Source organism: Cervus elaphus, chromosome 28 (assembly GCF_910594005.1).
Source record: "Cervus elaphus chromosome 28, mCerEla1.1, whole genome shotgun sequence".
Taxonomy (NCBI): domain Eukaryota; kingdom Metazoa; phylum Chordata; class Mammalia; order Artiodactyla; family Cervidae; genus Cervus; species Cervus elaphus.
This window is the reverse complement of record NC_057842.1, coordinates 6,882,656-7,026,834: the sequence shown is the minus strand read 5'-3', so window position 1 is coordinate 7,026,834 and position 144,179 is coordinate 6,882,656.

Here is a 144,179-nt window from a genome sequence, read left to right as displayed (position 1 = left end):
CGATCTCTGCATTCAAATGGGTATACATTTCCTTTTCTTCTTGAGTTTTTGCTTCTCTTCTTTTACAGCTATTTTTAAGGCCTCCTCAGACAGTCTTTTTAGTTTTCTGCATTTCCTTTGCTTAGGGATGGTCTTGATCCCTTTCTCCTGTACAGTGTCACAAACCTCCATCCATAGTTCATCGGGCACTGTGTCTATCAGATCTATTCCCTTAATCTATTTCTCACTTCAACTGTATAATTTTAAGGGATTTGATTTAGGTAATACCTGTATGGTCTAGTGGTTTTCCCCACTTTCTTCAATTTAAGTCTCAATTTGGCAATAAGAAGTTCATGATCTGAGCCACAGCCGGCTCCTGGTCTTGTTTTTGCTGACAGTATGTAGCTTTACCACCTTTGGCTGCAAAGAATGTAATATTGTTAAATAGCAGAAAAGACTTTATTTCCAATTTATGAAAATTATAATGTTTTCCTCTTCCATTCAAAGAGCAAATATGTGATTTATCTCTGCTTCCTGTTAGTCCCAATGTCCACTTCATGTTTTCAGGTAAGCTTACTTTTTCAGATGCTAGTGCATTTAAGTTTTTTGTCTCTTCAGTGATATATTCCACTACAACTAATAACTGAATTTCTATATGTGGAATTGTTTGGTCTGCAAGCAATTTTGCTTAATTTTAATAGGGAAAAAGTAAATAAATACTCCCCAAAAAGCAACTAAAACAAGTGTAATTGAAAAATATGTACAATTTCTTTCAAAATTTCCTGATTTGAAATCTGAAGCAGTTTCCATTGCTAAGCATTTTTGATATATATGTAGCAGTGACTATAAAGCAAGCTATGTTAAAATTTGGATTTTAAGTACTTTTATAATTGGTCAAAAAACAAAGATGCAGTCCATAGTGATGATGAATTATAATGAGATAAAAAATGATTCTATGTGAATCCATTATTTATCTAGCATTATTTTAAAATCAGTGTATCTCTATGGCCTGTATTTGGATGATGGCAATTTAGTTGATTTTTATTTATGTGTTAAGTGAATTATAAAGTGAACACATATTCAACAGTTTCAGAAAATTTAACGACCAAAACTATATTCTTAAAATCAGGAAAGGCCTTGACAGTCTGGGTGTACAACTCAGTTTAATTTGGGTTATTAAGAAGCTACAAAAAAACTGGTTTGTTAGTAATATACTAAAACTTTTATTATTAAGAAATTCACATAAAATAATTGATATATTGGAAAAGGTAATTTTTCATTCCAATCCCAAAGAAAGACAATGCCAAAGAGTGCTCAAACTACCGCACGATTGCACTCATCTCACCCACTAGTAAAGCAATGCCCAAAATTCTCCAAGCCAGGCTTCAGCAATACGTGAACCATGAACTTCCAGATGCTCAAACTGGTTTTAGAAAAGACAGAGGAACCAGAGATCAAATTGCCAACATCTGCTGCATCTTCGAAAAAGCAAGAGAGTTCCAGAAAAACATCTATTTCTGCTTTATTGACTATGCCAAAGCCTTTGACTGTGTGGATCACAATAAACTGTGGAAAATTCTGAAAGAGATGGACACACCAGACCACCTGACCTGCCTCTTAAGAAACCTGTATGCAGGTCAGGAAGCAACAGTTAGATCTGGACATGGAACAACAGACTGGTTCCAAATAGGAAAAGGAGTATGTCAAGGCTGTATATTGTCACCCTGCTTATTTAACTTATATGCAGAATACATCATGAGAAACGCTGGGCTGGAGGAAGCACAAGCTGGAATCAAGATTGCCAGGAGAAATATCAGATATGCAGATGACACCACCCTTATGGCAGAAAGTGAAGAGGAACTAAAAAGCCTCTTGATGAAAGTGAAAGAGGAGAGTGAAAAAGTTGGCTAAAAACACAACATTCAGAAAACTAAAATCATGGCATCTGGTCCCATCACTTCATGGCAAATAGATGGGGAAACAGTGGAAACAGTGTCAGACTTTATTTTGGGGGGGGCTCCAAAATCACTGCAGATGGTGACTGAAACGATGAAATTAAAAGACGCTTACTCCTTGGAAGGAAAGTTATGACCAGCCTAGATAGCATATTAAAAAGCAGAGACATTACTTTGTCAACAAAGCTCCATTTAATCAAGGCTATGGTTTTTCCAGTGGTCATGGATAGATGTGAGAGTTGGACTGTGAAGAAAGCTAAGTGCCGAAAAATTGATGCTTTTGAATTATGGTGTTCTTGGACTGCAAGGAGATCCAACCAGTCCATCCTAAAGGAGATCAGTCCTGGGTGTTCATTGGAAGGACTGATGCTGAAGCTGAAACTCCAATACTTTGGCCACCTCATGTGATGAGTTGACTCATTGGAAAAGACCCTGATGCTGGGAGGGATTGGGGGCAGGAAGAGAAGGGGATGACAGATGATGAGATGGCTGGATGGCATCACTGACTCGATGAACATGAGTTTGAATAAACTCCGGGAGTTGGTGATGGACAGGGAGGCCTGGCATGCTGCGATTCATGGGTTTGCAGAGTCGGACACGACTGAGCGACCGAACTGAACTGAATCATTTTACATTAAACAAGTCTGCAACAGGATAATATCATGTTAACAATGTTACAAGATTACAACTTGTAACAATGTTACTAGAGTAACTCTCTTACTCAATAATATCTGTTAGTAGTTAGATAATAAGTTATATTGATATGTCTTATTTGTACCCCCAATAATATGCACAAATAAAGGGTTGATCACTTTCTCTTCTTCTTTTTTTCTTCTTCTTTTCCTGACAAAATTATAATCTAACCAGAAGGACACATCAGCTAAGCCTGCCTTGTGAAGACATTCTGTTAAACATTTGATGGATATTCTTCCAAAGTATGAAGGTTATGAAAAACAAGGAAAGACTGTGAAATTGTCACAGATTTAAGGAGACTAAAGAGATATAATAACTAAATTCAATGTGGTAACCTCTAATGGATACTGGAATAAAAAAGAAAAAAAAAATTTGGAAATATCCAAATATAATTTATAATGTAGTTAGTAGCATCATGTGCTGTTCTGTGCTTTGTTGTTCTGTCCTGTCTGACACGTTGTGACCCCATGGACTGTAGCCCAGCAGGCTCCTCTGTCCGTGGGGATTCTCCAGGCAGGAATACTGGAGTGGGTCATCATGCCTTCATCCAAGGTATCTTCCCAACCCAGGGATGGAACATTAATTGTTAGTTACGATAATTGTATCAGGGTATGCAAGATGAAAAAATAAATGAAGAGCAGAAGGAAGGGAGGAGGCAAGAAGAAAGAAAGAATAAACTAGAGGGCCTAGAGCAAAGAGAAAAAGCAGGGATAGGAGCATACATATATAGAATTGAACTTTACATTTATTAGTGAATGCAGGCAGACACAAAACAAGCTTAAGGAGTGATAATAGCCCAGTTTTTTTCAGTTCTTGTAAAACAAGCTATGTCAAACTTAAAAGTGCAAATATACTTCACACATTCACTTAACTTCCCATGAATCTAAAATATTTAAACATTATTTTCTTAGTTTGTATTTTAATATAATAAAACAATGTCCCTCTTTCTCCTCAGTATTTATAGAGTCGTAGGAATGATGCATTTGTTATACTTTGAGATATAGCTGTAAACTGAGATAAGTTGCTTCCTAGATACAAATTTTTTAAAAAAAGTTGTTTTTTTTTTTTTTTTTTCCTTCAGGTCCATCATATACTTAATCATGGATTATGAGCTGATAGAATGAATTTGCAGTGATGGCTTATCAACATGATATGTTTAATCTTAGATTTGCTGAAGGAGTCAGACCTACTGGTCCTTGAAAACTATGTGAGGTGTTTACTGTGAGACATTTACATTAGTAAAACACATCATTTCATTTCCAGATCATCATGTAACAAATGAAGAAGTAATTCAGCTGTATCTCTACTCTTATCAAGTAAGCTACATATCAACATTCCCACCTTTCAAAGTTTAATGAACACAACACAAATAATTTTATATGTATGTGAAAAATGAGCTATATACATGCTCCTTGGATTTGTAAAATTCATCCAAGCACCCCTCTGCCTTTTGGCAAAACTTACTTAAATCAAAACTTAAATGGAAAAATAGTAATGTAGAAAGGCTCCTTCTGATGTCTAAATTCAGTCATTTTAATCTGTGTGTGTCTGGTTTTGTCAAATCTGAAGAATGAAACAAGCAGAGCTGACTTTGTTCCTCACCACTGCTTCAACATAAGAGAACCCAATCCTACATTTTGAAGAGGTTCACAGATATGATTTGGGAGGAAAACAAACTTTAATGCTTAAAAATATGTTTGAGAAATAACTCATAAAATCATATCATCTTACTTCCAAGTAGAAAAACAAAAGTCTAAGAAGAAAAATGATATACCAAATATTTTGGTTTTTTTTTAGGGTTAGAGTTATGAGACAAATAAAATTTCTTTGACTCTCGATTTTACACTCAGTTGTCTTGTAAATTCTGGAGTTCATCAGATACATTTGCCTTTTTAAAAAATCAGAAACAGGTCTCCATAAAGAATCAATGCTATGAACTTAAATTTAGATGCATGCTCTCCAAAAATTACAGCTTTGATACAAGAAGACTAAAACAAAAATATTCTTACATAGAATCTATATTACCAGAAATATCTTTTTTTATTGATTAATTATTTTTATTTTAATGGCCTGTAGGAGCCAAAAAATTCCTAAGTCATAGAATAGGATGGCAAATAGGACAGTGAAGATTCATGTGCTTCAGAAGGTGGGGACAGAATAAATATACATAGAGAAATGTAAAACATAGAGTAAAGAAAAATAAAATTAAAAGAGTAGTAACTAATGAGTAATACTTAGTAGTACTACTAAGAGTAGTAACTACAGATACCTACAGTAACTAATGAGCACCAAGTGGTTTAGAGTAGATCTGGGCAGGAAGCTAAGAGAAGATAGATAACTGGCTAGAATATTCTTGAGGAAGCCCCTTCTTTCCAAAAGAAAGAACAGAGCAGAAACCAGCTTAGTAGGATTGGACAGCAGTATAGTTAGAACCCTGGAAATAAGAAAAGTTCATGTAAATGGAAGATGGGTCAGAGATATAGGCAAGCATCGTAGTATGCAGGGTCATAGTGCTTAGATTTTATTCTAAATTCGGTGGAAAACAATTGGATGATTTCCTGCAAAGCAACTGGTATGATCTTTTAGATTTTAGAAAAATAATTATAAGATGGAAGGTGGTTACAGTAGCCATTCAGTGAGAGTGGATGGTGGTTGGAGATAAATGGTTAGATAAAGAAATGGGAATACAACTGAGAAAGTTTTGAGGTAGCACCAACAAGAACTCTTGATGGATTTTATCAGATATATGACTCTTTATTTATATTTAGTGCATACGCTAAACTATGTCTCACCTTGCTATTTAGGATAGCAAGATAACACATAGAGAAGGAAATGTCAACCCACTCCAGGACTCTTGCCTGGAAAATTCCATGGGCTACAATCTATGGCGTTGCAAAGGGTCAGACACGATTAAGGGACTTCACTTTCACTTTGAAGATAACACAAACTTCTAGTCCAATGTTTTAAGTATTAAAGAAGATCAATTTACCTTGCCCATCTCTGATTTTTAGTTTTCTTTTTGATTAAGTGATTTCAATTTATGAATCATCTCATGGGTTTGAAACTCAGACCACTAAACAGCTTTGAATATCTGACAAACTTCATGACCATGGTGAAATGGAGATAGCTAACAATTAAACCAATCCAAACAGCTTAAGGGCTTCCCTTGTGGCTCAGCTGGTAAAGAACCTGCCTGCAATGCAAGAGGCCCTGGGTTGGGAAGATCCCCTGGAGACAGGAAAGGCTACCTACTCCAGTATCCTGGCCTAGAGAACTTCATGGACTGTATAGTCTATGCAGTCGCAAAGAGCTGGACACGACTGAGTGACTTTCACTTCACTTCAAACAGTTAAAAATTTCATAACAGCTTCAAATTCGTTTTGACCACTGTGTTGTCAGAGACTTTTGTAGACCAAATCACATAGTGCAATGCATTTCTCCATCTCTAAATCTTGTTGAACTTTTTTCTTCCTAGAGGAAAATTAACCAAACAAAGTTAGAACCTCCCCCACCACCCCACCACCCCCCCGTACCATTGGGCAAAATGCAATTACCCAGAGAAGTACTAATTTTTTGAATTTTTGGAACATATCAGTTTACCTCCTGCCAATTTCTCATCTGAATTCAGTTCCTGGAACCTTTCATATATTGAAAATTTATGGAAGAACTTAGATGAGCAAATGGCCATCTTCCTCATGCCCATCATCAAGAACAGGTAGTTACCCTAAAGTTGACTTTATGAGGGCTAGACTTTAGCCCACAGAATTAAGCATTAAAATATAAAATTTACAGAAGTGGAAGTCTGACACAAAATTAATTTTGAAAAAAAAATTGGTTTGCATTGTCTCTTTGAATTCAATATATACAGAATTAAGCAATAAAAGAGAAAATATGCAGAACTATATGTCTGTATGCCAGGTATGTCTTAGTGTTTGTCCTTTATTTCAAAGAAACATTTATATGGGATATTGGAGAGTATAAAATGGACTGCCCCACTGTTTCATTTTAAGAGTACATTCATTGTGCAAGAACTTCCCTGGTGGCTCAGACGGTAAAGCATCTACCCACAATGCGGGAGACCTGGGTTCAATCCCTGGGTCAGGAAGATCCCTGGAGAAGAAAATGGCACCCCACTCCAGTACTCTTGCCTGCAAAATCCGATGGATGGAGGAGCCTGATAGGCTACAGTCCATGGGGTCGCGAAGAGTGGGACACTGAGCGACTTCACTTCACTTCATTGTGCAAGAAATGATTGACTTCAGTAAAACTTTCACTTTCAGATGTTTCACAACTCAGGATGCAAGAAGGTTTGGCCAGGGTCTCTGAGTTCCTTCCATGAGTCCACTGTTACACTCTAAGGTTTCTTTTTTTTTTTTTTTTTTCCATTGTAGAAAACTTAGAAAGATACAAAGAAGAAATTGAAATCAACAGTAATCTCATTATTAGAAAATAATAAATACTGCTGCCATTTGTTGAGTGTAGAATACGGACTTTGGGGAGAGACAGTCTGAAGCTCTTTAAGCCTCAGCAATGTTATCAGTAAAGTGAAGGACACAATACCTACTGCAAGATGGTGGAGAATTAGATAAAATTTATACACAGATTGCACTTGGAATTTATCTGGGGTATTAAGTAAGCACTCAATAAATGCTAGCTCTTAGTAGTTTTATAATAAAAATACAGATTTATATCAAAGAAACCAATGTGTGATATTTATACACATAACTTTTTTAGTTTCCATTAGATTGTAATCACTATCTACCCACATTCTAAGGTTTTACTAAAAACAAACAAACAAAAAAACAGGTGCTGCCTTGCCTTTAGTTCAGTTCAGTTGCTCAGTCATGTCTGACTCTTTGAGACCCCATGAATCACAGCACGCCAGGCCTTCCTGTCCATCACCAACTCCCGGAGTTTACTCAAACTCATGCCCATCGAGTTGGTGATGCCATCCAGCCATCTCATCCTCTGTCATCCCCTTCTCCTCCTGCCCTCAATCCTTCCCAGCATCAGGGTCTTTTCCAACGAGTCAACTCTTCACATGAGGTGGCCAAAGTATTGGAATTTCAGCTTCAGCATCAGTCCTTCCAGTGAACACCCAGGACTGATCTCCTTTAGGATGGACTGGTTGGATCTCCTTGCAGTCCAAAGGACTCTCAGGAGCCTTCTCCAACACCACAGTTCAAAAGCATCAATTTTTCAGCGCTCAGCTTTCTTCACAGTCCATCTTTTGCATTTTACTGTAGTGAAGTATAGCAGCACACTAATAACTTGCTAGCATAATAATGAATTTACAATTGCTAATATGTTGCAAAAGTCATCTGAGAAGAAAATAGAGTTTCTTTGCAAATTCTAAAATTTCCTCTGGACTAAATCAGAGAACTGCATATGTGAAAAATCTGTACTTTATTGGTTGGATGCTAGATGATCTTTACCAAACTATGTTTTAGAAAGTTGCCTCAGATACGGGAAAAGCAGTGTTTTTGCCTCCTTCATTCTTTACACTTTGGGCAAAGAAATTTGCTGGATGGAACTAATAAAGTGTGGAAATTATAATGATTGAAATGATTAATATTAGCAAGAAAAAAAGTCTATTTCTCTAATACACGATTATTCAATAAAAGTGGCATTGTCCCCAAAAGTGTTGAACATTGATTGTTTCTTGAAGAGAAGAGGGAAAACAAAACTTGCTACTATATACATAAATTAGAAATTATACACACAGTGCCCTAGGTCACTTGAGTTGTATCTGACTCTTTGAGACCCTATAAATCATAGACTGTCAAGCTCCTCTGTCCATTGGATTTTCTAGGCAACAATATTAGGCTGGGTTGCCATTTCCTCCTCCAGGAGTTCTTCCCAACCCGGGGATCAAACCTGTGTCTCTTAATTCTCCTGCATTGGCTGGGGGGTTCTTTAACCCCCAGCACCAACTGGGAAGTCAATGTATATAGTACATAAATAGATACACACTATATCTGTGTTATTAAAAATTCATAGAAGGGCCAATTTAAAAAATTTAGAAAAATATGCAATTCCCTCCTTAAAGTGTTAATAATCAAAAAGAGAGGTGAGAAACACTGTTCTAACAGATACTTAACCCCAAACAAACTAAAAGTAACCTAAACTCTTGAGGAGTATTCACCCCAGATACTGGAGGTCAAATCATATGCATTATAACAAGAAATCTCCTTGCGTTTTCTAGATGAGCTATTTTGAGGGGATCTATTTATTATATTATATAGTATCTTCATGTTTAGGACATTCAAATGAAATATCGCTTTGCCTCAATTTTGGGAATAATTATTCTCTTGAGCATCTGTTTTGTTGTCTTATGAGACTTATGAAATCTGCAATTTTATTTCCCTCCTTAGAAGGTTAACAGTAAGCATAATGAAAACAAAACAAAACCTTCCCAAACATAAATAAATATTATAAAGTGCTTGAAAGCATGTATTTGAATTAGTTTGATTTTGGTAGACACATCTTGCTTTTGTGCATGTTTTTCTTTCTCACTATTTTAGCTGATTTTTAAGTTTGTTGGATCTCAAATGAATCTTTTTTATGATTTAAGCTACCTACAATCAATTTTGTAATAAGAAAGATATATTGTACTTCATTTTTACTTTTATTTATTTACTTCAGAGCTTGCAAATTTACTGTGGACTCCTATGGAATTAAAATTCCAAGTTAGTAAACTCACAATTCTATTTAGTCATTTAATAATGGTTTTCTGCAAGGAGATCCAACCAGTCCATCCTAAAGGAGATCAGTCCTGGGTGTTCATTGGACGGACTGATGCTGAACCTGAAGCTCCAGTACTTTGGCCACCTCATGAAAGTGTTGACTCATTGGAAAAGACCCTGATGCTGGGAGGGATTGGGGGCAGGAGGAGAAGGGGACGACAGAGGATGGATGGCATCACCGACTCAATGGGCATGAGTTTGAGTAAACTCCGGGAGTTGGTGATGGACAGGAAGGCCTGGTGTGCTGCGATTCATGGGGTCGCAAAGAGTCGGACACGACTGAGCGACCGAACTGAACTGAACTGAATGGTTTTCTTATTCAAGGGTGAATGTCACCCTTTGTTATTGTTCATAATACACTCTGAGTATGTGTGCATAGCTGAATCATACAGCCCAAATCTTAAGAGAAAGAAATAGAAAGGAATGAAATTGAAGTCGCTTAGTTGTGTCCAGCTCTTTGCGACCTCGTGGACTGTAGCCTACCAGGCTCCTCCGTCCATGGGATTTTCCAGGCAAGAATACTGGAGTGGGGTGCCATTTGTTTACATTTCTCACCCGCTTCTTTGTTGCAGAACACAAACTAACAAACAAAAAAAGTAGTTTCCATATAATGCAAACTCAAAATGGTTTGTAGAGCTGTAATTTCAACTTCATTAGGAGAAAATCCTGCAGGCTTGAGAATATAGACGTTTCGACACAAAGGCCTCTGTGTAAAGAGATTTCTGTTCCTCAGATGTTTAAAGTTAAAATGACCCAGATATGAAATGAACCTTGTGGGCTTCTGCCCATGGTTACTTCTGCTGTACAGTAAAGCACTTGTCTTTGAACAGTTTCTCATTACCATAAGATCCTAACTCCTTAAACACATGCCTTGAGAAGTAGAGGGCTGTAAGTGGAATGCAAAGGATGACAGAAGCTGTTTAAATTTTGGAAATAGTAAATAAAACTGAGGGATCTCCAGTATGACAATAGCCAGATTAGATTGAAGCCTAGCAAAGATACAAGGTTGATACTATAGGGGCGAACCTGCCCCCTGCCTTCAACTAAGCCACTCTTTGGCTATATATTTCTATGGACTGATTGTGTTTTATTTGCTTGACTGATTGTTTCCATATTTTTAAAAAAAGTTCTAGAACTCTTAAAATAGTATTCTATTATAAAGTGTCCCAAATTTGAAATGAAAATTCTCAAAGGAAATTTACCATCAGCAATAGTTGCTCATTTATATAGCTACTTTTAGGTTATAAACTATTTAATTAATCAATAGTGTTCTTTGTAATGGTGAACACTACATGTAGTCAAATGTAAACCACATCATCCTTACAATCTAGTCAGAGTTTGAAAGAAATATGTTCAGTAATTTAAATTAATACTAGGTGCTTAATCACATGACTCTCACAAATCCTTTATTAAAGCAGGAATCTAATAGCCAAGCTTAAGGAAAGGGATATATCAGAGTTTAGCTCAAATTGTATAATATATATGATATATGTTAGTTTTTTCTAAGCTAATTTTAGACCTCAGAGTGGCATTTTAACTGTAATTATGAAACTCAGTGTGGTATCCTGTTGATGTCATCCTTGGAATAGCTTTTAATATATATCAATATATATTAGTATATATATTAATTAATAATATATATTTTAGTATATATTTCGAGATAGTCAACTTACGGAAGTGATTCCCTACATTGGAACGTCCTATGTAGCATTGATGGTAAGTTTTACCTCCAATTTTCTAATAAAGTGTCATGTCCCTTTAAACCTCAAAAATATCATTCTAACAGTTCTCCAACATTTGAATATTTAAAGAAAATCTATGGTTTTATTTGGAATCTAGCTTTCCTCTCATGCTAAGATATAAAAAGTTTTGATAGCACCTGTTCTTATTTTATAACTGAAATAAAGTCTACTTTGCTATAAAGCCACCTAAAATGTTACCTGGATAGTAACTTTTATTCTAAATATCACAACCATGAAAAAGCAGTGATTTTGCACTTACAAGTATAGTATAAAAAGGAAATAATTAAAATACCAAACATCTAAGGGTGACTTCTTTGTGTGAAACATTTTTTTAGGCATTACTGTTGAACTTATAAGTGGTATAGAATGAGAAATACAGCCTCATATAAAATTAAAAAGGCTTGATGCTATGGTACAGATTTTCATATATTTTTCTACAGATTTACATATGTAGATAGACACATCCTTAGATACTGGAATCTGACTTTTATACATATATAGTAAAATATTCTCAATACAATTCCATTTTTCAATTTATATAGAAGAATAAAGGATTCCTAAGCCTCTGTCTCTACCCACATCTTATTATAGGGACTATGCAAATGTTAAGTAAGATCACAGTGTGTCCCTCTGCTTCCTTTACTATATTAACATTCATTTACTCAAGAAACATATGTTGGAATTCTAATATATAACTTGCACTGTAATAAAAATGGTGTCTAAGATTTTTGTCTTAGTTCTGAAAAAAGGATAGAGTTTCTTAAAATCTGACTAGATCATTTTATTATTCTTCACTATCAAATTTTATGTTGACAGAAATACATAATTTTGCAAGTTAGTGAGTCAAAATCAAGCAATATTGTTTCACTTACCATATGCCATTCCTGGCATAATTTGAGGGCTATCATCAGATATATGTTATGAATAAAACCCTGTGCTAAGAACTGTGAACACAAAGCTAATACCAGAAAGGTGAAGCATAATAGAACTAAAATAATTGCAAATAATAAGCTATAAGAGAAACTGGAATAAATTGAGTACTCTGACAAGATTTCAGAGAATAATGTGTAAGAGGAGATAAATTTCAATTTAAGTTGAAAATTTGTAGAACAATAAGGGAAAATGCATTCCGGGTGGAGTTGGTTTATTAGTCATGAAAGTAAGTGGATTGTAGAGTAATTCATAATGGGTCTTATGTGTGTCCATGTGCATACAAGGATGGAGTGTCTAAACTCAGATATGCTTGGTTTCTCTCAATCCTTACTTGAGAAAACCCAGACTAGTGAAATATTAATTCATACTGTTGTCAATCCCTATGAGTACATTAGAGAGAGACTGAACTCTGCAAATCTAATAAGGGAGAATGCTGATACTTTATCCTATTTATCTCTTTAAGGTTAGGCTGACAAGTATTGCATAATTCTATAATACTACTTGAATAAATGTCTTATATATCTTAAAATTATGCTTAATTTTTATCAAATCTAATCCTACCAGAAACTTAGATGAGGATAACATACATTTGTATGGGTGCTTAGCATGACCTTGAATCTATATTAAGTGCTCCTTATGAATTACAGAATTTTCCTACATAGCTTAATTTATAGATCTCATTCAGGTTTCAACTAACTTGTTCTATCAAATTTATATAATTAATTGACTTGCTTGTTCAGCAAAGAAATTGGATTCTTAGTATAAGAGCAAGTCAAATAAGTATATATATATATATATATTTTTCCCCCAAGGACCTGTAAAGCAGCCAAATAGAAATAGAAGCCAAATAGAAGTAGAAGCCAAATAGAAATAGAAGCCTTACATCAGTTTCTGTAATCTGAAATGGTGTTTTCTCACATTTTCTGTATTTAAGAACTTCTGAGACCCAGAATCTTTCCATTGAAATGGAGATTGATCTCATTGAGAACGGATACTGCAAAACTGTCTCAAAGAATACAGGAGATATGCACCCGACTATTTTAAAATAACAGCTATTTACCAAATTCATTGTACTCTAGAGAAAAAGCTACACCCAGGCATTCTGAGGACTGTGACATACATAGCTTTGCTTACCTGATATTTCCACGTGGCCACTTGCTTAGAATATAAGCTTAGTGAGACTAAATCCTGGTCCTGGTTTATTTGTGGTTGTACTCTTTGTCAGTTCCCTGAACCTCAGTTGGAATGAGATGCGTGGCAGCTGGCAGAGGCAGCTGGCAGAGCCCACACAATGGCTCTTTGACCTGTAAATAATTTGCATTATGTGGAAAAGGTCAAGTAAAAGCCCTTCTCTGTCCCCAGCCAAGATTATAAATTGCAAACAGTACAACATCCTTGTTTAGAATTATATACATAAACATTTTCTTCCAAGATAAAGTACACAGGAGATATGATTCCGTCATTCCTACAGTTAATTCAAATGCATAATCTCTGTACAATCCAATGCATTGTGAGGAATGAGATGTGCTCCTTAAACTTGTGCCTGTGAGTCATCCTTAGTGAAACAGATCAAGTGTTCTAGCGTTTAGTATGCAGCTATTGAAACAGAAAATGTATTTTTTTTTCAATCTTTATCATTAAAGAAAATTAAGAACAATTCACTTTTTGTGAGATAAACTGCAGTGCGCACTGAAGACCGTGGTGACTTCTCTGTTCTCTGACCTAATATAGTCCCAGGCATATTGATAGTATTCCTTAGACTTTTTCATTGTTCCTAATTGATGATACAATGTTACTCATTGCTGGAGGATAAGAAACGGAGTAATGTATTGAATGCCCTCAGCAGTATGTGCCTGCTAACAGCATCAAAGATGAGCCTTCAGTGATAAATATGGAATATACATCTGTAGCAACAAGACAGACAAAGGTACCCTGCTGCCAAAGCCTTCGATTACTCAGGAAAGAGGGGCTGGGGCACCCAGTGATGAGCATTCTCCATCAGGTGAGGGGAGCTGGTGAAGGCAGTAAATAAAAGAGATAATAAAAACAGTTTTTATCCAAGGACACTGTTTCAATAAACCTCCTGAATAATTAGCAGGAACTGTGGCTCAATGCTTCAAAATTTCCTGCATTGTGGATTTAATTTGGGCCACAAGAAAATCTGAGTGACAAAAGGGATGCATTGTAGTTAATGATTTTGGCTGCCCAGAATCACTTACTTTGACTACTACTAACTGTCCTTCAATGCACTTCAGCGCATGTGAGCAGGAACCAAAACTGGGAATGCCTCAGTTCAGTGTTCTCCAAAGATTTCAGTAATTCTTGAAGGCAAAAGCCATCTGTTACCAGCAGGAATCTTCATTCTTCTCTAGTAATTATCCAATGATGGGGATGAAAACCACTTCCATCTTTGCAAAAGATAACTACAGAAACCATTCCGGAATGGAAATTGTGATTTTTTTCACGGATGTAATCACTCTGGCTTTTTCTCCTTTCTTATTCACTCCTCCTGTCACCTTGTTTTTGTGCCCCAAGATCTCCTTCCAAACATGCTTCTTGAATCAAAATGCTGTTTCAGTCTTTCCCTTGAGTCTGCTAACTCTATAACCAATATTTTTGTTTCAATATTATTTAACATTCTAATAATTAGCTGGCATTGCTGTATGATGATCAATTTTACTACAATTTTCTTTCTTTTGTATAACTTCCTAAAAAATGTTTGATTTCATAATTTTTAAAAGTTTGTTCTTGTAATAAGATTTTATTGGAATAATTTAATAAGTATAATGTCATGATTGATTTGTATTTTAAAATACACAATTTGACAGCAGTATAAAGAGTTAAGTAAATGAGAAAAAAAGAGAAGGGCAGAAAACCAAGGAGTGTTACTGAAGTAGCTAGGATGAAACATGAAGCATAAGATGTACATAAAAGTGGTGCAGAGGAGAAAAGGAAGGTCTGGCTTCTACTACATGTCAGAGTTAGAATTTTTAAGATTTAGCTGTGGATTAAACGTTACTTGTAAGTAAAATAAGATTTTTTTTTGCACCAAACCTAAAGTTCACATTTTTTTGCAATAACATTTCTTAAAATAAGTACAAAATATTCATTATGAGATTAAAAATTGTTTCTTATTAATGGTTAAGAAAATAGTTTCCAAAAATAGAAATGTGTCATTTCTTTTTCTTTCTTTCTTTCTTTCTTCTTCTTTTTTTTTTTAATAGAGAACTGAGAAGGAAGAAAAGAAATAGCAAACTTATATGACTTTTTTTTTCTTTTTTTTGAGCAAAGGAAGAATGGTTTTCAAGAGCAAGGTCTTATTTTTCCAGTCACAAGTAAAGCCTTAGGCTGAAAAGAACTTAAAGAAAAGTAATAGAATATTAGGAGAAAAACAATTTTCTTAAGCAGTAAAATTCAGTTCAAAGACAGCAAGTTTGGTAAAAATCCAAATTTGAAAATTTAACCATATAGGAAGATTTTTTTTTTTTACAACACATCTGTTCTTTTCAAATTTAGAATATTAGATTAAATTAAGAAACTGCTTACAATTTCAATTAATATTTTATTTTATTTTAAAATACAGTAATTGAAAAACTACAAAATCATAACAAACATAATAAACATGGAAGCTGATTAGCACCAATTGAATTCTTATTATATGTTAAGCCTTTTTTCATAACTTAATAGGTATTAATTCAATTCTTCCCCAATTATTTGAAATTATAGGAAATTATTTCTTCCAATATGTATTTAAAGTGGATATGTCCATTTCATGTAGCCTTTCTCTTACTGAAGAGCTAAATCAAATTTGAAGTACATCTGACACTAGTTTATATTTTACAGTTAAGAACCTATGAAAACTTATTTCTCCAATTGGTTAAATAGAATCAACTAGCCTTGTGTAACTCAATGAAACAATGAGCCATGCTATGCAGGGCCACCCAAGACAGGCAGGTTGAACAGGACAGTTATGATAAAATATGGTCCACTAGAGATGGGAATGGCAAATCACTTCAGTATTCCTGACTTGAGAACTCCATGAAAAGTATGAGAAGGCAAAAAAATATGAGACTGGAAGATGAGCACCCCCACCCAGCTCAGTAGGTGTACAATATGCTACTGGGAAAGAGCAGATAAATAGCTCCAGAAAGAATGAGGAGGCTGAGTCAAGGCCAAAATGATGCCCAACTCATAACGATGGTGAAAATTAAGTCTGATGCTATAGAGAACAATAGTAATCTAGAATGGGAAGTTCATGAATCAAGGTAAATTCAACTCAGTTCAGTTCAGTCACTCAGTTGTGTCTGACTCTTTGTGACCTCATGGACTGCAGCACACCAGGCTTCCCTGTCCTTCACCAACTCTCGGAGTTTGCTCAAACTCGTGTCTATCGAGTTTGTGATGCCATACAACCACCTAATCCTCTGCCGTCCCCTTCTCCTCCTGCCTTCTACTTTTCCCAGTGTCAGGGTCCTTCCCATTGAGTCAGTTCTTCCCATTAGGTGGCCAAAGTATTGCAGCTGCAGCTTCAGCATCAATCTTTCCAATGGATATTTAGGACTGACTTGCTTTAGGATTGACTGGTTTGATTTCCCTGTGGCCAAGGGATTCTGAAGAGACTTCTCCAACACCACAGTTCAAAAGCATCATTTCTTGGGCGCTTAGCTTTCTTTATAGTCCAACTCTCACATCCATACATGACTACTGGAAAAACCAGAGCTTTGACTAGATAGAACTTTGCTGGCAAAATTATGTCTCTGCTTTTTAATATGCTGTTTAGTTTGGTTATAGCTTTTCTTCCAAGGAGCAAAAGTCTTAATTTCATGGTTGCAGTCACCATCTGCAGTGATTTTGGAGTCCCCTAAAATAAAGTCTGCCACTGTTTCCATTGTTTCCCCATCTATTTGCCATGAAGTGATGGTACTGGATGCCATGATCTTAGTTTTCTGAATGTTGAGTTTTAAGCCAACTTTTTCACTCTCCTCTTTCACATTCATCAAGAGACTCACTCTCCCCTTTCACTTTCATAAAGAGATTATTTAGTTCTTCTTTGCTTTCTGCCATAAGGGTGGTATCATCTGCACATCTGAGGTTATTGATATTTCTCACAGCAATCTTGATTCCAACTTGTGCTTCATTCAGCTGTGCATTTCACATGATGTACTCTGCATATAAGTTAATACATGCAGGGTGACAGTATACAGCCTTGACGTATACCTTTCTCTATTTGGAAGCAGTCTGTTGTTCCATGTCCACTTCTAACTGTTGATTCCTGACTTGCACACAGATTTCTCAAGAGGCAGGTCAGGTGGTCTGGTATTCCCATCTCTTTAAGAATTTCCACAGTTTGTCGTGATCCACACAGTCAAAGTATCTGGCACAGTCAATAAAGCAGAAGCAGAGGTTTTTCTGGAATCTCTTGCTTTTTTGATGATCCAGTGGATGTTGGGTATTTGATCTCTGGTTCATCTGCCTCTTCTAGATCCAGCTTGAACATCTGGAATTTCATGCTTCATGTACTGTTGAAGCCTTACTTGGAGAATTTTAATCATTACTAGGCTAGCATTTGAGATGGGTGCAATTGTGTGGTAGTTTGAACATTTTTTGGTATTGACTTTCTTTAAGATTGGAATGAAAATTGACCTTTCCCAGTCTTGTGGCCACTGCTGAGTTTTCCAAATTTGCTGGCATATTGAGTGCAGCACTTTACCAGCACCATGTTTTATGACATGAAATAGCTTAACTGGAATTCCATCACCTCCACTATCTTTGTTCATAATGATGCTTCCTAAGGCCCAATTGACTTCCCACTCCAGGATGTGTGGCTCTAGGTGAGTGATCACACCATCGTGTTTAGTTGGGTCATGAAGATCTTTTTTGTACAGCTCTTTTGTGTATTCTTGCCACCTCTTCTTAATATCTTCTGCTTCTGTTACATCTATACCATTTCTGTCCTTTATTGTGCCCATCTTTGCATGAAATGTTCCCTTGGTATCTTTAATTTTCTTGAACAGATCTCTAGTCTTTCCCATTCTATTGTTTTCCTCTATTTCTTTGCACTGGTCCCTGAGGAAGGCTTTCTTATCTCTCCTTTCTATTCTTTGGAACTCTGCATTCAAATGTGTATATCTTTCCTTTTCTCCTTTTCCTTTAGCTTCTCTTCTTTTCACAGCTATTTGTAAGGCTTCCTCAGACCACCATTTTGCCTTTTTGCATTTGTTTTTCTTGGGGATGATCTTGATCACTGCTTCCTGTACAATGTCACGAACTTCCATCCATAGTTCTTTAGGCACTCTCTCTATCAGATCAAATCCCTGAATCTATTTTTCACTTCTACTATATAATCCTAAGGGGATGGTAAACTGGACATGATCAAATAGGATATGGCGAGAGTGATACTTTAGGAATGATGAATGAACTAAATCAATGAACTAAAGTTGACAGGAATGGGTGAATTTAGTTTAGATGACTGATATATCTACTACTGTGGGCAAGAATCCCCAAGAAATCAAGTAGCCCTCACAGTCAACAAAAAGTGTGAAATGCAATGCTTTGGTGCAACCTCAAAAACAGTAGAATAATCTTGATCTTTTTCCAAGGCAGGAAATTCAACATCAGAGTAATCCATGCCTATTCCCCAAATACTAATGCCAAATAAATTGAAGTTGTTTGGTTCCATGAAGACCCCCAAGACCTTCTAATAGCAAAAATGTCCTTTTCATCATAGGAAGTTGGAATGGAAAATAGGATGTCAAGAGATACACAAAATAACAGGCGAATTTGGCCTTTTAGTACAAAATAATGCAGGGCAAAGGCTGACAGAGTTTTGCCAATAGAACACACTGGTCATAATAAACACCGTTTCCCAACAACACAAGAGATGACTCTACACATGGACATCACTAGATGGAAAATACCAAAATCAGGTTGATTATATTCTTTGCAGTTGAAGATGAAAAAGCTCTATGTGGTCAGCAAAATGAATACCTGGAGCTGACAGTGGCTCAGATCATGAGCTCCTTTTTGCAAGATTCAGACATAAACTGAAAAAAGAAAGTAGGGAAAAGCACCATCCCATTCAGGTATGATCTGTATCGAATCACTTATTATGCAGTAGAAGTAGTATATAGATTCAAGGGATTAGATCTGATAGACAGAGTGCTTGAAGAATCATGGACAGAGATTCATAACATTGTACAGGAGGCAGTGACCAAAACCATCCCCAAGAAAAGAAATGCAAGAAGGCAAAATGGTTGTCTGAGGAAGACTTACAAATCACTGAGAAAAGAAAAGAAGCAAAAAGCAAATGCTAAAGGAAAGATATATCCAACTGAATGCAAAGTTCCAAAGAATAGCAAGGAGAGATAAGAAAACCTTAAGTGAACAGTGCAAAGAAATAGAGGTAAAAAATAGAATGAGGAAAACTAGAGATCTCTTCAAGAAAATTAGAGATATCAAAGGAATATTTCAGGCAAAATGGGCACAATAAAGGGCAGTAATTGTAAGGTCCTAACAGAAGCAGAGAAATTTAGAAGACATGGCAAGAACACACAGAAGATCTGTACAAAATAGGTCTTAATGATCTGGATAACCACAGTAATGTGGTCATTCACCTAGAGCCAAACATCCTGGTGTGTGAAATCAAGTGGGTCTTATGAAGCATTACTTCAAACAAAGCTATTGGAGGTGATAGAATTTCAGCTGACTTATTTCAAATCCTAAAATATGATGCTATGAAAGTGATGCACTCATTATGTCAGCAAATTTGTAAACTCAACAGTGGCCAAAGGACTAGAAAAGGTCAGTTTTCATTCCAATCCCAAAGAAAGAGAATACTGAAGAATTGGTATTCAAACTACCATGCAATTGCACTCATTTCCCATGATAGTGAGGTAATATTAAAAATCCTTCAAATTGGGTTTCAACAGTACATGAACAGAGAACTTCTGGATGTACAAGCTGGATTTAGAAAAGGCAGAGGAACAAGAAATCAAATTGCCAACATCTCTGGATCATCAAAAAAGCAAGAGAATTCCATTCCTCTATTCCATTCCATACCTCTATTTCTGGTTCACTGACTATGCTAAAGCCTTTGACTGTGTGGATTACATACAAACTATGGAAATTTTTCTGAAGAGATGGGAATACCAGACCACCTTACCTGTCTCCTGAGAAATCTGTATGCAGGTCCAGCAGCAACAGTTATAAATGGACATGGAACAATGGACTGGTTCAAAATTGGGAAAAAGAGTATATCAAGGCTGTACATTGTCACTCTGCTTGTTTAATTTATATGCAGAGCATGTCATGTGAAATGCCAGACTCGATGAATAAAAAGGTGGAATCAAGATTGCTGGGAGATATATCAACAACTTCAGATATGCAGATGATACCACCCTGATGGCAGAAAGGAAAAGGGAATTAAAGAGCCTCTTAGTGATGTTGAAAGAGGAGCGTGAAAGAGTCTGACATGACTTAGGGACTGAACAACAATTACAATTGTACTGAAAAATATTTTCAAATAATTTTGTCTAATACACAATTTAATTTTACTACCAACCTTAAAATCAGAAACAAATTATTCCACCTGAAAAAAATTAGAAGTAGAGAAATATTTTGATATGTTTTCTATTCTTCTGACAATCTGTATAGCTATTGCTGACATTAAAATTAAAAATGTATTTCATTTAAAATTAAAATTTTGATTACACATCTGAATCCTTTTGTTAACTAACAGTCCCATTTTCTTTTACCTTTAATTTGTCTCATAAAACTGGCAAAAGATCCAAATTGCATCAGTTACTTTTATGCACTGATAATAACTACCAATAAAATAAAGCAGCTCAGACATTATCCATTGATTCCAAAGTATTTTTCTGTCTATAAGCTCTTCCAAAGGAAGTCCAGGTAGATCGCCATGGAATTATCTGCTTCTGACTAGGTTCCTTGTCAAATGACTCAGAGGACTTAGAGTTTTAACAGAATCAAAGTATATTGATTTTTTAAAAGAAAAATCTAATCATAAATTTTAAGTATACTGTCAGCATAGGAATACTAAGTGCATACATTTGGATGCTGCCCTTGAATTTCATCTGAACAATGGGAATGATAATGACTCTTTGTTTACATTATGTACCTGTGAAAACAAATATATTGTGTAAATAATTATTAAAGAACTTAGAAATCTGGAAGGCAATAAATTGGTATCTACCACAGAAATGTAAGGTAGGACCACTCCTAGTCTCATCTTCTAATATAATTATTACTTTAAACTATATTTACTAAGTTAAATGTAACTAAGACCCATGTGTATTTGATTTTAGTATTGATCCCAATTAATATTTCAATAAACAAAAAGAAAGCAGGAATCAGAGAATTGTGTAATACTTCTTTAATTTCCAGTCCTTACCCACATTATTAGATAGATAGGTGATAGGCAGATGATAGATGGATAAACATAGACAAACTGTGTTTAAGTGGGCCACATGATTATTGTATACATTCAATGTTTAGTTATTATGTTCCATGGCTGGATTTATATTTTTCTGATAATAAGTTCATTTAAGACTTCTAAGTTCTTATCGGGCTTTCTCTTTGCTTTATACATTGTCTTATGCTTATGAGTTTAGAAGAATTACGGTACATACATCGCACCCCACGGCTTCTATATGCTGCTGTCTCTGCGTTTGTTTATGTAACATCACCCTTATCTTCTTTGACATGACTGTTCTTCCCACCACTGGGTCCCCCTTGTGTCCTAAAATTGCATGTACAACTGTATGTACCGTATCCCTTGCAAATGTCCTCAAGTTTGTGAACAGGCTGTAACACATAGGCTCTTAACTTTAGAGTGATTGTCCTCAAGCTTTCCCTCTTTGCATGAGGAGGGATTAGGAAACCAAATATGAAGCTTTGCTGACACAAGCACATGCCCTTGCTGCCCCACAAAGTCCTTCTGGAAAATTACCCTTTCCTTTACTGCCTTGCCCTAAGAATACACACCAATGCAGATGGTTACTTTTATCACATCTTATTTTCTTCACTGTTGCTCTTTTCTTGCCCTGTTCACAGCTGACGGAGATGCACTTGCCTCCACCAGGGAATCGCACAAAAGCTTTGACAGACCCTGGCTCAGCCACTGAGACCAGGAAATGAGCAAACTAGAAAGTAGAACTGGGCTGTCAGGAGTGGGGTAGCCCTGAAGGGAGAAGCTAAGAAGGTGTAAGTAAAAGAATATATCAAAAAATTGTAATAACCTACCCTTTGTACACTATGACTAAAAAGCAGAATTAGTCACAAATCTTTTATATCTATGATTGCTCATACAAAATATAATCTGTAGAGGCTCACATCAAAAGTTCTCTATATTATGGCTTCAAATTATTTTACCTACTAAAATAATACAAAATACTACAACAGAATTACTTTTCATATCATCCTTCTGCTGGAATGAATTGTTTTCTATACACTTATCTTACACCTTACAGGTTCTCTTTGCTTGTCTGTTCTTTATGAGGAAATTGCCTGTGCCATCGTCCAATCAGACCCCATCTGCTTCTCAGGATGCTTCTCAGTATGTCTTCAAGGAACTGACCCTTCTTTCAATGCCTATTTCCCAATGCCTATTTCCTAATGCACTTTTTCCATGTTTCAGTTTTGAACTTGTAGTTTTATGCTGTATCATGCATGAACTTAGTTAACAAGTCTGATGTGTTTATCCCTTTTGTGCCTTTGTTTCCAGTATTGCCTAGCCTAATGTTTTACATAGAATAGTCTTTGCGGGAGAAAAAGCTTGACAGAATAGGCATAATAAAATAGTGACTTCAATTTGATGTTACTCAAGTGAAATATTTATTGGCAAGTTGTAAGCCCAAATTGTAGCTACTATTTCCTAATCTCGGAGAAGGCAATGCAATCCACCTCAGTACTCTTGCCTGGAGAATCCCACGGATTGAGGAGCCTGGTGGGCTGCAGTCCATGGGGTCACGAAGAGTCGGACATGACTGAGTGACTTCACTTTCACTTTTCACTTTCATGCACTGGAGAAGGAAACGGCAACCCACTCCAATGTTTTTGCCTGGAGAATCCTATGGATGGGGAGCCTGGTGGACTGCCGTCTATGAGGTCACACAGAGTCAGACATGACTGAAGCAACTTAGCAGCAGCAGCAGCATTTCCTAATCTTAATAGTTGGCTTCTCAGAACAAGGATAAAAATTATTCATACCATAAGGGACACATAACTTGCTCAAATTTCTGTGGTTCTCTTATAGGAAATTATTGCTCGTGTTGCCCATTTAAAAATTGTTTTAAAATATTCAAAATTAGATAAAGGAATATTTGTGCTATCTCTAAATATGTTCAATAAAAATCAAAATAGAAGTATTTCAGTGTTATATTAAAATTGTGTTGATCTCTTTTATATATTCTCATAAATGAGATATATAGTATGAGTATAGTATGAGAATGAATATAATATGAAAAGATAATTATTTTGTACATATGCAGCTAGAGTGTTCACACTCAAACACGAAATAAATTGTGATGCAGCAAAACATGAGTGGGCAAGGAAACTGAAGATGGGATTCATGTTGCAGAAATGCTGACACTTAACTGTGTACAATGGAGGAGGAGCAGACCCAGTGTCAGTGTTCAAGCACAAATTTCATGTTCAATAGATGGAGTTCCCAAAAAGGAACTTCCAGACAATGACGGGTATTCACTGCAGAGAGATCACCAGATATTGTTTGTGTAACACTTATCCACATAGAACAAGACTGAAGTCAGTGAAGGGGGTATTGTAAAGGTCTAGCACATAAATTTTGTGTGTGTGTGTTCAGTCCTTCAGTCATGTTTGACATCTTGTGACACTGTGGACTGTAGTCCACCAGGCTCTTCTGTCCATAGGATTTCCATGCAAAATTACTGGAATGGGTTGCCATTTTCTACTGCAAGGGATTTTCCCATCCCGAGATTGAACCCATATTTCTTGCATCTGTGGCTTTGGTAGACAGACTCTTTAGCACTGAACCACCTGGGAGGCTGAGTTCATAAATTAACACTCTAAGAAAATGAACTCCAACTTTGAATTGAATGGCTATGATTTAGACCTGAAATTCAACTGGATCACTGTAGTGAAAGCCCAGTTGTGTTAATCAGTCAACAAAGCAAAACAAAAAATTGACTTTAGAAAATGATGCAGTTTAGAAGACATGGAAACATCCTTTTCTTTCACAAGGAAATCAACTTGAAAAACACAATTGGATGAAACCAAATCCATTTCATCCAGGAAGTTTTTACAATGCAAGATTACCTTGCAAATACACACACACAAAGCTATTAAAATTAATAAAGGAATATTGTAAAGTTACAGGACTCAAAAATCAGCTAAATTTCTATACACTAACAATGGACTATTTAAAAAGAAAATAAGAAAGCAATCTCATTTATGGCAACGTCAGAAAAATAAAACACCTAAGAAAAAATTTAAACAAGGAGATGAAAGACTTGCACACTGAAAGCTATAAATCAATAACAAAAATTTAAAAAATAAACAAATGAATTGAAAGGCATCTCATGTTCATGGATTGGAAGACAATATTGTTAAAATGCACATACTCCCCAAAGCAATCTAGGGTCAATGCAATCTGCCACAAAACTGGATATATAGGCCAATAGAATAGAACAGAGAGCATAAAAAAAAAAAAAAAAAAAAGAAAAACACATATATACATTCAATGGATTGTTGACAAAAGCACCGATAAAACACAATAGGGAAAGAACAGTCTCTTCAACACATGGTGTTGGAAAACTGGATATCCACATGCAAAATAATAAAAATTAGATATCTAACATATACCATATGCAAAAGTCAATTTAAGATGGATTAAATACTAAAATATAAGGCTGAAACTTAAAATTCTAGAGGATAGAGGAAAAGACAGGTGAAAATTTTCATGACACTGGACTTAGCAATGATTTTTTTAGATTCTATACTGAAAATACATGCAGCAAAAGCAAAATTAGAAGAAAATAGAACTTTGTTAAACTGGAAATATTCTGCACAGCAAAGAAAACAATCAACTGAGGTTAAAAACAACCTATAGAATGAGAGAATATATTACAAGTATGTATCTGCTAAGAAAATGTGTATGGACTGAGTGTATCTCCATAAAAGTCATATGCTGAAGTTGTACTCTCTCTAAAACTGAAGATGGGATTCATGTTGCAGAAATGCTGACACTTTTAAGTGTAACTTAAGAGTCATATTCTACCCTCAGTACGATGGTATTAGAAGACAGAGTCTTTAGTAAGCAATGAGGATTAGATGAGCTGATGAAGATAGGGCCCTTATAAATGGGATTAATGTCCTTGTATATGTTCAGAGAGAGTTTGCTGCTTCTCCCTATTCTCTGCCAAAGTTGAAGAGGCCCTTCACCAGAACTAGACCATACTGTCATCCTGATCTTAAATGTCTAGCCTTTAGATCTGTGAGAAATAAGTTTATGTGGTTTGTAATCCACCCAGTCTATGCTATTCTGTTACAGCAACCCAAATGGACTAGGACAGAAATACATTCACAATATGCAAAGAAATTCCAAAAATCAACATCAAGGAAAAGAATAATTCAATTAAAAGTGAACAAAGAATTCAAATAGGTGCTTTCCCCCAAAAAAAGACATACCAGAGGCAAAGAGGTGTGTGGAAAGATGCTCTATGTCATTAATCATCAAAGAAATTCAAATGAAAACCACAATGAAATATCTCAAATGTACTAGTGTGTGTATTGTAAAATAAATTAATTAATTAAATTTAAAATATGAGAAGTGTTGATAAGGAAACAAAGAAACTAGACCTCTGTGCACTGTTGGTGAGAATGTAAAATATTGGGACCACTATGAAAAACATTATAAATATAAGTGTCTAGTCCATTTACAAGATGGACAGGGCATGCACATAAAGCCATTAGCTCGATTTTGTGCCTGGGTTCCTTATCAATAAATTCTAAACCTATACCACACTTTAACTTAATTTTCTTTTTTCCCCAGACTTCTCTAAATGTCTGAATTTTTGGTTCATGTACATTATAGTCTTGAACTATTTTTTAAAATATATACTTTACATTTTATTTTAAAACAATTTATAATTGTGGCACATTTGAAAAAATAATTTACCACAGTGGAATTGGACTGATGAAAATTTTAGTGTATCATCTCCAAACCCAGCTAAGGAATGTATATCTTCCAAGTTCTAGTACAGTAAAGACATAGTACTATTAACTGTGTGTGATAAGGAATAAGTAAGCCAGAAAGAAAAACACCAATGCAGAATGCTAACGCATATGTATAGAATTTAGAAAGATGGTAATGATAACCCGGTATGCGAGACAGCAACAAAGACACAGATATATTGAACAGTCTCTTGGACTCTGTGGGAGAGGTCGAGGGCGGGATGATATGGGAGCATGGATTTGAAACATGTAAATTATCATATGTGAAATGAATCACCAGTCCAGGCTTGATGCATGATACAGGATGCTCGGGACCAGTGCACTGGGATGACCCAGAAGGATGGGATGGGGAGGGAGTTGGGAGGGGGATTCAGGATGGGGAACATCCTGTGCATCCATGGCAGATTCAAGTCAATGTATGGCAAAACCAATACAATGTTGTAAAGTAAAATAAATAAATAATTTAAAAAATAAAAATTAAAAAGGAATGTTATGAAAATTAAATATTATATATATTAAAGATAAATCAAAATATATAACTGATAATATATAATCTATATTATATAATATAATGCATTATATAATATTGATTATTTTAATATATAATAGTACATATTATAGGCATCTGGTTCCATCAGTTCATGGCAAATAGAAGGGTAAAAAGTGGAAGCAGTCACAGATTCTATTTTCTTGGGCTTGTTCCTGGAAAGGAAAGTTGTAAAAAACCTAGACAGCATATTAAAAAGCAGAGACATCACTTTGCCAACAAGGTTTGTATTGTCAAAGCTATGCCTTTTCCGGTAGTCATGTATGAATGAGAGCTGGAACATAAAGAAGGCTGAGTGCTGAAGAAATGATACTTTTGACTTGGGGTGCTGGAGAAGGCTCCTTAGAGTCCCTTGGGCCACAAGGAGATCAAACTGGTCAACACTGAATGTTCATTGGCAGGAAAGATGTTGAAGCTGAAGCTTCAATACTTTGGCAACCTGATGAGAAGAGCCGACTCATTGGAAGAGCTGACTCCTGATGCTGGGAAAGATTGAAGGCAAAAGGTGAAGAAGGCAGAGGATGAGATGGTTAGATAACATCACTGACTCAATGGACATGAATTTGAGCAAACTCTGGGAGATAGTGAAGGACAGAGGAGCCTGGTGTGCTATAGTCCATGGAGATGCAGAGTCAGATACGACTTTACAATTGAACAACAACAGTTAAAACTTGAATAATATTGAGGTTGGAATGTCAACCACTTGTAAAGTAGAAAATTCGTGTATAACTTCTGATTATCCCAAAACATAACTGTTAATAGCCTACTATTGACTGGAAGCCTTAACGATAAAATAAATAGTAGATTAACACATGTTTTGTATGTTATTGGTATTAATATTATATATGGCATTCTTATGATAAATAAGCAAGTGACTTATTGGCAAACAATTCACCTACTAATGCAGGAAATGCAGGGACACAAGTTCAATCCCTGGGTCAGGAAGATCCCCTGGAGAAGGAAATGGCAATGCATTCCAGTATTCTTGCCTATAAAATCCTATGGACAAAGGAGCCTGGTGGGCTACAGTCCATAGAGTCACAAAGAGTCAGACATGACTGAATGACCGAGAAAGTACATATGCATGCATTATATAGGGTGTTCTTGCAATAAAGTGAACAAGAAGAAAGAAAATGTTAAGCAAATAGCAAGAGAAAAACATGTTTGTTGTACTGTATTGTATAAATACCATGTTTATATCACCTGCTTAAAAAGAGTCATCTGTCAGTGCTTACATCAATATTTTGTTCTCTGAAACACAACATTATAAGTGCTATAAGCATTGCTAACACTGGTATCATAAAGTGAAAAGATAATGTAAAAAATAAATTCATATTTATTAACAGGCACAGCAATTCATGCAATGATAATGAGGAAGCAGCAATACTACTGCTTTATGATAGCCTAGTGAAATTGATATGATTGCTTCACAATAGCCTAGCCTATTCACTAATGAATAAGTCATTATAAAATTCTATGCCATAAAGACTTACTGTCATATTCATAACACAGTATTGGAAACTTTAGAGAAAACACCTACTTGTGTTGATATGCTGATATGGAGTTTCTTGAATTATTAGAGAGGATGGGGGCATACTGTAATGTAATGAGATTCTTTGAAAGCAGAATTATTAAAAGAGTCAGAAAACTAGCACATTATTACTTTTATAATAAGTTATACTCCTCTTATGCCTATGTAAGAATAGGCTATCCACTTCAACACAAGTCCTGCATATTATGTGCTACAAATCAACGATAATGATGGTGATGCAAAAGCATCTCATTTAGTCCTCACCGTACAGTTATTAGATTTTCACAGAACACAGACATACACATACCCACAGATGACTTTATTAACTGTGCAGCATGATGATTATTTACTCGATAATCTTTAAATGGAAATGGATCATCATAAAGTCTTCACCCTTGTCTTCATGCTGAGTAAGTTGAGGAAAAGGAGGGAGGAGGGTTTGGTCCTCTTGTCTCAGGGGTGACAGAGGTGGAGGAGGTGGGGAGGGAGGCAGGGGAGGCAGGTACATTCAGCATAGCTTTACTGAAAAGCAATTACAGGTATCCATCTGGCTTTTTTACTTTTACCTTTCTCTAAAGATGTTTCCATACAGTGCCATACTTCTTCCACTGTTTGCTTTGGTTTAGATGTCCATATCAGTGAAGGGTCCACATCATAAAATCAATCAAAAGCAGTCTTGAATATTCAGAAGCCTTCTGCCGGATTGTCTGATGTCATTCATTTTCTGGCACTGCTTCTTCTATGTCTTCTTCCTCATTTTTTTGCCTTGGTTCAGAATCACTTATCTCTTTAAAGTAATATTCTATTAATTCCTCTGGTGTGATGTAATTCTTGACTTTCTCAAATATTTATATCTTGAATCACTTCACCCACCACCTTTTTTTTTTTTTTTTTTTTTTGCCCCTTATCCACAATCTCCATCCTATTTCCTTGATTGGCTCTTTTGTAAATCCTGTGAAGTCATACAAAACATCTGGACAGTTTCCTCCGGCAGAAATTTATACTGGGGTCCTGGCAGCTTTCACTGCTTTTTCTGTCACAGTGATGGCATCTTCAATGATGTAACCCTCCCAGACTTTCATGTTCTTTCTGTTGGAGTTCTCTTCCACAACATTAGCAATCCTTTCTCTAAGGACCATGTGTAATGAGCCTTAATGTTTCCTATGACCTCTTGATCTATAGGCTGAATTAGAGACATGGTGTTTAGAAGTAAGTAGTCCCCCAACACCTTCATGTTTGAACTCATGAGGGGTATTGAGTGTCCAGAATCACTGTTCAATATTGAAAGGGCTTGAAAAGACAGTTCCTTACTGGCAAGGTACTTTCTGTCTTCAAGGACAAAGCATCAGTGGAATAAATTCAGGAAAAATGTTCTCATTTCCAAGCCTTACGGTTGTACAACCAAAAGACTGACAGTTACTGGTTCCCTTGTCCCTTCAGTACTGAGGGTTAGCAGTTTTATAGATAAGGGCATTCCTGACCATGAGCCTGACTGTATTTTCACAAAACAGTAGAGTTAGTCTATGCTTTTTGTATTAACTTGTCACTTCTATTTCTTATTAATAGATGTCTTTTGTAACATTTTTTTTTTCCAGACTAGAGAACTGTTTGCATTTAAAATCTGTTCAGGTAGATGTCATTTATCCTCAATGATTTCCTTAATGGCACCTGGGAACTTTTCTATTATTAGTGTGCAGAAGATGCTTAACGTTAGACCTTCTTGTCTGTGTGTGTGTTCAGTCACATTCGAGTCTTTGCAAGCCTATGGACTAGAGTCTGCCAGGCTCTTCAGTCCAGGGGATTCGCCAGGCAAAAATACTGGAGTGGGTTGATGTGCCCTCCTGTAGGGGATCTTCCTGACCCAGGGATTGAACCTGTGTCTCTTATGTCTCCTGCACTGGCATGTGGCTTATTTACCAGTAGTGCTACCCCCGTCAATCTTCCTGCCTATCAACAGTTAAGTCAGATAATATGTATGGCAAATAGGATTGAAAAGTACATTATGGCACGAAATAGAATCAAAAGATGAAGAAGATGTCAATAGCACTGATATAGATTAAAAATTACATAAACAAATGTATTGAGTTTAGTTTTCAACAGGCAACATGTTTTTAGAATTCTGAATAGTAATAGAGATCAGTATCATCCCTTACTTACAGCATGATGCAGAAGAAAGTAATTTGGCATTGGATTAAAAAAAAATAGTTTAAATACAAGATCTTCCTTGAATTATCAAATTACCTATATTTAATGAGTATTATTTTCCAAACCTGGCCCTTAGGGTTTCCCTGTTGGCTCAGATGGTTAAGAATCCACCTACAATGCAGGAAACCTGGATTTGATTCCTGGGTTGGGAAGATCCCCTGGAGGAGGGCATGACAACCCGATCCAGTATCCTTGCCTGGAGAGTCCCCATGGACAGAGGAGCCTGGTGATCTATAGTCCATGGGTTTGCAAAGAGTCAGACACAACTGAGTGACTAAGTACAGCATAGCACCATGGGAACAATAATACCATTTACCTGTGGTTGGAAAGATTAATGATTCACTGTACCCAAAGTACTTGGCTTAGTGATGATTGCATAGGAAGGGCAAAGTAAAATATTTGATGGTTAGCATGATGATGAAGATGTCAATGATGAAAACAACAATAGCAACAAATAAATACAAAGTAAATAACACTATTCCAAACAGAATAGAATATTTCTCTAAGCTCAGGTGATTATTTTTTTCAAATTAAACTTTAACAACTATTAAATATTTTACACATTATTACAATTTTTATATTATTGCAATGACCCTTTGTCTCTACTTCAGTCTTATTATTTACATTTGGAAAAGAAAGCCTTTAGTTGGATGAAGGACCATGACTTATAAGCTTGATGCTAATAAGCATCTTAAAAAAATCAAATGATAATATGTCTAAAGAGCAGTATATATATATATATATATATATAGATTGGTGTATGAGATAGTGAATTAGGACTTGCTATAAGAAAAAATTTCATCCTTGGATGTGGTAGAGAGATGAAGATGTGACAAATTCCTTTTCAGCTTGATGGTGAAACTATGTGGCAATATTTAGATTTAGGAACCAGAATCCACATAGTTACACACAAGATTCTAAAATAAGTATACCTGTTTGTTCAAGTATTTTTATCATTTGCCTGTTGATAGAGCCCCATCATTAAATAACTTAGATATTTATTTGGTCTAATCTGCATTTAATTTTAAGCTTTGTGTATTTTTATCTTTCTTCTTGTTTTAAGTATCACAAGATAGCAGCACATATCCTGGACAAAACTACCAAAGTAGGTGCATGCCTTCATTCATATAGTTAGCAAGTACCGGCGCCTCGATATCCCTGAAGACTTAATTAACAGGCAGAGATACCGTTTTGTGGCTTCTGCTTTGTTCTCTAAAGATCCACGTGCTTTTTATCACTATCGTTAAGAGCCAGGACTGCTACCAGCGGAGTTACTAAATCTCTTGAAGATCAATTAGCAAAGCTCACCAAAATGCTCACACATAATATCATTTTTGCCTGATATGCTCATATTGAATAAGCTTTCACTCTGAATCTAAAGTTGCCTAAAAATAGACAGAAAGACATTTTAGTTGAGAACAATGTGGCCCCATATACTTCCTCCCCATGCAACCAAATTTGACATCAATATATATATATATACACAAAATTATCATTCATTTTTTAATTTTCATAAACAAGTGGAATGAAGAGTTGAGGAAATTCATGGTAAAAGTCTTGTTATTGATCAAAGCTATGGTTTTAGTGATCAAATGATTCTAAATAAACTAGACATCATATCACAAAGCAATTATTTTAAACTTTCTTCACTTGATTTTTCAGTCATACTGAAAAGGTAAACATATTTTCCTATGTGGTATATTTCTGGCAATTGTTTGCAGTTTTGTTGCCATTAGTTTAAATTCTCTATTATTTTGCATTAAAGCTTTTTTTTTAATTGCTTATAAGTTTTGATGTTTCTTATTTTACCTTGGAATTTATTCATTATAAAAGAAAGTTAATTTTAAACAAAATACTTGTATTACTTTTAATTTCTATAGAGGATGACACAGGTATCACTTTTAGGGGGATGGCTAGGTACAGGTGACAAAAAGAAAACAAAAACAAAAACTCTGGTACCACACTTTAATATTGAGAGATGAACAATGGATTTTTGTGGTGGTCACAGTCTGCTAGAAAGTCTGAGAAAATATCCTTGGAGAATACCACACAAGCATACCCAGACCCTTTTATCAAGTCTGCCTCTCTCCTGTTTGGAAAGATACATATACCTTGCATTGAGAAAAAATTATTCTGGCCGATACATTAATACTAGTCTCTAATCTAATCTTTCAAAATTTTATTTAGAAGCTGAATAGTAAAATGAACTATTTTGAAAGTTTCTGTCTCTCTTTGCATATCTTTTAAGTACTTTGCTGATAAAATGCTCATTTTAATTTTAATTTTAATATTGATTTAATATTGATTGCAAAGAGCAGGGCTCTTAAGAATTTTTTGACCTGGGGTAGCAATGGAGACATTGTAGTCAATGCCCCGATTTTAGAATAATAAAATACAAGGCAGGCCTGGACAATTAAATAAGGTTTAGTAATGATAATAGTAGAATCAATGAGTGAATATTTGCTGTTCTTTTAAAAATCCCTTTAACAACTATTCAATAGCACATAAGTACTGGCTCTAAAATCACTGTGGATGGTGACTTCAGCCACGAAATTAGAAGATGAATAGTTCTTGGCAGGGAATCTATGACAATCCTAAACAGTGTGTTAAAAAGCAAAGACATCACTTTGCTCACAAAGGTCTGTTAATCAAGTCTATGGTCTTTCCAGTAGTCATGTGAGAGCTGGACCATAAAGAAGGCAGAGTGCTGAAGAATTGATGCTTTCTAACTGTGGTGCTGGAGAAGACTCTTGGAAACCCTTTACAGTAAGGATATAAAACCAGTCAATCTTAAAGGAAATGAACCCTGAATAGCCATTGGAAGGGCTGATGCTGAAGCTCCAATACTTTGGCCACCTGATGTGAACAATCAACTCATTGGAAAAGACCTTAATGCTGGGAAAGATTGAAGGCCAAAGGAGAAGAGGCCAACAGAGGATGAGATGGACATGAACTTGAGCAAACTCAGGGAGATGGTGAGGGACAGGGTGTGGCGTGCTGCGATCCGTGGAATTGCAAAGAGTCAGACACAACTTGACGACTGAACAACAACAACAAAAACAACAACAGCAACAAAATTTTTAGAGAAATGGAGGTCCTTTATACATCTCTATATGCAGGAAATTATTAGGCTGTAGTGAAAATAATGACACATATTAAGGTAAATGTTATGAAGGTTATCTAGAAAATAATGTACTTTGCTCATTTTAAAATGTCCAGTAACATTGAAGTAGAAGGGTCAAAAAAAAAAAAAAAAATGTCTAGTAACACTATGAATGAGATCCAGAATTGTTTCTCAGTGTTGTTTCCATATAAGAAGATTAAGGAGAAATTGGCCAAGATGGCAAAGTAGAAAGACCCTGAGTTCACCTCCTCTCAGGAGCACACACAAATCAGCTATCTGCGAAACAACAATCAATGATAAAGACTGGAACCTACCAAGAAATATCTTCTCTAACTAAAATCATAAAGATGCATAGAAGGGACTTTGGATAGCAACAAGTCTGATATAACCCTTGCTCCCTTCTAGGTGGGCAACCCACAAACTGGAGGATAATTGTATTACAGAGGTTCTCCAATAAGAGTGAGAGTTTTGAGTCCCACTCTGTGCTTACCAGCGTAGGGGGCCTTGTACCAGGGAGATAAGCCCCAGATCATTTGGCTTTGAGGGTCAGTGTAATTTAATTTGAGGGACCTCAGAGGACTGGGAGAAATAGAGACTTTGCCCTTAAAAAAATGCATACAAAATTTCACACACACCAAAACCCAGTGCAAATGCAATAATTTGATAGGAGCCTGGGCCAGACCTATCTACTGGTCTTGGAGCACCTCCTGGAGAAGTAGCGGTGGCTGTAGCTCACCCTAGGGACAGATACACTGATGGCAGCAATTCTTAGGGTTTCATTCTACTATGTGGATGCTGGTGCTGGTGGGCACCATCGTGGATTCATCCCTACAGATTCATAGTGTCATGACCTGGCCCCACTCAACAGCTTGTAGGTGCCAGTATTTGGACTTCTTAGGCCAAGCATCTAACTGGTCAGGGCATAGTTCCACCCATCAATGGACAGGCTGTCTAAAAACTTTTTGAGCTCACAGCTAACTCTAAACACATCCTAGATAAGGTTCTAAACACCAGAGTGACCAGTACACAGCTTGCACAAGCTCCAGAATCTCCTGTGCCACAGCCCTGCCCTCCAGGAAGCCTGCTAGGGCCACTGGACCAACCTCACCTGCAAAGGGGCAGACAACACTCTAGAAAATCACAATTCTGCAATCTGTGGACCCAGCCTTCCCAATGCAGGCCAGGCCCTGTCCTGAGAGCAACAGGGAACATAAACTGGTGCAGCCACTTTGGAAAGAGTATAGAGGCTTCTCGAAAAACCAAAAATAGAACTATCATATTACCCAGCAATTTAATTCCTGGGTATATATTCAAAAGAGACAAAAACACTCATCCAAAAAGATATATGCACCTCAGTGTTCATAACATCACTATTTACGATAGCCAAGGTATGTAAGGGGCTTCCTAGGAAGCGCTTGTGGTAAATTTTAAAGAATCTGCCTGCCAGTGGAGAAGATGCAAGAGATGAAAGTTCGATCTCTGTGTCAGGAAGATACCCTGGATATGCTAATGACAACCCACTCCAGTATCCCTGCCTGGAAAATTCCATAGACAGAAGAGCCTGGAGGGCTACAGTCCACGGGGTCTCGGTTTCAGACACTATTAAGCACAAATACGTGCACGTGCACACACACACATGCATGTACTCACAATATGTAAGCATCTTAAGTATCCATTAACAGATAAAAGGATAAAAAGTCATGGTACACATTACTTAGCCATTAAAAAAAAAAAAGAAAGAAATACTGCCATCTGTAAAAGCATGGATGGACTTGGAGAGTATCGTGCTAAGTGAAATAAATCAAATTGAGAAAAACAAGTACTGTATGGTATCACTTATGTGTGGAATCTAAAAAATATAACAAACTAGTAAATACAACAAAAAAGATATAGAGCACAAACTAGTTGTTACCAGTGGGGAAAGTAGGATGAGGAGAGGCACAAAAGGGTAGGGGATTAAGAGATAAAATATACTATGTATAAAATAAATAAGCTATGAGGATATATTATTCAACACAGGGAAGAGAGGCAATGTTTTATTATAACCGGAAATGGAATATAACTTTTAAAAATTGAAAATTGCTGTATTGCACATCTGTAACTTGTATAACATGCTTCAACTATATGCCAATTAAAAAGAAAAAAAAAGAAAAAAAAAGCCCCTAAAATACATTCAAATATAAAAATATATTAAATTAAGATATGTTTCTGTGGGATAGGAATGTAGATTCGTGTTATAAGTGTGAACAGAAAAATAAATTACATCAAAGGAAAGAAAGAAGAATATCCATAGATATTTCAAGTTTTTTTATACGAATTCAGGACTGTTATGGACTGAATATTTATTTCTTCCCAAAATTCATTGACTCCTTAACTCCTAGCATGGCTGAATTTGGGGTGAGGGAGTAATTAATGTTAAATGAGGTCATGAAGGTGGGACCTGGATCCAACAGGAAGACATGTCAGAGTGTAAATGCCCACTCTGTCTCTGTCTCACTGACCTCTCTCTGTGCACCAAGAAAGGTCAAATAAGGACAGAAAGCAGCTGTTCAAAAATTTTAAGTTAAGACTATCTTGGTAAGAAAACCAAGAATTTTCAGTCTTATAGTAGATTTGATTGTTAGTAAGAATCAAGCACAGCATATTAAAAAGCAGAGACATTACTTTGCCAACAAAGGTCTGTCTGGTCAAGGCTATGGTTTTTCCAGTGGTCATGTATGGATGTGAGAGTTGGACTGTTAAGAAAGCTGAGCTCTGAAAAATTGATGCTTTTGAACTGTGGTGTTGGAGAAGACTCTTGAGAGTCCCTTGGACTGCAAGGAGATCCAACCAGTCCATCCTAAAGGAGATCAGTCCTGGGTGTTCATTGGAAGGACTGATGCTGAAGCTTGAAACTCCAGTACTTTGGCCACCTCATGTGAAGAGTTAACTCATTGGAAAAGACCCTGATGCTTGGAGAGATTGGGGGCAGGAGGAGAAGGGGACGACAGAAAATAAGATGGCTGGATGGCATCACCGACTCGATGGGCATGAGTTTGGGTAAACTCCGGGAGTTGGTGATGGACAGGGAGGCCTGGCGTGCTGCGATTCATGGGGTCGCAAAGAGTCGGACTGAGCGACTGAACTGACTGAACTGAAGAATCGAAATATATGTATGACAAAAACCACTACAATATTGTAGAGTAATTAGCCTCCAACTAATAAAAATAAATGAAAAAAAAATTAAAAAAAAATAAACCTGTTTTAGGGAGAAAATTCTAAAAACCTGAAAGAGAGTTAACTGATTGACAAGCTCATTTTCCCCTGTGCATAAAGGAAGTATTTTTCAGTCACCCACAGTTTGGTTAGGGCAGATGATCAATTCCTAGTCAAACAAATATGAGCGGAAGGAATGAGCTTCACTTCAAGATGGTCCAGAGGCATTCCAGAACACGATTCTCCATTTTTTCACTTCTCTCTGAATCACTCTGGGTCACCCTTCTTGGAATAATATTTGTAGACTTATGTGGAAGACTGGAAGTCCAGGATGTCTGCTGCCTGGGTTCCTACTCCCCCAACTTTCAGGGGAGCCAGCAAACAGGAATGTCCAGGGTGGACTCTTCTGTGCACAGACAGAAACTTTATTGTTTTAATCTATTGAGATCACAGAGTTTAGCATCTAGCACTACTTCTATCAACCTAGACAGCAGACATTACTTTGTCAACAAAGGTCCATCTAGTTAAAGCTATGGTTTTTCCAGTAGTCATGCATGGATGTGAGAGTTGGACTATAAAGAAAGCTGAGCACTGAAGAATCGGTGCTTTTGAACTGTGGTGTTGGAGAAGACACTTGAGAATCCCTTGGACTGCAAAGAGATCCAACCCATCCATCCTAAAGGAGATCAGTCCTGGGTGTTCATTGGAAGGACTGATGTTGAAGCTGAATCTCCAGTACTTTGGTCACCTGGTAGGAAGAAGTGACTCATTTGATAAGACCCTGATGATGGGAAAGATTGAAGGCAGGAGGAGAAGGGGATAACAGAGGATGAGATGGTTGGATGGCATCACCAACCCATGGACATGAGTTTGAATAAACTCTGGGAGTTGGTGATGGACAGGGAGGCCTGGAGTGCTGCAGTCCACAGGGTTGCAGAGAGTCAGAGACAACTGAGTTGACTGATTTGAACTAAACTACTTTTATTACATCAGATTGTCATATGTTTGCGTTTGTTTAGTTTTAGATAATCCATATCCTAGATTAAGGAAACATCTGAAATATTTTCTCAACATACCACACTACATAAGATAAAGAAGATGGAAATATTTGTTCATGTGGTTTTGTGGTTACTGATTTTTAATCAAAATGGATTTCTATAAGCTATATTGAATGTAACAACTATGGGAAATTGATCTCTACTTTCATGAAAAGTAAACAAAGGAAACTTTTATTTAAACTACATTTTACTTATAGTTTAATACTATTTATAAGAAACTATTAACAACTTCTCTCCTACTGCAAGTAAATTAAAACAATAATTATATATCATAGGTTCTTCTTTAAACTGAGTTTAAAACGCAAAAACTGAAGCTGTGCAATTTGTAATGTTTCACTGTGTTTTGTGTACTAACATTACTCAGTGAGTCATCATTAAAGGTCAAACCTTGCCTTACATGCCTTTCCTTTGCTCTCTGTGATAATACTTTCAGTTCGTTTGTTCCTTAAAATGTGTAAAGCCTTATTTTCCTTGTTGTTAAGTGCCAGCCAGTCCTGTCAGTTACTCTGATATCTCAAGGCTTCAGGTTGGCTGACAAATTCTTCTTGAAGCATTCATTTAATTTAGCCTTCTTAGTCCATTTCCTCAATTAGTTTATCATAGAAACATAGAATATTTACTTGTCAAATCATTCCACTTTTTCATGGTATAAATTAATATACAGTTTACAACATGGGTTTCATATTAGTCCAGTAGTCTCCAAATTTGTTTCCTAATTACATTCAGTAAGTTAATTTCCTAACACAAAACCAAAATACATTTATTGATTTAATTTTTATATATGTAAATATACACAAATATAATGTACACTGTACAACATCTAAAAACTAAATGAAGATAAAGGATAAATAATAAATGCATTTTCAAAATATTTTTATAATTCAAGATTTCTGTTTTTGCTCATAGAAACAAATATTTGTAGCTGAAATAATAATTACAGAAAGAACAGTAATTTTATTAAGTTGATCTAAATATATAATTTTAATGGATGCTATGATTGAAAAAGTCATATAGGGCATGCAAAAGTGTCTGTTACCTGTAAATGTCATAATAAACATTTACAATTATATGTATCGATAATGGAAAAGTTATGCTGTAATTTAGCTGGCAAGTTTCCATCCATTTAAAAATTAACTTTGTTTAAAGAAAGATATAGTATGCTTATATTTTTAAAATAAATACATTATAAATTATCAGTCAGTACACAGTTTTTAAAGAGCTAAAATTTTGTCTGCAATGATATTCTTATATGTGGAAATATGTTTATAAAATCATGTATCAGCAGAGAGGTGTCCCAAGCATCTCTTTTTAAAAATTTTCTCTTTAGCCAGAGTTTCCTTTGAACAATTAATACTTTTACATTCATTATTAAAATGTTCACTTTACCTTTAACAAAAACATTGAGGGTGATTTTCTAAAAGTATATAAAAAATGCTGTTTTTAAATATACTTTTTAAAAGTATATAAAAGTAAAATGAATGTAAGCAATACAAGGAAATAATAAATTAAATCAATACAGTGATTTTTCTGTTATGTCAAAATAAGTTTTTCTTTTTCCATTTATTTAACTGTCAACTCATCAAACACTTTTCATTGTTTACTTGATTAAATATATTTTGCCATGACTTTAAAACAAAGTATATATGTAGAATAATCAGAGAGTAATAACTCTTATTAAGAAATCATCTTTTACATTTCCCAGAATCACATTTGAGTTAATTTTAGGCACACTTATTTTCCAAAGTGAAATGTAAATATAAAATATTGTTATTTAAGTGTGAATTTTAAAACAGTAAATTATCCCTGTGTATGTGGGGTGTATAAACACATACATGTGTGTTAGTCATTTAGTTGTGTCTGATTCTTTGAGACTCCACGGACTACATAGAGCACCAGGCTCCTCTGTCCATTAACTTTTCCAGGCAAGAATACTGCACTGGGTTGCCATTCCCCTCTCCAGGGTATCTTCCCAACCCAGGGACTGAACCTGGGTCTCCTGCATAGAAGGCAGGTTCTTTACCACCTGAGCATAAATACTATAAGTTTCAATCAGCCACTAACTTCCAGATTTTACTAGGTAATTACAGATACCTTTCCGAAGACTTTTTAGGAGGAAATATAATTATAAAATTAGTCTTCCCTCACTATGTTTTGTTTTTCATATTCAATATTTTTCTATGTTTCATGCAGTGTGCAATAAAATACATCCCTCGGAGTGCTTTTTGAATCTGATTTCATACTTAAGGAATACAATTGTTTTATCTGTACAACTCTTGTTCCCAATTTACTAATACAGAGATCCATCTAACTCTTGGAACATATGCATTTTTATTCTTTTTTTTGTTTGTGTGCCTGACAAGTTCTATTTTATTTAGAATAACTTTTCTTCTGTGCTTTTCTGGTTACTCAGGGACTCCAGATTTATGCCTTGATCTGTGTGCTATGGAGAAAGGGTTTACATGTCCCTCTGCCATTTTCTTAGAGATACAAACTTCCATCTGTTCAGAAAACTGAAATTAAGCTGCTCTCCATGTTATGTTCACAAATGTTATTTCTTGCTCACTAACATCATAACTGTCTATGCATTATTAACTCAGAGCCACTAGACCTAGGACACATAAAGCCATATACTAAATAAAAGGCACTAAAGATTACATTGATACTTTTGAACTGTGATGTTGAAGACTCTTGAGAGTCCCTTGGGTTGCAAGCAGATCGAATCAGTCAATCCTAAAGGAAATCAGTTCTGAATATTCATTGAAAGGACTAATGCTGAAGCTGAAACTCCAATTCTTTGGCCACCTGATGTGAAGAACTGACTCACTGGAAAAAAAAACCCTGATGCTGGGAAAGATTGAAGGCAGGAGGAGAATGGAATGCCAGAGGATAAGATGGTTGGATGGCATCACCAACTCGATGGACATGAGTTTGAGCAAGCTCTGGGAGTTGGTGATGGACAGAAAGGCCTTGGATGCTGCAGTCCATGGGGTCACAAAGGGTCAGACACAAATGAAATGAGTGACTGAACTGCAAGGTTACAAGGGAAGTCCAATGCTCCTTAAATCTGACTTCAATGAACTTATTTATTGAAGTTAGAAAATTAATAATAATAAAAGTCCATAAAACATAGTATGTACTTTGTGCACTTAAAACAGCCCTAGTGTTATAAATAAGTATGCATTTCCTTCCATTCCCACTTGGAAAGAAATGGGTCTGAGGTCTACCTTTGTCAGAAATGTTTTGGAGTTCTGTGTAGTTACTCCTAGATGGTTGCTGTGTATATGCTTGTCAAATACTGATATTTTTCATTTTAAGTACCAATGCTGTTTTTTGGCTGTTTCTTTTTTAGGTGCATGACAATGCTGTTTATGTGATCATTTATTTAAAATGTTAGTAAATCAATGGAAGTTTTTCGTACTACTAAATTTTCTTTCTACTATCATCAAATGAGTAGAACTGAATAAACACTTTTTCAAAGAGGAAATGAAGATGGCCAAAAAGCACATGAAAAAATGCTCAACATTGTTATATATCAGGGAAATGCAAATAAAAACCACAATGAGACATCACCTTACAACTGTCCGAATGGCTATTATCAAAAAGAACTCAAATGAAGTGAAGATGTGGAGAAAATGGAACCTCCTACACTATTGGTGGGAATGCAAATTGGTGTTGCCACTGTGGAAAACAGTATGGGAGTTTCTAAAAAACAAACAAACAAAAAAATAGGAATATCATATAACCCAGCGACTCCACTTTTGGATATATATCTGAAAGAAACACTAATTCAAAAAGTTACATGCACCCTGCTCATAGCAGCATTATTTATAATCTCCAAGATATGGAAACAAGTTAAGTGTCCACCAACAAATGAATGGGAAAAGAAGATGTGATATGTATCTGAGGTTATAGATAGGCTCTAGGAGGTATTGTACAACATGGGGAATATAGATAATATTTTGTAATAACTGCAAATGGTAAGTTACCTTTAAAATTATTAAAATAAAATAAAAATAAGTTAACTTACATGTGGCTGGAAAAAAATGTTTTATGGGTTCCCATATTCAAATTTCATTACAAGAATGCCACGTGGTATGTAGAATAGCACTGACCTGTCTCCTCAAGCTCAAAGGGCATAAGAGCCAAAGCATGTCTTTTATAAAGATGAAATATTGTTGCTGTTGGCTGCTGTGAATTTCCCCCCAGGTTCCTAAGGGGTGAAAAAAAATACAATGAAGAGTATTAGAAATAAGAAAGAAAAGAAATACACAGTGTCTCTCTATTACTAAAATTAAGGAAATAAAATATAAAAGTATTTTCATTTTTGTCTTGCTAGTTGGACAATTTCAAGTCTCTGAGAATGTCAAACTTATCACCTGAGAAGAGAGACGAGAGAAAAATAAATATGTAATTGCCCACACAAAGGAAAACAGGACAGTTACCATGCGTGCTTCCCTTTGAACTAAATTTATATTTAATTGCTTCTTTCTTTGCCATCTTCCTTCAAAATATTTGTGTGTATATTCTATATGACACATTTAAATCTTACTGTTTAAATAGATTTTCAATGTCTCTTATCCATACTAATTTGTAAATATCTTTTTGAAAAGGACTGTTTCTCATGACTGAAATCCCAGAAGTTTCTTTTGTGGTGTCAAAAATGTTTAATTGTCTCATTTCTCTTTCTAGTCCTGGACTCTCAAAGCTGAGTTAAAAATTTTCCTTGCAGCATACCTCAGGATCGCATTCTTTCTTGTTTCATTACATTTCTTTTTTCCTTTGTTACTCTATTTACCTCAATGTTCTCATTTGTAAAATAAATTAATGAGAGCATCTGAATAATATAGCTCACGTGAAGTTCACTAGTGTATAGAGGACAATACATTGTGTTATTTTCTAATTTACTTCACATATATTTCAGGGTGGTTATATTGAATATAACTATTGCAAAATAAAAACAAGATATTTTAAGTGTGAAATTATTAACAGGATGTTAGTGCAGAATTTATTTGTTACTGTATAACAGCGAAAAAATTTAAGTGATGATATGTGAGAAACATTTCTAGTACACATTTCCAGTACACATTTCCTCAGATGTAAAACCAATCATAGCATAATAATGTTTTACATATTTTTTACTTCCATAAATAATTTCATTTGTACAAAAAGTTGATGTGTAAGAAAAAGGGAATGTCTACAGATGATTCTTATTGTTCTAAGTGGCAAACACTCTCATTGCATTAATAGTCAATTCTGATTTATACAGAAAATTTTTATGAGAAGGAATGCGTTATCTCTCTATATAATAAATGCTCCAGTTGACGTTAAGCTCAAAAACATTTTTCAGTCTTCATCTGTGCAAGTGTAACATCTGATAAATGGTAGGAAATCAGTAACTATTTTTGAAATTAATAAGTTAATCAATGCATAAAGATTAGGTTCACTGTTACTTTATTTATTTGATTTTCTAATTTAGTAAAGACATTTTAAATTTCTAATCTAGGAAAGAAATTTTCTTTAGACATTTTATCAAATAACTTATTGAATCATGTGTGTTAGCCATGCAGGCATGTCAAATCATATAAAAAGAGCTAAAGGTATTGCATTTTATTACATAGGTTTTGAAACTTGTGTTTTTTTTTTAATACTACATTTTTAGTAAAAATAAATAATACCATGTTTTCAAAATGAATTTTGCCACTCTAGAGAGTAAAGTTTTTAATAAATTCAGTTCAGTTCAGTGGCTCAGTTGTGTCCCACTTTTTGCGACCACATGGACTGCAGCACGCCAGGCTTCCCTGTCCATCACCAACTCCCAGAGCTTACTCAAACGCGTGTCCACAGAATCGGTAATGCCATCCAACCATCTCATCCTCTGTCTTCCCCTTGTCCTTCCACCCTCAATCTTGCCCAGCATCAGGGTCTTTTCAAATGAGTCAGTTCTTCACATCAGGTGGCCAGAGTATTGGTGGTTCAGCTTCAACATCAGTCCTTCCAATGAATACTCAGGACTGATATCCTTTAAGATGGACTGGTTGAATCTCCTTGTAGTCCGTGGGACTCTCAAGAGCCTTCTCCAACACCACAGTTCAAAAGTATCAATTCTTTGGTGCTCAGCTTTCTTCATAGTCCTGCTCTGACAATCATTCAAGACCACTGGAAAAACCATAGCTTTGATTAGACAGATTTTTGTTGACAAAGTAATGACTACGTTTTCTAATACGCTGTCTGAGTTGGTCATACCCTTTCTCCCAAGGAGCAAGCACCTTTTAATTTCATGACTACAGTCACCATTGCAGTGATTTTGGAGCCCAATAAAATAAAGTCAGCCATTCTTTCCACTGTTTCCGCATCTACTTGCCATGAAGTGATGGGATCAGATGCCATGATCTTAGTTTTCTGAATGCTGAGTTTTAAGCCAACCTTTTCACTCTCCTTTTTCACCTTCATCAAGAGATTCTTTAGTTCTTCTTCGCTTTCTGCCATAAGTGTGGTGTCATTTGCATATCTGAGGTTATTGATATTTCTCCCTGCAATCTTGATTTCAGCTAGTGCTTCATCCAGCCCAGCATTTCTCATGATGTACTCTGCATATAAGTTAAATAAGCAGGGTGACAATGTACAGCCTTGATGTATTCCTTTCCTGATTTGGAAACAGTCTATTGTTCCACGTCCAGTTCTACATCTTGAATTAAATACAGTGAAATTCATTGGATCATGGAAAAAGCAAGGGAATTCAGAAAACCATCTACTTCTGTTTCACTGACTACCCAAAAGCCTTTGGCTATCTGGGTCACAACAAACTGTGGGAAAATTCTTAAAGAGATCAGAATGCCAGACCACCTTACCTGCCTCCTGAAAAACATATATGCTGGTTAAGAAGCAACAGTTAGAATAGGACATGGAATAGTGAACTGGTTCAAAACAGGGAAATAGGTATATCATCATGCTAATTATTTAACTTCTATGCAGAGTACATCATGCAGAATGCCAGACTGGATAAATCACAAGTTGTAATAAAGACTGCTGGGAGAAGTAACAAACTCACATATGCAGATACTACCCTAATGGCAGAAACTGAAAAGGAACTAAAGCTCCTCTTGATTAAACTGAAAGAGGAGAGTGAAAAAGCTGGCTTAAAACTCAACATTCAAAAAAACTAAGATTATGACATTTGCTCCCATCATTTCATGGCAAATAGATGGTAGGGATGGGGGGCATGGCAGATTTTATTTTCTTGGGATTTAAAATCACTGCAAAAGGTGACTGCAGCCATGAAATAAAAAGACACTTGCTCCTTGGAAGAAAAGCTATGATAAACCTAGACAGCATATTAAAAAGCAGAGACATCAGTTTGCTGACAAAGATTCATGTAGTCAAAGCTGTGGTTTTTCCAGTACTCATGTAAGGGTATGAAAAATGGACCATAAAGAAGGCTGAGCACAGAAGAATTAATGTTTTTGAAGTGTGGTGTTGGAGAAGACTCTTAAGAGTCTCTTGGACTTCAAGAAGATCAAGCCAGTCAATCCTAAAGGAATTTGACCATGAATATACAATGGAAGTACTGATGCTGAAGCTAAATCTCCAATACTTAGGCCACCTGATTAGAAGAGCTCACTCATTGGAAAAGACCCTGATGCTGGGAATGATTGAGGGCAGGAGGATAAGGGATGAGGCAGCTGGATGGCATCACTGACTCAATGGACATGAGTTCGGGCGAACTCCAGGAGATAGTGAAGGACAGGGAAGTCTAGTGTTTTGAAGTCCATGGAATCACAGAAAGTCAGACATGACTTGGCGCCTGAACAACAGCAATGGGAAATAAATGACATTATTGAATCCAAATGTTAGAAAGGGGTACAATCACACACATACTCTGCTTTATAGAGCTTAATTTGTCCAGGACCAGACACTAAGAAATTGAACAAGTCTAGATCTGAACGCATACTTAAAAAAAAAAAAAAATTCTATAAGAACTGCACAGTTCATACACTTGGAAAATACTGAAACATAAGCTCAAAGGTAGAATTACTGGTGTTTTGTATTATTTGAGCTTAGAAAAATCAGATAAATCTATGCTCAATAATTTTAATAGATTTGTTTCACTCCATTTACTCAGCTGAATCATTAAGAACAACAGAAAGTAACATTATGATATACAGTCTATAAAGTGGAAAGATTACTTACATGCACTCCACAGAATAGCACTGAATAGAAGGGTGAAGGGGAGATGGACGGGTTGATCAGACTAATGAGTAAACTGAAGTGTAAGCATAACTGACAACACCAATACTGCAGGATGGAGGTTTCAATTAAGTAGGATAAACAATAATAACTATAAAACTCTGATAAAATAACAAGAATGCAGAGGGGCAAGCACAGCTGGAAGCTTTCAAGAAAATCTTTTGACTATTACAATAATTATTTTTGAAAGTCTGATTCAATTAATAAGATGGACAGTAAAATTTGACTCTCATGTAAAATGTAGACCACTTGTGAAAAGTTGCAGTTCATTTGTTATTATCAGTTCATTTCAGTCACTCAGTTCTTGTCCGACTATTTGCAACTCCACAGACTGCAGCACGCCAGGCTTCCCTGTCCATCACCGACTCCCAGAGCTTGCTCAAACTCAGATCCATTGAGTCGGTGATGCCATCCAACCATCTCATCCTCTGCTGTCTCCTGCTCTTCCTGCCTTCAACTTTCCCAGCATCAGGATCTTTTACAGAGTCAGTTCTTCACTTCAGGTGGCCAAAGTATTGAGGTAGCAACTGCAGCATTAGTCTTTCCAATGAATATTCAGGACTGATTTCTTTCAGGATTGACTGATTTGATCTCGTTGCAGTCCATGGGACTCTCAAGAGTCTTCTCAAAACCACAGGTCAAAAGCATCGATTATTCAGTGCTCAGCTTTCTTTATACAGTGCTTAGCTTTCTTTAGACTTCCCTGGTGGCTCAGACGGTAAAGCGTCTGCCTACAATGCGGGAGACCCAGGTTTGATCCCTGGATGGGGAGGATTCTCTGGAGAAGGAAATAGCAACCCACTCCAGTATTCATTCTTGCCTGGAAAATCCCATGGGAGGAGCCTGGTAGGCTATGATCCATGGGGTCACAAAGAGTCGGACACGACTGAGCAACTTTACTTACTTACTTATTAGCTTTCTTTATGGCCCAACTCTCACATCCATACATGACTACTGAAAAAACCATAGCTTTGACTGGATGGACCTTTGTTAGCAAAGTAATTCCTCTGCATTTTTACATGCTGTCTAGGTTGGTCATAGCTTTCCTTTCAAGAATCAAGTGTCGTTTAATTTCAGGGCTGCAGTCACCATCTGCAGTGATTCTGGAGCCCAAGAAAATAAAAGCTGTTGTTTCCCCATCTATTTGCCATGAAGTGATGGGGCTGGATGCCATGGTCTTAGTTTTTTGAATACTGAGTTTTAAGCCAACTTTTTCACTCTCCTCTTTCACTTTCAACAAGAGGCTCTTTAGTTCTTCACTTTGTGCCGTAAAGGTGGAGCCATCTCTGTATATGGTGCTATTGATATTTCTCCCAGCAGTCTCGATTCCAGCTTGTTCTTCATTCAGCCCAACATTTTGCATAATGCATTCTGCATATAAGTTAAATAAGCAGGGTGACAATATACAGCCTTGACATACTCCTTTCTCAATTTGGAACCAGTCTGTTGGTCCATGTACTGTTCTAACTATTGCTTCTTGACCTGCATACAGATTTCTCGGGAGGCAGGTCAGATGGTCTGGTATTCCCATCTCTTTAAGAATTTTCCACAGTTTGTTGTAATCCACTCAAAGACTTTTGCATAGATAATAAAACAGAAGTAGATGCTTTTCTGGAACTCTCTTGCTTTTTCAGTGAGCCAACAGATGTTGGCAATTTGATCTCTGGTCCCTCTGCCTTTTCTAAATCCATCTTGAATACCTGCAAGTTTACTCTTTACATACTGTTGAAGCCTGACTTGGAGAATTCTGAGCTTTACTTTACTAGCATGTGAGATGAGTGCAATGGTGTGGTAGTTCAAACATTCTTTGACATTACCTTTCTTTGGGATTGGAATGAAAACTGACCTTTTCCAGTTCTGTGGCCACTGCTGAGTTTTCCAAATTTTCTGGCAAATTGAGTGCAGCACTTTCACAACATCAGCTTTTAGGATTTGAAATAGCTCAACTGGAATTCCATCACCTTCACTAGCTTTTTTTGTAGTAATTCTTCCTAAGGCTTACTTGACTTTGGATTCCAGGATGTCTGACTCTAGGTGAGTGATCACACTAATGTGATTATCTGGGTCATGAAGATCTTTCTTGTATAGTGCTTTTGTGTGTTCTCACCACCTCTTCTTAATATCTTGTGCTTTTGTTAGGTCCATACCATTTTTTCCCTTTATTGAGCCCATCTTTACATGAAATAGTCCCTTGGCATCTCTAATTTTCTTGAAGAGATCTCTAGTCTTTCCCATTTCATTGTTTTCCTCTATTTCTTTGCATTATTTTCACACTCTTTGCATTATTTGTTTTATTATAATCAATGATTTGTAATAATTTAAATATTATCAATAAAACATAATATTGCTAACATCTTATATTAATGTCTGATTTGGGAAATCTATCATTTTTATAATTTGCAGTGAAATGCAAGTAAACAACTATAGTGGTTTCTTTTTATAATTTTAATACAAATTTGTATTATACATGTATTTGTATATACATATGTGTAGGAATATACATTTTTGTTGGCTTCCCTGGCAACTTTTTAAAATAATACACTTTCAAAAGTGTGTGGTAAGTAACGCACATACATGATTAAGTTGAATTGTTTCTAAAGCATTATTTCAACTTACAAAAATGGGAAATCCATATATATTTTAATTGCAATATTTTGCAAATTAAATTCATTATCATAGGAAAATAAATGCCAAAGATAAAGGATTAAAGTACAAAGATTATCAATGTACATTTTTTTTCCCACTGGGATACATTTATAATGCAATTGAAGGTAGCTTTTGTATCTCATGTTTGATAATTTATATTTGGAGCAATAATTTTGATGGTATTTTCAAGTTTTCTCTAGGTATAAATATCTACAGTATCTAAGAAAATAAACTAAATGAGCTATAATAGAAAAGTGGTGGGCTGAAACAGAAAGCAGATTTTAAAGTTAAGAAATATGTAAGTGGGTCACAATAAATATATTTCACTTCATAAGTGATGCATGTTCGTTGATGCAGATTGCTAAATCCCATGGATTCTAAACAAGTTATTTACAAAGGAAATCATGTGAAACAAGTGAATATGTTTGCCTCTGAGAAGTTTGCTCACCTATAAAATGAGAAGAGGATTTCAATTTCCTCCCCTGCCATCCTGTGAAAAATTAGTTTTATTAAGGAAAGTGTTGTAAACCTTAGCTTGCCATTTAAAAATGCATGTGCATTTGGCATCCTCAAAATATAAAATTTCTATGCTTCAAAATACTCACTTTAAAAATGATAATACAGGAGTATAACTAGATTCATTCCTAAGTTGGACAAATATTTACTGAATCCATAATTTCCCATCACTGTGATAGCTTCTGAAAATACAAATTTATTAGTTTCAAAGAACATTTTCAAATTTTAGTCTATACATCTAAACGTAAACAAAAATATTTTAAAATTATGTATTAGCATACATAATAAGGACAATCTGATTTCAATTGTATTCTAACTCTACTTTAGTAATGAAAAAATTTCAAACTAATAATATATTTAGAAATATGTACATGTCCGTAAGTTAATTTTATAAATATCTGTAAAATACAGAGGCCTATGTAATTACTTACTTTTTAGTGCTTTTTTAATGAAGTAGAAAATATTCATAATATTTTTACTTTTGTTTCAAAGAAAAAGAAGAATTTCATGCTGAATATACTAAGTAAATTTTATATTTATAAAACAATAAATTTTTATGCATTAATGAAGTGTTTTGAATAATACTTCTGTGATAGTTTCTTAAAGATACATTTACATAATTTCTACTTTTCCACTGTATTTTTAAAATGTTATATATATATAATGTGTTATTTTTTAAATTTTTTCAGGGTGTTGTTCTATAACATAATTTACTCATTTGTTTAAAATAACCCTGAAATTTGGATAGTATTAATTAGTATATTCAATATATTATTTACACAATTAATTTTATTATTATACAATTAATCATTTGTATAATTGTTATAATTAAGTTAAACAAATAATATACCTTTTCAGTAGGAGAAGATAGATAGGCTAAATCATTCAGCTACTAAAAGTTTATTTGTTCAAGTATCTAGGTGGCTGATGATCAAAAAATAAAACTCATTGCTCTTAACTTATAGTGGATAGTTCTCTCCTAAAGCACTCTGCCACACTAATATAAAGCTTGTACTGGGTGCATACTGTTGTGCTAGAACAAATAAAATAGTATCTTCATATTCTGTAAAAATATTCAACAAAATACATTTTTCTATTTTTAGGAAGTGATATGAATATGAAATATTTATGCTCTTTTTTATCAAGAATTAAAGTCAAAAATATTATTGAAAGAACTGTAATTTTAGTGACTGAACTTCCCCAGTAGGTAATCAATTTGATATATGTAGTTCTGAGGCAGAATCAAAATGATGCACACTTGTGCTCTATATGTTTCTACAACATTAGGGACAAAGAAGTTGGAAAAGAGATTTTGTTAATAAGACATGTATTACTTTCCAAACTGACTTAGTGTTGGTTTGGAAGGGTTGTCTGGAACCATGATTTTCCAGCATTTTGGTCTCAGGAAACCAAATCAGAAAATAATGAAACATCGTAAAATATCAAAGTAAGAAGACAAGAAATGATGAATAGGACAGCAGAAATCAAACAAGTAGAAAATCAAAGAAGTCAAAAGATAGTTTCTAGAGAACAAGAAGTCTGACAAACCTCTAGCTGGAGAGATTGAGAAAGAATTCTTAACATATACACACTATATACAGAATAGATCATAAACAAGGACCTACTATACAGGCACAGGAAACTATACTCAATGAGAATATATATGAAGATATTATTGAATACATTCCCCTGTCACGGTATGATGAAACTTGGTTCTAGATTAATTTTTCCAGTCTCAACAACATATTCCAGCATTGAGATTTGTATCTTTCAATAAGAATAATCTTTTAGAAATGAGTGCTGTGCTTAGTCACTCAGTTGTTTCTGACTCTTTGTGACCCCATGGAATGTAGCCTGCCAGGCTCCTCTGTCCATGGATATTCTCCAAGCAAGAAAACGGGAGTGGGTTGCCATGCGCTCCTCCAAGGGATCTTCCAAACTCAGTCATCGAACCCAGATCTCCCTTACTGCACATAGATTCTTTACCAGCTGAGCCACCAGGGAAGCTCTTTAGAAATGAGTAGAACACCTACACATTTCTCAAAAGAAGACATACAGATGAGAAAACACACACACACACACACACACACACAAGATGCTCAACATCGCTCCTTATTAGATAAATGCAAATCAAAACTACAACGAAGTATCACCTCACACGGGTCAGACTGGTCATCATAAAAAAAGTGTGCAGATGACAAATGCTGGAGAAGATATGGAGAAAAGGGAACCCACTTGTACTGTTGGTGGGAATGTAAATTGACACAGTTACTATGGAGAAGAGTTTGGAGATTACTTTAAAAAATACAAGGAATAAAACTATATGACCCAACAATCCCACTACTGTGTTTATGCCCTTCAGTTAGTTCAGTCAATTCAGTCACTTAAGTCGCGTCTGATTGTTTGCAACCGCATGGATTGCAGCATGCCATGCTTCCCTGTCCCATCACCAACTCCCAGAACATACTCAAATTCATGTCAATTGAGTTGGTGATGCCATCCAACCATCTCAGCCTCTGTCATCCCCTTCTCCTCCCACTTTCAATCTTTCCCAGCATCAGGGTCTTTTCAGATGAGTCAGTTCTTCGCATCAGGTGGCCAAAGTATTGGACTTCCAGTTTCAGCATCAGTCTTTCCAATGAATGTGCAGGACTAATTTCCTTTAGGATGAACTGGTTGGATCTTCTTGTAGTTCAAGGGACTCTCAAGAGTCTTCTCCAACACCACAGTTCAAAAGTATCAATTCTTTTGCTCTCAACTTTCTTTAAGGTCCAACTCTCACATCCATACATGATTGCTGGATAAACCATAGCTTTGACTAGACGGACCTTTGTTGACAAAGCAATGTCTCTGCTTTTTAATATGCTGTCTAGGTTGCTCATAGCTTTTCCACCAAGGAGCAACTCTTTCATTTACTATGATGGTTACTCCATTTCTTCTAAGGGATTATTGCCCACAGTAGTAGATACAATAGTCATCTAAGCTAAATTCACCCATTCCAGTCTGTTTTAGTTCACTGGTACCTAAAATGTCAATGTTCACTCTTGCCATCTCCTGTTCGACCACTTCCAATTTGCCTTGATTCATGGACCTGACATTCCAGGTTCCTATGCAATATTGCTCTTACAACATTGGACTTGACTTCTATCACCAGTCACATCTACAATTGGGAGTTGTTTCTGCTTTGGCTCCATCTCTTTATTCTTTCAAGATTATTTCTCCACTAATCTCCCATAGCATATTGGGCACCTACTAACTTGAGGAGTTCATCTCTCAGTGTCCTATCTTTTTGCCTTTTCATGCTGCTCATGGGGTTCTCAAGGCAAGAATACTGAAGTGGTTTGCCATTCCCTTCTCCAGTGGACCACGTTTTGTCAGAACTTTCCACCATGACCTGTCCATCTTGGGTGGCCCTGCACAGCATGGCTCATACTTTCATTGAGTTAGACAAGGCTGTGGTCCATGTGATCAGTTTGGTTTGTTTTTTGTGACTGTGGTTTTCATTCTGTCTGCCCTCTGATGAATAAGGGTAAGAGGCTTATGGAAGCTTCCTGATGGGAGAAACTGACTGAGGGGGAAACTGGGTCTTGTTTTGATGCTCAGTAAATCTTTAATTCAATTTTCTGTTGATGGGCAGGGCTGTGTTCCTTCCCTGTTGTGTGACCTAAGTCCAAACTATGGTGGAGGCAATGAAGATAATGGCAAACTCCTTCAAAAGGTCCCAAACATGCACTGGTGGACTCAGTGTCCCAGCTTGTGAGGCAGGCCACTGCCAACCCACACCTCACCCAGACAATCCTGGGCCCTCACAAGCAAGTCTGGGTCAGTCTCCTGTTTGTTCACTGCTCCTTTCTCCTGTGTCCTGGTGTGCACAAGGTCCTTGTGCCCCCCAAGAGCCCATTTCCCCAGTCTTGTGTAAGTTCCAGCAGTTGTGTGATGGGGTTAATGGTGACCTCCTCCAAGCGGGCTTATGCCAAACCCAGGTCTGCAGCACCCAGAACCCCTGCCCCTGTGGCAGGCCACTGTTGACCCGTACCTCCACAGGAGACATTCAAAAACAGTTCTGGCTCAGTCTCTGTGGGTTCCCTGGGTCCTGGTGCACACGAGGTTTGTTTGAGCCCTCCGAGCATCTCTGGAGGGCATGGAGTTTGATTCTAAATGTGATTTTGCTCTTCCAACCATCTTGCTGGGGCTTCTCCTTTGCTCTTGGATGTAGTGTATCTTTTTTTGGTGGGACCCAACATTCTCCTTTTGATGGTTGTTCAGCAGTGAGTTGTAATTTTGGAGTTCTCACAGGAAAAGATGAGTTCACATCCTTCTACTCCACCATTTTGTTACCTCCATTGAGAAGTATACCCTGAGAAAACCATAATTCTAAAAGACACATGTACTGCAATGTTCATTTCAGCACTGTTTACAATAGCCAGGACATGGGAGCAACCTAGATGCCCTGACAGATGAATGGATAATGAAGTTGTGTGTGTGTGTGCATAAAATACACAATAGAATATTACTCAACCATAAAAAGGAACAGATTTGAGTCAGTTTAACTGAGGTGGATAAACACAGAGACTGTTAACCTGTTATAGAGGTGAGGTAAGCGAGAAAGAGAAAAACAAATATCGTATATTAATGCATACGTATGGAATCTAGAAAAATGGTACTGATGAATGTATTTTCAGGGCAGGAACAGACACACAGACATAAAGAACAGACTTGTGGACATGAGGAGGGAAGAAGATGGTGAGAGGAGTTTAGAGAGTAGCTTTTAAATATATACACTATCATATGTAAAATACGTAGTTATTGGGAAGTTTCTGTATAACAAAAGGATCTCAACACAGTGCTCTGTGATGACCTAGAAGGGTGGGATGGTAGGTGTGGGGAGTGAGAGGGAGGCTTATGAGGGAGGGAATATACGTATACTTATAGCTGATTCACATTACTGTACAGCAGAAACCAACATAACAATTATCTGCCAATGTAAAAAAAAAAAAAAAAAAAAGAATGACCATTAGACTTGTAGTCAAGTCTAACAAGGAGGAGGATTTTCAAGAAAAAAATGGCTGGAATGGGCTACCAACCTCAGTATAACAATAGCTAGGAGGATGGTGGTATCTCATGTTCCTCTGCTTTGTGGTAATAATACCTGAATACATTCCCATGTGTCAAAGAATACAATCTTTCCAGAGGTTGAGATTAGCCTATACACACTACTGTGTATAGAATAGATAAACAACAATGATCTACTACATAGCACAAGGAACTATACTGTATAGCACATGGAACTGTAGTTTTACAATAACCTATAAGGGAAAGGGCTTCCCTGGTGGTTCAAGTGGTAAAGGGCCCACCTGCAATGCAGGAGACCTGGGTTCAATCCCTGGGTTGGCAAGATCCCCTGGAGCAACCCATTCCAGTATCCTTGCCTGGAGAATCCCCATAGATAGAGGAGCTTGGCAAACTACAGTCCATTGGATACATATACAAACACCCCTCCAGTTTTCATTCCAATCCCAAAGAAGGGCAATGCCAAATAATGCTCAAACTACTGCACAGTTGCACTCATCTCACACGCTAGCAAAGTAATGCTCAAAATTCTCCAAGCCAGACTTCAGTAATACGTGAACTGTGAACTTCAGATGTTCAAGTTGGTTTTAGAAAAGGCAGAGGAACAAGAGATCAAATTGCCAACATCAGCTGGATCATCAAAAAGTCAAGAGAGTTCCAGATAAAAAACAAAACAAAACATATTTTTTGCCTTATTGACTATGCCAAAACCTTTGACTGTGTGGATCCCAATAAACAGTGGAAAATTCTGAAAGAGTTGGGAATACCAGACCACCTGACCTGCTTTTTGAGAAACCTGTATACAGGTCAGGAAGCAACAGTTAGAACTGGACAGGGAACAGCAGACTGGTTCCAAATAGGAAAAAGAGTACATCAAGGCTGTATATTGTCACCCTGCTTATTTAACTTATATGCAGAGTACATCATGAGAAACGCTGGGCTGGAAGAAGCACAAGCTGGAATCAAGATTGCTGGGAGAAATATCAATAACCTCAGATATGCAGATGACCCCACTCTTATGGCAGAAAGTGAAGAAGAACTAAAGAGCCTCTTGATGAAAGTGAAAGAGGAAAGTGAAAAAGTTGACTTAAAGATCAGCATTCAAAAAACAAATATCATGGCATCCAGTCCCATCACTTCATGGCAAATAGGGAAGCAGTAGAAACAGTGGCTGACTTTATTTTGGGGGGCTCCAAAATCAGTGCAGATGGCGATTGCAGCAATAAAATTAAAAGACGCTTACTCCTTGGAAGGAAAGCTATGACCAACCTGCTGCTGCTAAGTCGCTTCAGTCGTGTCCGACTCTGTGCGACCCCATAGACGGAAGCCCACCAGGTTCCGCCATCTCTGGGATTCTCTAGGAAGTAACACTGGAGTGGGTTGCCATTTCCTTCTCCAATGCAAGAAAGGGAAAAGTGAAAGGGAAGTAGCTCAGTCGTGTCCGACTATTAGTGACCTCATGGACTTCAGCCCACCAGGCTTCTCCATCCACGGGATTTTCCAGGCAAGAGTACTGGAGCGGGGTTACATTGCCTTCTCTGATGACCATCCTAGACAGCAATATTAAAAAGTAGAGACATTACTTTTCCAACAAAGCTCTGTCTAGTGAAGGCTATGGTTTTTCCAGTAGTCATGTATGGATGTGAGAGTTGGACTATAAAGAAAACCGAACACCAAAGAGTTGATGCTTTTGAAGTGTGGTGTTGGAGAAGACTCTTGAGATTCCCTTGGACTACAAGGAGATCCAAACAGTCCATCCTAAAGGAGACCAGTCCTGGGTGTTCATTGGAAGGACTGATGTTGAAGCTTAAGCTCCAATACTTTGGCCATCTGATGCGAAGAGCTGACTCATTTGAAAAAACCCCAATGCTGGGAAAAATTGAGGGCAGGAGGAGAATGGGACGGCAGAGAGATATTTGTATGGCATCACCAACTCAATTGGCATGAATTTCAGTAAACTCTGGGAGACGGAAATTGACAGGGAGGCCTAGCGTACTGCAGTTCATTGGATCACAAAGAGTCAGAGACAACTGAACAACTGAAATGAACTGAATACCCCCTTCATAGATCACTGCCTTGTTGCTGCCAAGGGGCTTTCATACCTCACCGAAGCTATGAGCCATGCCATGTAGGGCCACCCAAGATGGACAGGGCAAGGCAGAGAGTTCTACAAAACTTGATCCTCTGGCGGAGGGAATGACAAACCATCCCAATACACTTGCTGTGAGAATCTCATGAACTGTATAAAAGGCCAAAAAGATATGACACCAAAGATGAGTCCCCGGGTCTGAAGGTGTTCAATAAGTTACTGGGTAAGAGTGCAGGATAATTATCAACAGCCCCAGAATAAATGAAGGGGATGGTCCAAAGCAGATATGGCATTTAGTTTTGAATGTGTCTAGTGATGGAAGTAAAATCTGATGCTGCTAAGAACAGTATTATATAGGAACCTGGAATTCTAGGTGCATGAATCAAGGGAAATTGGACATGGTCAAGTAGGAGATGGTAAGAAAAAACATTGTCACCCTAGGAATCAGCAAACTAAAATGGATGGTAATGGGAGAACTTAATTCAGATGACCACTACTGTGGTCACTGGATATATATCCACTACTGTGGGCAAGAAACCCATAGAAGAAATGGAGTAGCCCCCATAATCAATGAAAGAGTCTGAAATACAGTCTGAAATATATACCAGTATATATATACTGTGGTCATATATATATATATATATGTGTGTGTGTATATATATATGTGTGTGTGTGTGTGTGTTTGTGTGTGTGTATGTGTGTGTATATATATATATACCGGATATATACCACTACTATATCCACTACCGTGGGCAAGAAACCCATAGAAGAAATGGAGTAGCCCCCATAATCAATTAAAGAGTCTGAAATACAGTACTTTGGCCCAACCTCAAAAATGACAGAAAGATCTTGGTTCGTTTCCAAGGAAAGCCATTTTCAAAAATCACAGTAATCCAAGTCTATGCCCCTACTATTGATAGCAATGAAGCTTAAGATGATCAGTTCTATGAATATGTAGAAGACCTCCTAGATCTAACACCTAAAAAAGATGTTCTATTCATCATCGAGAATTGGAATGCAAAAGTAGGAAGGCAAGATATACCAGAGTAACAGGGAATTTTGACCTTGGAAAACAAAATGAAGCCGGGCAAAAGTTAACTGAATTCTACCAAGAGAACGAATTAGTTATAGTGAATACCCTTTTTCAACAACACAAGAGAAGACTTTACATATGGACGTCTCCAAATGGTCAACACCAAAATCAAACTGATTGCATTCTTTGTAACTGATGATGGAGAAGCTGTGTACAGTCAGTAAAAATTAGACCAGGATCTGATTTTGACTTAGATCATCAGCTTCTCATAGCAAAATCCAGGCTTAAACTAAAGAAAACCATGAAAAACAATAGACCAGCCAGATATGACTTAAATCAAATCCCGTATGAATTTGCAGTAGAGATAATGAATAGATTCAGGGGACTAGATCTAGTTAAGAGTGTGCCTGAAGAACTATGAACAGAGGTCCATAATATAGTACAGGAGGTGGTGAACAAAGAGGGAAAAGTACATCCAAGGATGATGCCATCAAGGTTTTGCATTCATTAGGTCAGCAAATCTGGAAGACCCAGCTTTGGCCACAAGACTGGAAAGGTCAATCTTCACCCCAATTCCCAAGAAGAGTAGTATAAAAGAATGTGCTAACCATCAGACAATTGCACTCATCTCCCATGCTACTAACATCATGCTCAAAATCTTGCATGCTAGGTTTCAGCATTAGGCTAAACAAGAACTTCCAAATGTCCAAGCTTGGTTTATAAAAGGAAGAGGAACTGGAGATCAAATTGCCAACATTTGCTGGATTATAGAGAAATTAAGGGAATCTCAGGGGAAAAAAATCTATCTCTGTTTCATCAGCTGTGCTAAAGTCTTTGGCTGTGTGGATCATGACAAACTATGGAAAGATCTTAGGCAGATGGGAATAGCAGACCATCTTACCTATCCCCTGAGGAACATGTATGCAGATCAAGAAGCAAAAGTTAGAACCCTGTATGGAACAAATGATTGGTTCAAGATTGAGAAAGGAGTATGACAGGGCTGTTTGCTGTCACCCTGTTTGTTTAACCTACATGGTGAGCACATCATGAGAAATGATGGGCTGGATGAGTTACAGCCTGGAATTAAGATAAGTGGGGAAAATATCAACAATCTCAGATATGTGGATGATACCACTCTAATGGCAAAAAAGGAAGAGAAACTAAAGAGTCTCTTCATGAGAGTGGAGGAGAGTGAAAGAGCTGGATGAAGACTAAATATTATAGAAAAAAGCTAACATCATGGCATCCAGCCCCATTACTGTAAATAGTAGGGTAAAAGGTAGAAGTAGGGACAGATTTACTCTTCTTGGGCTCCAAAATCACTGCAGATGGTGACTTCAGTCATGAAATCAGAAGACATTTGCTTCTTGGCAGGAAAGTGATGACAAACCTAGACAGTGTATTGAAAAGAAGAGACATTTCTCTGCTGACAAAGGTGTGTATGGTCAAGGCTATGGTCTTCCCAGTGGTCACATTCAGTTTTGAGAGCTGGACCATAAAGAAGGCAGAATGCCAAAGAATGGATGACTACAAATGGTGTTGCTGGAGAAGACTTCTGAGAATCCCTTGGACAGCAAGGAGATTAAACCAGTAATCTTAAGGGAGATAAACCCTGAATATTCACTGGAAGGACTAATGCTAAAGCTGAAGCTCCAGTATTTTGGTCATCTGATGCAAACAGATGACTCACTAGAAAAGTCCCTGATCCTCAGAAAGATTGAGGGCAGGAGGAGAAGAAGGCATCAGAGGATCAGATGACTGGATGGAATCACCAATGCAATGAACATGAATTGGGCAAACTCTGGGAGATGGTGAGGGACAGGGAAGCCTGGCAAACTGCAATCCATGGGATTGCAAAGGGTTGGACACGACTGGGTGACTGAACAACAACTATATATGTATATACATGATGTATATCTGAATAACTTTGCTGTACACTGCACAACCAGCACAAAATTATATATCCACTATGCTTCAATAAAAAATAATAAAACAAAAAATGATGCATAGATTACCAGTTGTAAGAAAGATAGCTTTTTAAAAAAGTCTGTGGATACAAAATAGATAATGAAAATATTATGTCCAATTTTCTGCCAATAAATTCCACTACTTAGATAAGATAAGGAAATCCTCCAAAAGACTAAAACTACCAAAGCCAACTCAATAAGAAAAGATGACCTAAATAGAAATACACATATTAAAGAAATGGAATTTTTAGTTAAACTTCTCCCATTCAAAAAATGTCAGGGCCAGATGGCTTCTAGAATAAACACAATCAAATCCATAAGGATAAACTAATGCTAATTGTGCACAAACACTTCCAGAAGTTTAAAGAAGGGAAAATAATTCACCCTCATTTTACAAAGCAGAATTACCCTAATATCAAAATAATAAAATATGACAAAGGAAAAAAAAAAGAAGAAAGAAAAATCCATCATGAGTAGAAATATAAATTTTTCAACAAAATTCTTGCTAATTGAACCTAACAATATAGAAAAAGAATAATAAATTGTAACTAAGTGGAGTTACATCCCTAAATGTTTTGTACCCCTAAAATGCAAAATCATTTTAGTATTTGAAATCCAATAAATATAATTCACTACACAAACAACCAGAAGACAAAAAATATTCTACCAAAAATGTAGAAATATTTTATATAATATTAAAATCTTAGCAAATTAGGAATAGAACAGAATTCTTTTATTTTCATGTGCATTTATGTAATATAAATAACTAGAAAGATACTTAATAGTGAAAGACTAAACACTTCTGTCTAATATTAGGTGTGAAATATCTCCTTCCACTGCTTCTATTTAACATTATCCTAGGGGGTCTAGCTAGTGCAATATATTAAAGAAAAGAAACAAAAATACCTAGAGTAAAAATGAAAAATTAAAACTGTTTCTGTGGGGATAATTTATGAAGAAAATCCTACACAGAATCTACAAAACAGTTATTGAAACTAATAAATCTGCATTTAGCAAAGTGGAAGTATATTGTTATTTTCTATTTAGTTACTAGGTTGTTTCTGACTCTTATATGACCCCATGGACTCTCGTCTGCCAGGCTTTTCTGTCCATGGGATTTCTCAGGCAAGATACAGGGGATCTTCCTGACCCAGGGATCAAACCAGTGTTTATTGCACTGGCAGGCAGATTCTTTACCACTGAGCCACCAGGGAAGACCTGCAATAAATTAGGCCAGGATAAAAGTTCAACTGTATTTTTACTTGCTAGCAATAAATACTCAGAATGAAAATATTTAGAAACTATTTAAAATATGAAATACAGATAAACAGACTCAATATATGCACTATCTGTGTGCTTTAGCACACAATTATTGTTGAGACAAATTTTTAGGAAGATCTAAGTAAATGAAGAAATATTCTATTCATTAGTTAGATTCAATTTAATAAATAACTCAGCTCTTTAGTGACCTGTATGGGAATGGAGTCTAGAAGAGAGTGGATGTGTGTACATGTATGGCTAATTCATTTTGTTGCACAGCATAAATTAGCATAACATCATGAATCAACCAAACTCCCATAAAAATTGTAAAAAGTAAATACTATGGAATACTTTGGGGAGGAAATAAAACATTGAAAAATGGGGAAAATTTTTTGGTCCTCTGAAAAGTAGCCTACGAATCTGACACAACCTCAATAAAATTTGAAATGGCTTTTTTTTTTTTTTTTTTAGATATTGACATGCTGATTTAAATATCTATACAGAAATGCTAAAACAATTGTGAAAACAACAAAATTACATGACTTGCACTTTCTGAATTTAAGAAAAATCAATTTCAATAAGACTAAATGTGATATTGTGTAAAGATTTAGTTAATGGTCACTGGAACACAATAGAGTCCTGGAATTGACATATATGTGGTCAATCACTCCCAGAGGATACACAAAAATAGTACCTCTGACCTGGACATTTTTTTCTTCAGTTCATTTCAGTTCAGTCGCTCAGTTGTGTCTGACTCTTTGAGACCCCATGAATCGCAGCATGCCAGGCCTCCCTGTCCATCACCAACTTCTGGAGTTTACTCAAACTCATGTCCATCGAGTAGGTGATGTCATCCAATTCTTACCTGTTCATTATTAGCTGCCCCATAACACAAGAACTCATGTTGTGACAGTAAAGTACTTTCTAATGAGAATGGGCCATAAAAAGTCTTTCATATTCTCCCTACTTCTTTTCTAGCAGTGCATTTCAAATTATTGAATCTCTTTGTAACACGTCTAATGCCCCTGAACCTGCCATATTGGACGAGTTGCATGTAGGTGCTTCAGCTAACAACTCTGGCTGATCCCTCATGAAAGTCATAGTGAACCGTGAGTGTGAGTTCCACCATGGATGTCCAGACCTTGCTGAATTTATATCACAGCCGACATCTGGGTTTAACTGTGTGGGACTCTAAATGAGAACTCTGTTCCACAGAATGCTGATCTAAATGAAATGATTGTTTTAAATTTCTAGACTTTAGAGTAATTTGCTATCTAGCAAAATATAGCTGATATATGCTCTGTATTTAATAATTCCTCTATAGTTATCCTAGGTTTTAATCATTATCATTTTTCCATTTTACTTTCCTTCCTATAAAAGTGGAAGTCTTGCTGTGATTTATGTCAGAGAGTGTTCTGCCTATGTTTTCCTTTAAGAGTTTTATAGTTTCTGGTATAACATTTGGATCTTTAATCCATTTTGAGTTTATTTTTGTTTATGATGTTAGAAAGTGCCCTATTTTCATTCTTTTACGCATGGTTGACCAGTTTTCCCAGCACCACTTGTTAAAGAGACTGTCTTTTCTCCACTGGATATTATTGCTTCCTTTGTCAAAGATAAGGTGTACATAGGTGCATGGATTTATCTCTGACTTTCTTTCTATTTTGCTCCACTGATCTATATATCTGTCTTTGTGCCTGTACCATACTGTCTTGATGACTGTAGCTTTGTAATATAGTCTAAAGTCAGGAAGTTTGATTCCTCCAGTTCCACTCTTCTTTCTTAATATTTCTTTGGCTATTCAAGGTTTGCTTTTGTGTGTGTTTCCATACAAATTGTGAAATCATTTGTTCTAGTTCTGTGAAAAACACTCTTGGTAGCTTGATAGGGAGTGTGTTAAATCTATACATTGCTTTGGGTAGTATATTCATTTTCACTATATTGATTCTTCCAATCCATATACATAGTATATTTCTCCATCTATTTGTGTCATCTTTGATTTCTTTCATCAGTGTTTTATAGTTTTCTATATGACTCAGAAATCCTACTGTTGGGCATACACACCAAGGAAATAAGAATTGAAAGAGACACATATACCTCAATGTTCGTTGCAACATTATTTACAATGACTATGATGTGGAAGCAACCTAGATGTCCATCAGCAGACAAATGGATAAGGAATTTGTAGTACATATACACGATGGAATAGTACTCAGCTATAAAAAGAACACATTTGAATCAGTTTTAATGAGGTGGATGAAACTGGGGTGTATTATACAGAGTGAAGTAAGTCAGAAACAGAAACACCAATACTATATATTAACACATATATATGGAATTTAGAAAGACGGTAACAATGTTTTTATATGCAAGGCAGAAAAAGAGACCCAGATGTAAAGAACAGACTTTTGGACTGTATAGGAGGAGACAAGAGTGGGGTGATTTGAGAGAATAACATTGAAACATGTATATTACCGTATGTAAAATAGATGACCAGTGCAAGTTTGATGCATGAAGCAGGGCCCTCAAAGTTGGTGCTCTGGGACAACCCAGAGGAATGGGGTGGGAGGGGAGTTCAGGATGGGGGAACACATGTGCACCTGTGATTCATTTATGATGATTTATTACAAAACCATCTCAGTATCATAAAGTAATTATTCTCCAATTAAAATAAATTAATTAATTTAAAAAATAAAGTGAGAATCTTTATAGCTGCATCATCTAACCTTCTATCATCTATCTTGCCTATCATCTATCTTTTCTCTTTCCTCTAAATAATACATATTACATGTATAGATAATACATTATATATTATACATATATTTTATATAAATATATACATATACATTATATATTTTATATACATATTTTATATATATTTTGTATATATTTTATATACATATATAGGCATATACATTATATATATATGTGATACATGGATATGTTCATCCATATACCCCATTACTATGGAATAACCCTTAAATTCTCAAAAGCTCTTTCATCTAAGCTTCATCTTAGAAGGTCTACAACACACTCATTTAAATCTTGCAAAGATATTTTAAAAAGGATCTGGAACAAATCCTTTGATTTGATCTTTACCTTATGATTCCTTACTTTAAGTGTATGTTGCTTTGAAAGCAATGAACATGGGGGAAAGTTTTACTTTCCAAGAAGGCAAATCCTGACTCTTGTATATTTCCTCTAAAAGCAGCTTGTCAACTGTGTACTTTTATCCATCTCTCTCTTTCCATACTTAATGTGCATCACACAGAGGACAACTGAGCATTTCAATACGATGCCTAGAAATAGTCTTAGCTAGATTCATAAGTCCATTAGATATGCTTTCCATCTTCCATGTTAACAATAGGAGGTTTATAATCATTTCACTATTACATAATATGAGGCACTGTATTTTTAGCCTGCTACAGCAATTTCCTCACTAATTTTCCAGCGTCTACTAAAGGATTTCTCACCATTTTCCAGAGGTTTCTAACACTTTCTTCCCTGTTTTTCAAGCTTCTACCAATGACACTTTCCAAATATTTTAGAGATTTTGTTGTGCAAAATCAAACTTCTAATTTTTCAATCAGTTGACTTACACTATACAAAAAGCACCCTAATACTAAGCAAATTCAAACACAAAAAATTATTACCTCCTCATGATCTGCAGGTTTTAGCGGTTTTTGGAGATACTTCAGTGTCCGTTCCATGAATTTACCCTCAATGCTTGCTTGCATAATTAGAATAGTTTGAAATATCATTCTGGAGCTTATGGTTAAGAATCTTGTTTAAGGAAATAACTTGAGATTCAAAGACAAGTGTATCTGATTCCAGAGCGTGTGCTCTTTGCATTGAATCCTACTGCCTCTTCAAACTGAAGGAGACAAAAGGGAACTGAACTTACTCTTCTCTCTGCATTTCTCCTGGGCTCACTGCTCCTGAAGAGAGGACAAGAAGACAGAATTACAGGAGACTCTTGTGTCAGAGAAATTGTCTGCAATATGTGATAAAGAAACAATGGGTCAGAATTTATAATCTTGTTCCTATGAATTTGCTTTTATATAATCTTTTAAAAAAATATTTGATTTCTAACAATTCTACTGCCACACACTTTCTTTTAACCTTCTCTTCTTCATCACATTTATTAAACTTCGTTTAATTAGTATTCTCATGTTTTAAAGTTACACAAGCTTTTTTTTTTTTTTAAGTTGCTACATTTTGTTAAAGTCAAAGTAGGAAATATGCTGGGGAAACTTTTTAAGGGAATAGACAGTTAAGTACAATGATCTTAATTTCTGAAAATTTACTGAATATACTTTTAAGGATATTTACCAAGAACGTCTTACCAAAAGTGAAAAAGTAAACAAAAAGTCTCGAGATCTTTAGAAAATATGGAGGTAGCCAACCTGGGACAGGGCATAGCTCTGACATGGCTTCACTAGGCCATAAGTGTTTGATATAAACAAAATCTCTTTCTTGACCTAAAGATAAAGCATCTAAAATTCCTTATGTAATTCCTCATAAAAAAATAGGTAATTAATTAATATTTGATTTAATTAGGAAGAAAGTAAAGTCGTGAGCATAATAAAACAGTAATTAACTCTGGTAAAGAAAAAAAAAATTATGTTCAGAACACCCTCCTGCTTTTATCTTGTTTATTGTTTCTGTTACACAGATAATTCTTTCCAGAATGAAGATATTATTAAATACATTCCTCTGCCATGGGATGATGGAAGTCAAATCTAGATTCTCATCTGCAGTCTTAAAAAGAGAGTCCAACATTGAAATTTGTCTCTATCATCAAGAACCATCTTTCAGGAGGTTGAGGTTAACATACACACCCTACTATATATAAAATAGGCAACACGCTAGGGCCTACTGTAAAGCACAGGGAATTATACTCAATATTTTCTAATAACCTGTAAGGGTAAAGAATCTGAATACATATTTATACATATGGATATATATATGAAGCTAACACAGAAACTAACACATTTTAAATCAATTGTACTTCAACAACAAAGAACCATTTAAAAAAAGCATCATTTCTTAAAAACCTCTTCTAGAATTTGATCCAATTAGCATAATAAAAATAATTCCATAAAACTAATGTTAATCTGAAAATTCAGAATTGCACTTCTCTGCTCAATAGTCACTATATTATTAATTCAACAGCAAATCTTTATTGTATACACATTCTGTACTAGAGGAGTACATCACATTACTAGAATGGAAAATTATCCAAAATGAGGTGTTATATAAAACACTCATTATCATCTTCTTCAAGAACATTGTCATTTTCATCACTAGCAACTTAAAGTGTGTTTTATAAATACTGAAAAATTCTTATCACTTTGCTTCTAGTAAATTCTCTTCTCTGTATTTCCTGCAACTTAAAATGAAACATTGTTTTCATATTAGATTCTTGACATTATGTGGAAGACTATCTCTACTATAAATAAGCAAGATATATATCATAAAGAATAAATATAACTAACACAAAAATGCATGACTGAACTCTATTTCCTAAACATCAAAATATCTAGAAGAAATTATGAGGAAATTATTTGTACTTAGAAATATATAAACTAAATCTCCAGAGTGTGGTGATGTTTATTATTTAATATTTACAAAACATGCTTCAATATTTTAGTATGATCACAAATTTTTATGACTACTACTGGAACCTATGTATATTTCTGTAGTTATTTCCTGAGATTTGTATGTGGTAAAAATGGATCCACTGTTAAAAGATTTTATTCACTCAAACCAATGAACCTCCATTTCTCAGGATGATTGTTACACTGGAATGTGACTTATTTAAAAGTAATTGCAATAATATTTAGTAGATTTAAAAATAATTTAAATGATTCCATTATTTCTATGTTACAATATAATGAGTTAGAAATGCCTAGAAGATTCAGGATTCATATTAAAAGACGTGATTATTTTCCTGAAATTAGGGGAAAAAGATATATGTATAAAAGTTTATTGTATTGTTGAAACAAGACTGAACAAGTTTAAGATGCAAATTGTGTAATGAAATTCTTCAGTAAAATTACTGGAGATAGTGAAGAATACAGGTCTTACAAGGAAAATCTTTCTCAAATTGTTTTGTATGTAAATTACTGTGTGAAGGATTGATCTGAGCCTATTTTGTAATCCAAAGGAGTCATTTTGATTTTGACATAATCCTTATATTTATTTGAACAAAATAAGAAGGATTTGGATATTGAGCATGCCATAGGAAACTCAAAGTCTAATACATGCTCTTTCTAAGTACTTAGAAATGGGTTTCAGATATTCATACATAAATTTATTATATAAATTTGTGCAGCTTCATGAATCAAGAATTGTGCAGATACTACATACCACCATGAAGAAGACATACAACAAACAATCATGAATACTGTGATGAAGGAAACAGACAGGACCAGAGACATACAGTAGGGGTATCTCTCCCAGGTGTAAGATGAGAAGAGGGTGTCAGTGAAATCATCAGTGAAATAATGTTAATCTTACAGAAGACTAGCATTAGTAGCAACAGAGTCACAGGTATTCTACATTCAGATTCCCCTAATGTTAAAGTTTTACATAACCATGGTTAACAAACAAAATGGCCACAGGTCTGGAAAAGGTCAATATTCATCCCAATAATCAAGAAGGGCAGTACTAAAAAAAGTTCAAACCATCAGATAATTGCACTCATCTCCCATTCTAGTAAGGTCACACTTAAAATCTTGAATGCTAGGTTTCAGAAATACACAAATCAAGAATTTCCAGATGTCCAACCTGGGTTTAGAAAAGGTAGAGGAACCAGAGATCAAATTGCCAACATTAACTGAATCACAGAGAAAGCAAGGGAATTTTAGGGGAAAAAATTCTATTTATTTTTCATCAGCTAAGTCTTTGACTGTGTGGATCATAACAAACTGTGGAAACCTCTTAAAGAGATGGGGATACCAGACCATCTTACTTGTCTCCTGAGAAACCTGTATGTCAGTCAAGAAACAATAGTTAGAAACCTGTATGGAACAGCATATTGGTTCAGGATTGAGAAAGGAGTACCAACAGGGCTGTCTGCTGTCACCCTGTTTGTTTAACTTATATGCTGAGCACATCATCAGAAATGCTGGGCTGGATGAGTGACAGGCTGAAATCAAGATATGTGGGAGAAAAATCAACAACCTCAGATATGCGAATGATATATGATACCACTCTAATTGCAGGAAGTGAAGAGGAACTAAAGAACCACTTGATGAGGGTGAAAGAGGAGAGTGAAAAAGCCGACTTAAAAGTAAATGTTAAAAAAAAACAAAAAACCTCAGATCACAGCATCTGGCCCCATTATTTCACAGCAAATAGAAGGGGAAAAAGTGGAATTAATAACAGGTTTCCTCCTCTTGGGTTTCAAAATCACTGCAGATGGTGGCTGCAGCCATGAAATTAGAAGATGATTGCTTCTTGATAGGAAAGTGATGACAATCCTAGACAGTGTTTTGAAAAGCAGAGACATCACTCTGCCAACAAAGGTCCCTATAGTCAAGGCTATGGTCTTCCCAGTTGTCACAAATGGTTGTGACAGCTGGACTGGAAAGGAAGCACAGTGCTAAAGAACTGATGCCTTTGAACCAGGGTGCTGGAGAAGACTTCTGAGAGTCGCTTGGAAAGTGAAAAGATCAAACCTGTCAATCATAAAGGAAATAAACCCTGAATATTCATTGGAAGGACTAATGCTGAATCTGAAACTCCAGTATTTTGGTCATCCAATGCGAACAGCCAACTCATTGGAAAAGTCCCTGATGTTCAGAAAGATTGAGGGCAGAAGGAGAAGAGAGCCTCAGAGGATGAGATGGCTGGATGGCATCACTGATGCAAAGGACATGAACTTGGGTAAGCTCCAGGAGATGGTGAAGGGCAAGGAGTTCTGGTGTGCTCCTCGGGATCTCAAAGAGTCAGACACAACTGGGTGACTGAACAACAACAGCAAACAAAATGAGGAGATTCATATTGGCACAGTACTATCAACTAAATTACATACTTTATTCAGATTTCTTCAGATTTTTTTTTCTTTTACAGACCACCTAATTGAGCTAGATTGACATGTAAAAACTGTACATCCTTACTGCATACAGTTCAAGAGTTCACACATAATATACATTCATGGAACCATCACCACCCCACCATGAGGCTATAAACCTGTCTATTTACTTTTAAAGTATTCTCCTGTATTATTATTACTATTCATATGTTTGGTAAAATGACTGAACATGAGATCCACCCTCTTGTCCGAGACTAAGTATAATAAAGCATCATTAGCTATGTGTGCTTTGTTAAGCAACAGGGCTCCAGGACCTCTCTATTTTTCATAATCACTTTATTTCCAGGATCTAATCCAGGAGCCCACACTGCATTGAGCTGTCACGTCACTTTAGTTTCCTTCAATCTGTGAGAAAGATTGGGAGTCTTTCCTTGCACATCATCATCAGAACACTATTAAAGAATACTGGTCAGATATTTTTTTAAGAATGTCTCTCAATATTTTTTAAAAACTTTTCATTGTTATAATGAAGTTATAGATTTTGCAAAAAAATAACAGTGACGTGATATGCCCTTTTCATGACATCATATGCGGGGCTATCAATACATATTGTTGCAGGCAATGTTGATTTTGATCACTTAAATTAGTGTCCATCACTGCTGCAGTGCAAATTTGCCACTTTTTCTTATCCACACTTCATTCCTTAGAGGCAAGCTGGTACATTGAAACAAGGAGAAGGAAATTCAGCTTCACCTCATGTTCATTTCAGTTCAGTCACTCAGTCATGGCTGGCTCTTTGCAATCTGATGGACTATAGCCTGCCAGGTCCTCTGTCCATGGAATTCTTCAGGCATATTAAAATATCCTCTGAATTTAATAAATGTTTTGGGGCCTGATGCTTTAGATTATGCAAATATCTTGTTTCTCACTAAAGTGTATCCACTGATTTTAACATTGATCAGTGGATCTTGCCTATAGCAATTATTGCAGCATTAGTTTTTTAATGGTGATCCATTTTTCTCCTTACTTGTATATTCATTTGTTGGAAATTTTCTATAAATAACAGTTGCACTTACCACCATTTTTATATATATATATATATATATATATATATATATATATATGTAATCATTATTCATTTGTGTCAATGTGTACAATGTATTCATGAGTATCATGAATATTTATTTTATTTGGAAGGATACAATGACTATTACTCTTAAAATATCTTTTTATATAATTTTATATTACTTTATATCTGTTATTATTCACTTGGAACAAGAATTGTTTACAATTCAATATTATTTCTTGAAGATATATTTATTTTAGCTTATTTCTATTATCTGACTAGTAACAAATATTGAGATAAATTTTAATAACTTTAAAATCTACTGTAAATATATAACTAATATTTGTATTATATTTATTATAGTTGATATGTATAATAAAATATTTACAAACATCCTTAGCCAAATAATCAAATACTAGTCAAGCTATTTCCTTTAAAAATTTTCAGTTTCTCCTTTAATAATTTCAGTAATAGAAATTTAAGTTAATAAAATCATATGATACAATAGCTTTATATTGATCATTTATCAATCTAAAAAATGGGAAATTATTATCTGTAAAATAGTTTTTTATATTTGCTGATTTCTATTGCAATCATATTTGTAAATGGCTGTTTTGTGTAATATATTAAATGATACACTTGTAAGGCAACATGGATTGTTAAATAGATGCACATTAAAGAGAAAAAACATAAACTAGATAATAAACTCCAAATAAGGAGCATGTGCCCTGAAATGCAAGGTGGCATCCACTGTCAGAGCATCCTGCATCCAGTTGCCCTTAGAATTCTTCATTCTCTAGTTTCACTATATAGAGACAGGCAAATAAAAAGTGGACAAAGGACTGTACATTTCCTTTTCCAAATTCTATAAAATGTTATATCTAACAATTTAAAAGATAAGATTTGGAACAAATTTTAAGGAGTAGAAGCTGATAGCATTTTGAAGTAATCTAGCAAATATGTATTTCTCTTGTAAGCATGAAAATGTTTTTGCAATTACAGATTAAACTAATTTGGGGCAGAGAAGCCCACAGAGGATAGAATTTTATCAATTTCATATTATCAAACACAAGGAAATATAAAATTAATATGTGCACTGTTTAATCTGTTTGTCCTACAGAAAAATTTGAACTACTTTAAAAAATAATAGACAATGAATAAGGCTGTCATCCCCTTCTTCTGGCAAGTTATCTCTTAAAATGTCTTTGTAAGGTTTCCAATTATTTGGACTAGGAGTTTTTATATTATCCTTTCTGCCTTAGATTTTATTGGCCAAGAGTTATTATTGTACAGTTTCTAACAAACAGTGCTGGGAAAACTGGGCAGTTATATGTTAAAAAAAAAATGAAATTAGATCAATTTTTAGCACCATACACAAAAGAAGCTCAAAATGGATTAAAGACCTACATGTGATACCAGATACTATAAAACTCTGAAAGGAAAACATGGAACACTCTGTCATAAATTGCAGCAATATTTTTTCTGTTCCACCACTCGGAATAATGGAAATGATAAACATAAATAAACAAATGGAACCCACTTAAATTCAAAAGCCTTTGCACAGAAAAGGAAACAATTGTTCTTCAGTCACTAGGTTGTGTCAATTCTTTGAACTGCAAGCATCTTTCATGCAGTCTGAACCCCATGGACTGAGGCATACCAGGCTTTCCTTCACTATCTCCTGGAGTTTACTCAAGTTCATGTCCATTGAGTCCATGAAGCTATCTAACCATCTCATACCCTGCCACCCTCTTCTCCTCCTGCCTTCAATCTTTCTCAATTTCAGGGTCTTTTCCAATGAGTCGGCTCTTCGCATCAAGTGACCAAAGTATTGGAGCTTCAGTTTCAGCATCAGTCCTTCCAATGAATATTCATGATTGATTTTCTTTAAGACTGACTTATTTGATGTCCTTGCTGTCCAAGAGACCCTCAAGAGTCTACTCCAGAACCACAGTTTGAAAGCATCAGTTCTTCAGTACTCAGCCTTCTTTGCAATTCAACTCTTACATGAATACTGGAAAAGTCAAAGTTTTGACCATAGGGAACTTCGTCAGCAAAGTGACATCTTTGCTTTTTAATGCACTGTCTAGGTTTGTCAAAGCTTTTCTTCCAAGGAGCAAGTGTCTTTTAATTTGGTAGCTACTGTCACAATCGATAGTGATTTTGAAGCCCAAGAAACTATCACATTCTTAATGAACTATACCCCAGTATAAAATAACAAGTTGTTTTTTTTTTTAAAGAGCTATTATTCTGTATGAAAGATGGACACCTACTCTGACTCAAGTGCTCAGAGAGAAGTCTTTTGTTATCCAGAGTTGGAGAGAATGGAGAATGGCCCAGTATGAGCTTCAGTTTACCAGTTTTATTGTCAATTAAGTTAAATGGGAAATATAATTACTTTTGTAAATTGTGCCTACTTTTAGAGTAAAATGTTTTCATAGAAACATATACTGTTCTTTCTTGGCCTTAATATGTCCAAAGTTATGACAATTACATTTTTGTAATCATTTGTTCTTTAGAAAATTCTTAAAGAGATGGGAATACCAGATCACCTTATCTGCCTCCTGCTAAACCTATATGCAAGTCAAGAAGCAACAGAACCAGACATGGAACAACAGACTGGTTCAAACTTGGGAAAAGAATATGTCAAGGCTGTATATTGTCACCTTGCTTATTTACCTTATAGGCAGAGTATATCATGTGAAATGCAAGAATGGATGAGTCACAAGCTGGATTCAAGATTGCTGGAAGAAACATCAATAACCTCAGATATGCAGATGACATCACCTTTATGGAAGAAAGCAAAGAGGAACTAAAGAGCCTCCTGATCAAAGTGAAAGATGAGAGTGAAAAAAACTGGCTGAAAACTCAACATTCAATAAATGAAGATCATGCCATTCTGCTCTATCACTTCATGGTAAATACAAGGGGAAAGAATGGAAACAGTGACAGACTATTTTCTTGGGCTCCGAAACCACTGTGGGTGATGACTGCAGCCTTTATTCTGTGGTGCTGGAGAGACTCTTGAGAGTTCCTTGGACAGAAAGGAGATCCAACCAGTAAATCCTGAAAGAAATTAACCCTGAATATTCATTGGAAGGACTGATGCTGAAGTTCCAGTATTTTGGCCACCAGATACAAAGAAACAACTCACTGGAAAAGACCCTGATGCTGGGAAAGATTGAAGGCAGGAGAAGAAGATGATGACAAGGAATAAGATGGTTGAATGGCATGAGTCTGAGCAAACTCTGGGAGATGGTTAAGGACTGGGAAACCTGACAGTCTGCAGTCCATGGACTGCAAAAAGTCAGACACGACTAAGCAACTGAACAGCAACAATCGTTTAAGTTTACATGAATAATACTGTAAATACTTCCATTAAGTACAAAGTAAAAATAAATAAATAAATATGGAACCAAACTTACATAAAAGGTCAGCCAAGTTCAAGAAGATATCATTGGAAATTGAGCATGCCTTGTATTTGCTTAAATGTTAACCTGGTCAGCAGTATTTCAGTCATTTCATGGTATTTGCAAATACTGTGGCAAGAAAGAAAGAAAGAAGAAAACCCTTCAAGGATGGGACAAAATGAAAAGTTCACTTTACATGAAATTTTAGATGACATAGCTTATGTGCCCAAGTGGTAATTAACCTAAATATTCCTGAAATACTTTTAAATCTGAATGTTTCCTTAAACTATCATTCAGTTGCATACTCCTAGAACTAGCACAGGCCATTAGATGCCTCCTGAAGCAGGGGAAGAAAAAAAAGATATGTTCCTACCAACATATACATGCACAGAAACACTGCAAAATGTTAATGATTAATTTACCTTTAAATTGCACATATGGACTCATAGATTTTCTTAACTTCTACGTTAGGTCATCTTGTTGTAATGAAATATAAACAACAAAATATAGATAGTGAAGTAAGAAAGTAGAAGAAAAAATGTTTTGACACTGATATTTGGAGCAGCATATCCATAGAAAACATGAGTTTCTTAGGGTTTTTGAGAACAATGAAATCCTCTTTTTAATAAAATTTCAACTAAATATTATACCCTGGAAAGAAAAATGTGGAAAGAAATAGACAGCCCACTACTTTAGAAGGGAGTCATATTTTCTGGATAATTTACTGAGACAATGTGAAGTCAAACTAAAGTCTTAACATGACATAGGAATAACTTATTAAAAAGAAATGATAAAGTTGACTAAAAAAATTCTCACAAAATACTAAAATAGTAAACAATATAGTCACAAAGACAGGACATGGGGCAAATAAATGCTACTTAATCATTTTTTGAATTGACTTACTGTCAGCATTAAGTATCTTGTATGTATCTTTTGATTATCTCAGTTTTTGTATTGCTAAAGTTTTCATATATATATAAAATGTTGATATTTTCCCATGGAAAGATAAATCATAAGGTTTCCCTGCTGGTCCAGTGGTTAAGAATCCTGCTTGTAATGCAGAGGACACAGGTTCTATCCCTGGTCAGGGAAGATCGCACATGCCATGGGACAGCTAAGCCTGTGAGCCACAAGTACTGAGACTTCTATCTAAAGCCCAAGAGCTGCAACTACTGAGCCCGCGTGCCGCAGTCACTGAAACTCATGTGCCCTAGAGCCCATGCTCTACGGCAAGAGAAGCCACCCTAATGAGAAGTCACAGCGAGGAGCTCACCACAGTGAGAACTACAACGAGAGAGTAACCTCTGCTCACCACACCTAGAGAAAGCCCATGCACAGCAACAAAGACCCAGTGCAGCCAAAAAATAAACAAAAGTTTTTAAAAACGCATAGCATAGTAAAATACACAAGAAAAAATACTTAAGTAATATTTTCTCATTCAAGGCTTTTTTTTTTTTTTAATTTTATCAACTCCATACTAAGTCACATTGTTCAAAAATAAAAAGGGACACTACCTAATAAACACAATAAAGTACTGCTAAAAACAAAGTCACAGTAAATCCAGAGAAATAAAAACAAACAAAAATAAATAGAAACACAAACTGTCACTGGCAATAAAATAGTAAAAGAATATCATATGGAGAAATTCCCTATATTATTATATTGCATACCAGAAGATTAATATGAAGTTATATGTCATTTATACCTCAATTTTTTTTAAATTTATTTATTTATTTTTTCAGTGGGTTTTGTCATACGTTGACATGAATCAGCAATGTAAATACCTCAATTTTTGTATGTTAATTTTGTATAATGCAACTTTACTGAATTTGCTGACTAGTTCTAACAATTTTTTTGTGCACTCTTTGTGATTTTCCATTTACAAGATCATGACAGTGACATTCAGAGACAATTTTAATTTCCAATGTTAATATTTTTTTCTTTTTCTTGATGGATTTCTATGACTAGGATTTGCAGTATTATATTGAATATAAATGGTGAGAATGGATGGCTTTGTCTTTTTTCTGATCTTAGAGGAAAAGTTTACAAGTTTTCAGCTTTGGGTATGATGTTAACTATGGGGTATCATATCACATATGTATACACATGTGTATACATGTGTATATATATGTGTATATATATGTATGTATGTATATATATATACATATATCTTCTATTATGTAGAGGTATGTTCCTTTAATACACATTTATGGAGTGTTTTTATCATGAAGGAATGCTGAATTTTGTCAATTGCTTTGTCTGCATGTATTGAGATGGTCACCTAACTTTTTCTCTTTTATTCAATTAGTACAATATATCACATTTATTGAGTTGCATATGCTGAACCATCTTTGCATCCCAGGGATAAATTTCACTTGATCATTCTAAAATGATGTTGAATTTGGTCTACTAGTATTTTATTAATTTTAAGAGTTTTTCATCTATATACATTAGAGATATTTACCTATAATTTTCTTTTCTTCTAGTGCCCTCATCTGGTTTTGGGATCAGAGCAATGCAGGCCTCATAAAATGATTTGGAGATAGTTGCAAATTTTTTAGAAGAGCTTGAAAAGCATTGGTATTAATTTTTCTTTAAATATTTGATAGAAATCACCTGTGAAGCCATCGGTTGATGGGATTTTCTTTGCTGGGAGATTTTTGATTACTGCTTAATCACTTTTGTTGTTATTTTCTATTATTATTTCTTCATGAGTAGTCTTGGTAAATTTTCTGTTCCTTGGAATATAGCCTCTTCTATATAGTCCAGCGTGTTGGCATATAGTTGTTCATAGTAATCTCTTATGGTCTTTTATATTTAAGTGGTATCAGTTTTAAAATATTAGATTTGACCTAGACTTCAGACCCAATGGACCTAACAAACCTAGTAGAGTTATACAGAACTCTACATCCAATACAGTAGAATATACAGCCTTCTCAAAGCATACAAATATTTTCCAGGACAAAACATACGTTAGGTCAAAAAACAAATCTTTCAAAAATTAAACAAACTGAAATCATATATATATATATATATACATATATAAAATATATATGTATATATATATATATATATATAATGAGCAATTTGTATATTTTGGAGATTAATCCCTTGTTGTTTGCATCATTTGCAAATATTTCCTACCATCCTGAGCGTTCTTTTTATGGTTTGTTTGTTTTATTTTGTTTTGTTCATGGTTTCTCATGCTGTGCAAAACCTTTTAAGCTTAATTAGGTCCCCCTTGTTTAACAATTTAGCTTTAAATTTCAAGAAGGTAAAAAGTAAAGTAAAATAAACAACTAAGCCCAAAGTAACAAGAGAGAGGAGATAACAAAACAAAACAAACAAACAAAAAGGAGCAGAAATAAATTAAAGAGGCAGTAGAAAAGCAATAGAAAATATAAATGAAACTGAGTTAATTTTTAAAAAGAGAACATTGAAAATGTTTTGCTAGACTTACCAAGAAAAAGAGTACTCAAATAAATAAAATTATAAGTGAACAAAGAACACTACAATTGTTTTTGTTTTCTTAAGTTCTTGCTTTATTTCTGCCCTTGTACTGACCTCTGCTTGTTCTTCAGCATCTCCCAAGCCCCGGCCTTTCTCTTGCTCTGTGTTTCTACTCCTGCCTCTCATCTTTAATAATTGACCTAGAACTGGATCAGAATAGAAAAACTTGCTAGGGGAGTGAGTAACCTGGAGAAATAGAGAATATGTAAAATGGTATGAGCTTTTCTCCAAGATTCCCTCATTTTCTTACTTCATAGAATCAGAAGCTGCATAAACCTGACACTTAACTCCTCAAACCTAAGCACTAATTGGCATTAGAAATGGGTGTTTCCCTACATCTTGGGAGAGAGGTCCACTTTGGTACACTTTGGCAGCAGTTGGGATGTTAAGTATTTTGTAAAATTAAGAAAATAGGGTGTTTCCTTAACAAAGGAATATAATAAAATATACAATAAATCCTGAATACTAGCATGATTCTATTGTCTTCCAGGTAGCTGTCTAAAGCATCTGTCTGCTTTTTTTCTGCAGCAATTTCTTGCTTAGCAAAGAAAATATCCTCAACTCTTCTTGTGAAAAAAAAAAAAAAAATATATATATATATACACACCAACATAGGGGAGATTGGAAATTAAATATTTAGTAGAAATTTAAATACAGTAAACATTCTCAAACACATTTTATTTTGTCATTGGCAAAACCCAATTATGTATATTACTATACATTACATAAGCTTAGAATACAATGGATATTGGTAGAGTGTTCGTCAGATACCTCCTCTATCAGAATCCAAATAAGTAATTGTAAGTCTCAACCAAATATGTTTCTCTGACCCATGACAAAATAGCACCAACATCAAGCACCCAAGATGAACAAAATATCAAGTTTTAAAATTATAGACAGAATCCAGCCCTGTTCTTGCTGACCCTGCCTCACTCATCTCATCTTAAATTCAGCTTCAAGTCACACACTTAAACTCTTCTCAAATAAACTGCTGTTTTCAAATGTCATCCTCTATTTAAATACATATGGGGCCAAAAGTATCAAAAAATATTAGGTATTACTATTGTTTTTGCTATTCTTTTTATCACTTTCTCAATCTTGCCTGTTCTATATCTTGCACATTTGGAATTCTCAAAGTTTCTTCTATGGATATCATCTATGAAAGTAATACATACTTCGAGCAGTTAAACGTGTGAAGCACCAAGCTCCATTCTTATTCTGTAAAGGTATCTCAATAAAAAATTGTTCAATTAGAAAATAGGAATGTGAAATATTTTTTGGTGGGAATTCATAGCCCAACAATCCTTAGAAAAGGTCAACTCCCTAAATACCTGTTTTCTCAACTCCTGGGAGATTATTTCTAGGGATACCTTATGTTTACATATGTTTTCCGTGGATTTTAATAACTCTTGTTCCAAGCTATGTTTCCAAGGATTCTTGTATAACATGTATCCTTGGAAGAGAGATACAGTGTCTCCCTTCAAAACAGAGGAGAGCTTTATTTACTGACCAGGGCAATGCTCAAGCAGATATGCTTACAGTCACTTTAAAAGATTAGGTTGTTATTCACTGTTAGATCAGGGTTCCTCAACTGTGAAGTAAATTCACTGCTTGTGCAGCATTCACTGAACCACTTTGCATTCCTCTGTGGTATTTGGCCAGTAAGTAGACCAAGGCGAGTATGAAGAATGCCCTGCTTGATGTCATTGGTGAAGTCATTTGTCTCTAAATCCAGGAGTTTCCTGTCTTCTGTAGGCATCCATGAAACTGTATCAATCTAAGACATTACCTTGTTGACAGGGTAACATCCCAGACCCTCAAGGTTCTTGACATCAATAATAACAGTGTAGTAAATCATAAAGAATATGAATTAAAAAGCTGCTTCCTTTGTCACAGGAACACAGCAACATAAATATCTATCTTCAAAATTAGTGACATTTTAAAGTTTCAACTGAGGAGGAGATATATGTTCATTCTTTTACACAATTCATATTTTTGACACATTGTAAGCCAAGCAAGTGCCTAGGCTCTTAGAACACTATAATACTCAAAGTAGATAAAAATGAGCTCTGGTAAACAAATTGAACCTCAAGCACCTCAATACATGTCTACCCCATGGTAGACCTTCCAGGAAGGAAGAGAAGCATTTGTTGATTCAACACAGATTATTGAGATATTGAGATATCTTTGTCCAGAAATAGACATTTGGCTGCATTTTACAACATAAGAACTATATCATTTGTGTGTCAAGGAAGTGAATATAGAGTAAGTATTGTTGCCTCCATAGCACTGTGAGTGTTTTGAATGGAAAGGAGATATGCTTCTTGGTTTCAAAATTATAATATTCTTAATGGGAATGAAAGAGTGAACAACAACAACAACAACAACAAAAAAAACAGGCAGCTATAATACAAAGTAATAGTAATAATAGTAAGTTGTGTACTCACTGTAAGTATGCATTCCAATTCAGTGTGTACTTAAGGAGATTTTCTTATAAAAAGAGGCAGCTAAAATGAGATACACAGGATCACCACCTATCAGCCTGGAGAAGCAAAGTGTGAGAGATTTACCTAAATTAATAACACATTGTTCTAAAATATCCCACAGTTGGCCTGGAACATCTGGCCTTAACATCCACTATCTCCATCCTTTAATGGAAAAGGAGAAACACATATCACACAGTACATATCTCGTTAAAAAGTGGTTTATATTTGTATTAATGAAATATGTATAGGTGGAGACATATGAAAATAACAGAATGATTTGAGTATTTCAATTTGATGAACAAAGCTTTGATCCAGACAACTCATTTGCCACTATGTAACACAACACATTTTCCAAATCTGAAGAACTGTCTCAGCATTCATGTCAATGGTTATTCATAACAAGCTTTATTCTGCAGATAAACCCAGCATTTATAAAAGCTGGTGATATCTCTATAGATAGCGGTTGGATCCTACTAACACCATCTGGTGATGTGTGAAGGGAATCGTCTCTGTACAGCAACTTAGCCCTGGGATGATTCATTTATTGATGTCTGAGACATGCAAACAGTGCTGTTAAAATCCTGCCATTCAGCTCAAGACTTGGTGACATTGAAATGTCTCTCCCCTCTTTGAGTGGTTTTTGAAACAGAGGATCTAAAGATAAATTGAAATAAAAACTATGAGAATAAGTTAAAGTTTATATCATTAAAAAAAAAAGCATGAGCCAGAAATTGATGTGAGCTAAAATCTATTTAAATATTAATGCGCTATCATTACCACAAATTTCTTAAGTGACTTTATTTAAGTGTTAAAGTCATTTGAAATTAAAAAAAAGCTATTTTCATAGGCTAATTTAGAAAAGAGCCAGCAGCTTTGTACCAGTTTAAAGGAGAAGAAATATATACACAATTTTATAAAACAGAATTATGTTTAGAGGTATTTTTTAAATAATCTTGTAGCCAGACTCTCCTGGTTTCCATGGTGTCTACTGGGGCAAAGTGACATGCCAATTCAAAATTGACTAAATAAAGAAATGTTTCAAATGAACAATGAGAACGGCTGAGTAAATGATCCTTGCTAATGACATTGAACAAACAGGTTAATTGACGTTGGGAGTTCGAGACATTTTGTGTCATTTTCTGATAAAAGTGATAATATTCCTCATTTTTTCTTTAACAGTATTCACTACCCTGCCATATGGGAGGCAGTTTTCCTAGTCTGAATCTGTCCTTCAGTGCACTAAGCTCATTTTCATATCAGATAACTCTAAATGACGAGAGAGGTCTGTGCCAGGCAGTAATGAAACAGAGATCTACTGCTCCTGCAGGAGGGAAGGAGAACAGGAACATCTTTTGCTCTTGGACTGGTTCCTGGAGTTAAACATAGGCTGCTTTTCTGATACCAAAACACCCAAACAGATGACAACACTCTTAAAAACTTCTTATAATTTGAGCTTTCCCTCTCCCAAAAGCTGATCCTCTTCAAATTTTCTCTGCTCCTAATAATAACCCGCTGCTCTGGCCACGAAGCTGAGTCACTGCCTAGCCACCTCACTCTTTTAACATCCTGTTAAATCAGGTAATTACTAGCCCTTCAGATTTTACCTCCCTATCATTCAAACCTTGTTCTGTCTCGTTTCTGCACCCTAATACAGATCTTAGATAATTGTCTTAATACATCTGGAAGAGAGCTGAATTTTCTTACCGCTGGGCTGTCAGGGAGGGGTTATTTAAATGGATATCTGTCTATATTAGTTGGCTACTGAAACACCTGTAGGGATTTCTTCTGCCTTTAAGTAAATAGACAGCAGATAATCTATAGCCTAATTTACCAGATCCTGAATCATTAGCTTTCACCTGCATTTCCATGCTTGCCTCTTCTATTGGCTATTGAACACTCTTTACCACTCTCTTTGTCTAATCCTTTTGAAACCAAATGCAATTTCCCCAGTGGTATCTTTGCCAGTTCACACTCTTTTATTATAATTTTCCTTCATAATCACATTTTTAAGTGATATAGTAAGTACTAAGATTTAATAATTATGGACTTAATTTTCTGTTTTAATGATTAAACACCTTTACTCACAAATAGATAATAAACCCAATGTAGACAGGGAAAGTATGTTATTAATTAAAAACTGTGTATCTACAATATATCCAAGAAACAAGGAAAGCATTTATTGTGTAAATGAGCCAAAACTTTTCAAGTGTTTTCTTTAGTGTTGTACAACTACAATCAAATAAAGGCCCCAGTCCAATCTATAACTTTATACCTAAGATTTCTATTTAAGCTCAATATCCCCAGTACTTTAAGGAACAGACTTTCATGAATGCTTCACTCAATCAAAAAATTCTCTACACTTGCTTTACAAGTAATTTTCTATTTTAATTTTTTTTCTTGCAATAAGTTATCCATTTCAGTTCAGTTCAGTTCAGTGGCTCAGTCATGTCCGGCTCTTTGGGACCCCATGGACTGCCACACGCCAGGCCTTCATGTCCATCACCACCTCCTGGGGTTTACTCAAACTCATGTCCATTGAGTCAGTAATGCCATCTAACCATCTTATCCTCTGTCGTCCCCTTCTCCTCCTCAGTTTCATGGTTCTTTCAAATTGGTCAGTCTTTGCATCAGGTGGCCAAAGTATTGGAGTTTCAGCTTCAACATCAGTCCTTCCAATGAATATTCAGGACTGATTTCCTTTAGGATGGACTGGTTGGACTTCCTTGATGTCCAAGGGACTCTCAAGAGTCTTCTCCAACACCACAGTTCAAAAGCATCAATTCTTTGGTGCTCAGCTTTCTTTATAGTCCAAATTTCAGATCCATATATGACTACTGGAAAAAAAAAAAAAAACAACATAGCTTTGACTAGATGGACTTTGTTGGCAACGTAATGACTCTACTTTTTAATATGCTGTCTAGGTTGGTCATAACTTTGATTCCAACAAGCAAGCATCTTATAATTTCATGGCTGCAGTGATTTTGGAGCCCAAAAATAAGATCATGGCATCTGGTCCCATCACTTCATGGCAAATAGATGGGGAAACAGTGGAAACAATGACAGACTTTATTTTTGGGGCTCCAAAATCACTGCAGTCATGAAATTATAAGATGCTTGCTCGTTGTAAACAAAGTTTGTCATCTGCATATCTGATGCTATAGATATTTCTCATTTCTCCCGGCAATCTTGATTCCAGCTTATGCTTCAACCAGTCCAGCATTTCACATGATGTATACTGCATATAAGCTAAATAAGTAGGGTGACAATATGCAGCCTTGAAGTACTCCTTTCCCAATTTGGAACTAATCTGTTGTTCCATATCCAGCTTTAACTGTTTCTTATTGACCTGCATACAGATTTCTCAGAAGGCAGGTCAGGTGGTCTGGTATTCCCATCTCTTAAAGAATTTTCCACAGTTTGTTGTGATCCACATAGTCAAAGGCTTTGGTAGAGTCAATAAAGCAGAAATAGATGTTTTTCTGGAGCTCTCTTGTTTTTTTGATGATCCAAAAGATGTTGGCAATTTGATCTCTGGTTCCTCTGCCTTTTCTAAATTCAGCTTGAACATCTGGAAATTCATGTTTCAGGTACTGCTGAAACCTGGCTTGGAGACTTTTGAGCATTACTTTGCTAGTGTGTGAGATGAGTGCAATTGTGCAGTAGTTTGAGCATTCTTTGGCATTGCCTTTCTTTGGGATTGGAATGAAAACTGACTTTTTCCAGTCCTGTGGCCACTGCTGAGTTTTCCAAATTTGCTGGCATATTGTGTGCAGCACTTTCACAGCATCATCTTGTAGGATTTGAAATAGCTCAACTGGAATTCTATCACATCCACTAGCTTTGTTCATAGTGATGCTTCCTAAGGTCCACTGGACTTCGCATACCAGGATGTCTGGCTCTAGGTGAGTGATCACACCATTGTGATGATCTGGGCTGTGAAGATCTTTTTTGTACAGTTCTTCTGTGTATTCTTGCCACTACTTCTTAATATCCTCTGCTTCTGTTAGTTCCATACCATTTCTGTCCTTTATTGTGCCCATCTTTGTATGAAAATTTCCCTTGATATGTCTAATTTTCTTGAAGAAATCTCTAGTCTTTCCCATTCTGGTATTTTCCTCTATTTCTTTGCATTGATCCCTGAGTAAGCCTTGCTTGTCTCTCCTTGCTTTTCTTTGGAACTCTGCATTTAAATGGGTATCTTTCCTTTTCTCCTTTGCCTTTCACTTCTCTTCTTTTCATAGCTATTTGTAAGGCCTCTCCAGACAACCATTTTACCTTTTTGCAGGTAAAAGTGCAAAAATTGCAGTGATCAAGACCATCCCCAAGAAAAATTTATCCATTTTTACATTGTTGCAAATATTTTATTTGTCACAATGAATAGCTCATACCAGGTCCTCAGCCACTCAGTTTTCCTATCAGGAGACAACTTTTATTATTGGTTTCTGGTAGTTGCATTACAGATATTCTACGTATTTACATGCAGATGTTTGTTAGTACCTGCATTTTCTTCTTCTATTTTCACATGTTAGCACATATATTTTTATTCTGTAACTTGACAATATGCATAGGTGATTCTCACATACATATGTACCTATATTTAATCTTCAAGTTTTATTTTGGAAATTTCTAACATACACATAGTAGAAAGTATAAGGTACCTCCAAGTAACCATTCCTCAGCCTGATACTTAATCAAATCTTGTCATTTTTTGTTTTCTCTAACCCCCTCTTTTGTTGCTGTTGTGGTTGCATTATTTCTCTGGAGTATTTTAAAGCAAATACAGACATTATAACATTTTACTTATTTTATGCTTACAAATATTTTTAAGTAAGGATATTTTGGGTAAACTTTTATTTTAATATGATATCCATCTTACAGAGAAATTTTAGGAACAGTACAAAGCCTCTTTCACTTTTTAAAATATGGACAACTAATAATAGTGCTAACAGTAAATGAACACTTGCTACCAGATACGGGTTCTGTTTTCCATTTATTATAACACTTAGCAGTTAAACTAAATAATTTAGGAATCTGAATGTGGAAACTGGAGTTGTATTACTGACTCTCATTAACTGTGAAATATTGAATGTGTCTCCATCATAATTCCCTCATATGTAAAATGGGAACAAAACTTTTCACAGACTGGTCAAACTTGTGTTATTTTTTTCTCAAGTGGGCAGCTTTAGCTGGGAAATTCATTGGGATTAGCTAAAATTCCCATAGACAATATGATGACTGAGGCAAATTACTTTGTTCTTGTATCAGAGTTTGTGCATGTGTGAGTTCTCGGTCACTTAGTAGTGTCAGACTCTTTGAGACCCCACAGATTGAGCCTAGCAGTCTCCTCTGCCCTTGGAATTTTCCAGGCAAGAACACTAGAGAGGGTTGCCATTACCTACTTCAGGGAATCTTTCTAAATCAGGGATAGAACCTAGGTCTCTTGAGTCTCCTTTTTTATCAGGCAGATTCTTTACCACTATACCACCTGGATTTACATTTTACACTGTCTACCCTGGTCACCCCACTGGAGATCTCTGAAGTCCAAAGCAGGTAGTACCTGGGAACATATTTTGTAATTTTGAAATGTTAGACAAATTAACCTTTCAAAATTGTTTCGGTTATCTCTATATCTATCTATCTATCTATCTATATATATATATATATCAGTGCATACTGATCACAAGTTCATTGAGTCTAAAAAAACAAATTTTTCTAGAAGTAGGTTATGTTCCTTTCCATAACGTTCCAAACTTTGTACAATGAATGTATTTTACTCTTATAATTAAAATAAATTAAAATTATAATATTTAAAAATAATGAAAGAAAGTAATAAGAATTATGGCAAAATATTCAAGAAGAAGCATGAGAAAAACTGAAGTTGTCATTTATCCCTAGTTCTGTGATAAGGATGCTATGAAATCCCACAATGTTGCCATTTAACCAGCTTAGATATTCTAAGAAAAAGAAAGCAATTTCCAAACTGAGAACAGAAGCCTATTTAGAAGTAAGTCAGGGAATGGAGGGAGAATAAAGAAGACTGACAGCAGCTGGGTGGGAGCAGCACATGCAGAGGACTGAAGGAAAAGGAGAGCATGAGGATGAGCTGGACCAGAAGTGAGGGCCTAGGAAAAGCCAGTGTGCATGCACAGCCAGGGACGCGCACACACACACACACACACACATTCCTAGTAGCCACTTTAAATACTTTGTCCTCCAATTTTAGAATATGGCTTCCTATCAGTCCTTGGGGAAGAAATTATGGTAGCCTTCCTGAGAAAATGTTTAGAAAGATCAAATAAGGAAAGAGAAATGAGCTCCTATCTTTAGTTAAGAGTTCAGACAGCACTCTTAGTTGTAGGTGGTAGTTGTAGGTGAGTAAAGAAAATGAAGATGAAGAAAGTTGGATGTGTAAAGATTTGATGTAAAATGGTCAGAAGATCAGAAATTTTAAATGTCAGCTGAACTGGAGGCTTCTATAAGGTGTGCTTCTATATGTGTATACACAGGTTAAGAATGTAAAATACACTACAGTAACTTCCCCACAGACAAAAGATTTTCATTCCAGGAGTACATTCATAACTCCAACAAAGTTAGCCAAGAGAAAGAAAGAAAGTGAAATCACTCAGTTGTACCAGCCTCTTTGCAACCCCATGAACTGTGTAGCCTGCCATGCTCCTCCATCCATGGGGTTTTTCAGGCAAGAATACTGGAGTGGGTTGCCATTTCCTTCTCCAGGGAATCTTTCCAGGGATAGAACCCGGGTCTCCTGCATTGCAGGCAGACTCTTTACCATCTGAGCCACCAGGGAAGCCCCAAATTTAGCCTAGGTGCTCAGTTAACAGAAGCAGCTGTATACTGCTGCTTTTATACTTCCTTGCAGACAACCTGAGCTTGAAATAAAGATACTGTACTATTGTACTCTATAGAGTACAGTACTATACATCAAAGTACACAAAAGCTCAATCACTTGTATAGCGGATGCACACACATGACAATGTGCCTCAGACAAGTGAACTAACTTACATGATTGGACATTGAATGCATGCATGTTCACACATTCGAAAGTTTGCAATGTGAAGGTTTGCATCTAGAGTACTTAACTTATATCTAAACATATAAGGAACGTTGGCTGAAATTCAGCTAATACAATGCGGAAAGTATTCTCTTAATTACAAATGAATCTTAAAACATGTTTTTAGTAGAACTCAAACACTGATATGGGGGCTTCCCTGGTGGCTCAGTGGTAAAGAATCCACCTGCAATGAAGGAGTCATGGGTTCAATCCCTGAGTCCAGAAGATCCCTTGGAGAAGGAAATGGCAAACCACTCCAATATTTTTGCCTGGGAATCTCATAGATGGAGGAGTCTGGTGGGCTCTAGTCCATGGGGTCACAAAAGAGATATGACTTAGCAACCAAACAACAACCACAAACACTGATTTTATTCCATGTCACTTCTTAAACTAGTTAAATGATTTCTCACAAACATTATAAAAATGTAAGTAATGAGTTTGGGCAAAATGTGGAAGTACAGACATTAATTGAACCTTAAAATAAGAACAGTCAGATAAAACTAGTGTTTTTTGGTGTGGTGACTGAACTGGCAGAGTGATTTAACTTGATTGAACAAATTCATCTCTTACAGATGGCAGAACTACAATTGCTTGAACTCATTTGAGCTGCCAGTACTGAGATAGAGAAGATCCTTGAATTTCTACTTTGGAAAATGTGTGATATACAGAAGTAGCTTCCAAAGCAGTTCAAGGAAAAGAAGCTGCTCAGTCAAATTCAGACAGAGTCCATTATTATCAAAGTGACTATACAAGTTAGGGTCATGATCTATAGAATCAGTCTCTATCTGAATTAATTTGAGCTGGCTACACCTGCTCCAGAGAAGTGTCCTGATTTGCTGATTTAGGTTACAGGAGTGGAGGATGGCAGTTCAGGGATCTCTGCTTCCATGGGTGACTTTCATCCTCAGTAAAGGCTTCTTTTAGAGGGATTCATAGTTGAAAGTGGTATAACATGAACCCTAATCAGTTTTCCAAAAGAATGTAAATTTCCTTAGATAGTTTCTAGCTACCTCCAAATTGAAACAGCACACCTAAACCAGATCACCAAATGGCCGTAAATATAACACTTAAGGCTTCAGTCTTTAAATTCATAACCCTGGGGCATCTAAGGTATTTCTGAAGCTACAATTTAGTTATCTACTCCTGTGATTTTTTTAATTTGCATATTTTCCCATGAACTAATATATAGCCTTTGTTTTCTCAGCTTTATTAAAAAGCAAAACAAGCAAACAACAACAACAACAACAAAATGTCACTTTGAACCGAACCAGAAGCAGCAGGGTTATTGAGATAATTCAGGCTTATCATGGGATGTTTCTGTAGTCTAATAAGGTTACTTGTTGACATTTTACCATACAATCTAAAGGGAATTCTAGTTCTATTTATTTGCTTTATATTCAGTGATTTGCAATCAAAATTGATGTGTGAAAATACTATGTATAAATCACTATATGATATGAATCATTATTACTACACTGATATTTCTTATACAAAATAAGTATCTAATTATCATTTAAGTACTGGCAATTTCATTTTTAAATTTCTAACCCATTAAGATCACATTCTGTAACTCCAGTCCCAAATACCACTTGTTTACATCTACCTACTAGGCATCACACAAGTAGTTCAACTGAGCATATTCAATTCTGAACAAAGGTTTATGAAATAACTCCCTAAATCTGACCTTTCTTTTGTTTTCCCTACCCATCCATCCAGTTGCCTAAGGCAGAAAGAATCCCTTTTCTTCTCACTTTTTTTTTTTACCCCTAACATCCAAAACAAATGTTAATTTCTTCAGATTGTACCTCTGACTTAGCTTTCCTATTCATCTACCTGCCTCCTTGCATGACGTCATTATTTTATTTCAACACAGTTTACTTTCTCATTTGGATATTAAAACAGCTTTCTATTTGGTTGCCACCTCCAAACATCTCTTGCAAACATTTTTTTTTTCCCATATTAGAGAGTGCCTTTTATAAAATAAATTCTGATTCTGTCCTAACATAATGTTTCAATAACTCTCTATGCCTTACTTTTGCTTTGCATGCATGCTTAGTTGTGTCCGACTCTTTGCGACCCTATGGACTGTGGCCTGCCAGGCTTGTCTGTCCATGGAATTTCCCAGGTAAGAATGCTGGAGTGGGTTGCCATTTTCTACTCCAGGGGACCTTCCTGACCCAGACATTAAACCCTGAGTGTTCTGTATCTCCTGCATTGGTGGGTGGATTCTTGAGCCACCTGGGAAGCCCAAGCCTTACTTTAGATTCCTCCAAAAGTACAACCTGAAACAAGAATTTATATGCCAAAAGCTTATTTGGGAGATTATCCCAAGAAATAGATGGAAGGAGCTGGAGAGTAAAGACAAGGAAGTGAGGTAAACATAACAATGGTTATGTTAACAGATTCATTGCCCTTGAAAGTAATTGGAGCTTAATCCTCCTGGGAAACTGAGAAATAATGCAGAAAAGGCTTTAGAATTTCCCCAACAGAACAGTGGAGGGGGGGAGACAGTGGTTTCAGATGTATATTACTGTGTAATAAACAAACACAATTTTAAGGCTAAAGCACCTTTATATTCTTTTGCAATCTTTGAGTTGATTGGGCTCAGCTGAATGCTTCTTCTGCAGCCTCTCTTTTCTGGTGCCTCCTACTGATTAGAGACAACTGCAGCCTGTGTCCTGTTTTCTGACGGGTGATGGGTCTTCCTTGTCATCAGACTCTCACTTTGGTGCAACACACCCGTAGTCTCATGTCCTATCAGTTTCTTACAGCCGTGCCTGAAGAGGCCTTTCTAATCTCACCCATGAGTAATGATTTATCCTGGTATATTTTTATGTGAAAATAGTTCTACTTTAAATTTTTAGGTCATTCTCACAGTTGTCATCTTGTTTTTAGGAAAGCCTTTCTAAGCCAATGGCTTTACTGTTGGTTATCTCATAACTTTATGTCATATCTATACTCTATATGTTTTTTTTTTCCTTTTGCCATATAGATTCTTCCCAAAGAAAAATCTCCCAAATTCCTGCATAGGATGTATAGGGCAAATTGCTAGTGTCCTCAGTGTCAAATTGAGGAAAAGGTTAGTCTCACCACTTATTAAATAGAATTTCACTGAATACCTAATTTTAGTATAGTACTTCTACTTCTTCAGCTAAGCTTAGTTTTCCTGAGTTCCAAACATATCTCATTCTTTTGAGTTGGGGAGGTGAAGTTTTCTACCTTTTCAGGCTGGAATGAGAATGAGTCATTCTAACTGCAGTTGTATAGAAACTTCTACTACTGTTTTCCGCCTTAACTGCACTGTTACTTTGAGAGATGCTTGTTACTTTTAATACCTGATTCTTTACAGGGTTCTGTTGCTGAAGTTAGTCTGTCTGAGAATTTTTCTCAACTTCCACCTTAATGTTTAGGTTTTTCTAATCTGTTTAGTTAATTTCCCCTTGTCTAGCTGTGTAATTGTTTGACATTCTTTTGACTGTGTCCTCCCATCACATTGATTTACTCTAAACTTCATCTTAGTAATGCTATGTATGTATATACATATATATCTTTATAGTCATGCTATCCATTCTTAAATTATGTGATAATGCATATAATATTTTTTGGGAACATCCTCTCATTCCTATAACTGAATCAGTTCTCCTGCTACCTGATATCTTATCAGGCTGTATCAGCCACCTGGTTATCCCTTTTTTGTCCCCAGTTGACTTCAAACCCATGTAGTATAGAAACAGTGTCTTTCTTCCCATTGTATCCTCAGGCCTTGACACAGTTTCTAGCTTAATATGGACACACAATAATTATTTGCTAATTATCAAATGGTTATATTATGTTGCAAACACTGACCCCCAACAATCTTAATCATTGTGCCCTTTGGTTAATTTATTAGAACCAGAGCAATTCTCATCAGAAACAACTTGAATTACAATTAAACCATTTCTTCTTTCATGCTGTTCCTTAATAAATTGTCACCATTTCCTATTCAAATGTCAACAAACACATTTTAGTCACTGCTTGTACAGAGGAATTGACCTCTCAGAGTTAAATTTTAGTAAGGGAACTGGGGCGAGTACATAAAAATGACAATACCATTTATTCATGCTTCCAGTTTTTCATTCATGAAGCAGATAAATATTGAAGGCATGCCCTGTGTCCGGCATTGTTCTAAGTGTTGGTAAACAAAACATACAAAATGTCTGTCTTACTGTAACTTATCTTGCAGCAGAGAAAAACAGAAAATAAACACACAGTAACTCAAACGGTGATAAGTGCCATGGAGAAATGTGTAATGGGTAAAGTGATAGAACATGCAGAGAAAAGCTTCCTACATTCCGTGGGCTGGTCTGGGAAAGTCTCACTAAGGGGACATTGAGCAGGAGCCAAAAGAAGGAAATGAGGAAAAAGGAACTATGTGGACTTGGGAGGGAACAGCATTCTAGGCATTGAGAAGAATGTGCAAAGATGAGGCAGGCTTGTTTTCAGAATAGCGAGAAAACCTCTGGCATGAGAGCACTGAGAATTGGGTTCCTGAAAGCTGGGCTCAGAAGTATAATCGCACCTGGCTACACAGGTCCTCACAGATAATTCAAAACTTCAACCTCCCCATAGACCTAAATGAGAAGACTGGATGATTTTGAGTAGAGTCAAGACAAGACCTGGTTTATCCTTTGAAAGGATAACTATTTCCTCCATGGTGCCATCTTGGAAGAGATGACTGGCATAGCTGAGGGAGAGACACACAGCCCCGCTCAACCCAAATGGAAAGAGTCTCTAACCACTCATGGAAAACACCCAGGACACAGACAAAATTAGCCTTAAAGTACAGGTCAATTAAGTTAATGCACAATCACCCTCTTGAAAATCCTAGGATTATATCTCCATGGCACTCATTTGTGGACAATCTCTAGCTTCCTTGAGTCCAAGATCTTATTCTCATGGAATCCATGAAAAAAGTTTGCTGATTCACAAAGTATAAGGAACTTTTGAAATTTAAAAAATGGCTGCACAGTATCTATTATTAGAGTGTCTACCTAGTACACATGTGACAGGTGATTCCAAATTAAAAACAATAATAATAATAATAATTACCAAAAATGGTAGTTAGTCTAACATCTTAAAAAATGTGTACGCCATTAGGTACAGAAAAGATGCATGGAAAATAATAGTTTACATCATTGAAATGTGTTAACAAATCCTTTTTTATCTCCTGGCTAAGAAGTCAAAATTCTTTTTACTTATCTCCCTATATATTCTTATTCAGATTTTGAAACTTTTGATAATTTTTTCAGTACTTTAACTCTTGGTATCAATAGACTGTAGAGTTCAGAATTTAACTTCTGGAAATGTTTTATTAGCATTTACAAATGTGAGAATGATTCACTCAGTATAGTATTAAGTTCTCAGACTTTAAATACTTGAAAAAGAACTACTGTGTGTATATGTGTGTGTGATACTTTATATTAACTAACTTTTAGCTTGTTGTGTTTTATATGCAACTTTTTTTTTTCTTCCATTTTTACAGTGAATCTGGAGCAAACAATATTGTTCTGGTTCATGTGATATTTTGGAGAGAATGAATATTCTTCTAATTTCTTGTTTTCTTATATCCATCAGGCCACCTTTGTTACAAATAGGCATATACAAAATGAGTGGTTAATTCTTGTTCACTCAATATGCATAATTTGTGTAATTAATAATCATAAAATAATAAAAAAAATAATAATAAAAAACATAATAATCATCTCATCATTTTCTTTGTGCTGTTGTCTTTGTGTGCACCCACTGATTTTAACAAGCCACCAGAACCACAACCCCGTGCCCTCAGCACAGATCTACATCGCTCTTCTCATCATAGGCCCATTATCTCTGCGATGTAAATGTTTCCACACAGAAAAGGCCTCCCTAGAATATTAATAATTCCACATAGAAACACCTGATGTAGGACAATGACACAGAGCTCTACTCATGGTTTACTTTGAGTTCTATAATATATGAAACTGCAGTTTCTAAATGAATTCCCTTATTTTATGACCTAATCACTGCAGCCAACTCTGTATCCAGGCCAATTTGCTCATCTGGTTTGAGCCTGGTTCAAATAAAATGAATGTGTGTTTGATTTCCATATGGGCTACTTAGCTATTCCCAGAGTAAGCCTACAACACCCATTCACTGTAACATAACTGCAGCCAACCATCTTATAGATAAATGCATGTGGTCACAAGGAGATGGGAATAAATATGAGAATTACAGCTCTAACTTGTTACATCATTTCCATGTGCCAAGTTCTTCTCTGACTTATGGAAAACAAACAGACAAAAACCACTCTTGTATTCCCTAGAGCAGCCAGCCACTGGAAGAAGATAATATCATATATCAGAAATAGAGAACAGAGAAGTTAAATGAACTGTCTCAGTCCATAAGGCAGTAAATTTCACAGTTTAGATTTTAAGCCAGGTAGTTTGGCTAGAATTGTACAATATATGTGTTTAGCAAAGCCCCTTATAATGATGTCCATGAACCTTCTATATGAAAATCAGGATATAATTGACTTTGAAGAATTCAGTTTCACTCTACTCCCATTTGATATTTTAAGTGTTCCTTAATATCATAACCAAGGTCTGTTAAAAATTAAAAGAAAATATGTTAGATTGTTCCTATTTGGACAATATAAGAAAGATACTATTTATTAAATTAATGTATCTAAAGAGAGTTGACTATAATGTGAAGTTGCTTTTTCTGTAGAATTTGAGATCACCTAAATTGTGATGAAAGTAGTAAGACTTACACTGAACAGTTAGGTATTTAATTATATAATTAAATTATTTTTAAAATGTGAAAGTGAAAGTGAAGTCGCTCAGTTGTGTCCGACTCTTGGAGACCCCATGGACTGTAGCCTACCAGGCCTCTCCGTCCATGGGATTTTCCAGGCAAGAATACTGGAGTGGGTTGCCATGCCCTCCTCCAGGGGATCTTCCTAACCCAGGAATTGAACCCAGGTCTCCCACATTACAGGCAGATTCTTTACCGTCTGAGCCACCAGGAAACCCATGAGTACTGGAGTGATAGGGATAGGAGTAGCCTATCTCTTCTCCAGGGGACCTTCCCAACCCAGGAACCAAACCAGGTCTCCTGTATTGCAGACAGATTCTTTACCAGCTGAGCTACCAGGAAAACCCCTCTAATTAATGAATGTCATAAATAGAATTTTTATATATTTCAAAAAAATACATCAGTATCTCATGTAAAATAATAGCTCTATATAAAACTGCAGATATTTCCCTACTCTCCCCAAAGGATATGCTCATGTCTAGATATGGTGTGTTGGGGTTTCCCAGGTGGCACTTTTGGTAAAGAATCCTCCTACCAATGCAGGCGACACGAAAGCAGCAGATCCATTCCCTGGGTCTGGAAGATCCCCTGGAGCAGGGAATGGCAACCTGCTCCAGTATTCTTGCCTGAAAATCCCATCGACAGAGGAGCCTAGTGGGCTCCAGACCATGGGGTCTCAAAGATTGAACACAACTGATGAACTAAGCGTGCACACACACACACGCACACACATGTACACAGTAACTGTGCAAATCTGAAGAGAAACCCTCTGGATGAAGAACCTAGCATGTAGTGAGATTTAGATGTATCACCTTGTCATATATTCAGTGGATCTTGACCTGGCTGTCTAATCTGCTGATAACAGTACAACCCTGACTTCTGCTAAAATGGCAACTGCATGGATACCAAGTTGCTTCAGTCATGTCTGACGCTGTGTGAGCTCAGTTACATAAACCAGGATTGTTTGCTTCGTGTAAGCAGTGAAGCCCACTTCCTGGAACTTTCACAATCAAGTAAGAATATATCGAATGTTTAGAATTTGATCCAGATATCACCAACCAGTCTACATCACTTAGACTTTGCTTTCTAAACATGGGACTGAAATTTCCTTTTTCTGCTTAAAAACAAACAAACAAACAACAACAACAACAACAACAACAACCCTGCCTTTTCCAAGCCTCTCCCTTAGTTTACATAGCATAACCTGTATTTTCTGCTTGATAGTGAAACTTTTTCTCAGCATTCTATCTTTATCCCTTCAGTCTTTATTTTCTTTTGACATAGCTGACTATTTAGTAAATTGCAAAATTGTCTACCTCACCACCAAATGCAACCACAATAAAATTTCTATATATATAAAATGTAGAAATAGAAAGCAATAAACAATGGTCACTAGCAAGAAACTTATTCTTGGCAACAGGAGTACATTTTTGTTGTTGTTTTCGTGGAGGTAGAGAGAACCCGTATGCTGATTTACCTTGCCCTTTCTATCTAGAGTGCTTTTTTATGCAGTGACCAAAGGACATTAAATAGAGCAGCAGATTCTTATTTTGAAAGTGATACTATTTGGAAGCCTATTTCCTGTTGGACTGGCTATAGGCATTTAGGAGGTGCTTTAAATGTTGAGAAATATTGTGCTTCTTTCTTGCCAGAATTGAGAATTTCACAGTAACAGACCCTTAACACCTTATGTGGCCATTTGTCATTTCAGTCTGAAGGACTCCATTGCCTCACAGTCAGTGTTAGATTTCTTGTTAAGGAAGTGATAGTTGAATCTGCATGTCAGACTTGTGGTTTCCTATTTCCAACCAATCATCAGACCTCCAATCTGTGGCTTCCACCTTAGTTAGTCCCTTCCCTGGATCAACATGAAATAACACACTCCCTTAAGAAGCAGAGCTACTTGGCTTTCTGACACCAGGACACCTGTACATGGATTTTCCTTATTGGGAGAGAAATTTACAATAAGAAGGTTTAAAAATAAGTCTGGAAGGCCCTCCATCCCTGCAGCTTTCTCAAATATCACTGTTTCTCATCTACTTGTCAGCTGTCTGGAAGCATTGACCAGAGGCATAAAGAATCTTTATTAGAAAACTATGTAACTCTCTTATTTTTGCTTTCAGATGACCTCCTTTTGTTGTAGTCTGTTGTATTCCTATAGTACTGCAGCTCACAAAAAGTAGCAAACAAAATTCAATAACCAGATGTTTTCCTACTATCTCTTTTAGGCACATATCCTTTAAAAACTGTGTAATAATGATGGAAATAAATCTATAAAATTCTACCAAAGGAAATAAAAGATGAACTAAAGAGACAGAAAGAAAAGCTGTATTCCTGGATGAGAAGATTTAATGTTACCTATTTTCCCCAAAGTAATTTATAAATTTAACAAATTTTAAGGAAATTGTCAAACTAACTCCAAAATTCAACTGAAAGATAAAACACTACAAGTATCCAAAAAGCCATGAAAAAGAATGGTGAGAAAGAATTATACCAGGTATGAATATTTAAGTTCCCTGGTGGTCTAGAGATTAGGATTCAGCACTCTCACCGCCATGACCTGGGTTTGATTCCCAGTCAGGGAAATACCTGTTTAGGCTTCCCTTGTGGCTCAGATGGTAAAGAGGCCACCTGCAATGCAGGAGACCCAGGTTCAATCTTGGTGAAGTCCAACACGACTGAATGATTTAACACATACACATGAATATGTATGTAACATGTATAAGCATATATCCGAGAAGGCAATGACAACCCACTCCAGTACTCTTGCTTGGAAAATCCCATGGATGGAGGAGTCTGGTAGACTGCAGTCCATGGGGCCTCAAAGAGTCAGACATGACTGAGTGACTTCACTTTCACTTTTCACTTTCATGCATTGGAGAAGGAAATGTCAACCCACTCCAGTGTTCTTGCCTGGAGAATCCCAGGGATGGGGGAGCCATCTATAGGATCGCACAGAGTCGGACACAACTGAAGCGACTTAGCAGCAGCAGCAGCAGCATAAGCATATATATCAAATTAAAATACACAGTAATTAAAACAGTTGTCATTATTTGAAGGTAAGGCAAAGAGATAAATAAAAAGAAGCTAAACAAACAAACAAAAGACATAAATATGTTTGCTGCTGCTGCTAAGTCAATTCAGTCGTGTCCAACTCAGTGCGACCCCATAGACAGCAGCCCACCAGTCTCCCCCACCCTTGGGATTCTCCAGGTAAGAACACTGGAGTGTGTTGCCATTTCCTTCTCCAATGCATGAAAGTGAAAAGTGAAAGTGAAGTCACTCAGTCGCGTCTGACTCTTAGCGACCCCATGGACCACAGCCTAGCAGGCTCCTCTATCCATTGGATTTTTCAGGCAAGAGTACTGGAGTGGGGTGCCATTGCCTTCTCTGATAAATATGTTTAGTATATAACAAAGTTGACTTTCAAAGACATAGGACAGCCTATTTAACAGATATAGGTTAGGACAATGATCTATCTAGTTGGAAAATAATGAAATTTGAATTTCACTTTATACACAAGTAAATGTAATTATAGTTGCTCTGAAGAGCTAGAAATGAAATGTCACATTTGTTGCTGCTGTTGCTTAGTTGCCTCAGTCAAGGCCGACGACCTGTGTGTGACCCTGTGGACTGCAGCCCACCAGGCTCCTCTGTCCATGGGATTCTAGGCAGGACTACTAGAGTGGGTTGCCTTGCCCTCCTCCAGGGTATCTGCCCTACTTAGAGATCAAACCCAGGTCTCCTGCATTGCAGGAGGATTCTTTACAACTGAGCCACGAAGGAAGCCCTTATTTAAAATCATATAAAAGAATGGGACAAGTGTTAATCCTGTGTACTCATTAGTTCGAGCCCCTTAGAAAAAACCAAAACACTTGCTAGTGCATAGCAAGGAAACTCTTTCTAACTCAGGATCTTGCCCCTCTTAGTGCCTCAAGTCAACCAGTTTCACATTTCAGAGTCTGTCTCTTACAATACTTCACAGGCTTTTGCACCAGTTTAAGAAAGGGTGGAGATGATACTAAGAATAAAAAACTCCTGTTAATGAAGCAGCGTTGTGCTATGCTGTGCTATGCTTAGTAGCTCAGTGGTGTCCGACTTTGCAACTGCATGGACTGTAGCCTGCTAGGCTTTTCTGTCCATGGGGATTCTCCAGGCAAGAATAGTGGGGTGGGTTACACGGCCTTCTCCAGGAGATCTTCCCAATCCAGGGATAGAATCCAGGTTTCCTGTATTGTGGGCTGATTCTTTACCATCTGTGCCACCAGGGAAGTCCAAGAATACTGGAATGTGTAGCCTTTCCCTTCTCCAAGGAAACTTCCTGATTCAGGAATCAAACTGGGGCCTCCTGCATTGCAGGCAGATTCTTGACCAGTTGCGCTACCAGGGAAGCCCATTGTTTGCACTCTCTTTTTTCTCTTCCTTTAATGCTGCTTAACCATTTAGCAGCATCATTGACCATGTCAGCATCATTTCCTCCTACTGTGGGTACCCTTATTTTCACCCCAGCAAACAAGCAGTTCTGAATTTTATTAATATATTGTAGTGATCTTAGATGATAAGAGAATATTTTTCGATGTCTTGCATATATAAATTGCCTGGAAAGAACTCAAGTCCTTTGTTCATACCTTAATTTATCATTGAGATCTGGTACATGAAAGCTAGATCTATATCTACACCTATTAACTCCACCTATATCTAAATTAACTGTAGCCCAAATAGTCCTGCATAAATAAAAACACAAAGTCTTAGTAAACCATAACCTTGTATTTAGCCTGCAAGTCTGAAAACCCACCCATCTTATTGGTCAGGTTAACTCTGCTCCACGCATCTCTTGTTTTCCTTTCAGTCTAGGCAGGCTCTTTTCATGATCCTGGCAGAGGCACAGGATGTCAGGAAGAAATATGCAGGGCTTCCTTGAGTTTGGGCTTAGATCTAGTACATGTTCCCTTCTGTCCTATCTTATTGCTTGCAGCAATTCATATGGCCAAGCCCAGTGTCAAGAGATTCTTCAAGATTTCTCTTGCAGAGGTACCATAGATCACAAAGCAAACAGTACAGATTAGGGAGGAGTGGAAAGCTGGAGCTAGCAATGCCATCAACCACGGGATAAAATAACTGTTTCCACTGAGATCTGTGCTCATGCCTGTGGTCTTGGGAGTAGAGTCTGTTATCAGAAGATAGAAAGAAGGAGAACTTGGAGAGATAATATTAATTGGTATTAGTATTATACCAGATCATGTGTTTAAACATAAAAGACTGTTATTTTTGTAGACGGCTTTAAGAACAGGCATATGAACTATTTAAAGAGACATACTTTCACTGATCACATGTGCAGAGGTCCACAAGTGCCAGCTCTCAAGTTTCCCCCTTTTTCCTTGAGCTTAGAGTATACTCTGTGGTATTAGAAATGAGTAAACAGCAGGCACATAGTCTGCTGCAGGCAGAGAGAATACTAAATACATTACCCAGAAAGTGCCCGAGGGTTCATATATCTATCCAGCTAATCCAAACTGGAAGTGACTTTTCTCACTGAAAGGAGAGTAGCATAAACTATTCTTCTGCTGCAGGGCTTGCAGAGAATACAGATGAACAAGAAAAATAGGTGGAAGCTGTCCAATCCCCCAAATGGAGAAAAGTGCTATTCCTTAGCCATTAATTGTACTTTTACCATCCTTTAACAGGCAGAAAAACTCCATGTAACAATTGAATAGAATGAATTTTAATCAACTGTGACCTCATTATTTCTATAGGTGGAAAAAAGGACTCAATAAATATTTACTCAAAAAATACAGAAAGCAGAGAGAATATTCTTAAAATGGTAATAGTAAAGACTTGACGCAGGGAAATGAACCTAAAACAGAAATATAAGAGGACAGAATAGTGGGATGAACATACAGGTATCAATAAACCATTGGGGGTATACAGAGAAATATGTCCTAGAGTTTGTCAACTTACAGGAGTCAGCCTTAACCTCAGTTCCTATTGTACAATCCTGCCTTTCAAATATACATACATCTATATATATTCTTAAGGAACATGATCATAAAATGTTTACAGTTCTCATTAGTTTTATTTATTTATTCTTTTTTTAAGATTTCTTTTTTTTTTTCATTTATTTTTATTAGTTGGAGGCTAATTACTTTACAATATTGTAGTGGTTTTTGTCATACATTGACATGAATCAGCCATGGATTTACATGTATTCCCCATCCCGATCCCCCCTCCCACCTCCCTCTCTACCCGATCCCTCTGGGTCTTCCCAGTGCACCAGGCTTGAGCACTTGTCTCATGCATCCAACCTGGGCTAGTGATCTGTTTCACCATAGATAATATACATGTTTTAATGCTGTTCCCTCAAAACATCCCACCCTCGCCTTCTCCCACAGAGTCCAAAAGTCTATTCTGTACATCTGTGTCTCTTTTTCTGTTTTGCATATAGGGTTATCATTTGTTTTAAATACAGGATTAGTTTGTTATATTTTGTGATACCAAAAGCAAAGGAACCCCTCCAATTATTGTTGATAAATTATTATAGACTATTAACAAATGTATTGTTATCAATAGCCCAGTTAGAAATAAAATGCTAGTTAACAGTAGGAACTCTAGAGCTGGGCAGCCTGGTTCATTTCACTCTTCTAACACTTACTAACTTTGTAGAAGCACATAAGCTATATAATTTCTTGGTGATTTAGTGTCTCATTTGTCATATGTATAGATAATGAGGGTATCTATCCACAGGATTTCTGTGAGGGCAAAACATTTAAGATGGAGCTTGGAAAGTATCTGATACATTAAAATAAATGATAGAAAAAATTAATGCATTGTTATTATTAATATGAATTTTCATATTGAAAGTGAAGCAAAGAAAGGGAAAAAAATAGTTAACCCCTGTTTTTCAGGAAAAAAAAAAAAAGTTGTACATAGCTTATTCTCAGAAAGCTATGCAATCAATTGTAAAAGGCTCTTAGTGATAATTTCCTACTATGCGTTTATGAATTTATAAATGAAGCATATAGTAAAGATGACATAATCAGGACTTTTCCTCTCTTTGTAGGATTGCATACAATTTTTCCTATGCAAATAGCTCAATGGCTTTCAATGATTCAAAATTAAAAATGGCAAAAGTGGTCTCATTCATTAAATAAAACAATTATTTACAAGTTTTATTATCTTACAAGTTGGGCTTACCCAGTGGCACTTGAATGTCCACTTTTAAATGATGGGTGTATCTAAGAAACCATAACAAGGAAAATTAGAGAATATCTGTAGTAGGATAAAAAGGAATGAAGAATTTGCCCGAATTTGTTGCATGCAGCTGAAACTGTTTAATGTAATTAAATACAATGTGAAAGATGAATGAAAATAAATATTGAAAAAAAAAGAGAAAATAAATACTGGACACTAGCATAAAATTTTGTGAAATTTGAACACAATCTTTACTTTGGTTTATGATATTGTATCACTTGTTAAATTTCTGTTTTTGTGTTTTTTTTTCTTTTTGCAAGATAGTATTTCTTTATATTCTCAGAATTGAATTAGAAATTTTAAGCCTTATTTATTTTTTTAAATCACTAAGATAAATTTTCTAGACTTTTAAAAATAATATTTGATGTCAAAATACACAGAACTATATCAAGGTTTTGAGTAAATATAAATTAGAAATCTACTATTCTATTCATACTAGGTCAAAGAAGTGGAAGCAAAATGTTATAATTTTTTTTAGCTAGGCAGAAATTCATACATTTTCTAAAATATATATATTATATTACAGATATAATATAGGTATACAAAAGCTTTTCTATGATGCTTGATAAATGCTTGATAAAGAAAAACAGCAACAATACAACAAAAAAGAGATTGAGAAATTGGAAAACATAAGCTAAATGAAATGGGAGCACTGAATATTAAATAGAAAAAGTGAAACAAGCTATAGAAAAGATCATCATGTAGTCCAGTTTTTTTAAACATAGCATTTGTATTTTTCAAAGAGTTCCAAGATAATTCTGTAATGCATCTGGATTTTAAAAGTGATTACAAACTTTTCTATTAAATGGTAGTTTTAGTGATATAGAATTCTATTGTTTTCTTTTGGTTAATCATGATACAGAGGTATTAAACAAGTAATAGTTACATAAATACAATAGTAAAAGATGTTTATCAGTTTTCACAATCAATAGCGAGATTAAAAAAAGACAATTTCCAGTCATAATAGAAACATGAGTAACTTAATGATATAAATAATTACATACAATTTGAAAGTTAAGTAGAATGATGTGGTAAGTGGAAGTACATACAACAACAGCCTTATAGGGGTTCCCTTGTATGTTATTTTCCATTGTTGCTTTTAACATTTTATTTTTGTATTTTGTCATTTTGATTACTATGTATCTTGGTGCATTCCTCCTTAGGTTTGTTCTATATGGCACTCTCCACACTTCCTGGACTTTGTCAACTATTTCCTTCAGATGTTAGGGAAGTTTCAGCTATTATTTCTTCAAATATTTTCTTGGGTCCTTTCTCTCTCTCTTCCTAGTAACCCTATAATGTGAGTGTTGGTGCATTTAATGTTGTCCCAGAGGACTTTTAAGCTGTCTTCATTTTTTTATTTTCCATTCTTTTTTTCCCATATTTTGTTCTGTGACAGTAATTTTCACTGTTCTGTCCTGCAGGTCACTTATGTATTCTTTTGCATCAGTTTTTGCTAATGATTCCTCCTGGTGTATTTTTCATCACTGTTTGTTCTTTAGTTCTTTTAAGTCTTTGGTAAACATTTCTTTTATCTTCACAATATTTGCCTCTATTATTTTTTCCAAGATCCTAAATAATCTTCACTATTATTATTCTGAATTCTTTTCCTGGAAGATTGCCTATCTCCATTTCATTTGGTTGTTTTTCTGGGGTTTTACCTTGTCCCTTCATTTGAGACAAAACCCTCTGCTTTTTAATTCGAGATTAATTTTCTGTGATGTGGTTTTCCTTCCAGCTGCTGAAGGATTACGGTTCTCCTTCTTCTGTCTGCTCTCTGGTGGATGAGGCTAAGAGGCTTGTGTAAGTTTCCTGGTACAAGAGAGGCCGATGGTTAGGAAAACAGTCTTGCTCTAGTGGGCAGGAACTTGCTCAGTAAAACTTTAATCCAATTATCCACTGATGGGTGGGGTTGCTCTCCCTCCCTGTTAGTTGTTCTGACTGAGGCACCCAGCCCTGGGGTCTGTGGGCTCTACGGTAGGGGCAATGGCAACCTTCAAGGAACTTCAAGAGGACTTAAGCCAAGGAGCCCCTTCCACGACTGCTGCCGCCAGTGTCCCCGTACCCACAGCAGGCCACTGCTTCCTCTCACCTTCACAGAAGATCCTCCAGCACTAGTAAGGAGGTCTGGTTCAGTCTCCTGTGGTGTCGCTGCTCCTTCCCCCTGGGTCTTGGCATGCACAAGATTCTGTTCCCTCTAAGAGTGTACTCTCTGTTTCCTCCAGTCCTGTGGAAGTCCTGTAATCAAATACTACTGGATTTAAAAGTCAAATTCCCTGGGGATTCCCAGTCCCTTTGCTGAATCCCCAAAATGGGAAGCCTGACATGAAGATCAGAACCTTCACAACACTGGGAGAACTTTTTTGGTACTATTGTTCTCCAGATTGTGGGTCGCCCACCCGGAGAGTATAGGATTTGATTTTACTGTGTTTGTGCCCCTCTTACCACCTTGTTGTGGCTTCTTCTTTGTTTTTGGTTGTGGGGTATCTTTTTTGTGGGTTGAAGTATGCTCCTGTCGATGGTTGTTCAATGGTTAGTTATGATTTTGGTGCTCTCATGGGAGGAGGTGAGTGCATGCCCTTCTACTCCACCACCTTGAACTGGAAGCCAGTGGTTTCATTTTTTATATAATGCTTTTTAATTAAAAGGAAAATAAAGCAAACTCTCACAGGATGCTTGAGGCTTTGTTCCTCTTGCCTGAGAATTTTATATAAAATGTATACTATTCAATACTCTGGGTAGTGGTGGTGGTAGTTTAGTTGCTAAGTCATGTCCAACTCTTGTGACCCTGTGGAGCCCTGCCAGGCTTGTCTGTCCACGGAATTCTCCAGGCAAGAATACTGGAGAGGGTTGCCAGTATGCATATCCACGATTCCCATATAAGATTCTACTTGTCTGGCCCTATTTACTTTCACAACATCTTTGAAGTTCTGTTAGCCACATTAGATTAATTCCACCCATTTTTCTGTTGCATTCAATCATTTTGCATTCATTTTTTTAAAAGATTTTGTACTGCTATCACTACCTGGAATATTCTTTCAGCTGATACTTGCATAACTGTCTTCTTGCTGAGCTTAGTGTTCAAATTAAATGTATCTTTCTCAGAAGGGATATGTATCGTAATATTGGTGGTTAGTATGTTAACATGTATTAGTTGGTGTTAGTATGTGTGGGATCAAGTAACAGTCACTTCAAACCAGATTATTTTAAATAATTTAAATTTTATTTTATATAAAAGGAAATCTGCAGGTACAGATAGATTTCAGAATTGATTGATGGAGTGGCTTAATGGTATAGGAGAAATCTACATTTAATCTTCCTCTGCACCACATCAAGCAATTAACTTCTTCCTGACTTCTTTAATTTGTTGTTATAGAATGGCTCCAAGTAATATGTTTTTCTGTTCACATCAATATGTTTGAGACAAAGAACCTATTAATCTTTCACTCATCCATGAAACAAAATCCTTTCTTTCTTTTTAATTGGACAAACATAGGTCATGTAACCACTATGGGACCTGCAAAGTCACCAGAGGAATATTTGCTAATTGACTATGGTTAAGTAAGACTCATGCTGGAGCTCTGAATGGAATCATCTTCCCTGTGATCACTTTTTGCCTCATGGTTGGACACATAATGATTGTGGTTGAGATGAAATGGTATCTGATGATACCCATTGGTGTCTTAGATGGCAATGCAGAACTTCATCAAGCACTTATGCTAAATACATACTGCATGTGTCTCGTGCCCCTGTGTCCTTTTCAGTTACAAAGGGCAGGTGAAAGCTAACCATTTGCCTGAGGTTGTGAGAGCCAACAGTCAGATTACAAAGCGTTAAAGTTCCCAACTATAGGTCCTGAGCTTACCAAGAGCTACTGTTCCTTCCCAAGTACAAGTGTTCCTGCTTGAGCAGCTGCCAGGAGCTCAACAGCTTGGAAGTCCTTCACATAAATAACACCTGAAGTTATAAGCCTTAATTGCAGCGTATATGGGTACAACCCTCAGGCATGTGGGCGCAAACTTGCCTTAGTCATGGTGAGACTGGAGAGACTGTTCCTTCAAATTGGACCAAGTTATAACCACCTTCCCAGATATCAGGGGTACATCACCCTAGCCATGCCTACTAAGTCGCTACAGTCCTGTCCGACTCTTTGTGACCATATGGACTGTGACCCGCCAGGTTACTTTATCCATGGGATACTAGAATGGGTTGCCATGCCCTCCTTCAGGGGATCTTCTCGACCCAGGGATCAAAACCCCACGTCTCTTACATATCCTGCATTGGCAGGCTGGTTCTTTACCACTAGCACCATCTGGAAAGTCACCCTAACCATAGTTACTCTTATAACCAAAATAAATCATCAGAGAACACAGAACACCAGGGACACTGTGCCAAGTAAATTCCTAATGAGTGTTAAAGAAGATACCATTTAGCTTTCACCAATGCAATGCCATGAATTTGGGCAAACTTCGGGAGATGATGAGGGACAGAGAAGCCTGGTGTGCTATCCATGGGGTCGCAACGAGTTGAACACAACTGGATAACCAAACAACAATGAGATGGAATGAGAGAAGAATGAATGTTGGATGGACAACCAAAAACTATCACCCAATTTACATTAGACATCCCTAACTTGTCACTTTCTTTAAAATTTCTTTATTAATAGTATATTTATGCATGACTTATTTTATCTTTTGCACCTCTATTAATTTTAAGGCTTGTTACAAAAAGGAATATGTATACTATGTTTCTTACTATATCTCTAGATATCCTTAGAATAGTTTTGGCTCAAATTACACAATCAATGAATATTCATAAAATTAATTTATCTAATACTCAATCAGCTGATGAGCAAATGTACTTCTTGAGAAAAAATAATGATACAAATTAGAAAGTTGTTATCTTATATTCTGATTCCATCTATGTGAATGTGGACTTATGTTTGTTTATGTGTCTGCATAAATTAAAGATCCAGAATTCTTTCCTTTTCAAAATTCTTTTTTGTGGCTGTTATGTAAACTTGGCCTATGTCAGTAACAAATCATGACCTGCAAACATTAGTGTTGACTTAAAAATTATTCAGTTCTCACAGGAATTAATTTATGCTTCAGAGAACTGACTACACTATGAGATCATTTCCAGGATAAATATGAAACATTCCCTCATCACAGAGATGAATGAAGCCAATTTGCCTACATGGCATGGGAATACCCAGTACAATCTTGTCTTCAATCCACTGAATGAAGAGGAAAGAGTTACTGTAGCTACAAAAAATGTACTATATATTCTGACTGAAATTATTAAGACTATTTTAGATTCCATCAGGGAAAAATAATAAGACACAAGTAGAAGTAAATTATGGCATCATTTAATTAATGGGGAAATTCAATGTGCTCTAGGGACAATTTATTGCAATAAATAGAGCATCATTTTCCTTGCAGTGCATTGTAGTGAATATAAATCAAGGATTTTTTTTTTCTTTTCTTTTTTTTTTCTCTCTCAAAGAAAAATAGTCACTAATTTCTTATAAGTTGTACCTGAGAGCCTCATTAGGCTATTATTTGACTTGAATGTTTCATTATCTTACCAAGTGTTATGTTATGGGGCATCTCTGACCCACATTTTTCCTCTTCAAAACCCCCCTCTTTCAGCTTATATGATATCTTGGCCTTGCTTCTCCTCACATCATCTGACCTTTGCTCTTCCATCTTCCTCATGATTTATTCTAATCATCTCCTAACAGTTGAGGGTTCCCAGCACTATCTTCTCAATATAATTCTTTCCAAACCTGACATTCAAACAATATTTATTTCTCCTAAAATTACTAGTCTTTCCATAGTTGACCTCTCATTTGATGGTACAGCCTTTCAATCTACTGCTCAAGCTGGAATACTTGGGCTTAAAGCTCACTCATTTTTCTCCCTTTCTTCTCACACCCATTTAATTTAATTCAAACTCTGTCCTTTTTGTCACCAAAATATATTTCAGTTATTTACTCTTCATCTATTCCTACCATGAAGCTAATGAACACTATATTTATCCCTACATTGAGTTGCTTCCACATTTCTCCAGTCAATGTCACTCTGTTCTCCATACAGCTGAGGGACTGAGAATTTCACCCCAAATTCATTTTTGTACTTTCAAAAAATTTTTAGAATAAGATGGAGTAAAAACTATGAAGTTAACTAATTAATCATGTCAGATTTTTGCCAAGTTTCATATTCTTAGGATATGAAACATACCAACTTTGGTTTGTACATGATATTCAAAAATAAATATTTAGCCACATCTCTGGAGTGTAATGATAAATATGGTAGAATATAATATATAGAAAAACAGCACATGATGATTTCAATACTAAATTCTTCCTATGCAACTGATTTTTAGGTAATCCTCCTAAAGCAATATATATATATATTTGATTTTATTTATTTTTTTTGTGTATGTATATGTGTAAAGTATATGAAACAGACTTTATGTACAATAGCAAATGCAAACTCTCTCACTTTGTTTTTAGTAGAATTCCCCCCAAGATGATAGTGTGACAATGATCACTAGAAAAAACTTTATCAGGTTGGCTTGCTCATTAAAGCAATATATATATATTTTAATCATCCACTCATCTACACACACACACAAAAAAAACCCTTCAAGTTTACATGTATATGTATGGCTGAATCCATTCGCTATTCACCTGAAACTATCACAGCTTTGCTAGTAAGCTATATTCCAATATAAAATAAAAAGTTTAAAAACAAAGCAAAATTTAAGATTCCCACCCCCCACTGTGTGTCTAATACTATGTCTAAATGAGTTAATTATTCAAAGCAATGCAATTTTCTCCCAACTTATCTTTTAAAAATATCCTCTATGGCTCTCCTACAAAATATCTGATTTAGTAAATCTCTTTTTTTGGAACCCTCACCATATATTGCACACTTTAACTTTTCCGTTCTGCTCTTTGACTCTCTTTTGAATATCATGTTGCAAACATTCACTTTCATCCTTCAAACCCTGTAGATCTTTCCAGGCTTAAGTCAATTCTCACCATTTTCTATGAATTCATCCCAGAACTATTTAGTGCCTAGAGCTATCTATCTCCACTGAACTCAGCAAGTTATCACTGTCCGGTGATTTTCACTTGTTAACTAATTGCACACTGACTGATGCAATGTTTCAAATTTTTGCTACTATAATTTTAATTTAAATATAGTTTTTTACTATATCACCTTATTTTGTTCCCCAGGGCAGACTGTATTTCTTAATTTGTGCTTAGTCACTCTGTCGTGTCCAACTCTTTGCGACCTCATGGACTATAGCCCACCAGGCTCCTTTGTCCATGGGGATTCTCCAGGCAAGAATACTAGAATGGGTTGCTATGCCCTCCTCCAGGAGATCTTCCCAACCCAGGGATTGAACACAGGTCTCTTGCATTGAAGGCAGATTCTTTACCGACTGAGCCACCAGAGAAGTCCATTTCTTAATTACTTGCAATTTATTCATTGCCTTCCATGCTTTATAATGTCATTTACTTTTATTTTGAAGATAAACATTTAACTATGATCACATTACCAAAGCCCTCGTTTTCCCATGTGTTACTGTAGTAACACAAAAGTCCAGCTTTGAAATAGTTCAGATTGTTTTCAAAAAGACACATTTAAATAGAGATTATGGGGAAGAAGTTGTACAGAATCTCTACTACTTCCACTTTTCCATGTAGATCCCTCAGCTTGAAATTACTAAGGATGGATATATCTTTTCAATACAATTTTAAGTATGATAATTAAAAATTATTTATTATTTATGTTTTATTTGAAAGTTAAATATAACCATATGCTCTGTAGTTCGCTAAATCTAGCAACCCTAATGCCTATAACCCAAACTCAGTTCACACTTTTATGAACACATAATCTTGTATAAGCATGTATCTTTCCCATATATGTTCATATACATATAATGCATATACGGTATAACTATATCTGTTAGGTAGTTAGAATAGCAAAAGTGAAAGTAGCTCAGCCATGTCTGACTCTTTGCGACCCCATGGACTGTACAGTCCATGAAGTTTTCCAGGTCAGAATACTGGAGTGAGTAGCCTTTCCCTTCTCCAGGGGATCTTCCCAACCTAGGTATTGAAACCAAATAGGAAAAAAAGAGACCTAAATGGAGCTGGCTAAAAGACAAAGGGGGGAGGGGGGGGGCGTGTAAATGGAAGAAAATTCGAGGACTTGAGTGAGAACCTCAGGTGAAACAAACAGCCCTCCTGGATAGTCCAATTTACATAGAGCAGGCCGAGGGGGAGGAGAAAAAACATGTAAAAAGAGGGGCCAAGATTGAGCCTCTCCTTTGGGGTTGGCCTGCCCTCACACCTTGAAGGTGTACTTTCCTTTGCTTGCCAAATAAAACTCTGAGCTGTAACCGAATTTTAACACTGGTCCGCTGTTTCAAACCTTTGCTGCAGTGAGACAGACATGAGGAAATTACACACTCCCTTAACATCTGGAGCCATGATTCAGATTTAACCTGGCTGAAACAACCTCAGCTCAGCCCCAGTGAGGTGGAGACCATGCATAGCAGAAGTCCAATTTGGTGAAAGCTCTCCTGGTGAAAGCTGAATGAGGTGGAAACCCAGTGCAGTGGAAGTGATGAAAAGCCCATCGTGCTGGAAACCAGGTTAGCAAAAACGAACTCAGCAGAAAGCACACCACTCAGTCTCAGATTCCAGAAAACCTCCAGTTAAGGTAGGAGGTCCTCGCCCCTGTGGATGGAAGGACATATGGCTAACAAAATCTTAATTCCTTTACAATCTTTTGTTTCTTGCTTCCTTGAATCCCCAGTGAACAAGAGAGTGGCAGTGGATGCAGTTGAGGGACTCTGGCAGAGGCTACCCACAATGTGTCCTGAAGGCTCCACTGTCTACTGCGCCCTGATAACTGTTGCCCAAGCTGGTAAGGGTTCTTCTGTCCTTAACCTCTTTTGTGCCAAGGATCAGAACGATGGAAATCGGGCACAGATCAGGCATTTAATAGATTTCCCAGCAAGTTGTGAAAGGGGTTCCTTGGCACATTCTGCCCACTGTTTTTTCCTCCCATCCTTCAGCTCCTGTCTCCATCTATGCCACTGTTTGATTGGGCAGGTCATCATCTTTCCATTTCTAAAAGTTGTGTTTGAAACTGTTTACCTAAGATTGTCACTTAAACCCACATGGCAGGGACTCTGTGCTATGCTTAATCACTTAGTCTTGTCCAACTGAGACTTGAGCCCAGCCAAAACCCAAGGTGCCTGGTTTCAGGACCTAGTGAAACTCAGGCTCTTGGTATCTCATTGCAAAAAGAATTCAGTGAGAGACATAGCAATAGGTGAGAGATGGATTTGTTCAGATTCAGAGAGAAGCACAGTCTACAGAATGTGTGCCCTCACAGAGAGTGAGTGTGGCGGCCATGAAATGTGGGGTTAGTTTTTGTGAGCTGGGTGATCTAGTATGCTAATTAGTGGGAGAATCATTCCAACAATTGGGGAGCCACCCACTCCTTGGTCTTTTGATAGTTCCTTGGAACTGTCATGACACACCTCTGGGTGTGTCATTTAGCTTGCAAATTGAGGATCAAGGTTTAGTTGAATTTGATTTGGCTGCCATATCGGGCCCATTTGATTTTAATGTGTTTATGTTGTACATTGGGCTATGTCATTCTTTCAAAAGTTGAGCCCTGCCCCCTTCCCTCCTGTTTCATGCTCTTTTCCTGAGCCCCATCCAGTCCCACAATGTTGCCTGTACAATCTTATGGAGGGACAACCAGAAAATAGCTAGCCCTTGGGAGGGGAATACTGTATAACATCCAATCCCTCTAGAGATTCAGGCCTTCATCTTCCATATTTCCTACAACAGGGGCAGCAACAAGATCCCTCAGTGAACCCACTAGGGCAGGTCACAGGCACACAGTGCCTTCTAAAAGTCCATCTGTTGGTGGCATCCCTTCAAGGGCAACTGGGCTTCCAGGAACAATGTTTGCCACTTTGAGAGTTGGCCCTGCAGGCCATTTGGGCCTGCAAACCCTTACCCCCAAACCCTTACCACCCTTTTCCTAAAGTTACAAACATACACCCAAATCAAATCAAATCTCCACTATACTTATGTGGAACATCTGGCCTGTTGCCTCTTATCAATTTGTTCATAAGTCATTTACTAACTCCTACAACCAGGAATCTGCCCCCTTGTAGGCAACATCTGTCCACCCAGTTTATTATTAAAGTACTCTTAATGCCCCTAACAGGACTAGATAGCCCACTCCTTTGTCATTACTTCTGTTATTACCTAAAATGGGTTTTTGACAATGAAATGCTTACCATTGGAAACACCCTAACCTGCTCTTATGGAGGACTAGGGGAAGAAATCAGTGACTTACATTCTCTCAGAACAATAAGAGAATAAGGCTTATGACTATTTCTCCAGGTTCACAGTCTGAGTTCACAGGCTTGGATTGCTTTACGTCATGGTATCTATTCCCCTCTGCAGTGAGCAAACCAGCAATGAGTTAAGATTATAACCCCTTAATCCTACCCAGAACTAGTCATGCTGGAGATCTTGGGGACATCTGACTCCAGTCTGGGCATCCCAGGAGATCGACCTGCCTCGACCTACCTAGGGATCTGACCCCCAAGGGGCTGTCACACCTCAACCTGCCTGGTGATCTGCACCCTGACCCGGGGATGCCTGGCTGTCAGGTTGCAACTCTAATGCGTAGGATAATCTTCAGAAAGCACATCTAAGGAAGTCCACACATGGAAATAGAAGGATGCCTATTAGTTGTGGCACTGTGCCCAGTCTCAGCAACAACTCAGGAGCCCGACGAGAAACACATTGCCTTTCCAGAAAGCCTAAAAGAGGTCCTCCAAATGTTTACCAATCTGGATTTAGACTCTTATAAGGGGTAGGTGATTTTTAAAGGACAAATTCCTGTTCCAATGTAAACCAGACATCAGGATAAAGTTAAAATAGCTACAGCAGCAGGACTCTGTTGCCTCTTTAGATGAGACGGTCCAGACAGACAAGGATATCTTTTCTAATAGAGAACAGGAGAGGGAGGCCAAGGCACAGGAAAGGGAGAAAAGGAAAGAGACAAGACATGCCCAGATGCTGGCTGCCCTTCAGGGAAGCCCTATGGCAAACCCCGAGTCCTTGAAGGACAAGGCACAAGGCACTCCTAACCTGTAGACAGGCAGGATATTGAACCAAAGAATTTCCAAACTGTGGCAAGTCTCCTAAAATGGCTTGATACAAATCCCATCAATTTTGACATCAGGTAGCACTCTGCCCTTGGGGCCTACTAGCTTCAAGGTCAAGCACCAAGCCTTCCATCATAATGGTTCAACAGGACTGAAGTAGCCTGCTCCAGTCACTGTCAGCCCACCTGTCACAGATAATCATCATGGGGCAGGAGCCAAGGGTGAACCTGGATTTGGAAGATAGGTCCAAGAATTTCTTGGTTGACACAGGGGCTACCTCCTCTGTCCTGACCACCTATTCCAGAGCTTTCTTCTCCCAAAACTGTACCATTTTGGGTGCTACAGGAAAAACAATTACAAAAAGATTCACCTGAGCACTTTGTTGCTGGGATGGACAAATATTTTCCCACCAGTTTCTGGTGGTCCCTTAGTATCCTATTCCCTTATTGTGATGAGATATTTCCCTGCTTTGCAACTGTTTCAGTCCTGAGAGAAGATGCTTTAAAACTCTTTCTTGGGGGCAAACTAACTGTTTTTACCAGTCACCAATGAAACAACTCCTGAATGGGAGAGGCCATTTATGGATGTTTGATCAAAGGATCCTCAGATATCAAGCAGAGTGCTGATGGAAAATCCAGGCCTGACTATATCCCCTTGTGAAGTTCCTAAGTCAGCTACCCTCAAGGCTCCCCCCAAGGGCTCTCTCTTCTTTCGCTCTTGTTTAGAAACTTGGACCATTGGGTAAAACTCCAAGAGGGATTGTCAGAAAAGCCTCTGATGAATCCTGAGGAAATCTGGTACACTGAAGGGAGCAGCTTTGTCTTAGACGGAAAAAGTGGATGCGGATATTCAGTAGTCTCCAATTTCGAGACCATAGAGGCTAAATCTTTGTCACCAGTACTTCAGCCCAATTGACTGAGCTGATAGCCCTGACTTGAGCTTTAGAGCTGGGAAAAGGATAAAGAGTATCATTTACCCTGACTCGAAGTATGCCTTTTTTGTTCTAGTTGCACATGCTGCCATTTGGAAAGAAAGAAGCCACTTGACCACCCGAGAGTCCGCAATCAAATATGGGGATCAAATCCTTAGGCTCTTGGAGGCAGATCATCTTCCCCTCGAGTTTTCAGTCTCCCATTGTAAAGGACACCAACAGAGAGCATGGAAGTAGCATGAGGGAGCCAAGCAGCTGATCAGGCAGCTAAGAGAGCAGCATTACAGAGCAATGACCTAATAGGGGCTGTCACCTTAGTTCTGCAGACTAATTTGCCAGAAACTCCTTCATATACTGAAGGTGAGACTCTTAAAGCTAAGAGTAAGGGCTTTCAAGAATATCATATGGGGTGCTTCCAAAAGGAGGGACTCCTTTTTCTGCCTTGGAACTTCCTGTGAAAGTTGGTTAACTCCTTACAGGCCACCACTCATTTAGGGGAGAAGACCTCCAAAGATTACTAGAAAGGTCATTCAGAGGAACAGGTCTCCAAACAACTACAAGGTAAGTGGTCTCCTCTTGTCCCACTTGCCAGTTAAACAACCCCCAAGGCTCTCGAAGTCCCCAGCTGGCCCAGAGGGCCCAACTGCCTGGGACCTAACCAGGAGAGGACTGGCAGATGGATTTAACCCAGAAGCCAGTTTCTCAAGGGTATAAATACCTACCAGTCATGATAGATACATTCACAGGATGGATTAAAAGTTTTCCCACCCAGACTGAGAAGGCTGAGGAGGTGGTAAAAAACTGCACCATCAAATCATTGTGAGATCTGGCCTGCCCAGGCCATTACAAAGTGACAATGGGACATCACTTACTCCTAAGGTCACCCAAGGGGTATCTAAAATTTTCAGCCTTACTTATTACCTCCATTGTGCCTCGAGGCCTCAGTCTTCAGGAAAAATAGAAAGAGTCAACCAATTCTTAAAATCACTGATAAAAAAGATAACTCAGGAGACCTCCCTGGGATGGAAGGAGACTTTGCCAATACCTGTCCTCCACATCCATATTGCCTCTAAGGAGCAGCTTGGTCTTAGTCCTTATGAGATGCTATATAGGAGACCTTTTGTTTATGTCAATGACCTCTTCCTAGATCCAAGGACTCAGACCCTCCAGCCTTGTACCATGGCTTCTGGGCAGTTCCAACAAGATATACACTTGTGGGGTGTGAACCAGGACCAGGACCCACAAGATTCTAAAGAGCCACCACTATATGCTCCAGGGACTCAAGTCTTAACTAAATTCTGGAAAGATGGGTCTCCAAAGGCTCAACTCCAGCCACATGGAAGAGCCCCCACCCTGTAGGACTTTCTACCCCCAAAGCAGTCAAGGTAACAGGGCACTGCTCCTGGATTCACGAGTCAAGCTGTAGAAGAAAATAGAGGAGGACACTCAGTACACCTGTGAGTGCCTGGGAGATCTCAGATACCTATTTAGGACTACAAATGAGTACCATTCCAATGAACACCCTGAAAATTAAGTTTCTGGAGATAAGATTTCTCAGGGTAGCTCTAAAGAGTCAGTACAGCTTGGCAAGTGTTGCACTCCAAAATAGACAGGAGATAGATCCCCTGATCCCTGAACAAGGAGACTTGAGCCATCTTGAATGAGACATGTTGCTTCTAAATACCTCCAGCTAAGTTAAAGAAAGTCTCACAGTCTTCAGGAAAAACATTCAGATTTTATGGGATCTTTAAGAATGAACTGGAGAGTTCTAAGAATCTCTCTTTGGGGGATCTTTCTCCTGGTGTGGGGGAATCTGAAGTTGGCTATTGCCCCTACTAATCCCTGTTACCATTGTATTGATATTGCTTGTGATTGCTCCATATATTATCAATTGTTTAACCCATTTTGTCTTTGCCCAGGTCAACAAGCTATAACATGCAATGCCAGTTCAACAAGGATATAAAAAAACTACAACTGACCGTGGAAAATATCACTCACCCTCAGATGGACATCGCTATAAGGACTCTGAGGCTTGAGACTAGCAAGAGGGGGGAACCCAATGCCCTTTGCCATCTCAGCTCAGCAGGAAGTATCCAGAGACCTCAATGCCCCTATTTCCAAACAGTTGGGCCTGCCATCTCTTGAGAGAGGAATATTAGATACTTAGAATAGGAACAAGGAGTCCAAAATGGCAGTGGCTAAAAGACAAAGAAAGGAAAAAAAGCCCACAAAAATGGAACAAAAGAAAATCCAAGAACCTTAGTGAGAACTTCAGATGAAACAAGCAGCCCTCCTGGATAGCCAAATTTACACAGGGCAGGCTCAGGGAGAGGAGACAAAGTATATAGAAAGAGGAGCCAAGATTGAGTCTCTCCTTTGGGGTCAGTCAACCCTCACTCCTCGAAGGTGTACTTTTCTTTGCTTGCTGAATGAAACTCTGATCTGTAACCGAGTTGTAAAACTGGTCTGCTGTTTCAAATCTTTGCTGTGGTGAGACAGAACCAAGGACAGTACACACTTCCCTGACATATCTATTAATATGTGAAGTTCATGTTTTATGAATTGAATTATGCATGCAAGTTCCTGTTTAAAATTTAAGTAAATATTATTAAGCTTTAAATCACATTCTGTTTTCCCTTTAAATATCATTACTCTAGAATACTCTTCTTGCAGATATAGCTCATTTAATCCGGCCATTACACAGTACCCCACCTGGCCATGGACTATAGTTCACTTAAATTTTTCCCCTGAGGACATTTCAGTTCTTTGTGAAAAAACAGTGCTGAAATTATACTCCTGTGCATGTGCCCGTATGTTCCTGTGTGGAATTTCTCCAAGGTTTGTGTATACCTAGAAGCAAAATCCTGAATTGGATATATATTTGTTATTCATACATGAAATCAAAACTCATCTGTAGTGATTTGTATTCCAATAATTATATCTTTCATTTTTAGAATTCCCATGGTTTAATCGATAAGTCATGTCCAGTTCTTGTGACCCCATGGGCTGTAGACTGCCAGGCTCCTCTGTCCATGGGATTTCCCAGGCAAGAATACTGGAGTACGTTGTCCTTTCATTTTCCTGGGATCTTCTCGACCCAGGGATAGAATTCCTGTGTTGCTATTTAAAAACAAAACAAAACAGTTCTGCTTACTTTTTATAGCCTCTTGATTCTTTTTTTTTTTTTAATTAATTTATTTATTTTTTCAGTGGGTTTTGTCATACATTGACATGAATCAGCAATAGATTTACAGGTATTCCCCATCCCAATCTTCCCTCCCCCCTCCCTCTCCACCCTATTCCTCTGGGTCTTCCCAGTGCACCAGGTTCGAGCACTTATCTCATGCATCCCACCTGGGCTGGTGACCTGTTTCACCATAGATAATATACATGCTGTTCTTTCGCAACATCCCACCCTCACCTTCTCCCACAGAGTTCAAAAGTCTGTTCTGTACTTCTGTGTCTCTTTTTCTGTTTTGCATATAGGGTTGTCGTTACCATCTTTCTAAATTCCATATATATGTGTTAGTATGCTGTAATGTTCTTTATCTTTCTGGCTTACTTCACTCTGTATAATGGGCTCCAGTTTCATCCATCTCATTAGAACTGGTTCAAATGAATTCTTTTTAACCGCTGAGTAATATTCCAGCCCTCAGATTGGGAGAAAATAATAGCAAATGAAGAAACAGACAAAGGATTAATCTCAAAAATATACAAGCAACTCTTGAAGCTCAATTCCAGAAAAATAAATGACCCAATCAAAAAATGGGCCAAAGAACTAAACAGACATTTCTCCAAAGAAGACATACAGATGGCTAACAAACACATGAAAAGATGCTCAACATCACTCATTATCAGAGAAATGCAAATCAAAACCACAATGAGGTACCATTACACGCCAGTCAGGATGGCTGCTATCCAAAAGTCTACAAGCAATAAATGCTGGAGAGGGTGTGGAGAAAAGGAAACCCTCTTACACTGTTGGTGGGAATGCAAACTAGTACAGCCGCTATGGAGAACAGTGTGGAGATTTCTTAAAAAACTGGAAATAGAACTGCCATATGACCCAGCAATCCCACTTCTGGGCATACACACTGAGGAAACCAGATCTGAAAGAGACACGTGCACCCCAATGTTCATCGCAGCACTGTTTATAATAGCCAGGACATGGAGGCAACCTAGATGCCCATCAGCAGATGAATGGATAAAGAAGCTGTGGTACATATACACCATGGAATATTACTCAGCAGTTAAAAAGAATTCATTTGAACCAGTTCTAATGAGATGGATGAAACTGGAGCCCATTATACAGAGTGAAGTTAGCCTCTTAATTCTTATACATTTTGAATTATAATTTTCTATTTATTTTACTCTCTATATGATAATTCTAGTATCTGATGTCTTTGGGTGTATAACTCTTCTGTATGCAATTTCTGTTGCTTTCTCTTTTGGAGATGTTTCTGATGTGTTTTTTAAATATTTATTCTGTGGAAATCCTAAGGGACAAAGATTGTGCATGTTTTAATGAAGATAAAATTTTGATTTGTTTCTATGGCATGTTTCAAAGACTAGCAACATGAAACAAAATTCATTCATGTGTGTATGTACGTATGTTGACAAAGTGACTACTTTATTAAGAAGATAGTTAAGGTCAACTTCATGGTGTGTGACCTGTGCAGCCACAAAGAGCCCTGCACTGGGAAGACCATAATACTTGTCTTAATGCTCTGCTGTCATCATCTTAAAATTCGGAGTATTTTCTAAGCAAAGGATCTCACATTTTTATTTTGCATTGGGTCTCATTGTGACTGGTCCTGAGGATAGTTTATGGAAGTTGCATATGAAAACATAACCTATAGCCAGAAATTTTAAAGAACCATTGCTGACTTTTGTTAAAAGTGTTCCCATGTTACAGAGGCAGAAATAAGTTGTCTCTTTCATTGCTTCAGTTTCTAAGTAGAATGGCATCCCGTTGACCACACTTTCATGGGAATTGTCCTTGTTTGAGTGTCCAGGGATATTAGGTCTCTCCATTTCTGTTCCCTCTCTCTAGCAGACAATGTTAGTGATGTGCTCAGATTCCTTCCAATCCATTGTAACTTAAAGAGGATCTTCAGAGTGAAAGGTTGTTGCTGAACTGTGAAAGATACCGGGATTCTTGGCCTACAGAGGAGATTAATTCAGTCCAGGGCCAGTGATGAGGCTTGATCACTCAGAACTTTTGTGTAATAAAGTTTATTAAAGTATAAATGAGATAGAGAAACCTTCTGACATAGACATCAGAAGGGGGCGAAAGAGTGCCCACCAGCTAGTCTTTAGCAGGAAATATATATACCTACCAGCAGATTGCTAATTAGACAAAGGAGTTGTCTTAAAACAGAGAGTGGCACCAGGCCCCTCACCCACAACATGCATTCTGAGATAACATTGGCACAAGGCCCATCACCCCAGGCCATAAAATGATTGACATGAATCTTGAAGAAAGGCAGATTTCCAAGCAAATGCATAATCTCATCAACATAGTTTAACAGAACATTTACATGAGTAAAACTTACTGGTTTGTTGAGTAAAACAAACTGGCTTGTCAAGTAAAACATACTGGTTGGTCAAGTCATTTTTGAGTCTTAGGCAAACTGACTTGAAGAAAGACAGTCTAAGGTAAATACATAGTCCATTAACATAGCTTAAGAAAAACATTTCCATAAGAAAAATGCAGGGGTTAGCTCAAGGTTTCAGAAAAGTTTAGTTCAGATGGAACCACGTGTTGTTATGGCAACTCAGAATTTTAAAGGAAACCTCCTTTTCATTTTGTATAGAGAAGGGGAAAAAGAAAATCTGACACTTGGAGTTTGTTTCCTCTGCAGTTTAAGAGAGAGAGAAAAAATATCCCATACTTGCAGCCTATTTCCTCCATTTGGGGACCCCTGGCCTTCCTGCTTGTTTTGAACTTCCAAATCCAATGTATTGAGTCTTCCCACAGAACTAGAAGTTCCTAGATGTTATCTCCTTAACTCCCCCCCCACCCCCAAGCCCCTAGCTACTTACAGATAGGCACAGGATTTTGAAAATCCAGTGTTCTTTCCTCAGGTCAAAATAAATTATTTATTATAATATTTTTATGATAATGATAATTAATCTCAACATTATGATAATATTAATTATAGCAATAAGTTATATATTATATAAACATACAAATAATAATGTACAGTAACTAATAATATTAGAATTATTCTGTGAGATCAGGTTGAAGTTACCTTAACAGGACTTTGCCTCAGATTATACCTTTGCTTGGCTTCCTTCTCTTTCTTCTTTTATTTTCTCCAAACTTTACTGGCTCCTTCTAACAGTACTTCCTCATTTTCCTGCACAAGAATCTTTATTTGGGGGTCAGCATCTAACAAACACACTGACTTGGCAGGACCTAAAGATTTGTGTCTTATTATTTTAAGATGGAATAATACCCCAAATTCTGACTTCTGAATGCTGATTTAGAGTCTAGTGAAATATGGATTTGCAACTTCTCATGCAGCTACCTCCATGATCTCAGACCCTTTACCATTTTTAGCTCTTGGGAGTTTCCTGTATTGTCGTGTACATTCAGAAACGTATTTGCAATAAATTTGTTATCAATTATCTAGAATTTGTGCATTTTAAGGCAAATGAGCTATTTACCTGGGCTGCCATAGTGCTGGAAGTATGTGACTTTGTGCTCTTTATTTCTAGATTTTATGTTGAATATTTAGCTCATGTTTTTGGTCTTTTTTTCTTATCTATGGATTTTAAAAAATGTATTTCTCACACATTATGCATTGTTTCATTGTCACTTAACTCTGAGTATTTTATCACATACTCTTTATCTTCTTTATACAGGAGTTTTCTATCTTCAAGTGCTTTATTGGTTTAAAGACATAAGTGATTTAAAATTGTATTCTTTTGGACATTCGTTTATAATTTTGTGTGTTTTGTGTATGTATAAGATAAATTGTACAGTACAATTTTAATTCTTTAGAATTGTTTAAAGATACATTTGAGGTCTAGTAAGTGATAGCTTTTTGTGAGTGTTTCAAATGTTACAGAAAATTCCCTATGTATCTCTGGATCATCCTCATTCATAAACTCAGAAAGAAAAAAAAAAAAAAAAAACAAACTCATTCTGGAGGCAAGCAAGATTAATGGGTCTGGATATGGCAGTAGGGTCAGTCAGTGAAATAGACAAAATGAAATATCACAAATCTATCTTCCAACTATGTTAAAATGTTAGCTGAAATGGTGGCCTCATAATTTAATAAAGGAATAGGTAAGATGCTCAAAAGAATGCAAAACCTTAGATATATATTTAATTTTCAGAGGTTAGGAATCCATAAAAGTCCTCCCCCTCTTCGTTTTTAATGGTCTTGGATGGTTGGACATTTGTAGAATGAAAAGACTAGGCAAACAGCAGTAAAACATTCTTTTCCATCTTTATGGTTGCAGTGAGTTGTACTGGAGGTTTATACAGCTTATTAAATATCTCTGCACTTTCCTGCCAATTTTCATCTGGAATACAATAGAATCCTTATATTTGAGCTATATATCTTTTGAAATTAGCATGGTACAAGGCAGCCTTGATATTCAGACTATCCTGTCATAAATTCTGCAGAGACCATTGTCTAAGCAAATTTAGGATTGGACAGGAGGAATTTAATGAAATTTTTTATGAGACATAATTCTTTCTTATTAAGTTAATACAGAGAGACCCAGACTTGGGTTATAACAGTATAATGTATAATTTTTTTTCTAAATTTCTTTCAGAACTATAAGACAATTCTTTTTTAACAGTATGTATGAACATTATAAATTAAATAGCACCATATTTCATAGATTTGTGGGTCACTAAAATTTTTGACCTAAGTTTTGACCATTCACACAGACTTTTAAAAACATGAAAAATTTTGAAACAAATATTTTAAGAGAAAAATACTTCCATAAATTTCTAAAGAGTCATCCGTGTATTCTAACGGAAGATGTTTCAGGATACAACATCTGGGAACTCTCCATAAGAAAACAATGTCAAAAGTGATGTTGGAAAGGAAAAAATAATTCCTTCTACCTCCCGAGTTCTGTGGCTGAACTAACATGGTAAATGAACTACCTGTTACAATACGATAATTAATGTGAGAAAAGCACACCCATTTAATTTAACAAATCCTACATACACATAGGAGTTACCACAGGAAAATGAGGACTGAAAGGAGGCTAAGGCAAGTGTCCCAAATGCCAGGGTAAGCAAAGTGGCAACTGTGGAAATGTAACTGAAAGGTGCAGGGCAATCTCAAGAAGGTGGGAACCACTTGCAAAAGTCTGTTTCTACAGAGTTCTCATTCTCTGCACCCCTTTCTCTGGTGATAAAAAATATTTTTTTCCTCCTGGCCTAGAGAAGGCATCTTACACATGGGAGTTTCATTTCCTACATTCACAAAGAAAAGATGAGGTCACAGTGTCCTTCTTACACTTACTGTTTTTCAAATATCTTTAGCTCAAAATAATCAATATGCCAAAGTGGCGTATTTGGGGCTGCCAGTCTTAATTGAGAGTTGGTAAAGGACAGGGAAGTATGGTGTTCTGCAGTCCATGGGGTGGCAAAATGTCAGACAGGGTTGAGTGACTGAGCTAACTGAGTCCTTAACTCCTTTGCTAAGCATAAAATAAACCCAGCGGTAAGATATCTTTACAAAGAAATTATTGCATTGAAAATTAGCCATCGAAGACTGCCCTCCTTTAAATAAACTAAAAGTAGAGTTTTAAAATTATTTCCATATTTGGGAAGAAATATCAATAACCTCAGATATTCAGATGACGCATCCTTATGGCAGAAAGTGAAAAAGAACTAAATAACCTCTTGATGAAAGTGAAAGAAGAGAGTGAAAAAGTTGGCATAAAGCTCAACATTCAGAAAACTAAGATCATGGCATCTGGTCCCATCATTTCATGGGAAATAGATGGGGAGACAGTGGAAACAGGGTCAGACTTTATTTGTTTGGGCTCCAAAATCACTGCAGATGGTGACTGCAGCCATGAAATTAAAAGACACTTACTCCTTGGAAGGAAAGTTATGACCAACCTAGATTGCATATTAAAAAGTAGAGACATTAGTTGCCAACAAAGGTCCATCTATTCAAAGCTATGATTTTTCCAGTGGTCATGTATGGATGTGAGAGTTGAACTGTGATGAAAGCTGAGTGCCCAAGAATTGATGCTTTTGAACTGTGGTGTTGGAGAAGACTCTTGAGAGTCCCTTGGACTGCAAGGAGATCCAATCAGTCCATCCTAAAGGAGATCAGTCCTGGGTATTCATTGGAAGATCTGATGCTGAAGCTGAAACTCCAATACTTTGGCCACCTGACGCAAAGAGTTGACTCATTGGAAAAGACCCTGATTCTGGGAGGGATTGGGGGCAGGAGGAGAAGGGGATGACAGAAGATGAGATGGCTGGATGGCATCACCGACTCCATGGACATGAGTTTGAGTAAACTCCGGGAGTTGGTGATGGACAGGGAGGCCTGGCGTGCTATGATTCATGGGGTCGCAAAGAGTCGGACACGACTGAGCGACTGAACTGAACTGGACTGAACTGAACTGAACTGAAACAAGGGATCTCCATTCTTAGAAGATAAAATGAACCCAGTATTGAGGATCTAAGCAAAAGTCAGAGAACTTTTCTATGAAAGATAAGACAGCAAATATTCTAGACTATGTGGACCCTACTTTCTCAGTTCCTTTATCAAACTCTGCTGTGTTTCATGGAAGACCTCACAGATAGACACAGAAAAATATCACCTGCAGGTCATAGTTTGACAGTTCCTAATCTTGACAAACAGAGATCAGAACTCAGACTAAATATAGGGTGTGATTTACCCTTTGTCAGAGAGATCTGTAGACAGGGTAGTTATAAGGCCTGAGCAGAAGATCTTGTTTCAAAGTAGAGAGACTTAAATCATGCCAGCAAGAAGATATTAGGAGGTCCTTGTGGTGATCTTCAGAATGGACAATTCTACTATACCCCACAAATCAGAGGGGCTTCCTTGGTAGCTCAGATAGTAAAGAATTCCCTTGCAGTGGAGGAGACATGGGTTCGATCCCTGGGTCAGGGAGATGCCCTGGAGAAGGGAATGTCTACCCACTCCAGTATTCTTGCCTGGAGAATCTCAAGAACAGAGGAGCCTGTCAGGCTACAGTCCATGGGGTCACAAAAAGTCAGACACGACTGAGTGACTAAAAACACACACCAAAACCCCCCAAAAAAGGCTATTGACTAAGTCAATCTAATGTGGTTTTTTTTTTGTTGCAAGAACAGATAATGCTGCCTTGACCCATTGGTAGTAGTATCACAGAAAGACCAAGTCAGGGAAGATTATTTATTGGATTAAAACTCAGTTCAAGAGATTTAAATTGTGTCTTTTCATGTGGGGAACTTTTTAACACTGAACACACACACACACACACACACACACACACACACACACATATATATATATATATATATATATATATATATATATATATATATATATATATATATACACACACATATTTATATACGTGTGTGTGTGTATGTGTATACACACATAGTATACACACATAGTGTAGGATCAGTAGACTCTTGTGGTGAAAATTTTGAGGTAAGTTTTGAAACAACTGCTGTCATGATAAATGAGCTGCTTCTCCAGGTATGAAAAGTTTATGACAGCTGTTTTCTCAGATGATAGAACTGTTTACTCAAACATTTCTGTTGCAGCAATTTCCTGAAACAAACAATGAAATTATTTATTGGTTTTCAGTCTCAACTTCCTGGGTGAGGAATTCTTCGAGCAAATATTCAAGTTACACTGACATGAGTCTCCTATTTTTGAAGTAGCAGGAGGCAAGTGAATATTTCAGAAAAAAAGAAATGTGCTAATTAAGGACACAGATCTTCACCTTCTCAACTAGTCAATGGACTCTGTGGAAACAAAAATGTGAATATTTTCAGTTCCCTGATAATTATGGTTGTTTAAGATATTGGATTGGCTAAAAAGTTCCTTCAGGTTTTTCCATAGGATGTTATAGAAAAACCCACATGAACTTTTTGACCAACCCACAGGTTTATTTGATAGAAAAAAAGGATAAGTAAGTGGTAAATGTAAGGGGTTTTGTGATGTGCAACACATATCTCTGTTCTGGAATGAAGATAATATTCCCCCACCTACTGAGTGCTAACAACTGGTAACTCCTATCTAGGAGCCTATAGAGAGGGAAATTACTTTTCTCAATATCATCTTCTTTCTATGGGAAGCCCCCTCCAATGACACATCGTAAAGAAATATAAAGGCTCTCCTCTCAACTCGGGACTACTCTCGTGTGCCATTTTTATTCCAGAAATATCTGTGATGTCAGATGAAACCTTTATTTGGGATGCATTGGCTCAACTTTTCCATACATCCCAACTTCCTTCCTTTTCTTCCCTTCTAAGGATGTTGATCCCAAGAGCATCCACCTGCAAGTTCAATTGTGTCCAACTCTTCATGATTCTATGGACTGTAGCCCACCAGGCTCCCTTGTCCATGGAATTTTCCAGGCAAGAATACTGGACTGGGTTGTCATTTCCTCCTCCAGGGGATGTTTCAAACTCAGGGGCCTACTTTGTACATTCTGCATCTCCTGTATTAGAAGGCAGATTATTATTATTATTATTTTTAGCCTCTGAGCCACCTGGGAAGCCTGATTCCAAGAGCACTACCCCATAAGTGTCCTTCACAGGTGGTATCTTGGATTCCTCCTCCTGTGGAATCCTACCTGAATGTGTGGGGGAAGAAATGGTCAAAAAGTAATTTTATGAGGGAATTTTGCAGCCAAAACACTTACTATAGTGACAACAATGAGAAGTCTGTCATTGGAGATAGTTGAAGCATAAATAGTACCTGACAAATAGTAACTATGTAACTTATAAAACTTTCAGAGGTGGTAAATAAATGCAACATATTGTAGAGGGAACATATTCACTGACACACAATATGAAATATTTAAATGAGAAGTATAATTAAAGAGAAACAGTGGCAGCAAAAATGGTGGCCATAACTGTATTTATTGTTAATACAATCTGGAAAAAAAATAAAAAGCTGAAGATAATTACTGAGGAATGAAGAGTCCAATTAATTTCAAATTCAGGATGTCTTTTCAAAATCATTTCATAGCTGAAGTTGAAGGACAACAAACAACAAGCTAACCAAAATCTAAGGATAGATGATTTCTTTTAGGAAAGAAAAGATGTGAGTACTTGCTCAACGGGAGTGGAAGCAAGTGAATATCAGTAAGAAGAGCTTCAATAGAGTGGTTGAAAATAGATAAAGGCTGACTGTGACTTTTAAATATTTATATATAGAAAGAATAATTCTGTGGCCTGGGGCTACAGAAACTAAGTCTATTATTTTGAAGGCTAGTTCTCTGTAAACTCTACCAGGCACTGTCAGAAAGATCAGAAAGAGATCTAAGAAGAGTTCACTAAGGTGTAAACCTAAGATGTGGGAATAGTAGCTGTACAGAAAGGCAAAGAATTTCACCTAGATCTTTCTCCTCATCCTCTGCCATGAAACAAAGCTCTACTCTGGTTTTACAGACACTAGGTATTGCTGCTCTTGCAAACTCATTGCACCTGGTGGAATGAGAAAAGTGGAAACAAAATTTCTCCTAAGGGAAGGGAAAGAATACAAATCAACCCACAAATACGGTCCCTGGAGGGTGAGGAGAGATAAGGATGCATTCTTGAGACCTAGAAATGCAGTGGATACTTAAGGGTGAGATCTACTTAGAAAACCAGAGAATTAATTCCTACAACCACCCTTCTCACTGTCCAACTATCAAAATTGGACTAATAAGCAATACCAGAGGACTCCTGGAAGGACAGGAAAGGAAGGAGAGAATACGAGAAAACTTCTGTGAGGCGTAGCACAAAGGGAAGCCTGAATTTCACATTTCAACCCAATGGCTATGAAGAATCAATTTACACATTAAACACTAGATATATCTATAGAAATCTGAACCCAGTTGTTCAAGTTATAGCAGCCAAAAAGTAAAACAGAGAGGAGAGAGGAAAAAACAAACAAACAAACAAATTCAATCCTACTCTGATTATATTAATTTAATATCTTGCTTTAAAGGCTCAGCAGAAGAAAAGCAGTGTCCGTTACCAGGCAGACACCTCTTAACCTCTGTCTCTAATGACATGTACAAGATGCTTGTGCACAAGATGCCTAGCAACAACAACAAAGACACACAATGAATGACAAGAAAAAGGTCACCCAAAGATAAAAGAATCACACAAAGGCATGACACTGATGATCAATTATCTAACAGAATGTACAATAACTGTAATTAGTATTTTAGCAGTGTTAATGAAAGAGGTGTCAGGTCAGATAGGACTTTTTGCTGTTGTTGTTGTTAAGATGACAATCAAAAGAAAAAATCAAATGAAAATGGCATTTTTTTTTTAAACCACAAAACAAATCTTTTTGGTATGCACATTAGTAGGCTGATTATATCCAAGGAAATAACCAATGAACCTGAAAATAAGTCATTAAAAATTATCCTGAAACATTACTGCGAGACTCACTGGGGATAAAAGGAGGAAGAGGAAAGACAATAAAAGAAAAAAAATCAAGAATAGCTATAAATCAATGTCACATATTGTAATATACATGTTTGAATATCAAAAGGAAAATAAACCTTATTTCAAAACATAATATTATAAGATTTTCCAAAATTAATGACAAAGAGCAAGCCATAGATTTAAATATATATATATATATATATATATATATATATATCAGAGTAAACTAACACAGGAAGAATATATCCCCAGAGGGGAAAATATCATCTAAATATATCATATTCAAAGATAAGGAAATCTATATACATGATGAAGGAAATTCTTGAAGGAAACCAATGAAAAGAAACACTATACATAGAGGAAAAAATAAGAAATTAAAAGGCATCTAGAGTGAAACTGCCCAAGTGAGAGGACAATAATATCAATAAATTGATAAAAGGGGAATACAGTCTTTAAAGCCATAGCCCCAAATTCTATCATCATCTAGACAGAAATGTGCTGAAAATAAAGGATCAGTTAAGTTCAGTGGCTCAGTCATGTCTGACTCGTTGAGACCCCATGAAGTGCAGCACACCAGGCCTCCCTATTCATGACCAGCTGCCAGAGTCTACCCAAACCATTTCCACTGAGTCGGTGATGCCATCCAATCATCTCATTCTCTGTCATCTCCTTCTCCTCTTGCCCTCAATCTTTGCCAGCATCAAGGTCTTTTCAAAGGAGTCAGCTCTCCACATCAGGTGGCTAAAGTATTGGAATTTTAGCTTCAACATCAGACATTCCAATGAACACCCAGGACTGATCTTCTTTAGAATGGACTGATTGGATCTCCGTTACAGTCCAAGGGACTCTCAAGAGTCTTCCCCAACCCCACAGTTCCAAAACATCAATTCTTCAGTGCTCAGCTTTCATCACAGTCCAACTCTCACATCCATACATGACTACTACAAACACATAGCCTTGACTAGATGGACGTTTGTAACAAAATAATGTCTCTGCTTTTTATTATGCTGTCTAGGTTGATCATCACTTTCCTTCCAAGGAGTAAACATCTTTTAATTACATGGCTTCAGTCACCATCTGCAGTGATTTTTGGAGCCCCCAAAAATAAAGTCAGCCACCGTTTCCACTGTTTCCCCATCTATTTGCCATGAAGTGATGGGACTGGATGCCATGATCTTAGTTTTCTGAATGTTGAGCTTAAAGCCAACTTTTTCACTCTCTTCTTTCAGTTTCATCAAGAGGCTCTTTGGTTCTTCTTCACTTTCTGCCATAAGGGTGGTGTCATCTGAATATCTGAGGTTACTGATGTTTCTCCTGGCAATCTTGATTCCAGCTTGTGCTTCATTCATCTCACCATTTTTCATGATGTATTCTGCATAGAAGCTAAATAAGCAGGGTGACAATATACAGCCTTGATGTACTCCTTTTCCTATTTGGAACCAGTCTGTTGATCCACGTTCAGTTCCAACTGTTGCTTCCTGATCTGCATACATGTTTCTCAAGAGGCAGGTCAGGTGGTCTGGTATTCCCATCTCTTTCAGAATTTTCCAGTTTATTGTGATCCACAGACAAAGACTTTGGCATAGTCAATAAAGCAGAAATGTATGTTTTTCTGAAACTCCCTTGTTTTTCAATGATCCATCAGATGTTGGCAATTTGACCTCTGGCTCCTCTGCCTTTTCTAAAACCAGCTTGAATATCTGGAAGTTCATGGTTCACGTATTGCTGAAGCCTGGCTTGGAGACTTTTGAGCATTACTTTTCTAGTGTGTGAGATGAGTGCAATTGTGTGGTAGTTTGAGCATTCTTTGGCATTGCTTTTCTTTGGGATTGGAATGAAAACTGACATTTCCCGGTCCTGTGGCCACTGCTTAGTTTTCCATATTTAATAACATATTGAGTGCAGCAGTTTCACAGCATCATCTTTCAGGATATGAAATAGCTCAACTGGAATTCCATCAGCTCCACTAGCTTTGTTCGTAATGATGCTTTCTAAGGCCCACTTGAGTTCACATTCCAGGATGTCTGGCTCTAGGTGAGTGATCACATCATCGTGATTATCTGGGTCATGAAGATCTTTTTTGTACAGTTCTTCTGTGTATTCTTGCCACCTCTTAATACCTGCTTCTGTTAGGTCCATACCATTTCTGTCCTTTATTGAGCCCATTTTTGCATGAAACTTTCCCTTGGTATCTCTAATTTTCTTGAAGAGATCTCTGGTCTTTCCCATTCTATTGTTTTCCTCTATTTCTTTGCATTGATCTCCGAGGAATGCTTTCTTATCTCTCCTGGCTATTCTTTGGAACTCTGCATTCAAATGGGTATATCTTTCCTTTTCTCCTTTGCTTTTCACTTCTTTTCCTTCCACAGCTATTTTTAAGGCCTCCTCAGACAGTCATTTTGCTTTTATGCATTTCTTTTTCTTGGGGATGGTCTTGATTTCTGTCTGCTGTACAATGTCATGAACCTCCGTCCATAGTTCATCAGGCACTCTGTCTATCAGATCTAGTCCCTTAAATCGATTTCTCACTTCCACTGTATAGTCATAAGGGATTTGATCTAGGTCATACCTGAATGGTCTAATGGTTTTCCCCACTTTCTTCAATTTAAGTCTGAATTTGGCAATATGGAGTTCATTATCTGAGCCACAGTCAGCTCCTGGTCTTTATTTGCTGACTATATAGAGCTTCTCCATCTTTGATTGCAAAGAACAATATGAAAAGGCAAAAAGATAGGACACTGAAAGGGATCAGTGGAGAAATAACTTCAGAAAGAATGAAGGGTTGGAGCCAAAACAAAAACAACACCCAGATTTGGATGTGACTGGTGATAGAAGCAAGGTTTGATGCTGTAAAGAGCAATACTGTATAGGAACCTGGGATGATGGGTTCATGAATCAAGGCAGATTGGAAGTGGTCAAATAGTAGATGGCAAGAGTCAACTTCGACATTCTAGGAATCAACGAACTAAGATTCACTGGAATGGATGAATTTAACTCAGATGACTATTATATTTACTACTGTGGGCAGGAATCTCTTAGAAGAAATGGAGTAGCCATCATCTTTAACAAGAGTCCGAAATGTAGTACTTGGATACAATCTCAAAAATGACAGAATGATCTCTGTTTGTTTCCAAGGCAAACCATTCAATATCACGGTAATCCAAATCTATACCCCGACCAGTAATGCTGAAGAGGCTTAAGTTGAATGGTTCTATGAAGACTTACAAGACCTTCTAGAACTAACACCACAAAAAGATGTCCGTTTCATTATAGTGGACTGGAATGCAAATAAAGGAGAAAAGAGAAAAATATTATATAAGAAGAAAGCATAAAAGAGTTGAAATGATTAAATTAATCTCATTAAAGTGGGTCTTTAAACAAAACATGCTGCTAGAAACAAAGAGACATATTTTATAAAAACAAAAGGGTTCATTATTATGAAGATACAGAAATTGTAAATACACATAAAAGCAAATGCAAAGCTCAAAATATAGAGAGCAGATATTAAGGGAGTTGAAGGGAGAAATAATCAAAGCAATGGTAATGATTAGAGCTATCAAAGATGGATAAATTTACTAGACTGAAATTCAACAAAGATGTAGAAGACATGAACTAGTGAAGCAACTCCAGCCTGAGAAGGACATGGCAACTGATGCCTTAAAACCCTCAGGCATAAGATGTGGTTTATAAGATGAAATAAATCCCAAGAAGGCAAGGGGGATTTAGAATGGGTAGCAGAGGATGAAGATGATGACTGTCTTGCTGTGGTCCTGATATTAGCTGCAGAAGCAAGGACCCACAGTTATTCCACTAACCTTCATTTTCTAAGTATCTCAGCAAGAAAGGTACATTGGAAGACATTTAAGTTCTATTTGAAAATTGCTACTTTGGAAAAATTTGCCAGACCCACATTATTAATCCTTCTAGTGGCTGCCTCACACAGTAGCTGATCAACATGACCTCATTCTATTTCTAACTTGGGGCAATTCTGGGGGGCCATCATACCACACAGCACCCGAGACTCCTTTTTTTGTTGAGAGTGTAACTCATCTCCTCCCTCTGCCCAGTTTTTATTTCCCTCCCTTTCATGGGCATCGGTCTCACGAGAACTTAAGAATAAATATCCTTCAGGCTAATCTCTGTCTCAGAATCTGTTTTCTAGTACCTGGGAACCCAACTTTCCAGTCAGGTGAGGAATTATTTTTTTCTCATTTTCATTGTAGAGCATTAAGCTATTTTCTCCCTTCAGTGGGCACAATTCTTTCCTTTTCATAATGTGAGCCTTAGAAATAATGCATTTTCTGTTCTTTATCATTTTTAAGTCCCAGCTCAGCTTCAATCAGGATTACCTAATTAAACATGTTAATTTTATGTACATAAGCTTTCAGCACAGCAATATCTTAAGCAACTACTCAGATTTCCTAAGTATTTCTTCCTTTTCTTCCTCATTGATATTGCCTCATACTGTTTCATCAGAAATTCTTTTAACACATTTTTTCCATTAATTTTAAGCTATGGTAACAGCTACAGGCTGTTGAAATTGTATATTATATTTCTCATGACCTTTTTTTAAAATCTCCTTTCCTAATATCTTTTGTTCAATTATGAAGATTCTTCACATTACTTTCATTGTTTATTATAAACACTAAAATGAAGCAGCTTGTTCCTTTTAAGCTTCTTTCATATCATAAGCTTGTTTTTCATATTTGGTCTTATTAAAACCAAAAGAGCAACATTATTGTCACTTCTACTTTCAAAGAGATGACAGTATTTCTGTCTTACTCTCTGACAATGGATTTTACCTGGTTAACAAAAATTTAAATAGACAACTTATTTATACTTTAAAAAAGCCATGTAATAAATAATTTGATAATTTATTATTTTCATTCTTGCTGTAGTCAATTTGCTGTATATGTAAAACTTGCTATAAATAATTTTATATTTGGTTTCATTTCAATCCCTCAAGTTTATACATGACTGCTATTTTTTTTTTTTTTTTGAAGTGCAAAACTGTCTTAAAAAGCATTGAAGGATTAATGAAGAACAAACACATATAAATGTGTTTTATATTAATAAATATTTACTTATTAATGTGTTTAACATAAACACATTAATAAAATGATCAACTTTGGACTAATTTTTTAAATTTATTCACTCTTTATATATCAATATTTAATAAGTGCCTTCTATGTTCTACATGCTATCAGAGGATTTGAGGTTATAGAAGTAATAAAGTGGAAAAAATAAAACTAAAGAAAAAAAAAATCTCTGTTTTCTTCACATTTATAATCTATAGCAATAAGTGATACACAAGAAATAAGTGAATTGTTTAGGGTCTAAGCTGGCACTCATTTTTTCTGTAAAGGGCCAAATAATAAACACTTCGTTGATCATATGGCATGTCTTTTAACTACACAAACCTGTCACTGTAAGGGCAAAACAACTAGAAACAATACATAAATAAGTAAACGTTGCTATGTGCCAATAAAATCTTACTTACAAATAAGTAATAGCATGCAGAGAAAAATTAGGTAGGACAAGGGTACTAGGGAGTGTGTGTGCAATTTTAAATAAAGTGGCCAAGTAATGCTCACCTTGAATGTGCTATTTGAGTAGATTAAAAAAAAAAAAAAAAAAGGTCAGTGTGTAAATCATTTGGACATCCAAAAGAAGAATGGTCCAGAGAGCAAAGGACAAGTGCAAAAAAATCTGTTAATTAGTAAGGTGAAATGTTAAATCAGTGAACTAAAATGGACAAGAATCAATGAATTTAATTAATCTGACCATTATATCTACTACTGTGAGCAAGGACCCCATAGAAGAAATGAAATAGTTCTCATAATCAACAAATGAGTCTGAAATGCAGTACTTGGGTGCAACTCAGAAATGACAGAATGATCTCAGTTTCTAAGGCAACCCATTCAACATCAGAGTAATTCAAGTCTATGTCCCAACCACCAGAGTCGAAGAAGCTGAAGCTGATCAGTTCTATGAAGACCTAGAAAACTTCATAGAACTAACGCCCATAAAAGATGTTCTATTCATCCCTGGGTATTGGAATGCAAAGTAGGAAGTCAAGAGATACCTGGAGTAACAGGCAAGTTTGGCCTTGGAGTGTAAAATGAAGCAGGGCAAAGGCTAACAGAATTCTTCCAAGAGAATGAACTGGTCCTAGAAAACACCATTTTTCAACAACACAGCAGATGACTTTACACATGGACATTACCAAATGGTCAATACCAAAGTTGGATTAACTACATTCTTTGTATCTGACGATGGCACAGTTGTGTACAATCATCAGAAACAAGACCTGGGGCTGACAGTTTATCATAGCAAAAGTCAGGCTTAAACTAAATAAAATGGGAAAACCACTAGCCCAGCTAGCTATGACTTAAATCAAATCCCCTATTAATATACATTGGACGTGACAAATAGATTCAAAAATAGATTCAAGAGATTAGATCTAGTAAACTCTGTCTGTAAAACTATGGACAGAGGTCTGTGATATTGTACAGGAGGCAATGAACAAATCCACTTCAAAGCAAAAGAAAAGCAAGAAGGCAGAGTAGTTATCTGAGGAAGCTTTACAAATAGCTGGAAAAAGGAAGAAGAAGAACTGAAAAGCAAGGAAGAAAGGGAAAGGTAAACTTAAATGAACACAGTGTTCCAGAGAATGGCAAGGAGAGACAAGAAGGCCTTCTTCAACAAACAATGCAAATATATGGAGGAAAACAGAAGAAGGGGAAAGACTAAAGGTTTCTTCAAGAAAATTGGAAATATTAAATGAATGTTTCTTCTAAAGATAGGCACAATAAGGACAGAAATTATAAAGACCTACAGGAAGTGGAAGACGTCAAGAAAAGATGTAAAGAACACACAGAAGAACTGTGTATTTTGTACAGAAGAACTGTACCAAAAAGTTCTTAGTGACCTGGATAATCATGATGGTGTGGTCATTCACCCAGAGCCAGATATTCTAGCTGTGAAGTCAAGTGGGCCTTAGGCAGCACATATGTCAATAAAGCTGGTGGAAGCAATGGAACTCCAGTAGAGCTATTTAAAATACTAAAAGATGATGCTGTAAAAATGTTTCACTCAATATATCAGGAAATCTGGAAAACCCAGAAGTGACCACAGCATTAGAAGAGGTCAATCCTCATCCCAATTTCCAAGAAGGGCAGTACTAAAGAAGGTTCAAACCATCAGACAATTGCATTAATCTCCCATGTTAGTAAAGTTATATTCAATATCTTGCAGGCTAGGCTTCAGCATTACATTAACTGAGAAATTTCAGATGTCCAAACTGGGTTTAGTAAAGGCAAAGGAACCAGAGATAAAATTGCCAACATCTGCTGGATCATAGAGAAAGCAAGGGGATTTCAGGGGCAGGGGGATGGGTGGGGGGAAGCACTCGACTCTGTTTCATTGTTTCATTCTTTTGAGTGTGTGGATCATAACAAACTGAAAAATTGTTAAAGAGATGGGAATACCAGACCATCTTACCTATCTCCCTAGAAACCTGTATGTGGATCAAGAAGCAACCTTAGACCCCTGTATGGAATAAATGACTAGTTCAGGACTAAGAAAGAAGTACAACAAGGCTGTTTGTTCTCAACCCGTTTATTTAACTTATACGCTGTGGACATCATGAGAAATGCCTGACTGATTGAGTTACAAGCTGGAATCAAGATAGGTAGGAGAAACATCAATAACCTCAGATATGTGGATGAAGGCAGAAAGCAGAGAAAAACTAAAGAATCTCTTGATGAGGGTGACGAAAGAGAGTGAAAAAAGCCAGCTTAAAACTAAACATTAAAAAAGCTAAGATCTGACATCTGGCCCCATTACTTCATGGCAAATAGAAGGGGAAAGGTGCAAGCAGTGACAGAATTCCTCTTCTTGGACTTTAAATCATTGTGGATTGTGACTACAGCCATGAAATTAGAAAACAATTGCTTCTTGGCAGGAAAGTGATGACAAAACTAGACAGTGAGTTAAAAAGTAAACATCACTTTGCCAAGGAAGGCCTGCATAGTCAAGACTATGGTCTTCCCAGTGATCATGTATGGTAGTGAGAGCTGGATGGAAAAGAAGGCAGAGCACCATAGAATCAATGCTTTTGATGGTGGTGCTGGAGAAGTCTCTTGAGTGTCCCTTGGACAGCAAGGAAATCAAACCAGTTAAACATAAAGGAAATCAACCTCAAATACTCATTAGAAGGATTGAGACTGAAGCTGAAGCTCTGATACTTTGGTCACCTGATGCAACAGCGGGCTCATTGGAAAAGACCCAGATGCTGGGAAAGATTGAAGGCAGAAGGAGAAGAGAGTAACAGAGGATGAGTTGGTTGGATGGCATCACCAATACAATGGACATGAACTTGGGCAAACTCTGGAAGATGGTGAGAGGTTGGGAGGCCTGGCATGATGCAACCTATGGAGTTGTGGAGAGTTGGACATGACTGGGAGACTGGGTGACTGTACAACAACAATAATGTGAAATGCCAGGGCTGATATTTTGTAAATTTGTGCAATATGGTTGTATTTCTGTTTGTTTTTTCAACTTGTGTCTTGTCTGTGACACATGACACTTTGCAAGTCCTTTAGACTCTCTATGCCTTAGTTTTTTCATCTTTAAAAGGAAATAGTAATACTATCTATCTTTTAAATTTATTAAGTGGATTAAATTATTTAAAACTGGTAAACAAAGTTTGGCACAAAGTATAGGCTATTTAAGAAGTGTTTGTTAAATATATGTATTATTATTTTGGAAAATTGAAACCATGCACAATATACTTCAGCTGTATCAATTCAGAGTCATTGAGAGTCATGAGGAATGGGAATAAAAAAGCTATGATTATTCCAGTCATAAATATAAATATAGATGTGCATGTTCATTTGTTTCAGTCATGTCTAACTCTTTGTGACTCTATGGGCTGTAGCTTGCCAGGGTCCACAGTCCATTGAATTATCCAGGCAAAATACTGGAGTGGGTTGTCATGCCCTCTTCCAGGGGATCTTCCCAACCCAGGGGTTAAACCTGCATCGCCTGTATCTCCTGCATTGCAGGCAGATTCTTTACCCACTGAACCACAGCTGATCTTTTAGCAAAAACTTTGCAACCCACAAGAGAATGACAGACTATATTTATACTACTGAAAAGCAGAAACTCACAACCAAAATTACTGTACCCAGCAAGGATCTCATTGAAAATTGATGGCAAAATCAAAAGTTTTACAGACAAGCATTAGTTAAGAGAATTTAGTACCACCAAACCAGCTTTACAAAAAGTGTTAAAGGGACTTATATAGATAGGAAACACAGGAGAAGAAAAAAGAGCTAAAGAAATAAACCTCAATTAAGAAAATGTCTAACACCATACACAAAAATAAACTCAAAATGGATTAAAGATCTAAATGTCAGACCAGAAACTATAAAACTCCCAGAGGAGAACATAGGCAAAACACTCTCCGACATAAATCACAGCAAGATCCTCTATGACCCACCTCCCAGAATATTGGAAATAAAAGCAAAACTAAACAAATGGGATCTAATGAAACTTAAAAGCTTTTGCACTACAAAGGAAACTATAAGCAAGGTGAAAAGACAGCCCTCAGATTGGGAGAAAATAATAGCAAATGAAGAAAAAGACAAAGGATTAATCTCAAAAATATATAAGCAACTCCTGCAGCTCAATTCCAGAAAAATAAATGACCCAATCAAAAAATGGGCCAAAGAACTAAACAGACATTTCTCCAAAGAAGACATACAGATGGCTAACAAACACATGAAAAGATGCTCAACATCACTCATTATTAGAGAAATGCAAATCAAAACCACAATGAGGTACCATTACACGCCAGTCAGGATGGCTGCTATCTAAAAGTCTACAAGCAATAAATGCTGGAGATGGTGTGGAGAAAAGGGAACCCTCTTACACTGTTGGTGGGAATGCAAACTAGTACAGCCACTATGGAAAACAGTGTGGAGATTCCTTAAAAAACTGGAAATAGAACTGCCATATGACCCAGCAATCCCACTTCTGGGCATACACACTGAGGAAACCAGATCTGAAAGAGACACGTGCACCCCAATGTTCATCACAGCACTGTTTATAATAGCCAGGACATGGAAGCAACCTAGATGCCCATCAGCAGATGAATGGATAAGGAAGCTGTGGTACATATACACCATGGAATATTACTCAGCCGTCAAAAAGAATTCATTTGAATCAGTCCTAATGAGATGGATGAAACTGGAGCCCATTATACAGAGTGAAGTAAGCCAGAAAGATAAAGAACATTACAGCATACTAACACATATATATGGAATTTAGAAAGATGGTAACAATAACCCTATATGCAAAACAGAAAAAGAGACACAGAAATACAGAACAGACTTTTGAACTCTGTGGGAGAAGGTGAGGGTGGGATGTTTCAAAAGAACAGCATGTATACTATCTATGGTGAAACAGATCACCAGCCCAGATGGGATGCATGAGACAAGTGCTCGGGCCTGGTGCACTGGGAAGACCCAGAGGAATCGGATGGAGAGGGAGGTGGGAGGGGGGTTCGGGATGGGGAATAAGTATAAATCTATGGCTGATTCATATCAATGTATGACAAAACCCACTGAAATGTTGTGAAGTAATTAGCCTCCAACTAATAAAAAAATTAAAAAAAAAAAAAGAAAACATTTTAAAACACCAATAATAAAATGACAAAGTCAAAAAAAAAAAAAAAAAGAAAGAAAATGGCAATAAGAACATATATATCAACAACTACTTTAAATGTAAATGGGCTAAATGTTCCAACCAAAAGACACAGACTGGCTGAATGCATACAAAAACAATATCCACATAAATGCTGTCTAAAATAGACCCATTTCAGACCTAGAGACACATACAGACTGAAAGTGAGGATGGAAAAGATATTCCATGCAAATTAAAATCAAAAGAAAAATGCAGTAGCAAACTTTATATCAGACAAAATAATCTATAAAATAAAGAATGTTTCAAGAGATAAGGAAGGACACTACACAATGATAAAGGGATAAATCCAACAGGAAGACATAACAATTGTGAATATCTATGTCCCAATATAGGAGCATCCTAACACATAAGACAAAAACTAATAGACATAAGAAGAGAAATTGACAGTAACACAATAATAGTAAGGGATCTTAACAAACTTTGGACAGATCATCAAAAGAGAAAATTAATAAAGAAACATAAGCATTAAATGATACACTAGATTAGATGGATCTCTTTGACATTTCAGGACATTACATCCAAATACAGAAGAATACACTTTCTTCTCAAGTGCACATAGAACATTCTCTAGGAAAAGCCACATCTTGGATCACAAATCAAACCTCAGTAAATTTAATAAAGCTGAAATCATACCAAGCATCTTTCCTGACTACAACACTATAAGACTAGATATCAATGGTGGGAAAACACTGCAAAGAAACACAAACACATAAAGATTAAATAGTATGTTTCTAAATAACAAACAGGTTACAGAAAAAAAAAAAAATCCTAGAAACAAATGACACGACAACTCAAAACATGAATGCAGAAAAAGCACTACTCAGAAGGAAGTGTATAGCAGTAAAGTCCCACCTCAAGAGACAAGAAAAACATAAAATATACAATCGAACTTTATACCTGGAACAACTGGAAAAAATGAAGAATAATGACAACAACAAAGCACCCAAAGTTAGCAAAAGGAGAGAAAAAATACAGAGCAGACATAAATGAAAAATAAAAGAAGGAAACAATAGTAAAGCTTAATAAAACTAAAAGCTGATTCTTTGAGAAGATAAACAAAATTGACAAACCTTTAGTCAGAGTCATCAAGGAAAAAAAGAGAAAAATCAAATTGTCACAATTAGAAATGAAAAAGAAGTTACCACGGACAATACAGAAATACAAAGAATCATAAGAGACTATTATCAGAAACTACATGTCAATAAAATGGACAAACTGGAATAAATGGACAGATTCTTAGGAACGTTCAATCTTCCAAAACTGAACTAGGAAGAGACAGAAATTATGAACAAGCCAACTACAAGCACTGAAGTGAAACCTGATCAAAAATCTCCCAAAAACCAAAAGCCCAGGACCAGACTTCACAGGTGAATTCTATCAAACATTCAGAGAAGAACAGATGACATCTTCTAAAACTCTTCCAAAAAATTACAGAGGAAAGAACACTTCACACTCATTCTATGAAGTCAGCATCACCCTGATACCACAACCAGACAAAGGCGTGACAAAAAGAGAAAATTATAGGCCAATATCACTGATGAACATAGATGCAAAAATCCTCAACAAAATTCTAGCAAACAGAATTCAACAACACAATAAAAAGATCATACACCATGATTAAATTGGATTTATCCCAGGAATGCAAGGATTATTCAACATAGCCAAATCAATCAATGTGATAGACCATATTACCAAATTAAAATATTAAATATAAAATACAATAATCTAAATAGATGCAGAAAATACCTTTGATAAAATTCAGAATACATTTATGATTAAAAAACACATCAAAAATGGGCACAGGAAGAACCAAACTAAACACAGTAATCAGTATATATGATAAACCCACAGCAAACATCCATCTCAATGGTGAAAAACTGAATGCATTCCCTCTAAGATCAGGAGTAAGAAAAGGGTGCCCACTCTCACCAATATTATTCAGCATAATTTTGGAAATCCTAGTTATGGCAATCAGAGAAGAAAAATAAATAAATAAAAGGAATCCTTTTGGAAAAGAAGGCATACGACTCTCACTGTTTGCAGATGACATACTATACACAGAACACCCTAAAGATACTATCAGAAAATTACTAGAGCTAATCAGTGAATTTAGAAAACTTAGTACACAGAAAACACTTGCATTCATATACACTAACAATGAAGAATCATAAGGAGAAATTAAGGAATCAATCCCATTCACCATTGCAACAAAGCGAAAAAAATTCCTAGGAATAAACCTATCTAAGAAGACAAAAGTGCTGTGTATAGAAAAGTATAAGACACTGATGACAAAAGATCAAAGACAAACTAAACAGATGGAAAGATACTCCATGTTCCTGATTAGAAGAATCAATATTGTAAAAATAAATATACTACCAAATGCAACCTACAGATTCACTGTGATCCCTATCAAAGTACCAATGGCATTTTTACAAAACTAGAACAACAACAACAACAAAAACACCTCACAATTCTTATAGAAACAAACAAACAAAAAAAAGATTCTGAATAGCCAAGCAATCTTGGGAAAGAAGAATGGACCTGGGGAATCAACCTGCCCTGACTTCGGATTATACTGCAAAGCTACCGTCATCAAGACAGTATGGTACTGGATCAAAAACAGAAATATAGACAAATGGAGCAAGATAGAAATTCCAGAGATAAACCCACACACCCATGGGTTCCTTATTTTTAACCAAGGAGGCAAGAATATACCATAGAGCAAAGATACTGTCTTCAATAAGTGGTGCTGGAATAACTGGACAGTTATGTGCAAAAGAATGAAATTAGAACACTTCCTAGCACCATACACAAAGATAAACTCAAAATGTATTAAAGACCTAAATGTAAGACTAAACTCTATAAAACCCTTAGAAGAAAATATCAGCAAAACAGTCTGCAACATAAATCACACGATTCTCTATGATCCACCTCCTAGAGTAATGGAAATAAAAGCAAAATAAACAAGTGAAAACTAATTAAACTTAAAAGCTTTTGTACAGTAAAGCAACACAAAAAGACAACCCAGAGACTGTGAGAAAATAATAGCGAAATGAAACAAGTGACAAAGGCTTAATTTCCAAAATTTATAAGCAGCAAATACAAGCCAATACCAGAAAAACAAACAACCCAGTCAAAAATTGGGCAGAAAACCTAAACAGACGTTTCTCCAAAGAAGACATCAGTTCAATTCAGTCACTCAGTCGTGTCCGACTCTTTGCGATCTCATGAATTGCAGCATGCCAGGCCTCTCTGTCCATCACCAACTCCCGGAGTTTGCTCAAACTCAGGTCCATCGAGTCTGTGATGCCATCCAGCCATCTCATCCTCTGTCGTCCCCTTCGCCTCCTGTCCCCAGCCCCCCCAACCCCCAGCATCAGGGTCTTTTCCAATGAGTCAACTCATCACATGAGGTGGCCAAAGTATTGGAGTTTCAGCTTCGGCAAAAGTCCTTCCAATGAACACCCAGGACTGATCTCCTTTAGGATGGACTGGTTGGATCTCCTTGCAGTCCAAGGGACTCTCAAGAGTCTTCTCCAACACCACAGTTCAAAAGCATCAATTCTTCGGCGCTCAGCTTTCTTCACAGTCCAACTCTCACATCCATACATGACCACTGGAAAAATCATAGCCTTGACCAGATGGACCTTTGTTAGTAAAGTAATGTCTCCGATTTTTAATATGCTATCTAGTTTGGTCATAACTTTCCTTCCAAGGGGTAAGTGTCTTTTAATTTCATGACTGCAATCACCATCTGCAGTGATTTTGGAGCCCAAAACAATAAAGTCTGACACAGTTTCCACTGTCTCCCCATCTATTTCCCATGAAGTGATGGGACCAGATGCCATGATCTTAGTTTTCTGAATGTTGAGCTTTAAGCCAACTTTTACAATTTCTTCTTTCACTTTCATCAAGAGGCTCTTTAGTTTTTCTTCACTTTCTGACATAAGGGTGGTGTCATCTGCATATCTGAGGTTATTGATATTTCTCCCGGCAATCTTGATTCCAGCTTGTGCTTCTTCCAGCCCAGCATTTCCCATGATGTTCTCCGCATATAAGTTATATAAGCAGGGTGACAATATACAGCCTTGACATACTCCTTTGCCTATTTGGAACCAGTCTGTTGTTCCATGTCCAGGTCTAACTGTTGCTTCCTGACCTGCATACAGGTTTCTCAAGAGGCAGATCAGGTGGTCTGGTATTCCCATCTCTTTCAGAATTTTCCACAGTTTATTGTGATCCACACAGTCAAAGGCTTTGTCATAGTCAATAAAGCAGAAATAGATGTTTTTTCTGGAACTCTCTTGCTTTTTCGATGCTCCAGCGGACATTGGCAATTTGATCTCTGGTTCCTCTGCCTTTTCTAAAACCAACTCGAATATCAGGAAGTTCACGGTTCACGTATTGCTGAAGCCTGGCTAGGAGAATTTTGAGCATTACTTTACTAGCGGGTGAGATGAGTGCAATTGTGTGGTAGTTTGATCATTCTTTGGGATTGCCTTTCTTAAGGATTGGAATGAAAACAGACCTTTTCCAGTCCTGTGGCCACTGCTGAGTTTTCCAAATTTGCTGGCATATTGAGTGTAGTACCTTCGCAGCATCATCTTTCAGGACATGGCTCAGCTGGTAAAGAAGACATACAGATGGCTAATAAACACATGTAAAGATGCTAAACATCACTGATTATTAGAGAAATGCAAATCAAAACTACAATGAGATATCACCTACATCTTTCAGAATGGCCATCAACAAAATGTCTACAAACAAAAAATGCTGGAGAGGGTATGGAGAAAATGGAACCCTCTTGCACTGTTGGTGGGATCATGTAAATTGATGCAGCCACTATGGAAGACAGTATGGAGATTCCTTAAAAATAGACATAAAATCACCATGTGGCTCAGAAATCCCACTACTAGGCATATACTCTGAGGAAACCAAAATTGGAAAAGACACATGTATCCCAATGCTCATTGCAGCACTATTTGCAATAGCTAGGACATTGAAGCAATTTAGATGTCCATCGACAGATGAATGGCTAAAGAAATTGTGGTACAATAATGTGGTACAATAAAATGGAATATTATTCAGCCATAAAATGGAACACATTTGTGTCAGTTCTAACGAGGTGGATGGACTTAGACCTATTATACAGAGTGAAGTTAGTAAAAAAAAGAAAAAAAAATCATATACTAATGCATATATATGGAATCTGGAAAGAGGGTACTGATGAAAATATTTGCAGGGCCGCGATGGAGATACAGACAGAGAGGACAGAGTTAAGTTCACAGTGTGGTGCGGGGCAGGAGAGGGTGGGCTCTGTCGAGAGAGTAGCATGGAAACATACACTACCATATGTAAAATAGATAGTGAATGTGAATTTGCTGTATGTCTCAGAGAATTCAAACGAGGGCTCTGCGAAAACCTAGAGGGGTGGGAGGGAAAAGGGAGGCTGGAGGAGGTTCAAGAGGGACCAGACGTATGTAGAATATACTTGTGGCCGAATCATGTTGACGTTTGGCAGAAACCAACACAGTACTATCACGCAATTATCCTTCAATTAAAAATAAATACATTTAAAAACAAGAAAAAAGTGTTTCACATTTCAAGTAAATATCATTATCCCAGTGTTTCATGTAAAATGATTACTATACTCACATCATTCCATATGATTCTAATAGCATTATCATGTGATAGTAATTAAAGTTATCATTAACCATGCTTTATTGATGAATAAAGAGACACAAAAGAGACGCACCACTTTAGCAGTAGATCTAGACTAAAATCCCCTGTTTTTTCCATTATAGATCCCTAAATAGCTTATACTTTTTAACATTTATCCTAATTACTATCTTCCAGCATATTTCATGGTAATCAAGAGAGGTTGTGTGAACATAATTTCATTAATAGAGAAAAATAAAGTTTACCTGACTTCAATATTTTAAATCAACAGAGATAAATACAGATTTAAATGTGGAATGGGTGAAATAAGTAGAGGGATAAATGAAATATGCTCTCAAGGCAGGATTTACTAGATTCTATCAGATTCCAGCAGTTTTTAACCAGGAGATGATGAAGGAAGAGGTGAGAGCAGGAAATACAAAAGGTCAAATCTTCTCAGAATGAATTATTTAACCTTAGCAAAGAATGAGGGTAAAATGTTATTTTAGTGAGTGGAGCCTAGAAATGAAATTTTCTGCAATGTATAGGCAGCTTTGCACCCCTTCTTCTTTGCTCGGTTGCTCAGTCATGTCTGACTCTTTGCAGCCCCATGAACTGTAGCCTGCCAGGCTCCTTTTTCCTTGGAGTTTTCCAAGCAAAAATACTAGGATGTGTTTCCATTTCCTACTGCAAGGGATCTTTACAACCCAGGGATCGAACCCATGTCTCTCATGTCTGCTGCTTTGACAGGTAGATTCTTTACCACTATCACCACTTGGGAAGCCCATAGGTAACTCCTAACTGCAAATTACTGTCTCCCCAAAGTCCCAGTAATACTTCAAAGCCAATATATATATTTTTTTATAACAAATTTTAAACAGTGTGACTATTTCATGGATTAAAACTTGTATAGAATATATTGTGCCATGCTTGTATTTTGCATGCATTTTGCCATACATGCTTGCTTACTGGGTTCTTCAAAAATTTTATATTTCTGTATTATTCACTAACACTTTTCATAAACAAGTAATAAACATTTGGTTTAGGATTTAATTGCCTCTAAGCTTTTGGAAACTGAAATAACTGGCAACACCTTCTTTCCTAATAACCCTTCTGTAGTTGAAATGAAAAAATAAATTTACATTTCAGATTGGTTCCTTTGGAAAATTACAGGTTTTTTTTTAATAAAATTATTATTATAACCATTTTTTTACCTGTGTCACCTCTTTCAGAATGATGATGCAGCAATTTGCTAGACTTGGAGTAAGAGAAGACAAAAACTGATTCTTAAAATAGGGGCTCATAAATCTCGCAAATAATGAAATATACAGTTGGACTGTTAAGTCAACTCAACAATGTTTTGCTTGCTTCTATGTGAGTGCATCCTCAAGTTCCATTCTCAAAGTAACCTTGTGCTTTCAGGATGAAAACCAGTATTCTCATCATCCCATTTGCTTTTCAGGCAGTAAGAAAGAGGAAACACAAAGAGACATATGAGAGTTGACTTAAATCTCCTCCTCTTTTGAATTCCCAATGTACATGACCAGAAACTA